This window comes from Pinus tabuliformis, chromosome 7 (genome assembly GCF_031772625.1).
Source record: "Pinus tabuliformis cultivar Carrire ecotype Pingquan chromosome 7, CPIR1, whole genome shotgun sequence".
Taxonomy (NCBI): domain Eukaryota; kingdom Viridiplantae; phylum Streptophyta; class Pinopsida; order Pinales; family Pinaceae; genus Pinus; species Pinus tabuliformis.
The window spans coordinates 1906918972-1907063150 of NC_142293.1; the positions used below are offsets into that span (position 1 = coordinate 1906918972).

At 39.0% G+C, this 144179-nt stretch overlaps 2 protein-coding genes across 2 annotated transcripts; both read right to left on the bottom strand.

Moving 5' to 3' along the window:
* Positions 1-24171: 24171 nt before the first annotated feature.
* LOC149256106 (nuclear transport factor 2-like) lies at positions 24172-83476 on the bottom strand. Its single transcript, XM_089455224.1, has 2 exons — positions 83306-83476; positions 24172-25326 (listed from the first exon to the last, which is right to left on the bottom strand). The coding sequence occupies exons 1-2, from the start codon at positions 83474-83476 to the stop codon at positions 24172-24174; spliced, it is 1326 nt and encodes a 441-aa protein (XP_089311350.1).
* Positions 83477-125045: 41569 nt separating this feature from the next.
* LOC149256107 (nuclear transport factor 2-like) lies at positions 125046-126188 on the bottom strand. Its single transcript, XM_089455225.1, has one exon. The coding sequence runs from the start codon at positions 126186-126188 to the stop codon at positions 125046-125048; it is 1143 nt and encodes a 380-aa protein (XP_089311351.1).
* Positions 126189-144179: the final 17991 nt, after the last annotated feature.

Below are 144179 nucleotides of genomic sequence, written 5' to 3' on the forward strand. Positions count from 1 at the left end.
GGATTTTTGTTGATAAAGAATATAAATTCGAACTTTATCGCAACTCATATTTGACGAGGTGTTCTCCAAGTCACTAAATATCCTTAGCATTTTCCTCGTGAATTTATGAACAATAGGGTCCAGTCATTCCTTCGAATATCTCAATCCGAGATAGTTGTGTGAAAACTATGAGAGGTTTTTGTATTATATTACCTTAGGGAAAAAATCTCCTGCAATTTCCCAATATTTATATCGAATTATCTACAATAGTTTCTACAAAAAGGTGGCTTAAACTAGACATTGCATTGTCGAAAAAATAGGCTAAACATGATGAGTGTGTATCTCTCAAACCCTAACACCTGTGTGAAACATGGGATATGCTTTTGTATTTTGTGATCTTATGAACCAAAACCTCTGCCAATTTCCAAATATTCATCCTTTTTTAATCAACATATCCTCTTCAAAAGGGTGAGTAGAACAAGAAATGTCTAGAAAACATGCCTTCAAAGATGCATTTGCACCTCCCAAACCATAATAGCTATTAGAGAAATGAGATACGTTTTTTCACATGAGGATCTTTTCAACAAAAACCTATTTTAGGTTTGGCTTTCATGATTTCTTTTGACTCTAGCTCCCTTCGATTGTGATCTCCATAGAAATATATCTTGGCTTTCATGACTTCTTTTGACTCTAGCTCCCTTCGATTGTGATCTCCATAGAAAGATATGTTTCACCCTATCATATTCCTCTTTGGGCTGGGAAATCTTCCAGCCTGACAAAATGACTTAGATTTTCAAGGATTATGATAGAAGAATGTAAGTATATTCCTAATAATTAAGTAGTCAGACAAACTTCTTAACAACTAATGAAATTTGGATGCGTGTAGAAGATTTATACAACCCAACAAAACACATTGCAGAGTATTCAAGAAGGCCAAACAGAGACCAATTCTAAGAGGATTTATTTTGAACAGATAGTCCAATAAGCTAATCTCTTTTAATGGCTATCAGAAGGCATAAAGCAGAAACCAGTCAAAGAGGAGTTATCTTGGACAAACAATCCAATAAGCTAATCTTTTTCTAAAGGTTATGATTTTGGAGGGGATTTAAGAATAGATTAATACTCAATCCACACTTACCCAGACCTTCCTATATATGCTTTGAACATGTGTAGAAATAAGATATGAAAGACTAGAAAGACATACTAGAAATCACAAAATTTTGTCAAACTAGAGTGGGAAGGCTTCCATTAGAAATCCTATAATGGAAGTTATTACAAAGCGAAGAGCCTTGGCATCAAAAGCGCACACATATCACTTCAATTGATTAAGTATTTATACAATTTCCTCACAAAATATCTTGATGAAAATATCAAGAGCTATTACAAATATTTGAAACCTGTATTACAAAAATAGAACACAAATAGAGGTAACTAAAACTATTTCAATAGTTCTTGTACTATCCTTAAGGATTTTTATTGATAAAGAGAGAAATTCGAATTTTATTGCAACTCATATTTGATGAGGTGTTCTCCAAGTCACTAACTATCCTTATCATTTTCCTCGTGAATTTATGAACAATAGGGTCCAGTCATTCCTTCGAATATCTCAATCCGAGATAGCTGTGTGAAAACTATGAGAGGTTTTTGTATTGTATTACCTTAGGAAAAAATCTCCTGCAGTTTCCCAATATTTATATCGAATAATCTACAATAGTTTCTACAAAAAGGTGGCTTAAACTAGACATTGCATTGTCGAAAAAATAGGCTAAACACGATGAGTGTGTATCTCTCAAACGCTAACACCTGTGTGAAACATGGGATAGGCTTTTGTATTTTGTGATCTTATGAACCAAAACCTCTTCCATTTTCCAAATATTCATCCTTTTTTAATCAACATATCATCTTCAAAAGGGTGAGTAGAACAACAAATGTCTAGAAAACATGCCTTCAAAGATGCATTTGTGCCTCCCAAACCATAATAGCTATTAGAGAAATGAGAGAGGTTTTTTCACATGAGGATCTTTTCAACAAAAACCTCTTTTAGGTTTGGAAAATTCATTCCCAGCAGTGTTTAAACCATGTTTTAAGTTACTTTATTACATCATTTAATCATGTTTAAATGCACGATCAACTAAATCAACCAGCTAATGAAACTTAAATTTAAATTTTGAGGGCATATTTAATCTTTAATGCCCATTTATTGTTTATAAACTACTAAAACTTATTATATCAGAAAATTTAAATTATCAAAACTAATCATGTTACAACATCAGCTCCAATGGGCACTACTTCCCCTTGTTGGATGCAGAGAATTAGTAGATGCATTGCCTTTAGTGTTGGGAATGGAGTCATACCATGAAATCAAAAACCACTGATTTTCCATCTTATGTAGATATATAACCAATCCCCATGGATCAGCATTGTCATTTATACTCTTCTAGTTCACACTGAAACCTACCATTGTGAAATGCAACCATATGCCTACACTAATTCAGATTCTCTTTCATACTGAAATCTGAAAACTCAAAAGTTCTGGAGACTGAAAATATAAGTTGATCTATCATATACTATTCAAATCACACCACTCATAAACAGTGAACACGCTGATCTACTGCATAGTAAAACTCATAATATCTATTCAATCCCCACACTTCTATCTAATTGAACTGAAAAACTTTACACTCTTAGGTATAATCTGCTTTCCAATGTAACCAAGTGCGTAGTATATTTACTGACAAACCACATTTCCGACTGCTAAAAATCTAAAGAATATATACAATATGAACATGAAATCCCATGGGAATCTTATACTCACACGTGTACTTTAAAAGTTGCTTCCTTTGTAGACATTTTAGATTTCTCACGATGACTGAGAGGGAGAGACATATATTTTTGATTGCAAGTATCAATGAACCTTGCATAGCAATAAAGACAATTGAAATTTCAAAACAGTAGGATCAACTACCGAGTGGAATCACCATATCACAAAGTGGAGTCTCTAAGTGAAATAAATGCAACCAATAATAAATCCCTACTCCTTGTTCACCAATAAGGAATAGATCTAATCTTTATCATTCCCCGGAGAAAGATATCTTTGTTACTTCACTCACGAGCAACGATGCTAAATGTTGTACCTATTTCCCATAAGGAGTCCTTGACTGTGAAAACTATGTGAGGAAACCAACTCAACTAGGCTTTAGGTTCAAGTTGGCCCTCGAACGAGAGGGGGCTCCCTCAGTGGTTATAAGGCTTTGTTTAACGTTGTTCACTTGTCAATGAAAAACAACCTTTGAAGCATAATGGCCAAATTTATGGTTTAAATGGGGATGGTTGGCAATCAATGGCAATTTATATCCATGATTAAATCCCTCTCTCATAGGGTCCCTTCTTAACGTGTCAACTTCTGGCCTGACAAAATGACTTGGCTTTTCAAGGATTATGATACAAGAATGTAAGGAGATTCCTAATAATTAAGCAGTCCAACAAACTTCTTAATAACTAGGGAAATTTGGATGTGTGTAGAAGATTTCTATAGCCCAATAAAACACATTATAGAGTATTCAAGAAGGCCAAACTGAAACCAATTGTAGGAGGTGATATTTTGAACAAATAGTCCAATAAGCTAATCTCTTTTAATGGCTATCAGAAGGCATAAAGCAAAAACCATTTCAAGAGGAATTATCTTGGACAAACAATCCAATAAACTAATCTCTTTCTAAAGGTTATGTTTTTGCAAGGGTTTTAAAAATAGATTGATATTCAATCCACACATACCCAGACCTTCCCATAATTGCTTTGAACAAGTGTAGAAATAAGATATGAACACTAGAAAGAAATACTAGAAATCACGAAATTTTGTCAAACTAGTGCCGGAAGGCTTTTATTAGAAATCCTATAATGGAAGTTGTTACCAAGCGAAGAGCCTTGTCATCAAAAGGCCACAGATATTACTCCAACTAATGAAGTATTTATACAATTTCCTCGCAATATCTTGATAAAAATACCAAGAGCTATTACAAATATTTGAAAATTGTATTACAAAAATAGAACACAAATAAAGTTAACTAAAACTATTTGAAGAGTTCTTGTACTATCCTTGAGTATTTCTGTTGATGAAGAAGAGAAATTTGAATTTGATTGCAACTCATATTTGATGAGGTGGCATCCAAGTCACTAATTGTCTTGAGATTTTTCCTCTCGAAGTTCTGAAAAATAGGGTCCAATCATACCTTAGAATATCTCAATCCGAGCTAGCTGTGTGAAAATTCAGAGAGATTTTTCTAGTCTATTTTCTTAGGAAAAAAAACGTCATTTTGTTTCCAACAATTCATCTTTGATTATCCAAAACAGTTTCTGTGAAAAGGTGGCTTAAACAGGACATTTCAAAATTGGAAACATTGGCTAAACATGATGAGAGTGTATCTCCCAACCCCTAACATCTGTGTGAAAAGTGAGATAGGATTTTGTAATTTGGGATCTTATGGACCAAAAGCTCTTCCAGTTTCCAAATATTCATCTTTTTTTATTCAAAATATGCTCTGTAAAATGTTGACTAAAACAAGAAATTTCTTGAAAACATGCCTTCAATGATGCATTTGCATCTCCCAAACCATAATAGCTATTATAAAACTAAGAGAGATTTTTGTACAGGAGGATGTTATCAACAAAAACCTCTTTCAATTTTTCAAAATTCATTCCGAGTTGTTTTTAAACCATGTTTGAATTTACTTTATTACATCATTTAATCATGTTTGAATGAATGATTAACTATATCAACCAACTAATGAAACTTAAATTTAAATTTTGAGGGTGCATTTACTCTTTCAGACCCATTTATTATTTCTAAACTACTAAAACCTATTATATCAACAAATTTAAATTATCAAAACTAATCATGTCACAACACGATTCAATCCATGTTCCTATTTAATTTATATTATTTTAACCCACTTTTTTTCCACTGGAAAAATCAATAATTTTCATTAATAGTTTATAAAAGTACATAAGTAGATGCCCTTGGCATTGCTGTGATGTTCATTCAAAATCACCTCGCAGGGTGTTGATCAGATCATGTTGAAAAAATAAGGAAAATACATCTATGTGTCTGACTGTTTTAGCCTGTTCGAGATCACATAGGATCCATTTGCATACAAAATATCATCCATTTTTATGTACAGTTCATCATGCCAAAAAAGCTTTTCTACTATCGTCTATCGGGACTATTGTCCCACTGGTCTCTGTGATCAATATATGGTCTATGATAAAACCTGTGTTCTTCAGTCCCCTGCTGCTCCACAATTAGCCATTCGCCTCTGGGAAGTACCGAGGCCTCTTTGGATAGTTTGTCAGCCTCGCAGTTATGCTCTCTGTAAATGTGTAAACAGGAGAAATAATTAAAAGCAGCTTTGAGAGTGTGTGCATCATATAATAAATTGCTGAGAGTGTGAGAATGACATGTGGAGTCATTATTGATCCAGTTCACTACCACCATGGAATCCCCGAATATATTCAGATTTGTGCACTGATGAGATAATGCGAAATGCATTAAATTTCGAATGGCAGATAGTTCAGCGAAATTATTCGATCCTGTGCCGAATCCCATTTTTACAAGGAATCTGTGATGTTCATTTATATGTAGAATAAAACCACCTCCACACCCCGTTTGATTTGCTGCCCCATCGAAGAACGCCCATGGGGTCGATCTATCAATGGCAGGCATCGCCCGAATCGTCTTGGATCGTGTGGGGGGAGGGTCGGGTAATTCATGGTATGCGGCGAGGATTTTTGTTTCAGTCTGAGGCCAATTCACAGCCTGTTCCTCGAATATCACACGGTTCCGCGCAAGCCAAATGTACCATGATGCCACGAGAGGGAGGTTTATTAGCTTGGAGCCCGGGTGGCTTTGGGTCCAGGTGGACCATGCACCGGTGAGATCAATTCCAGTCCAGGTCCTCGCTATGCCCAGGTGAGTGCAAATATTGTTCCATAGCGCGAGTACAGCCGGACAATGGAGGAGTATGTGATCTGTAGATTCGGATGCCGCCTTACAGAAGATACACCATGTGGGACCGAAGACGGCTCTGTGAGTGAGGTATTCGCCTATGGGGACGATGCCTTTGAGGGCACACCAGAAAAATAATCTGGAGCGGGGAGGGGCGATTAATTTCCAAATGTTATGCCACCACGAGGGCAGGGTATCAGGTATCCTGTGAGAAATGAGTTCTCTGTATCCATATTTGGGTGCGTATATACCATGGTCCGCCTTGCACCATATGAGTTCGTCAGGTCCCTGTTTGATGCAGATATGGGATTCGGTCAAGGCACGAATGTATTCATTCCATTCCTGATGCCACTGCGGGGGGAGATCGAGCTGCTGTGCAGATTTCCAAGCTTGTGAGAAGATGTCTGTGCGCTGTTGGTCTGCAATATGGACAAAGTTTCGAATATTCCGATTATGGAGATGAGTAATGAGGTCGCGGGTGAGGGTGTGCCTGCCCCCACAATTGATCCACGGGTCCATGCCAATCCTGCCCAGCGACCCATCGTTGATTCTCCATACAAGGTTATCTCGGATGAGTGGAAGGGAGTGTATCAGAGCCTTCCAGATTGATGAGCATCCCTTCGATGACCAAGATGGTAATCTAGCCCAGTCCATTATATCCTGGGGCCAGATGTATTTGTGATAGGACACATGTGCCCAAAGATTTTGACTAGTTAATAGGGTCCATCCCATCGTGGCAGCAAGTTCCCTAGCGAAATCAGGGAGGTCTTTGAGACCCCAACCGCCCCATTTTTTGGGCAAAGTGATCTTCTTCTAGCTTATCCAAGCATACATTCTTTTGTCCTGATTTCCATTCCAGAGATAACGGTTGCATAGCTGCTATAGCCGACCGAGGATATTCCTTGGTATCCATGCTAGTGCCATCCAGAAAATGCTCGGTCTAGCCTCTAATATTTATTTGATGAGCACCATTCTGCCTGCCCTAGAGAGGAATCTGAAGCTCCAGCCCGAGAGTCTTTTTTCCAATTTGGCTACCAACCAGACCCAATCAGCAATTCTATGACAGGTAGGCTTCAGATTGAAGCCCAAGTATTTGAGGCCTCTGTCCAGAGGGTGCGCATTGTAGGGGAAAGCCTGAAGGGCTAGCTGAGATTCTTGTACCGAAGTATGGGTACAGGTGATGGTTGATTTCAACTGATTTGGTAGCATACCTGTTGCAGCAGAGAAGAGTTGCAGGATCTTTGAGAAGGTTCGAGAGTCCCGGATACTGCCATCAAGTATGATGAGAACATCGTCCATGAAGAGCAGGTGAGTGAGAAAGCAATGATCGGATATACGAAGGCCCCAGATATCTCCAGATCTCTTGGCAGAGTCCATGAGTCAGCTAAGTCCTTCCATGACCAATAGGAAGAGCAGAGGAGATAGAGGGCATCCCTGTCTCAGTCCTCTCTCAGAGTGATTTTAACCCACTTTTATCTTTGTCAAAAATGTTAATCATTGAAGGAATTCCTTTTTTCCTTATTTAAGAGTGATAAATTTACTAGATTTTAACATATTTTATAGCGAAAAATTACTTATATGTTAGCATAGTTTACATAGCATAACTCTAAAGAAGAAAATTTTGAAGGGTTTAACAACAAGGGCGAGGCGCAAGGTGCCTACATGCAACTCAACCATAAGAGAGAGGAAGGAAGGATGACATACTTGCAAAATGAAGGCAAGTTGTAGATGCAACATGTAAGTCTCACCGTTTTTATATTTAGCATTGGATCTAATGACTCTGGTAGGCTTCCACCACTACTCCTTCCCTCACAGGTTTCCATTCCGACTTATGCTCCTCACACCAGTTGTCTCTCTCCCATGAATGATATCCATCCAAGCTTTCTCTAGCACCAGTGACACCAATAGTAGACCTAACATTATTTTATCTAGAAATAGCAACATAAGTAGCTTAAATTCACTATGGCTATCAAATTTGTGTTTATATTGGGATTGGAAAAGGATATGGAGAAACTAGCACTGAAGTTGGTGTTAATCAATCCACCACATATCACATTCCTATCCTTTATTTTGCATCGTGAATATGGAGGAATCATAATAATCACCAATCTACTGTAGAAAGGAATGACTCAACAATGGCACATATTTAGGTGTGGTGGTTCAACAGTCAGATTAGTTAGTTCTGTGAGGTGCAACAATAGAAAATTGGCTTTCATACCTGTGTACTCAGAGCTTATTTACTGTGCTGGTTAAGAGCTCTCCTTGACCGAAAGTGTTAAGAGTTTTTCTTGACCAGAACCAACCGCTTGAAGTGAAATGAAATAACATCAATACCACAACAATAATACAACGTGTTAGAATTGGCAAATAGGATCAAACTCCAGGTGGGTCATCTTATTAATGGCAAATGATATTTCCTTAGATACCTCTCATCGAGTGGTGTAGGATTGATCTAAAGATCATCCGATTCTGATAATTATTCATGGAGATATGAATTTATTTGTGTTATGGGACAATTCGTCAAGGTCGGCCAAAAACTAAATAAACCCCACTTGTGCTCAACATTTTAGTATAAATAGAGGTGCCTCGAAAGTCATCTGGACACACATGCTCTTGGTTATCTCATCCTCTCTAGTTGTCTTTATTTTTTGTTGGGAGGAGAGATCTAAAGAGGATATGCTACCCTGGAGGATTCCCTAGATCCTAACATTATCCTGTAGGAGATTTTAACGCAGTGGAGGAAATCTACATAACGAAGCAAGGAGAGAACTAATTGATGGTCTAAAAGAGAAGCCCTATGATGCCCTGTACACAACTCTATGGAGAGTGCTATGCTGCCCTATACACAACTCTATGGAGAGCTCTATGCTTCCCTATACACAACTCTATTGGAGAGCCCTACGCTACCCTATACAAAGTTGTATTGAGAGCCCTACACTGCCCTATACACAACTCTATTGGAGAACGTTATGCTGCCCTCTACATAACTCTATGAAGAGCCCTATGTTGCCCTATACACAACTATATTGGAGAGCCCTACACTGCCCTATACACACCTCTATGGAGAACCCTGCGCTGCCCTATACACAGCTCTATGGAGAGCCCTACATTGCCCTATACACAACTCTATGGAGAGACCTATGCTACCCTATACGCAGCCCTATGGAGAAGCTCTATGATGCCCTAACTACAGTCCTCTAGGTGATATAAAGGAAGACTATTCAAGCATGCCCCAATCATAGCCAGGGACGAAGGAAGGTATGAAAGTGGCCTGTATGACATGGAGAAGAGTGTTGAAGGGTATACGTTGAAGTTTGCTCAGCAAGGCAGCATATGTTAGGACTACGTTGATAATAGTATAGTCACTTGGATGGAGAAAACAATGATGATACATTGAAGTAGCATGATGTTGCAAGTAGCAGATATATTGTAGCAGCATGTTGATGAATGTTGCATCATGATGGGTACAATGATGAAGTGTATCATAGGATAATGAGGGGAAGCACAATGGTGAGGTACATCAGTATGATATAGCAAGTTCATAGTTATGGCAGTATAACACATTGGGACAACAGCATGATACTTAGTGCAGCAAGTACATCTAGCATGCCAGGGAAGCCAAGCATGCTAGACAACAAGAATTCTTGGGACAACAAAGAAGCAAGGGAAAACAAGCTAGTTAGGTGAAACAAACACATAGGTCAGTATGGCAACATGGTGTAGCAATGGCACATGATGCAGTACAGTGATGGGTACCATCATGATTGATGAATATTTATGAGATGCAACATTGTGATGATGGGTGCAGCATGGCGCAACACAGTGAGGCATCGCATGATGACGAGATGCAACAAGATGATAGGTTTATGTGTCACCTTTGAGAATCAGTTGAAGCAACATGTCTTCAACTGATCTCATGTATCATCTTCTTAGAGATGATCTAAGCTCTCATCTAGATAATTGAAAGTGTTGAATTCAGTTGTAAATGTAGTATTTCTCTCTCTCTCTCTCTCTCTATTGAACTATTGAAGAACATATAAGAAGAATGATCAACGGTTTCCCCACATTGGGGTTTGTCCCTCGCTAGCACCACATCTTGTGTCCTCGTATCTTGGCTTGTCTTCTGAAATTTATGTTTATGTTCTATCTACAGTTTACTTTAATGTTGATCTAATTGCTAATGTGAAAAAAAATATCGAGATAACTATGAAAATAGAAATAAGTTTCCCTAAGCATAGAACATACCTAAACTTTACATGGTATCGGAGCTGAGGTGAAGACAAAGCTTCAGCAAGAGTGAAAGAGAAATCACCAAACACAGTTGGAAAAGGACAAAAGGATGAGTGGATTCCTTATCCCTCTTCGAATTCACCAAGGGTGAAATCGAAGTAGAGAATATTATGAGAATAGCACACTGGAAGCTTTGATGGCCTACCTAAAGATCACTTCATTAGGAACTCCAGATCTAGGGATGGAAGGGAAGGAAGATTCCTTGGTTGCAATGAGTTTAGCCATTATGTAAACGAGTGCATGAATGGCAGGGACACATCACTTGATGATGATAATAATAATTCTACAGACATCTTCAATGATTAGAGGAATGACATGCAATATAGGTCGTGAAGGAACAACCGACTCTTCATAGAAAGCAAGGAGCCCTAGGTATGAGGAATCAAATGTTGTTTCTGATAGGATAAAGAAGATTTATCTTTTGTTAGTCATCTCCTTTAGATTCTTTGGGAATCTGGCTTATTGATTGTAGTGCTTTAAGGAACCTCATCAGATCGAATGTTTCTCTCTCGAATTTGGTAGAGATGGAACGAACTATGGGATTATACTTCGAGTCGATGCAACCTATCTCGGAAAGGGTGTAGGGAATGCTACCCCTGAATTGAATGTGGGTAACTTGATTCATTTACAAGAATCTATTTTATGTACCTGATTTTAAGAAGAACCTCGTTTCCATTTTGGCAATGGAAGTCAAATGGTTTCAGGGTGGAATTCATCAATGGAAAGGTACGTGTTTGGAAATAGAATTTTCAAATATGATTTTATCCTTGATTTCAGGGTTGGCAGGAAGTCCATTAGGGACCATGTCAGTTGACACATAGCACCGGAGGTTTGTAAGTCAGATGATGACAGGGATGTTTAAATTTAAAAGAAGCATGAAGGTACATGTCTAAGATTTACCGAATGGAAAATATTGCAATGGGACCATTCCCCTCATGTAGCAGGTCCATAGGTTTGGAACAACCAGAGGGGTTTGTGTTATAAATCTAACCCAAAAATATATGATAATGGAAATAAACCCAAGAAATAATAAGATCTGAATATGGATAGAAACGTTTCTTTATTGATCAAACCCTTAAGGTAGGGCAACACCATACATTCACTCCTTAAGGATGGAGAACACTCCACAAGCCATATGCGTGTTCATACAATAATCCTTGACGCCCCCAATGTGGAGTCTCTAGCCTCTATATAGGCCTCATAGATACAATACCATGGGCCATTACCATGGTTCCCTCAATACCATCTATCTAATACCATGGGCCCATTACATTATTACTAACTACTTGTGGTCCCTTGCATGATACGGGTTAACCACCTTGTTTATTACTATGGCCGATCCCATTATTACATTATTCCCTTGGGTACTTCCCTTTGTACCCCATATTATCCCCCCTAGGTATATAACATTCCACCCACCTTAATATGTTTTGTCCTCGAAACATGGGAAGAACACAAATAATAAGATCTACTCAAAAGAATAGTCCACTCGTACCATGCACGTGCATCTAGTCATCCAAGAGAAATGTGAACCCTCGATCTCACTGGTGCCTCACTCACTTGAGATGGAGGTTGACCTTGCGAGCTCTTCTATGTTTATGTGTAGTAGCTGGATCTTTGCTCCTCTCTATCTGTCATTTGGGGGTTGTTGTCCTTGTGGCTGATTGGTTTCCATCTTGTTTCTTGTTTTCTTTCAAGTTGATGTGGGTGATGATATGTTGAAGTTTTAACCCACAGTGTCTTTTTCTTTAATTCACCCCTTACTAGAGCTTGACTATTATTTGGTGCCTGTTGTGGTGCCTGTCATGCTGTCTTATCTAGAAATAGCAACATAAGTAGCTTAAATTCACTATGGCTATCAAATTTGTGTTTATATTGGGATTGGATAAGGATATGGAGAAACTAGCAGTGAAGTTGGTGTTAATCAATCCAGCACATATCACATTCCTATCCTTTATTTTGCATCGTGGATATGGAGGAATCATAATAATCACCAATCTATTGTAGAAAGGAATGACCCAACAATGGCACATATTTAGGTGTGGTGGTTCAACAGTCGGATTAGTTAGTTCTGTGAGGTGAAACAATAGAAAATTGGCTTTCATACTTGCATACAAAGAGCTTATTTATTGTGCTGGTTAAGAGCTCTCCTTGGCCGAAAGTGTTAAGAGTTTTCCTTGACCAGAACCAACTGCTTGAAGTGAAACGAAATAACATCAGTACCACAACAATATTACAACATGTTAGAATTGGCAAATAGGACCAAACTCCAGGTGGGTCATCTTATTAATGGCAAATGATATTTCCTTAGATACCTCTCATCGAGTGGTGTAGGATTGATCTAAAATCATCCGATTCTGATAATTATTCATGGAGATATGAATTTATTTGTGTTATGGGACAATTCGTCAAGGTCGGCCAACAACCAAATAAACCTCACTTGTGCTCAACATTTTAGTATAAATGGAGGTGCCTTGAAAGTCATTTAGACACACATTCTCTTGGTTATCTCATCCTCTCCACTTGTCTTTATTTTTTGGTGGGAGGAGAGATCTAAAGAGGATATGCTACCCTAGAGGATTCCCTAGATCCTAACATTATCCTATAGGAGATTTTAATGCAGTGGAGGAAGCCTACATAACGAAGCAAGGAGAGAACTAATTGATGGTCTAAAAGAGAAGCCCTATGATGCCCTGTACACAGCTCTATGGAGAGTGCTATGCTGCCCTATACACAACTCTATGGAGAGCTCTATGCTTCCCTATACACAACTCTATTGGAGAGCCCTACGCTACCCTATACAAAGCTCTATTGAGAGCCCTACACTGCCCTATACACAACTCTATTGGAGAACGTTATGTTGCCCTCTACATAACTCTATGAAGAGCCCTATGTTGCCCTATACACAACTATATTGGAGAGCCCTACACTGCCCTATACACACCTCTATGGAGAACCCTATGCTGCCCTATACACAGCTCTATGGAGAACCATACATTGCCCTATACACAACTCTATGGAGAGCCCTATGCTACCCTATACGCAGCCCTATGGAGAAGCACTATGATGCCCTAACTACAGTCCTCTAGGTGATATAAAGGAAGACTATTCAAGCATGCCCCAATCACAGCTAGGGACGAAGGAAGGTATGAAACTGGCCTGTATGACATGGAGGAGAGTGTTGAAGGGTATACGTTGAAGTTTTCTCAGCAAGGCAGCATATGTTAGGACTATGTTGATAATAGTATAGTCACTTGGATGGAGAAAACAATGATGATACATTGAAGTAGCATGATGTTGCAAGTAGCAGTTATATTGTAGCAGCATGTTGATGAATGTTGCATCATGATGGGTACAATGATGAAGTGTATCATAGCATAATGAGGGGAAGCACAACGGTGAGGTACATCAGTATGATGTAGCAAGTTCATAGTTATGGTAGTATAACACATTGGGACAACAGCATGATACTTAGTGCAGCAAGTACATCTAGCATGCGAGGGAAGCCAAGCATGCTAGACAACAAGAATTATTGGGACAACAAAGAAGCAAGGGAGAACAAGCTAGTTAGGTGAAACAAACACATAGGTCAGTATGGCAACATGGTGTAGCAATGGCACATGATGCAGTACAGTGATGGGTACCATCATGATTGATGAATAATTATCAGATGCAACATTGTGATGATGGGTGCAGCATGGTGCTACACAGTGAGGCGTCACATGATGACGAGATGCAACATGATGATAGGCTAATGTGTCACCTTTGAGAATCAGTTGAAGCAACATGTCTTCAACTAATCTCATGTATCATCTTCTTAGAGATGATCTATGCTCTCATCTAGATAAGTCAAAGTGTTGAATTCAGTTGTAAATGTAGTATTTCTCTCTCTCTCTCTATTGAACTATTGAAGAACATATAAGAAGAATGATCAAGGGTTTCCCCACATTGGGGTTTGTCCCTCGCTAGCACAACATCTTGTGTCCTCTTATATTGGCTTGTCTTCTGAACTTTATGTGTATGTTCTATCTACAGTTTACTTTAATGTTGATCTAATTGCTAATGTGGAAAAAAATATCGAGATAACTATGAAAATTGAAATAAGTTTCTCTAAGCATAGAACATACCTAAACTTTACATGGTATCAGAGCTGAGGTGAAGACAAAGCTTCAGCAAGAGTGAAAGAGAAATCACCAAACATAGTTGGAAAAGGACAAAAGGATGAGTGGATTCCTTATCCCTCTTCAAATTCACCAAGGGAGAAATCGAAGTAGAGAATATTATGAGAATAGCACACTGGAAGCTTTGATGGCCTACCTAAAGATCACTTCATTAGGAACTCCGGATCTAGGGGTGGAAGGGAAGGAAGATTCCTTGGTTGCAATGAGTTTAGCCATTATGTAAACGAGTGCATGAATGGCAGGGACACATCACTTGATGATGATAATAATAATTCCACAGAAATCTTCAATGATTAGAGGAATGACATGCAATATAGGTCATGAAGGAATGACCGACTCTTCATAGAAAGCAAGGAACCCTAGGTATGAGGAATCAAATGATGTTTCTGATAAGATAAGGAAGAGTTATCTTTTGTTAGTCATCTCCTTTAGATTCTTTGGGAATCTGGCTTATTGATTGTAGTGCTTTAAGGAACCTCATCAGATAGAAGGTTTCTCTCTCGAATTTGGTAGGGATGGAAACAACTATGGGATTATACTTCGAGTCGATGCAACCTATCTCGGAAAGGGTGTAGGGAATGCTACCCCTGAATTGATTGTGGGTAACGTGATTCATTTACAAGAATCTATTTTATGTACCTGATTGCAAGAAGAACCTCGTGTCCATTTTGGCAATGGAAGTCAAATGGTTTCAGGGTGGAATTCATCAATGGAAAGGTAAGTGTTTGGAAATAGAATTTTCAAATATGCCTTTATCCTTGATTTCAGGGTTGGCAGGAAGTCCATTAGGGACCATGTGAGTTGACACATAGCACCGGAGGTTTGTAAGTCAGATGATGACAGGGATGTTTAAATTTAAAAGAAGCATGAAGGTACATGTCTAAGATGTACCGAATGGAAAATATTGCAATGCGACCATTCCCCTCATGTAGCGGGTCCATAGGTTTGGAACAACCAGAGGGGATTGTGTTATAAATCTAACCCAAAAATATATGATAATGGAAATAAACCCAAGAAATAATAAGATCTGAATATGGATAGAAATGTTTCTTTATTGATCAAACCCTTAAGGTAGGGCAACACCACACATTCACTCCTTAAGGAAGGAGAACACTCCACAAGCCATATGCGTGTTCATACAATAATCCTTGATGCCCCCAATGTGGAGTCTCTAGCCTCTATATAGGCCTCATACATACAATACCAAGGGCCATTGCCATGGTTCCCTCAATACCATCTATCTAATACCATTTTCCCATTACATTATTACTAACTACTTGTTGTACCTTACATTATACGGGTTAACGACCTTATTTATTACTATGGCACATCCCATTATTACATTATTCGCTTGGGTACTTCCCTTTGTACCCCATATTATCCCCCCTAGGTATATAACATTCCACCCACCTTAATATGTTTTGTCCTCGAAACATGGGAAGAACACAAATAATAAGATCTAATCAAAAGAATAGTCCACTCGTACCATGCACATGCATCTAGTCATCCAAGAGAAATGTGAACCCTCGATCTCACTGGTGCCTCACTCACTTGAGATGGAAGTTGACCTTGGCAGCTCTTTTGTGTTGATGTGTAGTAGGTGGATCTTTGCTCCTCTCTATCTGTCATTTGGGGGTTGTTGTCCTTGTGGCTGATTGGTTTCCATCTTGTTTGTTGTTTTCTTTCGGGTTGATGTGGGTGATGATATGTTGAAGTTTTAACCCACAGTGTCTTTTTCTTTAATTCACCCCTTACTAGAGCTTGACTATTATTTCGTGCCTGTTGTGGTGCCTGTCATGCTGTCTTATCTAGAAATAGCAACATAAGTAGCTTAAATTCACTATGGCTATCAAATTTGTGTTTATATTGGGATTGGAAAAGGATATCGAGAAACTAGCAGTGAAGTTGGTGTTAATCAATCCAGCACATATCACATTCCTATCCTTTATTTTGCATCGTGAATATGGAGGAATCATAATAATCACCAATCTACTGTAGAAAGGAATGACCCAACAATGGCACATATTTAGGTGTGGTGGTTCAACAGTCGGATTAGTTAGTTCTGTGAGGTGAAACAATAGAAAATTGGGTTTCATACCTGCGTACTCAGAGCTTATTTACTGTGCCGGTTAAGAGCTCTCCTTGGCCGAAAGTGTTAAGAGTTTTCCTTGACCAGAACCAACTGCTTGAAGTGAAATGAAATAACATCAATACCACAACAATAATACAACATGTTAGAATTGGCAAATAGGACCAAACTCCAGGTGGGTCATCTTATTAATGGCAAATGATATTTCCTTAGATACCTCTCATTGAGTGGTGTAGGATTGATCTAAAGATCATCCGATTCTGATAATTATTCATGGAGATATGAATTTATTTGTGTTATGAGACAATTCGTCAAGGTCGGCCAACAACCAAATAAACCCCACTTGTGCTCAACATTTTAGTATAAATAGAGGTGCCTTGAAAGTCATTTGGACACACATTCTCTTGGTTATCTCATACTCTCCACTTGTCTTTATTTTTTGGTGGGAGGAGAGATCTAAAGAGGATATGCTACCCTAGAGGATTCCCTAGATCCTAACATTATCCTGTAGGAGATTTTAACGCAGTGGAGGAAGCATACATAACGAAGCAAGGAAAGAACTAATTGATGGTCTAAAAGAGAAGCCCTATTATGCCCTGTACACAGCTCTATGGAGAGTGCTATGCTGCCCTATACACAACTCTATGGAGAGCTCTATGCTTCCCTATACACAACTCTATTGGAGAGCCCTACGCTACCCTATACAAAGCTCTATTGAGAGCCCTACACTACCCTATACACAACTCTATTGGAGAACGTTATGCTGCCCTCTACATAACTCTATGAAGAGCCCTATGTTGCCCTATACACAACTATATTGGAGAGCCCTACACTGCCCTATACACACCTCTATGGAGAACCCTACGCTGCCCTATACACAGCTCTATGGAGAACCCTACATTGCCCTATACACAACTCTATGGAGAGCCCTATGCTACCCTATACGCAGCCCTATGGAGAAGCTCTATGATGCCCTAACTGCATTCCTCTAGGTGATATAAAGGAAGACTATTCAAGCATGCCCCAATCACAGCCAGGGTCGAAGGAAGGTATGAAAGTGACCTGTATGACATGGAGAAGAGTGTTGAAGGGTATACGTTGAAGTTTTCTCAGCAAGGCAGCATATGTTAGGACTACGTTGATAATAGTATAGTCACTTGGATGGAGAAAACAATGATGATACATTGAAGTAGCATGATGTTGCAAGTAGCAGATATATTGTAGCAGCATGTTGATGAATATTGCATCATCATGGGTACAATGATGAAGTGTATCATAGCATAATGAGGGGAAGCACAATGGTGAGGTACATCAGTATGATATAGCAAGTTCATAGTTATGGTAGTATAACACATTGGGACAACAACATGATACTTAGTGTAGCAAGTACATCTAGCATGTGAGGGAAGCCAAGCATGCTAGAAAACAAGAATTCTTGGGACAACAAAGAAGCAAGGGAAAACAAGCTAGTTAGGTGAAACAAACACATAGGTCAGTATGGCAACATGGTGTAGCAATGGCACATGATGCAGTACAGTGATGGGTACCATCATGATTGATGAATAATTATCAGATTCAACATTGTGATGATGGGTGCAGCATGGTGCTACACAGTGAGGCGTCGCATGATGACGAGATGCAACAGGATGATAGGTTAATGTGTCACCTTTGAGAATCATTTGAAGCAACATGTTTTCAACTGATCTCATGTATCATCTTCTTAGAGATGATCTATGCTCTCATCTAGATAAGTCAAAGTGTTGAATTCAATTGTAAATGTAGTATTTCTCTCTCTCTCTCTCTCTATTGAACTCTTGAAGAAGATATAAGAAGAATGATCAAGGGTTTCCCCACATTGGGGTTTGTCCCTCGCTAGCACAACATCTTGTGTCCTCTTATCTTGGCTTGTCTTCTGAAATTTATGTTTATGTTCTATCTACAGTTTACTTTAATGTTGATCTAATTGCTAATGTGGAAAAAAATATCGAGATAACTATGAAAATTGAAATAAGTTTCTCTAAGCATAGAACATATCTAAAATTTACATGGTATCGGAGGTGAGGTGAAGACAAAGCTTCAGCAGGAGTGAAAGAGAAATCACCAAACACAGTTGGAAAAGGACAAAAGGATGAGTGGATTCCTTATCCCTCTTCGAATTCACCAAGGGTGAAATCGAAGTAGAGAATATTATGAGAATAGCACACTGGAAGATTTGATGGCCTACCTAAAGATGACTTCATTAGGAACTCCGGATCTAGGGGTGGAAGGGAAGAAAGATTAATTGGTTGCAATGAGTTTAGCGATTATGTAAACGAGTGCATGAATGGTAGGGACACATCACTTGATGATGATAATAATAATTCCACAGACATCTTCAATGATTAGAGGAATGACATGCAATATAGGTCGTGAAGGAACGACCGACTCTTCATAGAAAGCAAGGAACCCTAGGTATGAGGAATCAAATGTTGTTTCTGATAAGATAAAGAAGAGTTATCTTTTGTTAGTCATCTCCTTTAGATTCTTTGGGAATCTGGCTTATTGATTGTAGTGCTTTAAGGAACCTCATCAGATAGAAGGTTTCTCTCTCGAATTTGGTAGAGATGGAAACAACTATGGGATTATACTTCGAGTCGATGCAACCTATCTCGGAAAGGGTGTAGGGAATGCTACCCCTGAATTGAATGTGGGTAACTTGATTCATTTACAAGAATCTATTTTATGTACCTAATTGCAAGAAGAACCTCGTGTCCATTTTGGCAATGGAAGTCAAATCGTTTCAGGGTGGAATTCATCAATGGAAAGGTACATGTTTGGAAATAGAATGTTCAAATATGCTTTTATCCTTGATTTCAGGGTTGGCAGGAAGTCCATTAGGGACCATGTCAGTTGACACATAGCACCGGAGGTTTGTAAGTCAGATGATGACAGGGATGTTTAAATTTAAAAGAAGCATGAAGGTACATGTCTAAGATGTACCGAATGGAAAATATTGCAATGGGACCATTCCCCTCATGTAGCACGTTCATCGGTTTGGAACAACCAGAGGGGTTTGTGTTATAAATCTAACCCAAAAATATATGATAATGGAAATAAACCAAAGAAATAATAAGATCTGAATATGGATAGAAATGTTTCTTTATTGATCAAACCCTTAAGGTAGGGCAACACCATACATTCACTCCTTAAGGAAGGAGAACACTCCACAAGCCATATGCGTGTTCATACAATAATCCTTGACGCCCCCAATGTGGAGTCTCTAGCCTCTATATAGGCCTCATACATACAATACCATGGGCCATTACCATGGTTCCCTCAATACCATCTATCTAATACCATGGGCCAATTACATTATTACTAACTACTTGTGGTCCCTTACATGATACGGATTAACCACCTTATTTATTACTATGGCCCATCCCATTATTACATTATTCCCTTGGGTACTTCCCTTTGTACCCCATATTATCCCCCCTAGGTATATAACATTCCACCCACCTTAATATGTTTTGTCCTCAAAACATGGGAAGAACACAAATAATAAGATCTACTCAAAAGAATAGTCCACTCGTACCATGCACATGCATCTAGTCATCCAAGAGAAATGTGAACCCTCGATCTCACTCGTGCCTCACTCACTTGAGATGGAAGTTGACCTTGGCAGCTCTTCTGTGTTGATGTGTAGTAGGTGGATCTTTGCTCCTCTCTATCTGTCATTTGGGGGTTCTTGTCCTTGTGGCTGATTGGTTTTCATCTTGTTTGTTGTTTTCTTTCGGGTTGATGTGGGTGATGATATGTTGAAGTTTTAACCCACGGTGTCTTTTTCTTTAATTCACCCCTTAATAGAGCTTGACTATTATTTGGTGCCTGTTGTGGTGCGTGTCGTGGTGTCTTATCTTCCAATATTACTTCAACCACTAATCCCTCATCTCATGTGTCAGCACATGTAACCTTTTCTGCTTCAACCTCTATTTGTGTTTGATTGTCGACCATGAACTACTCATCATCTGATGTGTAATTGTCCTTAGAGCTTTGTGCTTCTGCCTCCATAGTCTCTGCTTGGGTCTTAATGGAAATATCCTGCAATGTAATTTTCTTCTCTTTATACCAGAGCTTCAGGAATTTCTTCTACACATTAATATTGATAGTACCCACAGATTCCATCCAAGGATATCTGAAAACAACATCCATGTTATCCATATCTGAACTATAAAAATCACCATGCAACACATACTTATCCATAGAAAGCTTCAAATCAGTATAAACTTGAACATCCTCATCATCAACCCATGTGCTTTCAATGCGTTTGTCTGGAACTTGCAATTTTTTTGCCAAATTAACATTGATAAAATTATGCTTGCAATTAGGATTTATAGACACAACGCTCTTCTCCTTCTCAATTAATCCATGAACCTGCAATAAGGAGACACCCATAGAAAATAACCCCTTACGTGTCTCATTCTCTTTTTTTTTAGCCCCATACCATTTGTCTAAAAGGACTCTTTCAAATTCTACATCTGAAAGTTTGGTCAACTGCTTTTTGTCAATTGAGAACCACCATTCGGTAGCCTCAACTTTGAAACCAAACCACACTAAATTCTTCCAATCTTTCCCATCTATGATTTTTCCTTGTTTTATGACTTCTTCAATAGTAGGACCATTATCTTTCCGTGTAAAATATAACATCTCCATGAAGAGGGTTTGAGAAACATTCACTTGATTGGCGAAAATTTGAAATTGTCATAGTTTAGTCAATATTGCTCAGAATCCTTATTATGACCTATTTTTGGAAATGGAAAAACCATTCCGCATCTGGCATGTGTTTGGAATCGTGATCGAGGCACTCGAATTTCAGATCCACACTGCAACTTTCTCGGTGTCACCAAAAATTCTGAAAAAAGAGCTCATTTTAAATCAACTCTCATTCGCGTGATTTTTTTTTTGAAATCGGGTATTTTTTCACAAAGAATTCAGATTGGCAATTAGATTTCTCCGCCGCAAACTCGCCACCCGAAAAAATATTTACAACACGACTAATTTTTAGATAAGTGATATCTCCTTCATCCCCACTCTGATTCTGCGGAAAATAATCCAAATTTGCATTTAAATATTAATATTTTGCCCCAAAATATACAGATCTCATCTAAAAACTCACCACCCCAGAAATTTTATGCAAAACAATTTAAAAAATTCTCCACTTTTGCATGATCTAAACCAAGCCCTACACTTCCCTTACACAGCTCTATCGAGAGCCCTATGTTTCCCTATACACAACTCTATGGATAGCCCCATGTTGTCCTATACACTACTCTATTCGAGAGCCCTATGTTGTCCTATACACATCTCTATGAAGAGCCCTACGCTACCCTATACATAGCTCTATGAAGAGCCCTACACTGCCCTATAGACAGCTCTATTGGAAAGCCCTATGTTGCCCTATACACAGCTCTATTGGAGAGAACTAAGCTGCCCCATACACAACTCTATGGAGGGCCATACGCTACCCTATAAATAGCTCTATGGAGAGCCCTACCGAGCCCTATACTCAGCTCTATGCTTCCCTAACTGCAGTCCTCAATGTGATATAAAGGAATACTATTCAAGCATGCCCCAATCATAGCTATGGAGGAAGGAAGGTGTGAAAGAAGCTTGTATGACATGGAGAAGAGTGTTGAAGGGTATACATTGAAGTCTGTCTAGCAAGGCAACACATGTTAGGATTGTGTTGCTAATAGTACATTCACTTGGATGGAGAAAACAATGATGATACATTGAAGAAGCATGATGTTGCAAGCAACAAATATATTGCTCCAACATGTTGATGAATGCTACAGCATGATTAATGAGATGCATCAAAATGGTGAGTACGAGAATATGATATAGCAAGTTCATAGTGCTACTAGTATAACGTATTGGGACAACAACATGATACTTAGTGGAGCAATTACAGCTACCATGCTAGGGACAAAAAGCATGCTAGACAATAACCATGCTTAGTACAACAAGAAAGCAAGGGATAACAAGCTAGCTAGGTGCAACAAACACATGGTGCAGCAATGGCACATGATGCAGTAGAGTAATGGGTAACATCATAATTGATGAACCTTGATGACATGTAGCATTGTAATGATGGGTGCAACATGCACCAGCATGGTGAGAGGCAGTGTGATGACGAGATTCAACATGATGATAGGTGAATGAGTCACCATGGAGAATTGAAGCAACATGTCTTCAACTAATCTCATGTATGGTATTCTTAGAGATGATATATGCTCTCATCTAAATAAGTCAAACTGTTGACTTCAGTTGTAAATGTACTATATCGGGATTTGTCCCTACCTAGTGCCACATCTTGTGTCCTCTTGTGTTGGAATGGCTAAATATCAAAATTGAAATAATTTCACTAGGCATAGAACATACCTAAACTTAACACAAAGGCTATGGGTAATTACTCAAGGAGAAGGGGTGGTCGAAATTAGTGACAACAAGATGACAAGTATAGGTTGTAACAATGTCCATTGGTGACAATTCTAGATACTAACAATGTATAGTGGTGAGCCATGGGTAAACCACATTGTTGTTTACAAAATATATGTTCATGTAATTTTAACATAAAATTTTTAGCTAGTAATGTTATTATTAATCAATCTAAATGCAAAATTTCTAATTAAATGGAAATTGAACTTAAGTTTGCTCAAAGAATAGGCCAAATAAGATGGCAAAATAGATTGCACTATGGAATATACATTGTGATTCTAAAAACTTTGGTCACTGTGATCACTCATGACTGTAGGCAACTAAAACTAATGCTAACCCCAACATTTCCATTCCCAAACATGCCTTCTTCAAGCACTAATAACATGTGAATTCCTATGATAATACTTTATTAATTCTTTATGACAACATGCATCTAGCTAAACTATAATTATGTCAACAAATAAACTATAATTTATTTATTTTTTAAATTCAATATTTTATTATTTTAAAAATAAAAATACACTGCATAAAAAGCTCCCTTATTCTTTAATGAAAAATAAACTTTATTTAAAAAACTATAAAAATGTATCTATTCTTCCCATAATATAATAACAATTTTTTTCTTGTACAAAATAATAAAAATATATCAGATTTTAAATTTCTGCCACCATTTTACTTTAAAAAATATATCAGATATAGGGACAAATAATTTTTCTTTAAAAATAATAAAATCTATCCCTCTATGCTTCCACACGGTTAACTTTTCACATACAAAATAATAGAAATGTATCAATAAAGAACATGTGAGATCCTCTAAATGATGCTTCATGACAACATCCATCTCGTTCAAACTATAATTATGTCAACAAATCAATATCGTAATATTTGCATAAATCAATATAGTATTACGTACACATAGATGAATAGAAAACTACATTTATGATAATCAAAATGACAGAACAAACACATAGAATGCTTAAAACGGTATCAAAATTCGAACTTCATCTCCCACATGCTATACTTGAGCACCATAGGAATAATCAAAATGATAGAAAAAACACATGTTCATAATGATAGAATTCTTAAAACGGTATCAAAATTCGAACTTTACTTGAGCACCATAGGAATCGCCACCACGTCTTCTTCATTTCATTTCAGTAACCCTCTCTACCCGCAATTGGACGTTTCGCACTCACAAATACTTTGCGCGCGTCTTCGAATTCAACAAATGCGTAAGTGGATCTACCTCCTCTCCTACTCCTCACTTGAACCGTACAAGGCTTAATAGCCCCAAATTTCTTGAACTCTACTTCAACTTGTGTAGGCGTAATATCAGCAGGCAAGTTGCTGATAAAAATAGAGCACCCACTTTCTTCTAGAGTGCTTCGATCTTTCATAGGGTTAAGATTAGATGGTAAGGCATCTGTCTGTGTTGCTGCATTTTTTGCGACTTTATGGAACTGCCCTGTCTGAGTTGCTGCATTTTTTGCGACTTTATGGAACTGCCCTGTCTGCGTTGCTGCATTTTTTGCGACTTTATGGAACTGCCCTGTCTGCGTTGCTGCATTTTTTGCGACTTTATTGAACTGCCCTATCTGTTTTGCTGCATTTTTTGTGACTTTATGGAACTGCCCAGCCGATCTTGTTGCGACTTCTGTCCTCGCAATGTGTACCTCCGCCGCCATTGTTGTGGGTTGCTCAACCACACCAATCTGAACCTCCTGAGATTCTATTTCAGACTTGAAAACTGGTTCTGAGACGGGATCAGGTTGGGCAGCATATTGTTCTTTAGGGTAGCCATTTGTTGGGACCAAATTCTGCTCTGGTTGATGGGGTTCTTCATCGACGTACCTGAAAATATCATTCACTAAAAAGTACCCGTTTTCCCGAGGAGCCAGGAAAAAGGTGTGAGTGAAGGTGCGTGTTGCATTGTTTATAAATGTAATTGACCTACTTACCAGAACCACTGATCCGTTGTTGTACGAATCTTGCGAATCCACCGTTTTGATCTCCACTTTAAACCTACTGTTGTCTGGAGACGTTATCTGCTGCTGAATGACAGTAGTAAGTGAAATAACTTGATCGTTCAGGGATGGGCGAGTGGGTATACTGGGATCCTCATAAAATTTGTATAGCGACTCAGGGGAAGCAAGAAGAACATTATAATACTGATTCACAAAGGCAAACCCAACAATCTTTGCATTGGGCAATGGGAACCATGGGAGTTCTGGCCATGTTTTCTTGGGTATACTGGGATCCTCATAAAATTTGTATAGCGACTCAGGGGAAGCAAGAAGAACATTATAATACTGATTCACAAAGGCAAACCCAACAATCTTTGCATTGGGCAATGGGAACCATGGGAGTTCTGGCCATGTTTTCTTGTTGCATTGCCATTTCGCTCAGAGGTAATTGAAGAAGATTTAGCTCAATTCCTTCAAATTCCGGGATGGAGCAGAGGGAAAGTAAGCGCAGCTTTTTGGTGCAGGTATAGGTATATAGAGACTGGGAAAAACTCAGTAACTGATGTTATGTGCTCAGTAACTTGTCACTATATAAAGTTTCTGGTTAAGTAACGCTTGTCACGTCACGTCTAGTCACCTAAATAAACTATAAGTAACGCTTGTCACGTCACGTCTAGTCACATAAATAATTTTTTTTAAAGAAAGCGAAAATTAAGGAGGTGGTTAATTATAAAATTAAAATTAATATGATTTAATTAATGTTATAATAATATCATGGGTGATTACTATTGTTTATTAATACTTGGGGTCATTACTATGGCTTATCAATACCATGGGACCTTACCATGACTTATTAATATCACATGTACAATATAAGAAGTGTTCATATGACTTTTTCTCTAATTAATTAATTCCAAATAAAATATTTAATATAATATAATTAATTTGGAGATAAATCTTAATTTATGATTTATGAATACTATTATGAATATTCAGGATATTCCATAGACCTTAAATCTCTACCATCAACCTACTAACTATTGAAACTAAAATAAAATACACTACTATCCATGTAAACAATAAATTATAAATAATAATTATTTTTTAAACAAATCATACCATCCAAAGTTAATATCATGAACATGCTTTATGTTTCTAATGTTGTATATGTTTGATTTGAATAATTTTCAAGGAGAAGTGAGGGTTTGCACCCTTTAGGATCTACTCAAAAGTAGGACCACATATGTTAGAATGCCATGCATTAACCTAGTGGGAAAGTTATGTTACGACAAGAATAAATGAGTAGGAACTAAGAGTAAATCAATGGGAAACATTAAAGAATATCATTATGTGGCAGTTCTATCCGAGTGGATATGAGTAGTTGAGGTTTTCACCCTTAAATTCAATGAATGGTTACAATAACTCCATCTTTATTTAAGTGTGCATGCAATTATTGAAGAGAAAAGAATCTCTTCCACTTGGTTGAATTTAGAAGGCCATGCATTAACCTAGTGAGAAAGTTATGTTCGTGCTAGAATAATCGAGTAGGAACCACTACTAAATCAATGAGAAACATTAAAGAATATCATTATGTGGTAGTTCTATCCTTTTTTTATTATTTTTTTTTAGTTTTTTTTTTTAAAACATTCAATGATTTATTTGCTAATGAGTTTAACTATTTTAAGAACTCATAACTATTAGCCAATGAAGTGTCAAATATTTGGGCATAAATTATTAGTTCAAAACCTTATGAATTTAGTTATTTTTTTTAATTAATATGGATTATATATATATATATATATATATATATATATATAATTTAATTGTGTGTTAAGAAATTTAATTTTAGTTTTCTAAATCACCTCTAAATTTTTTATAAAACCCCTTTTAAAATGGGTTTGATTTCTTTAAATTATATATATATATATATATATATATATATATATATATATATATAGATATATATATATATATATATCATCCTCATCTCAATTCATGTATGTGATGGGTGAAGTGATAGGTTAAGCTCAAAATGATCAATATAATGAGTTTAATCTCATTTCTCTTTGAGAACTGGTGGAGGACAAAAGCATGTATATCAACATGTTTTTTTCTCAAGGGACTCTAGGGACTCTCATACATTTCTTCGAGCTACTAGAAGTACATCCTCACACAAATAAATCATAGGCATATATGAGATAAATGTTGTGATCCTCCGTACCCAAGTTCAATTTCCGTTTGTGTCATGTTAAGGTCGAAATGAGTATATCCTTGTAATGTTTATATCCTTCTTGTTTAAGTGTGCCCCTAGTATAGAGAATGGGATGTTATCTCCTCCACCCTTTTGGAAATCCCATGTGGTGATATCTTTGGCTCATTATGATAAGGCTCAAGGATTAGCTCCCCCATGCTCTTGTTAAGTCATGAATTTTTTGTATATTTAAATTACTCACACTTGGTTATAATCTTAGTGTTATAATGACATCCTCTAATCTTGGACCTCTTTGAGATTACTCCAACACTTACTAATTCACCATGGTAAAAAAATTAAAATAAGAGTCCATAGAGGTTCCAAATATGTATATTTTTCATGGTGAATTTTAGCAAAATTTACAAAAAAACATCTACGTCAACAATATAAATATATTTCTTAATATATATGTATATATATATATATATATATATATATATATATATTATTTTAGTTTTATGTGACAACATCTCCCCATACTAGGTTGTAAAGCACCTGTAGGGATGCTCTTGTTCATTGTTCAAATAGCAATCTCTATTTTGGAATAAAGCTTCCAGAATTTTAATTTAATTATCAATAATTAATAGGTAGATGATAGAGATCACGAGATAAGAGTTCTGAAGGTAATGTGGAGGATGTATATACCTTTAACACATATTAATTTGTTGTATAGCTAATAATAATAAGAATAGTAGTAATAATAATTTAAAATAAAGGCATAATTTGGTTTATTATTATGAATTTTTTAATCTTAGCAATGTCATATGTGTTATTTAGTAAATGTTTTCATCATTCTCATAGATTGATGTCTATATACATTTACCACCCATTACAAATATATCTCACACCCTATGGTATAAATTTACAACAAGCCTAGGTAGAAGCTTTAATAACAAAGATGGATTGTTAGCTTTAAAACTAGTTTTAGGGATGCCATCAAATAAGGGTGTTCAAAAATTCAAAGAATTAGTGATTCTCTGTTAGTCATAGAATAGATGAAGGGTAAAAGGAAATTAGAAAACTTGCCTCTAAGCCTCATCTTTCAAGAGATCTTGAATATTAAAAATGTAGTCGCTAATTTTTTTTAATGCATGTTTACAAAGAAAGGATTAGGAAAGTAGACTTATTATCAAAAGAGGTACTCGAGATGACTCCTTGATATTAGCACACCTGAGAAAAGTAAGAAGACAATCTTCTTGAATATGATCCAAGTCCCTTTATGTGAATTCCTATCACTAGAAATCCTCAGAAGTTAGTTTGAAAAAAAATGTTTATTTCACGAGAGATTCTAACATAGTTGCTCCAATCACAACTACGAGAACCTTAGCACTGATAACAATATTTGGTGGTACTCATGTACAGCTTGTTTCAAGTGGTTGTTCATGCCTGCTAACCATTATAACATATGATATTTCAATAAGATATCATTTCATTCTCCCAATATTTATGTGTTCTTTGTGGGCTGACTCCAAAACTTTTGATCATTTCCTTCTATAGTGCACCTTTCCCAAGGAGGCATCCCAAAATGTGACAGTTGACCTAAGCATGAATCCTGGAAATTTTTGGCAAATAGAGTCACACAACTTGATTTTAAATTAGAGTAGATTGCATATTGAGATGTGAAGGATGGGTACACACTACTCACATTTGTATACATAAAAAAGTTTTCTAGCAATTTTCTTTTTAAAAACTATACATTTGAAAGGAAAAACATTGATTCTAGTTATTCAATATAGAAGTAAAACCCATAAAGGAAGAAATAAAATTTCTGGGTTTTCATCTTAAACCACTGAGCTACACAAAATCTAATTGGATGTGGATCACTCATATCTTCTTTAAAATAATAATAGGGTTGTATTACAAGTGTCTCTCTATGGTAGGTAGAGTGGTACTAGCAGAGTATGTTCTGGCTTAGATGACAGTTTATGGGGCCCATCTTTTTTATGTCCCCATAGGCATCATTTCTATGCTAAAATGATTGATGGCAAATTTTATATAGGGCGTTAGTTAAGAAAAAAGAAAATAGCATTTGCCTAAACTCACGAACATTACTATTCCAAAAGAATTGGGAGGTTGAGGAATCATGAACATAAGAAAATTTTGGAAGGCTCTACTATGTAAGTCCCTATGAAGAGGTATAAATGGGGACAGTTTATGGAGCACATCCATAATGAAGAAGTCCATGGGAAACAAAGACTTACTATACTAGCACAGGAAAGGGACTATTGGATCCCCTCAAGGATTTGCTATATGGCTGAGTTTCGGGAAAATTGAGTCTTTCTTCCTACAAAACCTCTCTTGAAATCTTCAGAATGGTAGGAAGGTTTACATTGGGTATTATCATATAATGGGTACTCGGGAGAATTTCATTATACCACCAAACATCATAATGGCTCTTCATTGGAAGGGAATTTTGACATGGAGTCAAATCATAGCAATGTGGTAGGGAGGCGCTCCTATTTCGAAGGTATCCTAGGAGTCGGGTCTAAGAGGAGATTTATCACAGCAATGGAACAATATAATGATGACTACGAGAAACTCAGGTATATGTAAAATTGAAGCGAATGATGCCCTTACCTAGAGGGGAAAAAGGGAGAGGGAAGAAGTTCAAGTAAAGGAAATCTACTCAATTTTAGCTAAAGGAAACCCTTCCGCTTTTTTGAATATTTTCCCAATATCTCTGGGGAAAATTGGGGCTCCCTATAAAATGATTTATTTCTCCTCACTAGCTTTTCACAATAAAAGCGAGAATCTTCAAAAAAGAAACTGGATAGGACCTTGTATATGCCTAATGTGAAAAGAGGAGGGAGAAAATAACTGTGACATGTTCCTAAATTGTGGTTTCACTCATCAGTTATGGAAAGATCTTGCAACCTAATTTGGTTTCAGTTTGGTGATTCACGCATCCACCCAAGATGCACTAGTTTGGTGGAGCACTCAAAAAACTACAATTAGATCCATTCCTCAGTTTGGAAGTGGAGGAATAAGTTATTATTCCAAGATAGGAAGGAAGATAAAAAGACTTTGTTTGAGAAGATAATTTCTCTTCATAGCTCTCTTCCAACTAAGATGATTGAAGATAAAAATAAGAATTCAAAGGTTCAGAGGCGATGAGTTTTCCGAGAGCTTTTTTTGATGGGTTAGCACAACATGGTATATGTGCTTACGGCATTCTCATATCAATTAATGAAGACCAACATTTTTCCACTTATTAGAACAGAGGTAAAGGTAGAAACAACAAGGCTGAAGGTATGGCACTAGGTGGACTCCTACATTTAAGCAACTTCCTTAATATTCAAAATCTTCAGATCGTGATTCTAAAATCATGATTGAGCATGTGAGAGGGAAATTTTCTATAAAGAACTCCATGTTAACACGGTGGATGAATAGAATAAATGCATTATGGAACAAAAAAAAGGATTATTCTATCAACAATGTGGACATAACCTATAATACTCTTGCTGATGACTTGTCAAGGAAAGGAATCTCAATCTAGCGTGGTGTATGGAAAATGGAGATTCATATGGGAACAAGCACATATCACACTGAAGATTTTTCCATACTATATTTATTTTTCTCATGCCTCTACCTCTTCACAAAAGGTATGTTTGTCTATTACCTTCCTGAATTTCTCAGTTTGGTGGTGTTGCTTTATCTATATGGACCTGAAAGGTCATCCTGTGTCTATGGATGGATATTGTCTATTTTGCTACATATTTCTACTTTTATCTCTCCATGTAAGTTTCTTTTATCATTTTTTTTAAGCATATCCATGATTCTCTATGTATATATACTTTGTGTAGATATAAATAGTTCTTTTTCGTATTGAGAAAAAAACAATGAAATTCCTAGTATGTAAAGAAACTACTTGATATTTAGCACTTAGTTGGTAAAGTTGTTGTAATTTGCCCCCAAAAAAGACATAAGGTGTAATGTATGTTAGAACTTTCAATATTCCACATTTTCTCTTTCTTGGGTATGACATTCCCTTTCGAATGTAAACTAGAAATTTCGTGGCTAAAATCTAGTGCTTCTCATGAGTATTAACATAATTCTACCAAATTTTGTTAAAATTCATTTTTATTGTGCTTCTATGAATAACCAAAGCATTATCCATTTCAATGATAAAGAAATTTTATGTACATTCCCTTGTATAGAAGACAAGGAATCAAGTTAAGGTTATTGGCCTTGATCCAAGGACATGTTCTTGAGCGACATGTCCACTACATGTATGTTTACATATCAGGATAAGAAATAAAATATAAATTAAAAGTGAGTGCATGTTTGTGGCCAAATAAGTGGATAATGAATCAAATGATTATGTCCATTGCTTTGCCACACTTATTTTACAATGGATTTAATACACTCGGTATTTAAGTGACATAGCATATACATTTTTTTATTATTGTAAAGTATCTATTTATATATATTGAACAAATCCTATAGAGTGGATGATAATGTTGATTCAAATTCTACAAGGATACATCATTGAGTGTTGTAAAATTGTTTTCGTCAAGTTATAGGCCCAAATTTGGTCTCTTTGAATGTCTATACATTTTTAATATGATTTCTATTTTTATTTATTAATTTTAAAAGAAAAAATAACTTTAACTCTCGCAATACATATTATGTAGTCTGTTTTATAATATTTTATTTAATTTAATGCACAATATTAGATTCATATATCAACCATATCTCACATAGACCCCATTATTTATATATAGTAAAATTATTATAAATATTCGAATTCTATAGAATTTTTGAATGAAGCAAACATAACATAAGCACTCCAACACATGAACTCACAACTTCCTCTCCTTTTAGGCAACAATTACTAGGAAACTTACAAAGTTTTAAGTTTGCAATTCAAACTGATGGAACCAAAGTAAACTTACCAACTTTATCTATCTGAATTTTCTTCTCCTCTTTCTTTAATTGACTTTTCTTCATCTCATTCTAAAATTTTCATTTTGTATGTTTTTAATATTTAAATCATTTATATGGATATTGTGACTACAAAATACCAAATTTATAATGCTTTTTTCTATAATCATAACATTTTGAGATAAATTCAACTTGTGTATTTGAAATTTTACTTCTATTAGATTTATTATGTAATGGTACTTTTACATCCATAATGCTTCATCCTAGCTCTACTTATATGAACCAAACTAGCCTGCAAGTTGTTGGCTACTTATATCACTAGTTCTAAAGAAATTTTGAAATAAAAATTAGTGAATAAAGACATTGTTACTACAAAAGTTAATGGCTTCTGCTTCAGATTAGCTTATAGCAGTGGAGATAGTGCCAGATTGATGTGATAAATTATTGCTGAATTTTTTAACACCAATAAGGTTGTGGACAGTAGCAGAAAGAGTTCGGATCCACTAGTGAAAAGCAAACAACTTTTCTCTAGTTAGCTAGGTTCAAATCTATCCATTTTAGCCTTTTCATGGAGCCATGGGGGCACCTTGAGGTAGTGATCGTATGTGTGTGTGCACTCAAAAAGATTACATAGTCTCATTACTCATGCTCACATAAGTTGATCAAAACCCACCCTCATGTCCCAAACTAAAAATCAACTAGGTCTCGCTCAAGTGGTTGAGAAAATTATTGTTATCCATAGTTTTAAAACTAGGCTTCACACTTTAACTTGATCACTTATCAACTCAGGCTAAAATTTTGAACTCAAACTCAAATCAACTTGAATTCTATGACTTGGTTTTCAACTGAGATCAAGTAAAATTAAACGATTTAGTATTCAACTCAGATTGTTCAGGCCATATTGTTACTAAAGTGGCCCAAACCAGCCGACCTAGCCTAGTTGAAGGCCAAGTTGGCTCAGTGGCCAATCAACTTGACTCGTTTGACCAATTTTAAAACTATGGAATAATCTTCTCCACCCAAAGCTCATTCCCATAAGTGACATGGAAAAATATTAACAAATATATTGTTGTAACTTTGTTGTAACTGCTTCAAGCCGTGTTGTTGACCCTCATTTGCAACCTAAAAAATTTAGGGTTTACACAAGGTGCCAACCTTAGAAAATTTGGTTTTCCCCTAGATATGTTACTAGGAAAATAAAGGGTTGTGGAGGGTTCTCATATATAATACGGTAATACCTATCCATTTGAGTCACATATGCAAATAGCCGAGGTGAAATTAGTAAAGGCGGAAAATGGCATAAGATTGTGTTTGGGCCGGATTATATGTCAGTTAACAAAATTTCATTGCCATATTTTGTTTAGAAATCTCAAGAGCCCTGAAGGTAAAGGAGGATATCAAATGCCAAGTGGATTCCTTTTTAATATATTCACATGTGCTAACTACGTCACTCAGATCTATCAATGGTTCGGATTCAATATTGCAACACAGACAGTTGTTCACTACACCTTTCTGGATATAGCAACTTTTATTATGACTAACTGGCCTCTTGCCAAGCACCGCCATTTGAAGAAGGTGAGTCTCTTCTTTGTTAATACTTCACTCTGCAACCAATTTCTTAAGATAAGTGTAACAACAAATAATTCTATTACATATTTATGGGCATGAGATTTCTAGCCAATGGAATGTTGGGAATTTATGATAATTCCAGAATAGACAAACAAAAAATAATGCTCTATTTTAACACTCTATTTTTAACATGTTAGCCTCCTGTTGTGACAGGTGTTCATTTTTCATGATTGACATTTTACATGCCAAATATGTCGTACTTTGCATACTGCAATGTTCCATATTTCCACGGGAGAGCAAAGAAGAAGCCATGAAGTGTGCTAGTCCAAATGCCACTGCTGAGTTCCCAATTTAGGTGATTTAACCATTTTTAAAAGAATGTTCTATAAAACAGAAGGCCAAACAGCTTAATCTTGGCCTCCCTAGGTTTCAATTTTCTATTTTAGAAAATAGAAAATGATATCTATCCAAACAGCTTAATCTCGGCAGATCTATAGATAGGTAGAGAATCAAAAGGAGTCCAACTGCTTAATCTGGGCCCTTGGCAGAAATTGTTGGAAATAATACTGAGAGGGGGGGGGTGAATCAGTATTATCTAGCAATTTAATAAATCTTCCTTATTTGATCTTTGAATTATTTTTGCATGTCAGTACCATAAAATAATGAACAAAGAAAACATATAGTCACACCAAAGAACACAAGATGTAAGGTGGAAACCCAATGTGGGTGAAAACCACCTGCTGCAATATGTCTCTATCTTCTTTCAAATTAGAAACTTCTTTTACAATGATTTTGTACTGGTGCAGTCCTTTACCAGTACGCAGGCTGCAACCTGCAGAGAGCTACAACTTTCTCTCTCTCTCGTTTTCCAGCTACTCCTGGAAGGGAGCTACAACCCCCTACTTCTTTTCATAAAGCATCATATGATCAACAAGTACATAACAGTTACAGTCCACTACAGATATCAGATCAGCAATAACAGAACTAACCCAGAACACTTTATCAACAGAGAAATTCAATCAACAGAACATCTTTAAGACAGAGACGCAGTTTTTCCTTCTGTGACCTGCGACCAGACGCAGCTAACCTTATGCTCCCCTGCGTCCACACGCAGAGATCCTTCTGCTGTGCTGCGTACCCACGCACTGTTCCTTCAACTACTCTGCGTTCTGTTGCTTCAAGGACGCATCCAAAGACACTATCGCGCCGCGTCTTTCTGCTTCAGAGATGCACCTGAACACACTATCGCGCCGCGTCCTTCTGTTCAGAGACGCACTTGAACCTTGATTGCTCTGCATCCCCACGCAGATCTACAGTCACTGAGCTGCGTCCCAGACGCACCTGAACTTCGCCTGCACTGCGTCCCCACGCAGATCTCCAGACTCTGTACTGCGTCCCGGCGCGCTTGAACTTCGCCTGCACTGCGTCCCCACGCAGATCTCCAGACTCTGTACTGCGTCCCGGCGCGCTTTCCTTTCACTGTAACTGCGTCCCTTTGGGTATGAATGATTTCAAGACCTTAAGTGTAACCCAAACAGTCAGATCTACAGATCTGATCTTGCGCCAAAGAGATCTCAGTCCTTTAGTAGATTCGCCTTTTAGATCTAGATCAGATCTCACCCAGTAAGATATTCCACAAGGAAAGACATGCTTAGCCAAATGATCTCCTTGCTTTATATAGGAAAGCTCCTCCTCAAAACATGGAACAATACCACGGGCCGACACCATAGAAACACAAAACCGTCGGCTAGATACCACACAAGAAACCCCCATGTGCTTTTCCTCTGCCTTGACGCACCCCCTGGGTGGACGCACCTCCTGAACGGCTGGCCTGCGTCTCTGGACGCGGACCCTGCATGGTGTACCTGTGGGTACGCATCTCCTGAACTGGTTTCCTGCGTCCTTCTTAATTTTCAACAAACTGAGAGCCTTGCCACTGGAGTTGCCATCAAGTACAACATCTGTAACATACAGTCATACCAGAAAACATAATGCCAACAATCTCCCCCTTTGGACTTGATGGCAACCTTACAAACCATTCTCCCCCTTTGACATCAAGGGAAAAGGGTTATGCTCCCCCTAATATCATGCTCCCTCTGAACCAGATCTGTAACAAAGAACCATAATCCTCCATGAAAGAGATAGAGACATATTGCAGCTATTTCCAAGATCTCCTTCAGACCAACCTCCATAATGTCAACAATGCATTATATACTCCCCCTGAGCCTGGACCATCAATCAGAAAAGGTTCAACAATAAGATGATGCATCAACAACCCCCAGCTTTTGCCTGAGGTACTCAAAAGTGTCCCTGGGCAATGGTTTGGTGAGAATATCAGCAACTTGTTCCTTAGAAGGAACATACTCCAACTTGACCTTCTGCTCAAGCACTTGTTCCCGAAGAAAATGATACTTGATTGGTATGTGCTTGGTTTTTGAATGCATAACCGGATTCTTTGAGATGCTGATTGCACTTGTGTTATCACATAAGATGGGGATAGGTGGTGTACAAGTGATTTGAAAATCCTGCAAAGTCTGCATCATCCAAAGAAGTTGTGTGCAACAAGATGCAGCAGCAACATATTCCGCTTCAGCTGTAGACAAGGCAATCGAATTATGTTTCTTGCTGAACCAAGATACCAGTCTGGAACCCATAAAGAACGCACCACCACTTGTGCTTTTCCTGTCATCCACGCTTCCGGCCCAATCTGCATCTGTATAAGCATGAAGAGTAAGATCTGTATCTCTAGGATACCATAAGCCATAATTTTGAGTCCCTTGAAGATATTTGAAAATTCTCTTCACTGCCTGAAGATGAGTCTCCTTCGGATTTGCCTGAAATCTTCCAACTATTCCAACTGCATGCATGATGTCCGGTCGGGTACCTGTCAAATATAGTAAACTTCCAATCATAGATCTGTAGGTTGGTTGATGTACTGCAGCAGATTCATCATTTGCACTGAGACTACATCCTATGACCATGGGTGTACATACTGGTTTTGCATCTTCCATGCCATATTTCTTCAAAATCTGTTTGAGATACTTGGTTTGAGATAAAAAGATTCCTCCTTCCTTTTTTTGGATTTGCAAACCAAGGAAATATGTCAGTTCTCCTAGCAAGGACATTTCAAATTCTTTCTGCATGACCGAGGCAAAACTTTGACTCATAGCTTCTTCATTGCTGCCAAAAATAATGTCATCTACATACACAACAAGTATTAGCAATTTGTCATTTTCAACTTTTATATACAGATTGCTATCTGCTGAACCTTTTGAAAAACCTTGTTGATGAAGATATTTGTCCAACTGGTAGTACCAAGCCCTTGGAGCTTGTTTGAGACCATAGAGAGCCTTTTTCAATCTGCATACAAGATTTGGATCATTTCCAAGAATGAACCCATCTGGTTGTTCAATGTACACTTCTTCTTCCAAGTCTCCATTCAGAAAGGCTGATTTCACGTCCATTTGAAATACTTTGAAGTTTTGAAAACTTGAGAGAGCAAGGAACATTCGGATGGCCTCAAGTCTTGCAACAGGAGCAAAAGTTTCTTCAAAGTCTATTCCTTCTTGCTGCGCATACCCTTTACAAACAAGTCTGGCTTTGTTTCTAATTACTTCTCCATTTTCATTCAATTTATTTTTGAAGACCCATTTTGTTCCGATAACATTCTTATCCTTTGGTCTAGGAACCAGCTCCCAGGTGTTGTTCTTTTCGATTTGCTCAAGTTCTTCATCCATTGCTTTCACCCAACATTCATCTTTGCATGCTTCTTTCACATTTTGTGGTTCAGTAGAGGAGAGTAATGCCAAATAGCTTGAGGCTTCTGCAACTGTTCTTCTTGTTTGTACACCTGCTTCTTTTTGCCCCACAATCTGAGATTCTGGATGATTCTTCTGAACATATCTGGATGGAGTTTTCTCTTCTATTCTTGTCTGCTCCTCTGGTTCTTCTTGAGGTTCTCCTTGGGGTTCTTCTTCTTCATTATTCTGTCTTTGAGGGTAGCCTTCATCTTCTTCTATATCTTCATGATGTACTAGCCTAGGAATATATCCCTTCTCATCAACCACTACATCAATGATGTCAACAATTCTGCCAAGTCTTTTATTGTAGCATTTGTATGCTTTGATATGTGGAGAATAGCCAAGAAGAATGCCTTCATCTGCTCTAGGTTCAAGTTTGCCAAGCTGCTCATCAGTATTCTTGATATAGCATTTGCTCCCAAAGATTTTGAAGTGCTTTACCGAAGGAGTCCTGCCACTCCAAAGCTCATGAGGAGTTTGAGTGTTGTTCACCCGGACATTTGTTTTGTTGAGAATAACAACCGCAGCATGTGCAGCTTCACCCCAGAAAGTTGCAGGAGTTCCTGATTCATCAAGCATAGCACGAGCCATTTGTTGGATTGTTTTGTTCATTCTTTCAACAACTCCATTTTGCTGAGGAGTTCTAGCTGTAGAGAATTCTCTCCTTATCCCATGTTCATCATAGAAATCGAAAAATTCATTTGAAGTAAATTCCCCACCTCTGTCGAATCTGAGGCACTTAATTTTGTGACCTAATTCATTTTCAACCAAGGCTTTGAAGGATTTGAATTTTTTGAATGCTTCATCTTTGTGCTTCATAAGTCCTAACCAAACAAACCTGGAGAAATCGTCAATAAATAATATCAAGTATTCCTCTCCTCTAGGTGTTCTTTTCCTGAATGGACCACATGTATCTGTATGTACGAGCTCAAGAGGCATGCTAGCTGATCCGTCTTTCTCTGGAAAGTTAGTCCTGGTTTGTTTTCCAAACTGACATGATCTGCATATGGTGTTGTCAGGAATTTTGATATCTGGAAGATCGCGAACTGCCTGATATTTGCATGCTTTCCTTATTTGTGAGAAGCTTAGATGTCCCAACCTTCGATGCCATAACCAGTGCTCTTCATCCTTGCTCAGATAGCATTGTTGTTGTCCTTCTTCAAATATGTACAGATTATTTGGAGTTCTTTTGCCTTTGAGTATTGTTTTACCTGTATCAAGATCACGAACAAGACATCCATTCGATCTGAAAATAACCTCGGTTCTTTGATCACACATTTGGCTGACACTTAGAAGATTATTCTTCAATCCATCAACATACAAAACATTTCCAGCTTTGACCTTTTCTTTTAACTGAGCAATGCCTTTTCCTTTTATAGTTGCAGGAGTATCATTTCCAAAAGAGACTTTCTTTCCCTTTTCTAGAGCAGAATAAGATTCAAGTTTTTCTTTATCACCTGTCATATGCTTCGAACATCCACTGTCAATGTACCATAGATTTTCTTGTCCCTCTGCATAAAATGCTATTCCACATCTTTCTGTTTGAGGTTCCTTTATTCTCCATGTTTTGGTGCTTGAGGCTTGCTCCTTTTTCTGCTGAAACCTGCTCCTGCATTCAGATTCTTCATGACCAAAGTTATTGCAAATAGAACATTCGACTTCATTTTCAAGAACCGAAAAGTTGTTATAGGTCCTTTTTGTAATCCCTGTCATACTTCTTTGTTTTTGAGCTTCCCTAGTCATGATTGTTTTATATGAAACACATTGAGCTGCTTTGTGACCAAAGTTATGACAAGAAAAGCATTTTCCATTGAAGAAACTTCTGCGATTATTGAATCTGCCAGCCAACTGATTGTAATTTCTATTTTCATCTATTCTTGGACCAAATTGAGAAGATTTTACCTGTGGCTGGTTCACCCTTAAGATGGATTGCCCTTGATAGTTTCTGTTTGTAATTTGTCCCTGCTTTACCTGATGATCTTCATTGTTCTTTTGCTCATTTCTTCTTGCTGCATCAAGATAACTCTTTGAGGTGGATGCTTGAGAGGTTTCTCCATTGTAGCCCAGACCCGTCTTGTTTAGAGGAGACCGCTGCACATTGATAATCTTATCCAAAGTTTCAGATCCTTTGACAAACTTAAGATTAATAGCTTTTGTTTTCTCAATCTCTTTTCTAAGACCAACAATTTCTCCTTCTAGTTTTTCAAGATGTTTTTCCTTTTCATCAATTTGAAATTGTAGAGTATCAATGATCACATTCTTTTCTTCTATACATCTCTTGAGTCTAGTGATTTCATCATAAAGTTTATCCACATCTATAGCATCCATATAATCATCATCTTCAAATTCCATTAATAACTTATATTCATTACCTCGTTCATCTTCATCACTGTTTGATAGACCATCACTATCTTCATGGGTGTAGTAGCTTTTCTTATTTGCACTTTGTTTCTTGTTCCATCTAGCAGGTTCCTTTCCTTTATCCTTATAAGGACATTTTGCAGCATAATAACCTACTCTTCCACAAGCAAAGCATTTGAAAGGTATCTTACCTCTGAACCTTCCAGAACCCCTTTGAAGATTTCTGACAAAATTTGATTCTTCTTCCTCTTCTTCTGGAACATGGCTTGCTTCATAGTAATCTTCTTTGCCTGATCCCTTGAAAGCAGCTTCCCTTCTGTCTTATGGACCTCCCTTTCTCATTTCATAAGCAGTTAGTGTTGGAAATAATACTGAGAGGGGGGGGGGGTGAATCAGTATTATCACATTAATAAAACTTTTTCATTTCCATAATCAGATTCATATATGCTACTTCCACAACTTCTTATGATTAAGTTAATCGATCTTCAATGAGTGCATTAGAACATTATCAACCATATTATCAGTTAACAGATGCAGTAACATAAAGTAGATCATCACACATAAGGCACACATATGAACACAATGATATAAGGTGGAAACCCAATGCGGGAGAAAACCACCTGCTGCAAGTTATCTCAAACTTCTTCTTAATAAGAAAATTCTTTTACAATATTTGTACTGGTGCAGCCTTATACCAGTACGGGAGCTACAACCCCCTTTGCTCTTGTACTAGCCGATCCATTTACTAGTACGCAGGCTACTACCTGCTACAATGCTCCAAAGATTTCCTTTAGCTCTTGTACTAGCTTAGATACTAGTACGTAGGCGCCGGCCTACAATCTTCTCTCCTTCAAGTACCACGTTTCATCAATTTTCATACTGGATACACTGAAGCACAACCCATAAACTGAAAGGCCACATTTCATCCAATTTTCATACTGGACCCAACAACAACATTGAAGCTCAAACAACCTTCTGAAACACCCAATCAACTGAAGTAACCAGATCAACAATAATAGGACCAAGCCCAAAACACACCAATGATAAACAAAGATTTTAAGAGAAGGAAGCACCCTGCTCAACTGCTAGCCTGAGTCCGGACTCACCCTGCTCAACTGCTAGCCTGAGTCCCGGACTCACCCTGCTCAACTGCTAGCCTGAGTCCCTGGACGCACCCTGCTCAACTGATGGCCTGCGTCCCGGACGCACTATGCTCAACTGCTAGCCTGCGTCCCTCGCACTGAGTCTACTGAACTGCCTGCGTCCCGGCGCACCTGAACCCTTCTGCGCCTGCGTCCGGCGCACCTGAACCGGTTCGCTCCTGCGTCCCGGACGCACCTGAACCCTTACTGCACCTGCGTCTCTTTAGATATGAAAGATATAAAGACTTCAAGACTAACCCAAACAGTCAGATCTACAGATCTGATCGTGCGCCATAGCGATCATAGTCCATTAGAAGATTCGCCTTCATAGATCTGGACTAGATCTCACCAAAAGATATTCAACAAAGATGATGCCTAATCCAAATGAACTCCTTTGCTTTATATAGGCAAGCTTCTCCCCAAAACATGGAACAATACCACGAGCCGACACCATAGAAACACAAAACCGTCGGCTAGATACCACACAAGAAACCCCCACGTGCTTTTCTCTGCCTTGAAATGTGTGCACTGGGTGGACGCACCTCCTGAACGGCTGGCCTGCGTCCCTGGACGCGGGTTCTACATGGTTTACCTGCGGGGACGCACTTTCTGTAAGGTGTACCTGCGTCCTTCATAATTTCAACAATATTTGAACCTCTGCTTACAAAGAGCTTGCCATTTGATTCCTTTGAGCTATCCTGCATCTATGTATTATGTTACATCTGATATCTCTTCTGAATGTATATAAGTGAGATGGTCTTTTATGAGAGTGTTGCCATCAAGTACAACATATGCATCATAATGCCAACAATCTCCCCCTTTGGACTTGATGGCAACAACACCGAATCACTCTCCCCCTTTGACATCAAGGGCAAAGGGGTATGCTCCCCCTAAGAACATGCTCCCTTTGACTATGAGCCAGATCTGCTGAAGTTTCTGAATGAGCTCCCCCTTTGTATATGTCATGGTGCTCCAATCTGATAATGGTCTTTCTGAGAACAAGCTGAGATGTCTGCTCTGCTGTATAGTGCTTGTTCATGCTCAAACTCCCCCTGACTATAAGCAAGGTCTGCAAAAGGATGTTCTACAAGAAGAACATGACTCTATATATCATAAATGACCTTCCTATCACCAAAAGACTCAATACATACATCCATCACCCATCACAATAAGGATCATCCATCCAACCAAGTGGGAATACATCAGAAATATGAAAACCAAATACATTACATCTTCATCCCATGCATAGTGGGGGGGACAAAGGCCGTTACATGACCTGAAGAGATGACTACAATAGACCATTACAACATGAGTTTTGCTATGACCTTTCAAATGACAAACATCATCAACAACACTGTATAATCTGCTCCATAGTATCTGTCAACATCAACTCACAACCATCCAGATCTACATGAATCAAGAGTCATCAAATGAGAGTATCAACATCAATCAACATATGTATGAATAATCATCCCTGTATCTAGCCAACAATCCTCATCCATTTGTGCCAAGAAAGAAATCATGCATCATGCACATGTCAACAGCTGCATATGAGTGACTCATCATCATCATGTCTTCAACAATGCGACTTTGAATAATCATCCATGAAATCAGCCAACCTCATCTATGTATGTGCCAAGGAAAATAAAGACTCCATGCAAGCATCATTAGAGAATCAACCATACATCTGATCATGTGACCAACTCATAATAGCAAGATGAATCATAAGCATTGTCATCAAGGACCATAATGCCAACAATGAATTTAGGACATATGCTCCCCCTAAACCAGTTCCATCTGTTAAATCTGATCATGCATATCAAGAAGAATCAGCCAATAAATGCTTTGAGACATGTACGCACTTCATCTTCTGCTGCGCTGCGTCCTGTTGCTGCAGGGACGCACTCAAAAACACTATCGCGCCGCGTCTTTCGCTTCAGAGACGCACCCAATAACACAGTCGCGCCGCGTCTTTTTGCTTCAGGGACGCACATGATCCTCAGTCGCTCTGCGTCCCCACGCAGATCTTTAGTTACTGAACTGCGTCCTGGACGCACCTGGACTTGGTCTGGCCTGCGTTCGCACGCAGGTCTCCTGTTACTGTACTGCGTCCTGTACTTTCAGCTTCCTCTGATTCTGGTATGTCTGTACATTGTACCGTGCCATCCTTTTCTGACTGTACTTCCTTTTTCCTCCATATCTTCAAGCGTGATGATGACATTTTCTCCTTTTGATATGGTGCCCAAACTTTGTTCCTGCATTCCTTGGCTATATGTCCAAGCTTGTTACATACATAACATCTTACATGTTTCATATTCCTCCTGTAACAATCAGTAGCTTTGTGACCAAACATATTGCAAGCAAAGCAATATCCATAAAAGTACCTTGATTGAGATGACCTTTCTGAATAATGGTCTTGAGCTCTTCTTCTTCTACATCTAGCTGCAACATGTCCAAGATTATGACATACATAACATTCAACATTATTCATAGGAGGAGTAAAGGATTTTCTTTGAGGAATCTCTTTCCTTGGTTGATGATGAGATTGATCTTTCACTTCTTCATTGATCACTTTAGATTTCCTTTTAGAGTTTCTTGCCTCACCTTGTGAACTAGATTCACCTTCAACAGATTCATGGAAACCAAGACCAGTCTTTATAGCAGGGGACCTTTGACTACTAAGAATATCATCCAATACTTTAGAGCTATCTTGAAATCGTAAAAGCTTATCCTTTTCTTCTAGTTTACCTTTCAAGATATTTACCTCAACCTGAAGCTGTTCTTCCTTTTCAAGAGATTTCTTTTTCAAAACTTCTTCAGCTTTCCTTCCTTCTTCCATTTGTTCCCTTAGTTTGAGAATTTCTTTTTCATGTTCTTCATACAGATCCTGCTGCATTTGACGAACTCGGAAGGCACATTCTAGTTGAGATTTTAAGCTGGTGACTTCATTTTCTTGTTTTGCAATAGCTTGGAGTAGATCTGTATTCTGCTTCTTTGATTCTTCAAGATCTCCTTTTAGTGAGAGGATTGTAGCTTCAAGATTTTCATAGTAGCTGGATCTATCTTTGAGTTTCTTGATGGTTGTGCTTCTTTCGTTGACTTCCTTTCTTAATGATGTCACTTCATGCTGCAATTTTTGACATTGGTCTTCCTTGTCCTTGAGTAGCTTTCTTACCTTGTTTCCTTCTTCTAGTTGGGCCCTTAGTTTGGTAGCTTCTTCTTTGAAATCACATTCCCTTTTGTTCAATAGATCCTGTTGATCTCTAATTTTGTCTGTCAGCTTTTTAAATTCTGCCTCTATTTGATATCTTTCTTGTTCACCCATAAGAGCAAATTCAATAGTTTCGCTATCACTTTCATCTCTTTCACAAGGAAATATAGCTGGAACATCAGAGGATAACACATTCATACCTGATACTGATTCTGAATCTGATTCTGAATCTAAAGAGCTTCTTATGCCTAATCCCCAGTCGATTCTTCCACTATCATAGTTCTTCTGAGATGACTTCTTTTTCTTAAGAGCTTTCTTCTTAAGCTTCTTTCCCATTGTTCCACGGATCTCCTTCAAGCGATCAAGCTTTTCTGAAGTACCTGCTCTGATACCAATTGTTGGAAATAATACTGAGAGGGGGGGGGGTGAATCAGTATTATCACATTAATAAAACTTTTTCATTTCCATAATCAGATTCATATATGCTACTTCCACAACTTCTTATGATTAAGTTAATCGATCTTCAATGAGTGCATTAGAACATTATCAACCATATTATCAGTTAACAGATGCAGTAACATAAAGTAGATCATCACACATAAGGCACACATATGAACACAATGATATAAGGTGGAAACCCAATGCGGGAGAAAACCACCTGCTGCAAGTTATCTCAAACTTCTTCTTAATAAGAAAATTCTTTTACAATATTTGTACTGGTGCAGCCTTATACCAGTACGGGAGCTACAACCCCCTTTGCTCTTGTACTAGCCGATCCATTTACTAGTACGCAGGCTACTACCTGCTACAATGCTCCAAAGATTTCCTTTAGCTCTTGTACTAGCTTAGATACTAGTACGTAGGCGCCGGCCTACAATCTTCTCTCCTTCAAGTACCACGTTTCATCAATTTTCATACTGGATACACTGAAGCACAACCCATAAACTGAAAGGCCACATTTCATCCAATTTTCATACTGGACCCAACAACAACATTGAAGCTCAAACAACCTTCTGAAACACCCAATCAACTGAAGTAACCAGATCAACAATAATAGGACCAAGCCCAAAACACACCAATGATAAACAAAGATTTTAAGAGAAGGAAGCACCCTGCTCAACTGCTAGCCTGAGTCCGGACTCACCCTGCTCAACTGCTAGCCTGAGTCCCGGACTCACCCTGCTCAACTGCTAGCCTGAGTCCCTGGACGCACCCTGCTCAACTGATGGCCTGCGTCCCGGACGCACTATGCTCAACTGCTAGCCTGCGTCCCTCGCACTGAGTCTACTGAACTGCCTGCGTCCCGGCGCACCTGAACCCTTCTGCGCCTACGTCCGGCGCACCTGAACCGGTTCGCTCCTGCGTCCCGGACGCACCTGAACCCTTACTGCACCTGTGTCTCTTTAGATATGAAAGATATAAAGACTTCAAGACTAACCCAAACAGTCAGATCTACAGATCTGATCGTGCGCCATAGCGATCATAGTCCATTAGAAGATTCGCCTTCATAGATCTGGACTAGATCTCACCAAAAGATATTCAACAAAGATGATGCCTAATCCAAATGAACTCCTTTGCTTTATATAGGCAAGCTTCTCCCCAAAACATGGAACAATACCACGAGCCGACACCATAGAAACACAAAACCGTCGGCTAGATACCACACAAGAAACCCCCACGTGCTTTTCTCTGCCTTGAAATGTGTGCACTGGGTGGACGCACCTCCTGAACGGCTGGCCTGCGTCCCTGGACGCGGGTTCTACATGGTTTACCTGCGGGGACGCACTTTCTGTAAGGTGTACCTGCGTCCTTCATAATTTCAACAATATTTGAACCTCTGCTTACAAAGAGCTTGCCATTTGATTCCTTTGAGCTATCCTGCATCTATGTATTATGTTACATCTGATATCTCTTCTGAATGTATATAAGTGAGATGGTCTTTTATGAGAGTGTTGCCATCAAGTACAACATATGCATCATAATGCCAACAGTTAGAATTCCATGTAGCTGAGACATAGTGAGAACTCCGAGATTTTCCTTTTCTTCTATTGCAGATACTTTAGATTCAAACTTGGGGGATAATGATATTAGAATCTTTTCAACTACTATAACCTCTTTTATTTCTTCACCCAAATTTTTCATACAATTAACAATCTCATCTACCCGACGAAAATAATTAGCCACACTTTCATCATTATACATCTTGAGAGTCTCATACTGAATCCTGAGAGTTTGAAGTTTAGCTCGCTTTACCTGTTCATCTCCTTCATAGCTCGTGACCATTTTGTCCCATATCTCTTTTGCTGATTTGAAGTGCATTACCTTCATGAATTCTGTTTGGGATATACTTCCTAATAGAGTACTGACTGCTTTTGCATTTGTTTCATACTTCTTTTTCTCAGTTGGATCTGTAGGAGTAGCTGAAGGAAAAGCATAGCCTGTTTCTACAATGTCCCAAACTTCTGTACCAAGTGATTGAAGATATGCAGTAACTCTTACCTTCCAATAATTGAAGTTTGTCCCATCAAAAATCGGTGGCCTGATTGATGCTTCTCTCTCGTAGTTGCTCATGATGAACGATCTACCTTCAAGCGATCAAGCTTCTCTGAAGGACCTGCTCTGATACCAATTGTTGGAAATAATACTAAGAGGGGGGGGTGAATCAGTATTATCTAGCAATTTAATAAATCTTCCTTATTTGATCTTTGAATTATTTTTGCATGTCAGTACCATAAAATAATGAACAAAGAAAACATATAGTCACAGCAAAGAACACAAGATGTAAGGTGGAAACCCAATGTGGGTGAAAACCACCTGCTGCAATATGTCTCTATCTTCTTTCAAATTAGAAACTTCTTTTACAATGATTTTGTACTGGTGCAGTCCTTTACCAGTACGCAGGCTGCAACCTGCAGAGAGCTACAACTTTCTCTCTCTCTCGTTTTCCAGCTACTCCTGGAAGGGAGCTACAACCCCCTACTTCTTTTCATAAAGCATCAGATGATCAACAAGTACATAACAGTTACAGTCCACTACAGATATCAGATCAGCAATAACATAACTAACCCAGAACACTTTATCAACAGAGAAATTCAATCAACAGAACATCTTTAAGACAGAGACACAGTTTTTCCTTCTGTGACCTGCGACCAGATGCAGCTAACCTTCTGCTCCCCTGCGTCCACACGCAGAGATCCTTCTGCTGCGCTGTGTACCCACGCACTGTTCCTTCAACTGCTCTGCGTTCTGTTGCTTCAGGGACGCATCCAAAGACACTATCGCGCCGCGTCTTTCTGCTTCAGAGACGCACCTGAACACACTATCGCGCTGCGTCCTTCTGTTCAGAGACGCACCTGAACCTTGATTGCTCTGCGTCCCCACGCAGATCTACAGTCACTGAGCTGCGTCCCAGACGCACCCGAACTTCGCCTGAACTGCGTCCCCACGCAGATCTCCAGACTCTATACTGCGTCCCAGCGCGCTTGAACTTCGCCTGCACTGCGTCCCCATGCAAATCTCCAGACTCTGTACTGCGTCCCGGCGCGCTTTCCTTTCACTGTAACTGCGTCCCTTTGGGTATGAATGATTTCAAGACCTTAAGTGTAACCCAAACAGTCAGATCTACAGATTTGATCTTGCGCCAAAGAGATCTCAGTCCTTTAGTAGATTCGCCTTTTAGATCTAGATCAGATCTCACCAAGTAAGATATTCCACAAGGAAAGACATGCTTAGCCAAATGATCTCCTTGCTTTATATAGGCAAGCTCCTCCTCAAAACATGGAACAATACCACGGACCGACACCATAGAAACACAAAACCGTCGGCTAGATACCACACAAGAAACCCCGACGTGCTTTTTCTCTGCCTTGACGCACCCCCTGGGTGGACGCACCCCCTGAACGGCTGGCCTGCGTCTCTGGACGCGGACCCTGCATGGTGTACCTGCGGGTATGCATCTCCTGAACTGGTTTCCTGCGTCCTTCTTAATTTTCAACAAACTGAGAGCCTTGCCACTGGAGTTGCCATCAAGTACAACATCTGTAACATACAATCATACCAGAAAACATAATGCCAACAGAAATAAGTATAGACTTAGATAGGAGAACAAAAAAAACAAAAAATTGTAAAGCTCGGTCTGCAAGTCTAAATGCACCCACCTTTTGAAGAAAAAAATGTTAGGAAAGTAGGCTAGGTAGGCAGTTTTCGAGGTTGCAGAATGATGATCCATGATCAATTTTGTGGTTCTAAGTGTTATATCTTTTCAGATCACAGTCACGATGCAGATTTTCATCTGGAGGAACTCAAACTGGACATAACAAACTCCCCTCTCTTCTTATTCCCCAAATCACTCACTAATTTTCCCAAAGAGGTCAAGATCTGCCTGAGCCTCTTAGTCTCATCATGTTCCATAACATTGGCCTTGGTGAAGATTTGCCTCACTCAAGGATTTCCATTCTTCTTTTATAAAGTTCTATTTCCCAAAAATAGCCTAAGGCTCCTTACCTTAGTGCTTTCTCATCATCTTCATATTAACCACTAACTATATTATGTAAATCCCTATCTGTTTTTCCCTCTCCCTACTAAATCTATGTTAATAACTCCCCTATGTACATACCTCACCTCATAGCACTATAGCTATGTATTTTTCAGTTCTGGGACATAGTAGTCCACCTGGGACTATTGTGAACTCACCCGTGTCATGAAACTGGGAATGGTCTAAACCTTTGGCTAGACCAAGAACCTTTACCCACCTCGGTGTCCTTAAAACCCTATAATTTTACCCCTCCGCATTCATTTGCACAAAGATAATGTTTAAAGTGTTATTAAACATTAAATCGTGTTTTCCCCCGCTTGTATAAACCCAAAAAACTAAAGTATAAACCCTCACCACAGCGTTTATGAAGATTCGAATAGCGCCCGTCCATTATCCCCCCACCGATTCACCTGTTCCATCCACCGTTGGATTGGGCCCTCCCCATCCGACGACTCTCGGTGATTTCGGAGGCGCCCCGCTACTCGGCCAATAGCTTCCGATGTCGAGGCGGTTTCTCCGCCGTACAAAAGACACTTGTCCACTTTCTATTGCATCGGAAGGGCTCTGATGGATACCGCCCTCGTACAGAAAGCGGTCCGATGAAACCACTTTCCGCCTTCTGAATACGCGCCCCATGTCACTTATCCAGTTCTACGTGTGTGCCTCGTCACCGCGCCACGTTATCTGCACAATAACGGCCTCCTGCCGAGTCTCCACTCCCACGTCATCCACCATACATGCTGACGTCATCCTACTGATGTCACCTTGCCGCGCCATCCGCCGTACCATGGTCCCACCCACTGACGTCATGCTGACGTCATCATCAATTTTGAGGAGAAAGGTGAAAATCGTGCTTAGGAAGACTGGATTCAAATTCCGAGGCAGTTTTTCATGGATGATTAGCGCCTAGCGCTAATCGCGCATGGCTACGGGAAAAGGGCCGAAGTGGAAATCCCCTCATTGCGCAACCCCTATCAAGTCCAAAAGGCGCCGAATGACCCGTTTTTCTTCGCGAGGCATACAGAAAGGATCAAAAGATAGTTCTAAAGGAAACAAAGGGTCGAATAGCGGCCATTAAGTTTTGATTTGACCCACAGCGAAAGAGAGTACCGGTCCGATTCGTTCGTCAAAGAGTATCAGAGGAAGGATGAAGCGGCAAAGAGTATCAGTTAAATTTTTTAATGAAAATCTTCACTTCCCAAAGCAGGTCAACATTGAATGACCTCCAACAAAGTCAAATCAGGAGGTGGAAGCCCATCCCAGCTCTCAAATCACAGTTAAACCACTTAAAGCCACCAAACTACAATGGAGCAGAAGTCCATGCACAGTTATTGCAGAAGCACTGCACCGAGCCACCAAGGACAATGCATTAATTCAGTTTTGGTACGGCTACCCTCAGCACAGCCCATAGATATTTTCTTGCATTTATTTCTGATAGGTTTAGGGTAAAGTAATCTTTTACTTTCAGACTTGTTTAGGTCACAGCTGTAACAAACAATTTTGAAGAATTTTCCCTATATATACCACCCTCTGTATTGTTTCAAGGGTTGGTCGATTGATAACTTTTCATTAGAGACTCGCACTGTATGTCTGAGACTTTTTCTTTAATCAAAGATTACTAAAGATATTGGAGGAATGACTATCTGATGTGTTGTTAATGGTCTCTGGAGATTAAATGATGGAATTCTTGTGCTGCAGCATGAATCAGTAAGTGCTTCTTACCTCTATTTTTCATTTTTAACCATCTAAATAGAAAAAAGAAATATTAGCTAGAACTTGTTTAACTGCACTCTAGGCTCAATTTCTGTTGTTTCTTTATGTTTTCATCTAAAATGAATTGGACATGAATATGAATTCCCCGTGGTTCATATTTACCCTAGTTCACATGTGTTTGACAGTTATCTAGGGATTCTTTACTCCCCTTAGATAGAGCTCATCAGCCCTTCTCTGTTAAGCTGACTGAGAGATTCTTAATTGCCTCTCCTTCCTTAGCATTCTTTCCATCCTTTAGACTTTGAAAATTGTTCCGTGTGCAGCTACCTTGCTCCTTATTCCTCCTGTGACCAAGAAAACGCACCAGCAGTCTTACTCCTTGACTCCATGCCCAATGCTTTGAAACTTTCACACTGTACCTGCCTCTTTACCTGAAAACATCAATCTTCCCTCCAAAACACAAACGAAACCCCAGAACTCAATAACTAGCCTAAAATCATCATCAACAGAGCTAAATCAGAAAGAGAGAGCCCTCTCTGATTGCAGGTGGGCTAGAACCTGCAGTCCAAAGTTGGTTTGTGGTTACCTCGGCCGTATCCCTTTACTCCAACCTGAGGGACAGCCTGAGTGATAACATAATGGTGACTCCGCTGGGGACTCCTCATTTAAATTCACATAACAGGTTGGAAGGATCCACTGAGAAATCAATTTTCTAATTGCTCTATATTCCTTAAAACTACAGATGAAGCTTGAATGTCAGCCAGGTAGCCTTTGAAACTGTTTTTGCTTTGCACTGACAGAAGTAGACAAAAGTTGCTTCAGTCAATCTTCATGCTAGTTTTAAGCTATACAGAGCCATTCTAAAAGCATTCCCAAAAAAATACCAAAAAACAAATTCGGAAGCTGGCTCTTAAGAAGAATCCACGATACACAAGGTCAAATCTAGACTTGAATCCCCCAGTTGCTTTGGACAATCCGAACTTAATCCCAAAGATTCTTAGGAAGCAAGAAAGACAAGAAGATTTTGCTAAGTTGAGTCCTGAAATAGCTGTCCCAAGTTGTGTTCCAACTCCTGTTAAGGTTTTATTTCGCTCAACCCCTACTTCCCCTTGTTCATCATCTACATCTCAAATCACTCCATCCACACCTCCATTCACTGCGCATACTACAAATACCACAACTGCTGTTCCAGTTACTTTTGTTATCCCTGTTATCCTTGTTGTTCCTGTTATCCCCGTTGTCCCACTTATCCCTTCCAATATGGCTAATAGATAACTACCCGCTAATCCTGGGGCTTTACCTCAGGAGTACCAATCTAAAATTACCTATTTTGACAGTACCAGTCCTTTCACAGCCCTTCAGCATACCAAAAAGATGCAAGACTATTTTGAAAACTACGAAATAGATGATGATAGTGTGAGAATGAGAATTTTTGTTCAAAGCTTAACAAGTGATGTAAGGACTTGGTTCAGATCACTTGCTGCAAATTCCATAACTACTCCGGATGAACTTTACCAATCCTTTACCAAGAGATGGGAGAAAAAGAAAGACCCCTTGCACATACTAGCTGAATATGATACAATTAAAAGAATAATGTGCAAGGTTAAACAATGTCTATAGTGCAATACCACAGAACTTAAGACCCCCACCCGACCTTGCCTTGTATAAATTCCCTGATGGATTCGACCCAGATATGGCATACCAATTAAAAGAAAGAGCTCCTCAGACCCTAGGAGATATGCAAAATGTTGTTGTTAGCGTAGAGGCCAACCTAATTGCCAAAAGAAACAGAGCTAGAGTGGAAAGAAGAACCACCTTTAAGGAAGAACCCTCAGCCTTTGATCAAAAGCTTGATGCTATTATCAGTGGCCTAAAAAGTCTGGGAGAAAGAGTAGAAAGCGTTGAGAGGAGATCATCATGGGAAGGACAACAGTCCAATACCATAAGGAACCCAAATTTTAGGAAAACATAGAACACAAATGTTGGTAGGTCAAGCCCAGACCATGACATAAGACCCCCTTTTCAAGATAACTATGTTGAAGGATCTACATCCAACGAGCAAACATAAGACACTCACATGAATCTGATGGATCTAAAGGGTGAGCATCAGACTTTCCTAAGCCAAGAAGACCAAGATGAGCATAATCTAAGTCAATTTCAGACTAAGTCTGGTGAGTCTTTTGATTTTAAACAAGGTTATGATACTGCTGTGTATGAAGTACACAAACAATACAAGCTGAGAACTAGGACCATTGACATTTCTGAACCTAGCAAAACAAAGGATGGCAAACAGCCCAACAAGATTAAGAGCAAGGCTGTCATAGCAGAACCAGTTGATACAACTGTCCCAAACACACATCAAGTGACTGTAGAAGACATTACAGAAGTGCAACCTTGTGTAGATTAGTTTTCGCCACCTTCTTCCTCTGAGAAAAACTCGAACCGCATTCCAAAAAGTCCTCCTGAAGTTAAAAAACCACAAGCAATCAATTCCCAAAACACAGATAAACAAGAGCAAATAGCAGATAATCCAAATGGAATGGAAAAAACTACCATTATCAACACTAGGACTCCATTGGAAAAGCCTTTTAATTTAGAGGCAGAAATACCTAAGTTGAAGATATCCATCCCCCTCTCAGAACTTGCCAAGCACAATGTATATAGGCAACAAATTCAAAGATCACTTCCAATACCAGAGAGTAAGGATGATGTAAATATTCTGGATGATACCCCTAAACTGTTGTTTGGCCCAGAAGTTAATTGAAAAACAACATCTCGACCTATTCCGCCCTTTTTTGTCAATCTTCATATACATGACAAAGTTTTTCACAATGCTATGTTTGATTCAGGAGCATCACACAATCTGATGCCCAAAGCAGTTATGGAAAAGATGAACCTTGATATTACAAGACCCTACAAAGATTTGTACTCATTTGACTCAAGTCAAGTCAAGTGTTTAGGCCTCATTAAAGACGTGTGTGTCTCCTTAGTCCAATATCCCAATAAGTCCATGCTCATGGATGTGGTGGTGGCTGACATCCCACCAACATATGGTATGCTCATGTCTAGATCATGGGGAGCAAAGCTCTAAGGATCCCTTCAACTAGACCTCTATTATGCTACCATTTCAGTCTTTTGGCAACCAAAGAGATTGTATAGAGAGACACCCATGAGACTGTCACAACAATTAATGCAACCAGCATCCTAGAACAACCTCCCCAAACAGAAATTTCAAATCTGCCCACTGCAAGAATAACTGAAACACTCAGTACTAAACACCAGCAAGAGATCACAAGGTATTTAGAGTTTGATGGCTCGGTCAACAAGTTAGGAGCAGGGGCAGGTGTATGGATTCACAATACACATAATAATCATGCGGAAGGTCATGCCTACAGACTGAATTTCAAATGCACAAATAACATGGCAGAATATGAGGCTCTGCTTTTAGGCCTTAAACTACTCAAAGCTCTAGGAGCTGCAAAAGTGTCTATTTTAGGGGTCTCTAACTTAATCATACATCAGATGAAAGGTAATTTTGTAACCAATGACAATAGAATGAGGGCCTATAGGACTGCTGCCACTAATATACTTAATGCGTTCACAAAATTCAAGCTGGACAAAATTTCAAGAGAGCATAACATTCATGCACACAGCCTAGCGACCTTTGCTAGTACATGTAAGCTTCCTTTTGAGCCAAACCATCACTTTACTGCCGAAATAAAACATAGGCTTGATGTCCCAAATAATGTTAAAGACTGGAAATTTTTTGAAAATGATGCCCACATCAACAATTTCCTCACCCTTGAGCAGGATTTTTTTAATATCAACATTGACATGGATGCTATGAACGATGTCCAACAACAAACAAATGAAAACCAGCAGGCTGTAACAGCTACAACAGCCAAACAAATCCTAAACCCCACTGCTTTTGAGAAAATAAAACATAGAATGGCTAAAACAAATGCATTTGGAAGAAATTGCCAAAACAGAGGCAAAGATCATTGACTTAAAGGACAATTTTCTACCTACTGGCCTAACCCCATTAGAAGACATGTTTGATGCTAATGATGTTCCAAGAAAGCCAAAATTACAACCATTGAACGTTGCTATAGAAGAACACAACATTGGGACAGAAGAGAATCCCAAAATGATCAAATTATCCAAAAATTTACCACCCGATCAAAAGCCCAAGTACATTGATTTGTTTAAAGAGTTCCAAGATGTATTTTCTTGGAGTTATGAGGACTTGAAGTCCTATGACACTTCAATAATTCAACATACCATTCCCTTAAAAGCAAACCATAAACCTTCCAAACAGAAACTTAGAAGAATTAACCCTATGCTTCTTCCCATGATTGAGAAAGAAGTAAAGAGGATGTTTGAAGCAGGCATAATAACACCCATCAGATTTTCTGAATGGGTATCCAATCTGGTTCCCACAAGAAAGAAGACAGGTGAGATTAGACTCTATGTAGATCTGAGAAATTTAAACCAAGTCACCCTAAAAGACCACTATCCTTTGCCCAAGATGGATCACATCCTACAAAGAGTAGTGGCGTCATCTAGAATCTCTTTTCTAGATGACTTTTCAGGTTTCAATCAAATACTTTTTCACCCGGATGACCAAGACAAGACAGCCTTTACCATACCGTGGGGAACATTTAAGTATGTTAAGATGCCATTCGGAATTAAAAACGCTAGTGCTACCTTTCAAAGAGCAATGGATATTGCTTTTGCCAAAGAAATACATGACTTCCTAGTTGTCTATCTGGATGATCTCACCCCATTTTCCAAATCTGATGAAGAACACCTCAAGCACTAGAGGCAAATATTCATAACATGTAGGAAATATGGCATTTCCTTAAATCCCAAGAAGTCCCTGTTTGGCCTTGAAGAAGGCAAACTACTTGGCCACATCATATAAAAAGATGGGCTTAGAATAGATCCTGAAAGAATCCAAGCCATCCTCCAAATCCCTTATCCCAGAAACATAAAAGAGCTACAAGCATTCCTTGGAAAAATCAACTTCTTAAGAAGATTTATCCCAAATCTAGCTGAACTGATATGACTATTAAACAATATGTTAAAAAGGACGCCAATTTAAAATGGTCTCTTGAAACCAAGCAAGCTTTTGAGAGTATCAAAACGGCCTTAACCCAAACCCCTGTCCTCACGAGCCCACTATTTGACAAATATTTTATCATTTTTTCTTTTGCATCTGATCATACTATAGCTGCTATCCTTTTGCAAAAGGATGACTAGGGAGCTGAAAAGCCGATTGCATTTTTCATCCGATCCTTAAGAGACGCCCCTTTGAAGTACCCAACCATGGAAAAGCAGGCCTATGTGCTCGTTAAGGCCATCAAGGATTTCAGAGTGTACATTTTATATTCACATGTGATTGCGTATGTCCCAAGTGCTGTTGTAAAAGACATACTAACCCAAGAGGGATTAGAAGGCAAAAGAGGCAAGTGGATAGCAAACATCCTTGAGTATGACATAGAAATAAAACCAACCAAGCTGATAAAGGGACAAGGTTTAGCCAAACTGATGTCCGAAACAAACTTTCAAGCCTTAGACATTAACCAACTGGACAATGAATAGGAGCTGGCGACTCGACAAATCATTGAGACCTTTTTGCAGTCTCCATGGTATGCTGATATATGTTTTGTACTATTAAACTTGTTTACTCCACCAGGATTGTCGAGAACCAAGAAAATATTTTTGAAAATTGAAGCTTTAAAGTTTTGTGTCATAGATGGTGCATTATTTTGGAGAAATCACGAAGGTATATTGCTTAATTGTTTCACCATGAGTGAAACTAACAATGTCATGAAAGAATTCCATGCAGGTGACTGTGGAGGACATCTATATTGGAAGTCCACTGCTGATAAAATCTTAAGAGCTGGTTTCTATTGGCCCTATCTTTTTGCAGATGTAAAGAAGTTTGCCATGTCATGTCACAAATGCCAAATCTTTGAGGGCAAAAGAAAGTTGTTGCCCCTGCCCCTGACACCCATCTCAACCGAAAAGCCTTTTCAACAATGGGGTCTTGACTTCATTGGAGAAATCCATTCCTCTTCCTCTCGCCAGAACAAATGGATCCTAACAGCCATCGACTATTTCACTAAATGGGTTGAAGCCATCCCCTGCAGGCAAGCAAATGACACCATCATCATTCAATTTCTTGAGTGCAATATCCTTTCCAGATTTGGTTGCCTTGAGAAAATTATCACTGACAACGTTGCTGCCTTCAAATCCAAAAAGATGGTTAGTTTTTGCCACAAATTTCATATTACCTTGGGCCACTCTATAGCCTATTACCCTCAAGGAAATGGATTGGCTGAGTCATCTAACAAAAGCCTCATTAACATCATAAAGAAAGTGCTAGAAGAGAACAAGAAGAACTGGCACAAAAAGTTGGTAAATGCCATATGGGCAGACGGACTTTCAAGCAAGAAATCCATTGGAATGAGCCCTTATGAGATGGTATATGGCATGGATGCTAGATTTCCATCATCCCTGGGCATTCCTACTATTAGACTATGTTGAGGGCCCCGAGGTCGGGTCAACAACAAGGGGGATACCCACCCGGTCCGGAACCTGGTTGGCGGCTCCTTGCCCGTTTGGAGTAGCGGGTCCGACTGGGGGTAATGGGACCAGTTTCCCAATGTGATGGGTGTGTATGTGTGTGCGTAGAGTCTGATGGTATTAATCTAAGGAAGGGAGGAAGGATTCTTCTAATCTAGTCTTAATTCTAACTGCTAAATTAACTCTATGCTAATGTAATCTAATGAAGAAAAATACATGTAATCTACACTAACCCGGGATGTTTTTCTTTTGTTATGCGATCTAGAAAGATTTCTAACAGCAGCCGGTAATAAAGATCATTCAACTGATATCAGAATATAAATCAATAAAGATGAACCATTCTGCATAAGAAGTTAGGCAGAGTAGTTGTGAACAGCATATCGCATAACCAGTCTTCTATATGTTAAACATAAATAAATGACCCCACCGTACAGAAGTGCCAAATGGTAATACAGACATTCATGCAATAAAATACAAAGAACTCAGCCACATATCACTTTAGGAATACTAGCAGAATCTAGCCAAGAGATAAAAGTACCATTTATGACTAAGTTCACTAATAAACTTCAAGTAACAATGATTTATTTCTACTTGTTCTAACATCTGCTAAGAGTACAGAAGTGCAACATCAGTAACAGATATTAAAATGCAAACATAAATAAATCTCGATCCATCCATTCATCAAAAACCTCCTCTGAGGGTGAAGAAGTGCATGTTCTGAGGATAAGTTTTTTGACAGATTTCCGGACCCTTCTCCAAAAACCATGAGAATGGTTAAATACTACTAACTAATCAATATTAATTACATGAAATTAGGGAATCGGACTCAAATGACCGCCCTTTTACTAAAAGCAACTTTATTTCTAAACTTAAAATCTAATTTCTGACCGTTTCTGTATATTCTCTTTAGTGCTGTCAACAGTGTAATGCTTTCCTGGGAAGAGTCGGCTAGCCGCCTTCTTGTTTCGCTCGGGAGATAAAAGTGGAAATAGCAGGAGCTGGCACTTCCTTCCGGCAGATGAGAAGATATTTTCGAAAACCTTTCTCTAGTTGGGTGTATTCGCCGCGTGTATACTTAGCGTGTCCCAGTTTCTTCTCGAACTGATTTTGCTGTTGCCATTTTCGGTTTTCGGTCGTGCGGTGGATTGAGTGGGTCAAGAGTCGTGCTGTATGGGCAACTCCCTGTTTCGAGAATTTCTTCCGTTCTTTGTTCCAGGTTTCCCTGAAGCGTTCTCCTTCTCATGCGCTTCTTTCTCTGCTTCACTAAGTCTTAGCTTCAGGATCTTTTCTGAATATGCTGCTTTTGTGCGCCTTTGACTCCGAGTCCCGGATAGTCTAATTTCATCAGTGCTGGTTGGCTGATAGCCTGGAATCCGCGGTTCTGCTGCATGGGGCATCCATTTTGCGAAAGCATTCTCTCTTTGCTGATTGGCGCTTTCCTCTTCCCTTCAGATGTTTCCTGCATATAAACTTATATCAGTTGCGTGTCTTGCAGCCTACGCAAAGGAGAAGTGAAATGAAAAGACTTGACGTGAAAGCATTAATCTCTAATGAATGCATAATTCTGACATCCATCATCACTTGGCTCTTCGATAAATGTAATGCAATCATTCCTAGATACTTAAGCATGCGGTCATTAAATTCTTTCAAGGCGCTTGCTTAATGCATGGATCTATCGTGTGGTAAGTCTTTTCAGATCGCAGGTCGCAGATCGCAGATCGCTGCCATCGCAGATCGCAAATCGCAAATATCGCAAGTTCTCGTTTAATGGTTACGTCGTACAGCATAATGCTTGCGATTTGCGATATCGCATGTCGGCGATCGCATTGCTCGAAGGTTTTTCTTATAAGGGGCGCATGTGAAGTATGCGATGCGATGAACTTCGCATCGCAATTTCGCAGCATTTGTTTTTTGCGCTCGAGTTATGCTTTGGCTTTTCCTTGCGATGCGATTTGAGCCTTAGGGAGAGAAATACAAAAACTTTAGAAAAACTATATTTTTGGGATTTTCGTTCAGGTTCCCCTCTTCACTTGACGTTATTGCTAATGTCAAGTGAGAAAAGGGGGGGGGTTGTTGGTGACCACAACAATGGCGATTCACTGTGAAGAACCAGTTATCTCTGCTTCTTCTATTGCATTTTCACTTCCAAAACAGAAAAGTTTTCTTATGCCTAAATTTTGTTATGGACAGATAGAGTATTACCTTTTATCCTGTCAATAATGCTTCGTCACAACTTCTTATTTGATTCTGATTGTTTGTTTCTCCTGGGTTATTTTTTGTATTCATACCTAGTCATTACTCAGTCTCCTCAAAGACAAAATAAGGTCTTCTCTGCCTACTGGCTTTGTAAAGTATGCTCATTTGTCGCAGGTAGAGCCTCTGTTGCCCGCAGGCGTCCATAGCCTCGACAGGGTTACCATGTTATCCAACAATGATCCTTTTTCCTGCTTGAGGTCATTTACAGCACTCCAGAGAAAAATCCTTTTGACACTTTTTTATTTTTTTTTTATTTTTTATTCTCTAAAGAACAATGTCTTGGTTTGGTGGCCAAATTATGACACAGTCATTCACTTGATTTACACTCTTTGCTGAACAAGCTGGCTCGTGATGAGACCCCTTTTCTTTTGATTGCACAATCTTGAGTCGTTGCCCTGTTTTGGTAGACAGTAGTGGCAAAGTCAGCAAGTTATAATATCTGTGATCATGATAAGCCGGCTCGTGATGAGACCTCTTATTCTTTGAGATATAGTGTTTCCTTGTGTTGTCTCTCTGGATGCTGCGATTTTCCTTAGCAGGGAGGAAGTCATTGTTTTTCCTTAAGAAAGCTCTGGACGACAATAATAGAGTTTTAAGAACAACAGTTTTGCAGAGAATACCTATTTTGCTATTGATGATACCTTTCATAGCATTGGCATAAAACAATTTTTTCCAAAAGTTACTCTCATCCCAGGTTTCTTGGTGAAGTTTGAAACTAACATCATATTCAGGTTAAAGCTGACTCTATTTGTCAATAATAAAAGTCAGATTTTTCGAAAAGTTTTGCTATATATACAAGTGAAATCAAAATCTGATACAGAAATGGTATGTTTCTTCATGAATACTATTTATGATCATTTACAACCAGCCCTATCTATGAAAAATGAAAACTAACATGAAAATTTAAAACTATCCTACAAAAACAGAAGGATGACCTTCTATGGGAAATATATTTTGAGGATTTGTCCGTTTACAGGCAGAGAATCTCTTCTGCCTGTCAAGTCCTGCAACACAAAAGTCGACGAGCCTATGACTTCTACGATTTGAAAAGGACCAAGCCAAAGCTTCTGGAATTTCGTGTGTTTGCCCTTTTTTTCGTGAGCCTTATCCCACTTCAAAACTAGATCACCCATCTGGAAGTTTTTTCTGGTCTTTATGTTCGAGTCAAAAGAGGATTTTATCAACGCTTGGTGGTGAGCATGGGTTTGCTTGGCCTGTTCTCGTCGTTCTTCTAACCTGATTATCTCCATTTGCCTTAGTTGTAAGGGAGAAGTAGATACTTCATCAATGTGTTGTACTAAGGACAAGGAGGGAATGAGTAAGTGGGTAGGAAGAACTGCTTCTCTCCCGTAAACCAAATTAAAGGGAGAAGTCCCGATAGAGGCTTTCTTGGTAATTCTGTCTGCCCATAAGGCGTTCACCAGCGATTTGTGCCAATTCTTTTGATTTTGGTCAACTGTCTTTTTGATAATCCTGATTAGGTTCTTGTTTGTTGATTCAGCCAACCCATTGCCTTGCAGATAGTAGTTAGCAGAATACTTCAGTTTGAACCCTCTTTTGAGCGCGAACTCATTCATGGTATTTCCAGAAAAATATGAAGCATTATCAAATATTAAGGCCATCGGCAATCCAAACCTAGTAATGATAAACTGATCTATGAATTCAACAATGTTTTCAGAATTAGCTATCTTGAGCGGAACTGCCTCTACCCATTTAGTAAAATAGTCGGTTGCGGTGAGGATATACCTATGCTGTTTAGAGGAGTGAGGAACGATCTCACCTATTATGTCCAGGCCCCACTGGCTGAATGGCTGTTCGATGTTAACCGGCTGCAGTGGCATGGATGACTTCTTTTGTTTTCCTGCAGCAGTTTGGCAGACTTGGCATTTTCTCACGTGATTGTACGAGTCTTTGAACAGCGTGGGCCAGTAGTATCTCGCACGTAGGATCTTGTGTGCGGTGGCTTCTCCAGCATAGTGTCCACCTGCTGGTCCATCGTGGAGTTCCTGCAAAACCTTTTCGGCTTCAGTTTTCTCAAGACATCTAAGAATCACAGAATCATAGTTTCTTTTAAATAAGACATCATTTACGAGTTGGTATTATTTAGCTTTTAACCTCAGGGCTCTCTTTTTTATGTGACCCAGGTGAAATGGGGCATATCTGTTCTTTAGGAAATAAATGATGTCAGCATACAAATGATTCTGTGTCGTTTATTCTTACCTCATATGCGTGTACCTCTTCAGGTGACTCTTCGGGGATTTGCGATGCTCCAGCTAACATCTTGCAGAAGCCTTGGCCTCTTACAATGTGTGCCGGCTTGATTTCCAGGTCGTATTCTTGCAAGGCGGTGATCCAATTCGCTCTCTTTTCGCCCACGTCTTTCTGAATCAGGAGGTTTCTTACCGCCGGGAATGGTACTATGACCTTGGTATGGGCCTTTAGCAAGAAGGGTCTGAAATATTTGACTGCTTTAAAAACGGCATATGCCTGTTTTTCTACGTCCGAATATTTCAGCTCAGCACCTTGTAAGTTTGAGCTAAAGAATGCGATTGGGGCTTCTGCCTTTTCTTTGTTTGCCTGGGTCAAGATCGCAACATAAGAATGCTCTGAGGCAAACGTGTATAAGACAAATGGTTTTGAAAAATTTGGGGTTGCTAGGGATGGAGCGTCGATGATGGCTTGTTTGATTAAGTTAAACGCTTCGTGCTCGTCTAGACCCCATTTAAAGTTTGAATTCTTTTTTATCATTTTTTGTAAAGGAGAAATAATACGTGAAAAATCTGGGACAAATCTTTTCACAAAATTGATCTGTCCTAGGAAAGATTGCATGGTCTTTTTGTTATGGGGCATGGATATCTCGGAAATTTCTTTGATTCTGGCAGATTCAATGTGAATGCCCGATTTGGACACTATGAATCCTAGCAATTTTCCTTCACTCAACGCGAAGAAAGATTTCTTCGGGTTAAGCGAGATTCCATACCTTAAACATCTTTGGAAGATTTGCTTCAAATCTCTGAGATGGTCGCTTCGTTTTTTGGAGTACACAGTTATATCATACAGGTAAATCACCACTGATCTATTGATTAACCCTTTGAACGCAATATCCATAGCTCTTTGAAAAGTAGCGCCGGCGTTGATCAGACCGAACGGCATCTTTCGATACGTGTAGGTACCCCATTTAGTTCGGAAGGTGGTTTTTAGCTGATCGTCTGGGTGTACCAGCACTTGATTATATCCTGAAAATCCATCCAGGAAAGACATCAATTCTGAGCCTGCTACAGCCTGTAATATTTGCTCCATAGGTGGGAGGGGAAAATTGTCCTTCTGACAGGCTTTTTTGAGATTCTGGAAGTCAATGCAGATTCTAATATCTCCATTTTTCTTCCTAACAGGTACCATATTAGATACCCATTTGGAATGTCTAACCGGGAAAATTATTCTGGCTGTCAACAACTTATTCAGCTCAGTTTTTATCTGATTTTCCAGGTTGGGGTGGATTTTTCTGAGCTTTTGTTGGACGGGTTTCTCGTTATCGATCATAGGGATAGTGTGCTGAATGATAGAAGTGTTATAAGTTTTCAGCTCATCGTAGTTCCAGGCAAAGACGTTCTTGTACTGTCGTAGAAGACGGATGTATGTTGATTTTTCTTCAGGAGATAGGCCTTGGCCTAGATTGACGTTTTGGGGTTTCTCGTTGGTTCCTAAGTTCACTGATTCGTAGTTCAGAGTTGAACTGTAAAGTTTAGCATTAGCTGACCTTTTGAACCGACTTTTTAAGTCATACAAATCTTCTAATTTGACCACTGATTTGGGTATAGCGTTATCAGTGCTACTTTGTTGTATTTGGTGGTCATGACAGTCCTCGTCGATTATCTGGTTTGAATAGGATCCTTCGGAGGTAAGGAAACTTACGATGTCTGGGTCATCGTTGAATACTCTCCAGTTGGTGATGTTGTCAGGAATAGACGGTTTAAAAATTAATTCTATCGAAAACCTATCTGGACTAAAGTCCTCGGAGGGAATGAGTCTGGAGGCTACGTTTGCTAGCAGGTCTGCGCTTGCATTGTGAAGTCTTGGGATTGATGAAATATTAAATGCTGTAAAATGCGCAGTGAGATCTTGCACTAAAGATTGGTAGTGCTTTAAATGACTAGACAGGCAATGTATGGTGTTACGTACCTGTTTGACGACGATCTCGGAATCTCCAAAGACTTGAAGATATTTGACGTTGGAGCTGATTGCTTTGTATAGGCCTTGCACCAAGGCTTCGTATTCCGCTGTGTTGTTCGTGCAATCGAACTCCAGTCTGCATGTGAGCATGGTCTTATTTCCGTCTGGACTAATCAAGACGCATCCTGCTCCTGCTCCCTCGTTGGACTTAGAGCCATCAAAATATAATTTCCAAAATAAAGAAGTATTTACAGGGTTATCTAAGAAACTAACACATTTTGAATCATCAGTCTGGGAAAAGTTTTCTACTTGGGACACGACTGAATTTTCTAAATATGGTGATATGTGAGCATTGAAATTTCCAAGGAAAGAGTCTACCGAATAGTTGCCTATGATGCTGCTGTTGTATGCTATGGCTTTTTTCTCTCCCTCCAGGTCCGTCACTATATACTTTTGGTGTAGTTCTCGTTCAACCTTTATTTGATTTGGCTTCCCGTTGAAGGGTAACCACATGTGCGACCAGTCAGTCGAAAAATATCCGTGGAGCTTCTCGGACCAATCCCTGCTAAGAATTAGACCATAAAATTCAGGGATGTCAGCAACTAGAATATCGATGACCTGACACACCTTGGGGTTGGACGATAGTCTTATATTCACTTGATTTAGTTCGCCTATCACTTCGACTTGTGATCGATCAAGTTGAACTATGCGTACTGCGGATTTTTGTGGTTGAACATTAAGTTTGGCACATATTGACTTGGGTAGAATATTGGTTGAAGCACCAAAATCAACCAAGCAGTTATGCACGTTTCTGTTAAAGATCTCGTAAGTGAGCAGGAAAGGGGGAGTGTGAGATCTAGACCTCCCTCCAATCAAGGCGATGTCATTTGGATCGATTTTATTGATCGCGTTGATTGGGGGTCTTCCTACATTATGAGAAGCTGTAGCTGTAGGTAGAGGCGCAGTAGGTACGGCGTGTAACTCTTTCATCATGATCTTCTGTTGGTATTTCAATTTGCTCAGCTCATACAGGGTGATATTAGCCCTAGTCTTCTTCATGTCGTCGATGATGTTATACTCCATTTCATCCGACACTATTAGTGTCTTTGATGGAGGCGATTGCTCTGATTGGACTGGGCTAAATGAGGTCGCTTTAGGGGTTGTCTTCTTTGTTGCGACCTTTTCTCTTGCTGGAGGGCTTGCGCCCTTCAGTTTTGGGGTAGTCTGGGGAGGATCAAGTTGATTTTTGCTTCTTGTACTAACGGGAAGTGCTTCTTGATCTTCCTCTTGTGGGAGGATGAAATCCCACATTCCTTGCAGTTCAACCACTTCTTCATCGTCGGTATGCGTTTCAGCGGTGTTCTCTTCTTCTTCTTCTTCAGATTCCATGTTAGAGACCACGCTAGGTGGCTTCATCTCCATGGGAGGATTTCTCTTAAAACTCCTAAAAGGCTTTCTTGGGGACGATTCTGCTACTTGTTTTCTGATATCAATCATCTCATTTGACATGGCCTTTAATACCTTTTGTAATCCTTCCATGTCGAAACGATCTTTCGTTTGCTTCTTCTTGGTTTCTTCTTTGAAAGAGATTTTCTTAGATTTACGCTCCTCGATTGTAGATCTCTTTTCTAGGGCTACTACGCGTCTTTCGACTGCTAATGCCTCAGCCAAATTTTCGACTAAGGTTGTCTTGCTTGCCCTATCTACGAAGATGGCCAAGTTTGAAGGTAAGGCGGTGATGTACCATTCGCATCTTACTTCCTCGCTGGGTTGGGAAGCAGCGGGGATTTTATTGAGGATCTTGTTGAACCGTAAGTTAAAATCTTTAATGGGTTCCCGAGCCTCAGCTTTAAGATTGGACAGATCATTGATCAGTGTCGCTGTCGATCTATCATCGCCGAATTTAGTGAGAAATTGATTTTGAAAAATATCCCAACTGGTGATAGATCCGGAGGGTAACGAGAAGTACCATGACCCGGCTGTCCCTTGCACCGTATAGGGGAAGAGTCGGACCACGACGTCTTCGTTGGTAACTCCGTTGAGATTAACAGAAAGCATGAAATTATTGATATGTTCTTTAGCTAGCATTCCAGTTTCTGGATTGAACTTTGGTAACCATTTCTCGGGATGGGCAGGTATTGGACTCAGGGGTGGAGGCATTAGAACCGCCCCAGGGTTGTTCCATGGAGATTGTGCCATCGTTGAGTTGCTGGTTAGTAAAAGTGTAGAAGATGATCATTGAGGTTGAGAAGATAGAGATGTTATGATCTTTGACGATTGTGGAGGAAGAGTTGCAGAAGATGGATGAGTGATTTAAGGTGGAGATGTGGGTGGTCAACTTCGTGGAGAGGGAGTTGAAATGGATGAGGTGGATGAAAGAGTCTCTCTGTCAGACTCTTGAAATGCTTTGCTTGCTCTTTTCCTAGTGGGGAGAGGGATTTCAGTTGGCTGAATGCCAAACTTTTCACTCTTCAATCGGGTCAGGGGATGAGCAGGGTTGTATTGCGAAGTCAAGCTGCTTCTAGATTTATCAGATTTCTAATTAAAAATAGAGAATCCCTGGAGTTTACGGATCAAGGTTTGAACTTTAGGGGGATCGACGATAAGTTGTTCTGATGTATCGGGATGTATAGCAGCGGTGGATGTCCGAGCGACTTCCAGTTCCGAGTTTAGTCGTACTGGGGAAGTCGGGGAAGTTGGTGAGGGTGATTTGCTCTTAGAATGGTATTTGGGTTTTGAATTATGTGCCATTCATAGTTGTGGCCCTCCTTCTAGCGCCAGAAATGTTGAGGGCCCCGAGGTCGGGTTAACAACAAGGGGGATACCCACCCGGTCCAGAACCTGGTTGGTGGCTCCTTTCCCGTTTGGAGTAGTGGGTCCGACTAGGGGTAATGAGACCAGTTTCCCAATGTGATGGGTGTGTATGTGTGTGCGTAGAGTCTGATGGTATTAATCTAAGGAAGGGAGGAAGGATTCTTCTAATCTAGTCTTAATTCTAACTGCTAAATTAACTCTATGGTAATGTAATCTAATGAAGAAAAATACATCTAATCTACGCTAACCCGGGATGTTTTTCTTTTGTTATGCGATCTAGAAAGATTTCTAACAACAGCCGGTAATAAAGATCATTCAACTTATATCAGAATATAAATCAATAAAGATGAACCATTCTGCATAAGAAGTTAGGCAGAGTAGTTGTGAACAGCATATCGCATAATCAGTCTTCTATATGTTAAAAATAAATAAATGACCCCACCGTACAGAAGTGCCAAATGGTAATACAGACATTCATGCAATAACATACAAAGAACTCAGCCACATATCACTTTAGGAATACTAGCAGAATCTAGCCAAGAGATAAAAGTACCATTTATGACTAAGTTCACTAATAAACTTCAAGTAACAATGATTTATTTCTACTTGTTCTAACATCTGCTAAGAGTACAGAAGTGCAACATCAGTAACAGATATTAAAATGCAAACATAAATAAATCTCGATCCATCCATTCATCAAAAACCTCCTCTGAGGGTGCAGAAGTGCATGTTCTGAGGATAAGTTTTTTGACAGATTTCCGGACCCTTCTCCAAAAACCATGAGAAGGGTTAAATACTACTAACTAATCAATATTAATTACATGAAATTAGGGAATCAGCCTCAAATGACCGCCCTTTTACTAAAAGCAACTTTATTTCTAAACTTAAAATCTAATTTCTAACCGTTTCTGTATATTCTCTTTAGTGCTGTCAACAGTGTAATGCTTTCCTGGGAAGAGTCGGCTAGCCGCCTTCTTGTTTCGCTCGGGAGATAAAAGTGGAAATAGCAGGAGCTGGCACTTCCTTCCGGCAGACCAGAAGATATTTTCGAAAACCTTTCTCTAGCTGGGTGTATTCGCCGCGTGTATACTTAGCGTGTCCCAGTTTCTTCTCGAACTGATTTTGTTGTTGCGGTTTTCGGTTTTCGGTCGTGCGGTGGATTGAGTGGGTCAAGAGTCGTGCTGTATGGGCAACTCCCTGTTTCGAGAATTTCTTCCGTTCTTTGTTCCAGGTTTCCCTGAAGCGTTCTCCTTCTCATGCGCTTCTTTCTCTGCTTCACTAAGTCTTAGCTTCAGGATCTTTTCTGAATATGCTGCTTTTGTGCGCCTTTGACTCTGAGTCCCGGATAGTCTAATTTCATCAGTGCCAGTTGGCTGATAGCCTGGAATCCGCGGTTCTGCTGCATGCGGCATCCATTTTGCGAAAGCATTCTCTCTTTGCTGATTGGCGCTTTCCTCTTCCCTTCAGATGTTTCCTGCATATAAACTTATATCAGTTGAGTGTCTTGCAGCCTACGCAAAGGAGAAGTGAAATGAAAAGACTTGACGTGAAAGCATTAATCTCTAATGAATGCATAATTCTGACATCCATCATCACTTGGCTCTTCGATAAATGTAATGCAATCATTCCTAGATACTTAAGCATGCGGTCATTAAATTCTTTCAAGGCGCTTGCTTAATGCATGGATCTATCGTGTGGTAAGTCTTTTCAGATCGCAGGTCGCAGATCGCAGATCGCTGCCATCGCAGATCGCAAATCGCAAATATCGCAAGTTCTCGTTTAATGGTTACGTCGTACAGCGTAATGCTTGCGATTTGCGATATCGCATGTCGGCGATCGCATTGCTCGAAGGTTTTTCTTATAAGGGGCGTGTGTGAAGTATGCGGTGCGATGAACTTCGCATCGCAATTTTGCAGCATTTGTTTTTCGCGCTCAAGTTATGCTTTGGCTTTTCCTTGCGATGCGATTTGAGCCTTAGGGAGAGAAATACAAAAACTTTAGAAAAACTATATTTTTGGGATTTTCGTTCAGGGTCCCCTCTTCACTTGACGTTATTGCTAATGTCAAGTGAGAAAAGGGGGGGGGGTTGTTGGTGACCACAACAGACTATTACAGGAAATTTAGGCTGAACCAAATGACATTCAAAGAAGGATTAATCAAACCATTCATCTTCAGCAAACCAGAGAAATATTTTATGATGGAGCTCAAATTTTACAAGAAAAACTCAAAAAGATGTTTGATAAGAGAGTTAAAGCTGAGGATTTCTACATTGGTGACAAAGTTCTAAGATGGGACTCACGAAGAGAAGACAAGGGCAAACATGCCAAGTTTGATTTTTTATGGAAGGGACCATTCGTTATTTCTGTTGTTCAGGGAAATAACACTTATTTTCTCAAGTCTGTAGAGGATAGTTCTGCTGAAGAAGGCCCTGCGAATGGCCGTATGTTGAAACATTAACATGATCCCTTTTAAGGGATACAGTGCAGCTTTGTATATATCTTTTGTACAGTCATATTTGTATATATCAACGTTTTTTTTTATTTTTCTGAATTTTAGAGGAGCAACAATAAATCTTGTGAAGACACAGCCAATACAAGTGTTCCAGTTTTAAAAGCTCTGTCTCTGTACTAATTTCGACAAAACAGCAAGAGTGGCACAATCACATAACAACAATTCATGGTAAAGGGGAGCTGTTTACAATCTTCAGTCGAAAATATCAAAACAGAGGAGTATTTTAGTTCATATCAGCACCCTTGGTCAAAGAAAAAGTAAAGCAAACACATTAATTTTTTATCCATGTTTTCAAGATGTTTCAAAGGAAATGCTCAAGCAACATTCTACATAATAGCAAGCACGCAAAAGAATGCAGGCAGTGCTATGCATTCCAAAATATTTCAGTTAAGGAGAAGGGTGTTCATATTACAAAGTTTCAATTATCTAACAGTTAGCATGAAAAATCTCCTTCAATCCACAACAACCACAGAAGATCAACGCAATCTCACCTATTGTTCTTGGATTTTTACAAGGAAAAGCCATCCCAAAGTGGAGCCACTGTTAGCCTCCTGTTGCGACAGGTGTTCATTTTTCATGATTGACATTTTACATGCCAAATATGTCATACTTTGCATACTGCAATGTTCCATATTTCCAGCGGATACCAAAGAAGAAGCCATGAAGTGTGCTAGTCCAAATCCCACTGCTGAGTTCCAAATTTTGGTGATTTAACCATTTTTAAAAGAATGTTCTATAAAAGGGAAGGCCAAACAACTTAATCTTGGCCTCCCTAGGTTTCAATTTCCTGTTTTAGAAAATAGAAATTGTTTCTGTCCAAACAGCTTAATCTCGGCAGATCTGTAGATAGGTAGAGAATCAAAAAGAGCCCAACTGCTTAATTTGGGCCCTTGGCAGAAATAAGTATAGACTTAGATAGGAGAATAGAAAAAACAAAAAATTGTAAAGCTCGGTCTGCAAGTCTAAATGCACCCACCAAAAGAAGAAAAAATGTTAGGAAGGTAGGCTTGGTAGGCAGTTTGCGAGGTTGCAGAATGATGATCCATGATCAATTTTGTGGTTCTAAGTGTTATATCTTTTCAGATCACAGTCAGGATGCAGTTTTTCATCTGGAGGAACTCAAACTCGACATAACTAACTCCCCTCTCTTCTTATTCCCCAAATCACTCACTAATTTTCCCAAAGAGGTCAAGATCTCCTTGAGCCTCTTAGTCTCATCATGTTCCATAACATTGGCCTTGGTGAAGATTTGCCTCACTCAAGGATTTCCATTCTTCTTTTATAAAGTTCTATGACACAGTAGTCCACCTGGGACTATTGTCAACCCAGCTGTGTCATGAAATTGGGATTGGTCTAAACCTCTGGTTAGACCAAGAACCTTTACCCACCTTGCTGTCCTTAAAACCCTATAATTTTACCCCTCCGCATTCATTTGCACAAAGATAATGTTTAAAGTGTTATTAAACATCAAATGTTGTTTTCCCCCACTTGTATAAACCAACAAAACGAAAGTATAAACCCTCCCCACGGAGTTTATGAAGATTCGAATATTCGCGCGCCTGTCCATTATTCACCCGTTGATTCACCTATTCCATCCACCGTCGGATCGGGCCCTCCCCATCCGACGGCTCTCGACGATTTCGGAGGCGCCCCGCTGCTTGACCGTTAGGTTCCGATGGCAAGGCAGTTTCTCCGACGTATAAAAGACAATTATCCACTTTCTATTGCATCGGAAGGGCTCTGACGGATACCGCCATCGTATAGAAAGCGATCCGATGAAACCGCTTTATGCCTTCTGCATACTCGCCCCATGTCATTTATCCAGTTCTTCGTGTCTGCCTCATCACCGCGCCACGTTATCTGCATAATATTGGCCTCCTGCCGAGTCACCCCTGCCACGTCATCCACCGTACATGCTGACGTCACCCTGCTGATGTCATCCTGCCACGTCATCCATTGTACCATGGTCCCAGCCGCTGATGTCATGCTGATGTCATCATCAATTTTGAGGCGAAAGGTGAAAATCGTGCTTAGGAAGCCCGGATTCAAATTCCAAGGCAATTTCTCATGCGCGAGCATGGCTATAGGAAAAGGGCTGAAGTGGAAGTCCCCTCATTGCGTAGCCCACAACAAGCCCAAAAGGCGCCGAATGACCCGTTTTTCTTCGCGAGGCATACAGAAAGGATCAAAAGACAGTTATAAAGGAAATAGAGGGCCAAACAGCGGCCATTAAGTTTTGATTTGACCCACAGTGAAAGAGAGAACCGGCCCGATTCGTTCGTCAAAGAGTATCAGAGGAAGGATGAAGCGGAAAATAGTATCAGTTAAATTTTTTAATGAAAATCTTCAGTTCCCAAAGCAAGTCAACATTCAATGGCCTCCAACAAAGTCGAATCAGGACGTGGAAGCCCATCCTAGCTCTCAAATCACAGTTAAATCACTTAAAGCCACCGAACTACAATGGAGCAGAAGTCCATGCACAGTTATTGCAGAAGAACTGCACCGAGCCACCAAGGACAATGCATTAATTCAGTTTTGATATGGCTGTCCACAGCACAGCCCATAGATATTTTCTTGCATTTATTTCTAATAGGTTTAGCTTAAAGTAATATTTTACTTTTAGACCTGTTTAGATCACAACTGTAACAAACAATTTTGAAGAATTTTCCCTCTATATACCACGCTCTGTATTGTTTCAAGCGTTGGTCGATTGATAACTTTTCATTAGAGACTCGCACTGTATGTCTGAGACTTTTTCTTTAATCAAAGATTACTGAAGAGATTGGAGGAATGACTGTCTGATGTGTTGTTAATGGTCTCTGGAGACTAAATGATGGAATCCTTGTGCTGCAACATGAATCAATAAGTGCTTCTTACCTCTGTTTTTCATTTTCCACCATCTAAATAGCAAAAAGAAAGATTAGCTTGGAACTTGCTTAACTGCACTCTAGTCTCAATTTCTATTGTTTCTTTATGTTTTCATCCAAAATGAATTGGACATTAATATGAATTCCCCGTGGCTCATATTTACCCTAATTCACATGTGTTTGACACTTATCTAGGGATTCTTTACTGCCATTAGATAGAGCTCATCCGCCCTTCTCTATTAAGCTGACTGAGAGATTCTTAATTGCCTCTCCTTCCTTAGCATTCTTTCCATCCTTTAGACTTTGAAAATTGTTCCGTGTGCAGCTACCTTGCTCCTTATTCCTCCTGTGACCAAGAAAATGCACCAGCAGTCTTACTCCTTGACTCCATGCCCAATGGTTTGAAACTTTCACACTATACCTACCTCCTTACCTGAAAACATCAATCTTCCTTCCAAAACACAAACGAAACCGCAGAACTCAATAGCTAGCCTAAAATCATCATCAACAGAGCTAAATCAGAAAGAGAGAGCCCTCTCTGATTGCAGGTGGGCTAGAACCTGTAGTCCAAAGTTGGTTTATGGTTACCTCGGCCGTATCCCTTTACTCCAACCTGAGGGACAACCTAAGTGATAACATAACACAGGAAACTAAAAATCGTTTGCTGAATGTAACGTTTCAGCAACGTAGTTTCGTCAACAAAGTTTTAGCAATGGTTTTTCAGCAACGCAGAATTTTTTGAAGACAATGTTTCAGCAACAGTTTGTTTTGACGTCGAGAAATTATTTTTTGAATACGGAGTTTCAGCAACGCACAGAAAAAAAACTTGTATTAATTAACAAGGCTGTTGTTACCAAATAAAACTTCCTCTTAACAGAGGGATTACCACATGCCTGCTTCAGAGGAAGCTCCAAAAAAATATTACTCTGTCTCTGTTTTGAAATTTTACAGTGCTCTGTGTAAAAATTTCTTACATTTATGCTGTTGCATATTCCATTACAAAAAAAAAACTTACATTTTCCCTTCTAAGTTGTTGCATATTCTTTGCACTCAACCTGCTGGAAAAATTCTTCTTACATTCGTTGCTGCTAGTTTTTCCCATTCCAATACATTCACAAAAATTGGACATTCACGCTCTGCTGTATTTTGCCCTCTTTTTCATTTGCGCTCAGCTGCAATTCACCTACATTTCTCAACAAACAACAACAAATGTTTTATTCATGCTACTGTGTGCTCCCTTTCGTTTTCTTCAACAAATAGAAACATTACATTTCAATCTCTGCACTGCTGTGCATAAAAGTTTCATTCATATGAGCATTACATTTCAACAATAGACAAAAAACTACTTAAAATTTTTATGACAAGACTAGAAATTAAAACAAGGTATGGAGGGGCAGAGAAATAAGTTTAGTTCCTGAAATTTATGGATGTTGCGGTACAATCTCCATATTTGCAATAAAACCTGGTGTTTACTATTTTTACCAACTCTTCCATGATTTTTGTGTTCTTAAATGTTTGATGTCCTTGATGTCGACAAACAAAATCTGCACCGTGTAAGGAAAAATCTAGTCTCAATCTGTTGTTTTAATTGGTGCGGGGAAGCATACTGGTTTTCTAGAAACAGTATACAGTAGGCGAAATTAACATTTCAACACTCCCCTTTAATTTCAAGTGCTGGGTTATCAGTCATAACTAGACATTTCCTCAAAAACTCAAAACTTTTCTTTCCCAATGGTTTGGTCAGAATATCAGCAACCTGCTCCTTCTCTGCTCTTATGATAGATTTAATTCCATATCTCTCCCGTATAAGAATATCCATATGATAGAGTTCTACCAGGGTCTTCATCAAATCTTCAATCTCTTCCTCTGTCACATTGACAAGGGTGTTGGTGGTGAAGCTCATCTCGGCCATCACAGAAAGAGTTACATATCGAACTCCATACTCTTTAAACAGATCTTCAAGGAACTTCAATTCCTTTCTCCCATTCATGGGTTCTATCCATTTCTTATCCTTAATTGCTTCTTCGAAATGAACAGGGTCATCAACATGACAATATAAAGCAAACAGAGAGTTCATATCTTCATTTAAATTTCTGAACTTCTTACCTCTTTCTTTTGGTGTACAAGTACTTGAAGAAGCACTTGAATTTCCTCCTTGTGGTGTGCTTGAAAAAACACTTTCATTTCTCCTCAAGGGTTTCCCTTTTTGTCCTTGTGCTGTTGCTGCTATTTGGGGATGTATTTCAGCCATCTCCTCATCATCTTCATCATGAGACAAAGATTTTTTAACATTCATTGTTTTCTCTATGCTTCCATCCCAAGCTTCCTCCTCAATGAACAATGGTTTTGCTGTCTTCACTTTCTCCATGCCTTGATAGGCTATCTTGAGAGTTTGCCATGCTTCTTTGGATCTCTCAGCTGCTGCTATCCTTTCAAACACACTCTCATCCACTGCTCGATACAAAAAGTAGAGGGATTTGGAATCCTTCTTCTTATTGATCTTTAACAGTGCTTTCTCTGTCTGAGTCAAATTATTAAACTCATATTCATCTGTTGGTTCTTCAAAACCATACTCAACAAATTCCCATAATTCTTGAGAAGCAAGCAAAGCTCTCATAGTTATTTCACAATAGTCATAGTTTTTCCCATTAAATTGTGGGAGCTGAGTATTACAGATACCCATGCTAGTGTTGGCTCCAGCCATTCTTCTATTCTTAACTATGCTTCAAAGTACTTGACTGTATATTTAAAATAACTGACTGTATACCTTGGATTATTTCTTGACTGAGTCTTCACTCTGCTCGAGAAGCTTCTGCAGCAAGAAATCCTTCCTTCAGCTTCTTTGACACCTTCAAAGAGCCTGGAAAACCTCGAATACCATGTTGGGAATTTCTAATAACTACGCTTTGTTTTAACATAGCATAAACTAAAAATTTGTTTGCTGAATGCAATGTTTCAGCAACGCAGTTTCGTCAACAGAGTTTCAGCAACGGTGTTTCAGCGACGAAGAATTTGCTGAAGACAATGTTTCAGCAACACTCTATTTTGACACCGAGAACCTATTTTCTGAATACGGAGTTTCAACAACGCACAGAAAAAAACTTGTATTAATTAACAAGACCGCTGTTACAAAATAAAACTTCCTCTTAATAGAGTGATTACAACATCCCTTCTTTAGAGGCAACTCCAAAAAAAATATTACTATGTCTCTATTTTGAAATTTTACACCGCTGTGTGTGAAAATTTCTTACATTTATCCTACTGCATATTCCATTACAAGAAAAAAACTTACATTCTCCCTTCTACGTTGCTGCGTATTCTTTGCATTCAACCTGCTGGAAAAATTCTTCTTACATTCACTGCTGCAAGTTTTTCCCATTCCAATACATTCACAAAAACTATACATTCACGCTCTGCTGCATTTTTCCTTTTTTCTCATTTGCGCTCAGCTGCGCTTCACTTACATTTCTCGACGGACAACAACAAACATTATGTTCATGCTGCTGCGTGCTCCCTTTCATTTTCTTGAACAAACATAAAATTACATTTCAATCTCTGCACTGCTGTGCATAAAATTTTCATTCATATGAGCTCACGCTTCTACGCATTACATTTCAACAACACATAGAAAACTACTTAAAATTTTTATGACAAGACTAGAAATTAAAACAAGGTATAGACGGCAGACAAATAAGTTTAATTCCTGAAATTTCTGGATGATGTTACGGTACATTCTCCATGTCTGCAATAAAAGGTGGTGTTTACTATTTTTACAACCTCTGCCATGATTTTTGTGTTCTTAAATGTTTGATGTCCTTGGTCTCGAAAAGCATATTTCTACACAAATCTAGTCTCGATCTGATGTTTTAATTGGTACTGGTTTTCTTCAAACAGTACACAGCAGGGGAAATTAACATTTCAACATGGCATGGGCATTGGCAGGTACATTACCAGCAAGACTTTCATGTTGGGAGGTTATGAGTGGGCTATTTATTTCTACCCTGATGGAAAGAGTGCACAAAACAATTTTCTTTATGTTTCGGCTTTCATCGTGTTGGCGAGTGAGGGCATGAAGGTTCGCGCTATCTTCGAATTGTTGTTGGTGGATCAAAGTGGGAAGGGCGAGCACAATATGTTCCACACTCATTCGGGCCTAGGTTGGAGAGAGGGCCTTACACTCTTAAGCATCGAGGAAGCATGTGAGGTTACAGATTGTTCCGTAAATGGGTTGTGCTTGAAAAATCCAATTACCTCAAGGATGATTTCCTGATATTAAGTTGCAAAGTAGGTGTTGTGGAGCCTGCCAGTGAATACGATAGGTTTCACTCACTAGCTATTCCAAAATCAGAGTTAGGTTTACACTTTGGTGCACTTTTAGAAAATCAAGAAACCTCAGATGTAATTTTTGATGTGGGTGGGGAGAAATTTCATGCCCATAAACTTGTTTTAGCTGAGATCTACCAATTGTTGGGATTCAATATCGCAACAGAAAGTTGTTGGCTACACCTTTCTAGCTGTAGAAACGTTTATTATGACTAACTGGGCTCTTGCCAAGCACGCTATTTGAAGAAGGTGAGTCTCTTCTTTGTTGATACTTCAATCTGCAATCAATTGCTTAGGATAAGTCTAGCAACAAATAATGCTCTTCCATACTCTTACAACTTCTATATTTTAACTTCTAGATTAATGTGGCTTACAATTTTTTGATGGCAAAGATAGCAGACCCAAATATGCAAGGCAATGAGTGATATTACCTCCTTTCCTATGAAAAGGATGCCTATTAATTATGGGAACACTTTCGTTGGTTTCTATATTGAATTGTCACAAAACTTGGGTCCTTTTCTGGTTCTACAATGTCTAAAATTTGGTGTCTTTAGCAGGATGGGACATTGTAACTGACTATTTTGTGGCTGTAATTTATTTAATGGTGCTTGCTTAAGAAGCTAGTAAGAGTGAATTTCTCATGTTGGTATGTTCGTGGTATTTTAAATGGAGAATTTTTAATTACTATTTTTGTTGATTTTTGATGTTACATAGATCTGTTCTACACGTACCATTCTGGTACTTTCTTTGCTATTTTCTCACATATAACTGTTCTTTGCATTAGTGTAATTACCTTTTTGGGTTGCAACTCATTTCTTCCATGAATGATGATGAACAATTGGATTCCCCTAAATTGCGATCCCTATTTTTCTGTTACAGATGGACCCTTTTGCATATTATTTATGATTTCATGTCTTATCAACTTTATCTTTGCAGAGAGAGAGGTAGCTTAGAATTATGATTCTGTTCGTCTGTGTTTTTTTATTACAGATGTATCATTTCATTATATTAGGAAAAATTATTTTCTATTGTCATTTGTGGATCCATGAGGTTGCAAAGAACCTGGATGGATATCTCGAGTTACATAAATGGCTGACAATATATAATAATGATTTATGAGATGTATACAACCGTGAGATGTATATTAGACCCGATTTTAAATGGGCCCATACTAGTGTGCACGTTCAATGCACATTCACAAACACAATGAAAAGCACCAAGAGCTGATAGATCACCCTACCCCCAACCAAGCCAAGCTATGAAATGCACCTCGCTTCTCTTGGTGCGATTAAAAAAGAAAAAAAATCAACTTTGAATAGCATAGCATAGTTGTAACTCTAAAATCATTTCATTTTTCAGTTTATGTCGCTTGGGGAATCATATTATTCTGTTCTCAGTTAAATACTTTGATTTATAAAGTTTTACAACCACTGTATTCTTCATTCATCCAGTTGTAACCTTCCCTCGCAGGGCAATGCTGTAAGAGAAAGATAGGAAAAATAAGCGATCTATTGGAATCCCTCATCAAAATTGTGCAAAAACTGAACAATGCCCATTTGGAGATCCAAACCTTAAACCCTAAATCCCATCTAAAGCGCATAGTGGGTATAAGGCCCAAAGTTTTCTCTAGGTAGCAAATTCATTCTCCTCTCTCTTTCTTAAAATAGTAAAAACCAAAACCCCAAAGCCACAACCAAATTTTGAGGGGTTAGAAGATCCAAACTCCTGTAAAACAGCCGAAAGGCCAAAGCCAAAGCCCATTTCTAAGGATTTTATGATACCCAACACATTAATATAACTGTTTTAGGTGAGGGAGTCAAAATTAAGAGATGTCTAGGGTTACTTACTTGATTTAGGCATGGAAATCTCACTAACTTCATTAGGATTCAGCCATACATTTCCTTTACCACACTTGAGGATGCTCGCTGCTAATCGTTTCTGTAACTTTTTACGACACCATTGTCACCTATGAATCGAAGCTCTTTCAGCAAATCAACAATAGAGATGCACAGCCTCCCTAAACAATTATCCAAAAGACAAGCTCCTGGTCTATCTACAAAAATAGAGATGGAACACTAGGGTTTGAGGAGTGATGACCTAACCCAAGCTTGGCCTTCTGAGTGAAAGGAAAGAATAGCGCTAGAGAAAGCGTTCCATATGAACCTTAAAAATCCAAGTGTTTTATTTTTTAAAATATTAAAACTTTTCCATTATTTTTTTTCATCACACATTCACAAACCAAATTTCATTTTTAATTCTAACCAAGACATAAGGTGAATTGGAATCAACAAAAATATTAAAAATTTTGGATTATGTTCTTCATCCTACCTTCACAAATCAAAGACATAAGGCAATTGGAATTAGCTTTGTTTAGTTTTTTTTTTCATGTGGAATTAGAAAGGAATTTGGCGCATTGTGATAAGGCTCAAGGAATAGAACCAGAGCGTTTAGGTTCTAGCTAAGTAATAAATCGGTGGTATATCAAGTTAATGGGTTATTGGATATAATGTTGGTGTTATGGTGATGATATCTAGCTTTAATCTTTCTTATATTTCTCCAACAAATTACCAATTCACCATGATAAAAGAAAAATTAAAATATTAAAAAAATAGAATTCTTAAAACTTTTGAAAATTGCTATGGGAGAAGAACTCTAGGGAAAGTATGGCACCAAAAGCTACTCAAGTTAAAGGATTTTATGCCATTTTGTACTTAGTATGTTTATAGGGTGTATCTTCTCATATATGGACAAGTTATATATAATAGTATTTTTATGTGTTACATTATATTGATATTTTAAAAGTTGGGTTCAATGTTATGGTATATCAAAATATATTTTTTATACAAATGGAAAATCTATTATAACTAAGTTATCAAAGCAGCACTAGGGATAGTCATTACTGGTTGTTATCCTCAAATGCAATGGGGGTAGTCATTATTTCTTGATATCCTCAAATGTAGAGGGGATAGTTATCATTGCTTGCTATGCTCAAATATAGTGGGGATGGTCATTATTTGTTTTTATCCTGGAGTTATAGCCTTTTATACCATTGTACACTTAGTGCCTTTGTAAAGTGTATCTTATCACATGTGGGTTAAGCTATATATAATAATATTTTTATATTTTACAATATGTTAAGGTGAATAATATATCTATCTCACAACCTATGGTATAAATTTAAGCAAGCCTAGGCAAAAGCTCTAGTAACAAAGATGGATTGTTAGCACAATAAAAACGATGTTTAACAAAATTTGGTAGAATGATGTCAATAATGGTGAGAAGCACTAGATTTGAGACATGTGAATTGGAATGGCATACCCAAGAAAGAGAACATCTGGAATATTGCAAGTTGTAACATATATTAAAGCAATGTAAATTGTCCTCACTCACTGCCAATACCAAGGCTAATTCTTGTACTACTAGTGAATTTCCATTTCAAACTCTCGTAACTGGAAAACTTGAGCTTTCCATTTCAAACTCTAGAAACTATAAAAGTTCAATATATATAAGTGTGATCCAACTACAGTGAAAGACTTGCAGTCAAAGAAAGTTATTTAATATCTAGTAATGTCACGTTGTTTATTTTGATCATCCAAATTGTGACAATATTCTTTTCTTTTATCAAGTAAGAGTAGGACCTTCTATTAATCTTGGTAATAATACATAATTTACAAGAAGCCACATGAGCTCTATGAAAGTTCAAGAGGCAGCTGGGCTAGCAAAGTTCCGGACCATGCACTCAAAACCATGAGAATCTCGAACAAGCAAACCAGGGAGAAGCCTTCAGAAAAATTGTACAAAAGGAAGTAGTAGACCCTCTGGTCGTATGATCGAGGACCAAAAGAAACCACTAATGCCTTGGAAGACGGGTCCACAAAACTGGGGCCCACAAATTGCCACAAGTGATCCGCCAAGGGTTCGCAAGACAATAAAAAGCAAGAAGACCCACAAATCTTACAATCTGACCTGTCACGATCAACGTATAGACTTTGAAGTGGGCCCACTACAAACCCACACAAAACCTGTCATGCAGACCCGACGAAAGCTTTAGGCTAGCTCTCTAAACTCGTTCAGGTCCAAAATGCCAAACCAACATTCACAAATAAACTAACACCGTTGATCACCCAACGAGGATCCAATGGTCTACATAGATATCGAGTGGACAAGTAGCGCGAGGGGTAACCACCCGATGTAGGTGGTATTCTCTCACCTCTCGTAGCTACGTGTCACATGAAGAGTGGAATCGAGGCCTCTCTCAGAAAAAATAGAAACCACTTGGAACCTGCCCGATAAACCACTTGTGGTTTTAGAATCGAATGCCTCACAGAATAGCTTGCGTGTTTTTTCGCCAAGCGATAGCCTTTAAACCAAAACATTGGATGGTTCTTGTGCCTTCCTCCGAGCTTCTCTACCAACTCCCAAACACGTGTTGGTTGTGGAGCCTGATTATCTTGTATATTCAAAGGTCTGAGTCGGATGTATACCCTAGGAAAACTGTATACCCCTCCACGCGGGGGCGTGCAGGGGGGTTGATCCCCCCTAGCTGGGGGGTCCAAGGGCCAGCGGTGCCCTGGAGGGGGTTTGGGGGTAGTACCCCTGAAGCTAAAAATAGATGTAAAATTGCCTTGTAAAAGTCTAGTAATTTCTAGTCAATATGGGTCGTTCATTAGGTGGATGATCTGACGGTATTATGTCTAATTTAGGGTATTTTTCCCTAGAAGGCAACCCCTCACTATATATGAGGGAATTGTATTGTGTCTATGTATATCTATATTCTAAGTGAGGAAGAGAGAGGAGATTGAGAGCAAAGAGGCAGTTACAATGGATATGTTGTAGGTTGTATCTCTTGAGTTTGTTGGATAATATAATAAAAGAACGACTAGTTGTTTCTCCGTGGATGTAGCCCAAACTGGGTGAACCATGTATATTTGTGCCTCTCTTGTCTTATGCGTTTTCTGTGTTTATATTTCTGCAATATTTTATGTGTTCTATTGCTCTGTAATATATAATTTTCTAACAACATCATCAAAATTACCACATGAACTTTTGGTCAATGGACAACCAAACTTGTGGTACTTCGAGAGTCGATCCTCTCGCCACACATCCAGTGGAATATTTAACTTTAGATTGCGGCCAAAATCCAAAAAGGGCAGACAATTTATGGATCCCTATCCTCTCACCTATCTCCTAAAACACTTCGATCCTTCTTGTGAAACCATAGATCCAAATATTTGTCCGCCTGATACAAACAATCCTCCAATAGTTTTCTTGGTGGTAAGAAATCCTAGGCATACCGAGAATCACTATCCATATTAGTGACTCCTTCATTCACCAAACGGTCTGCTAAGATGTTAGCTTTCCTTTTCACATGGACAAAGCTAATAGTTTTTAAGGTTTGCAAATGGGAGTGGATATGGTGAAAGACCTGCAGAAGCCTCCAATGCCTTGAAACTTTATTTGGAGAAGTGCCATTGCATATTTTCTTGGCTTCTCCAATAATCAATTTAGAGTTTGCTTCAATAATAACATTATGCGAATTTGAGTCCAACAGGATTTCCAAGCATTTGCTCCAGAGCCATGAGCTTTGCCATGTTATTCGTGGCCTTACCCAAGTGGCCATGGAAGATCTTCTTTATTTGACCCCGTTCATCTCTTATAGCACCCCCAAAGCTAGCTAATCGTGGATTGCCCTTAGAAGCTCTGTCTATATTAACCTTTAGGGAACCATGAGGAGGAGGCTACCAAATGTCACTATCTGCATTTATTTGGCTTACTCCCTTAATTAAGCCCTGTGGGCTGATAGACTGGAGACCCAAAAGTAGTAAAATACTCAGATCTTGCGGCAGGGGATGATCCTTAGGAAGTGTCGTCAATAGGATTTTTACTGTTTCTTTGAGTTGCCTTAACATTAGGTCAATAATCTGTTGTGGCTTGCCTACTTTGTTTTTGAAGATCTGACTGTTGCGCTCTTTCGAAACATTCCAGATAAAAAAGCCTCGAACTAGAATCAAGGCTTTATTAATAATTTCATTCCCTAAGAAGTTGTTCCTCCAATTCTTCAAAGTATTGGATATTTTGAGACTATCCCTATCTGATTGTTTAAAGGTTGATGCTACCCGGTCGCACATGTTGGATGTGAAAGGAAAGAGGTTGAGAAGGTGAGTCATCATCTCCTCTTGTGAACCATACAGGTAATATTTCGAAGGGCCAATAAAGCCTCTTTTTTGGAGATTCTCCCAAGTTATGATTTTCCTTTCATGCACTAGCCAGATGAATAATTTTGTTTTCATCGAGTGGGGGCTCTGCCATAGTTTCTTCCAAACTTGACTAGGATTCAGATAGTTAAATCTTGTTACTTCCTGTTTAGCTTCTTTGAGGTTAAAGTTACCTTCGATGTTCTTTCCCCATATTAATTGGTCAGGTAAGGAGGATACAAGAATGCTTCTATGATATAGAGCCTGGGTGAGAGCTTTTGCTTGGGCCTTCAGAGGACTCTCATCACTGTAGCCTAGATCCTTCCAAATTCTCCATTTTCCATTATTCCTTTCCTCGTCCCAGAGTCTTTGACCATAAGAAGACCTTTGTTTTCTGTGTCACTATTGAGAGCTGCTAAGTCATCCTTATAAAGGTTGGATTCCTCCTTCCATTTGTCCTCCCAAAATCGTGCTAGGTTCCCTGCTCGAATTTCCTAGAAGCTATGTTGCTGAACAATAATTTTATTTTCTCAAGAAGGGTTCAAAATTTGGCAACCCCTGATTTGCCCTAACATTTTGATGTGATCCTTATCATGCCAATACTTGGCATATTTTTGTTTCCAAAGCTTAGCCTAGGGATCTGTCGACTCCTTAATCCATCTCCACCAAATTTTGGCTCCCGCAACTCTACTGAGGGTTTCAGGGTCATGCAGCCCCAAGCCACCATGGCTTTTGGGCCTACATATTTTATCCCATGCAACTAAAGCCCACTTCTTCTTCTCTTCTCTTTTGCCCAACATAAAATCCCTTTGTATGCTCCTGATATGCTGCTTAATACATTTAGGAGCAGGAAGAGTTGATAACATGAAAATGGGAATTTCCTGCAAAACTCCCTATGTGAGCACAAGGCGCCCTGCCAAATTAAGTGAACTGCATGTCCATTTTTTGACATTGTCCTGAATTTTTTTTGTTATTGGCTCCCACACTTTCTTGCTTAGAGGTTTATCATTAAGGGGTATGCCTAGATAATTGGAAGGTAGATGTTCCCTTTGAAACCCAAGAATTCTAGTAATATTTCTCTGAACAAAAATGTTAGTGTTAAAGAAAAAAACTTTTGATTTTTTGAGGCTTACCTCTATCCCTGTTGCCGTAGAAAATTCATTTAAGATGTGTTTGATTTCATTGGCTTCCGTGACTGTGGGTATTCCCTGCAACATAGTGTCATCCACAAATTTTTCATCTGTGTTTGCTACTCCATCCAAGTTGAGCTTGATACCCACGATCTGACCTTTAGCATTTTCCATTTTAATCGCTCTTCCTAGCACTTCCATCATGAGAACGAAGAGGAAAGGAGAGAGTTTATCTCCCTGTCTGAGACCTCTGGAGGGTACAAAGGTTGTTGAAGGAGCTTCACTCAGCAGTATGGAAAACCTGGTCGTGGTGACAAGTGCCATAACCCATCTTATCCAATTTTGGTCGAAGCCATAGGCTTTTAGAATTGCTCTTATATAATACCAACTTAGCTTGTCATAGGCTTTCACTAGGTCCAACTAAATGATCATGCCAACTTGTTTGTTGCTTTTGAGAGAGTATACCACCTCATGAGCTTGGATGATGTTGTTGAGGATTTGTCTTCCTTCCACATAGCTCGTTTGCTCCTCCAAGATGAGAGATGGTAGAAGGGGTTTGAGTCTATTAGCTATCACTTTTGAAATCATTTTGTACACCACATTACATAAGGCTATGGGTCTGAAGCCATCGAAATGATGGCATTTTCCTATTTTGGGATCAAAGTAATGAAGGAAGCATTAAGAGTCTTCAAAACCTTTTTGGATTTTCTTGAGTCTTCCACCACCTCAAGGATAACCTGTTTGACTACTTCACATCAGGCTTTGAAGAAATCTACATCGAATTCCATTCGAGCGTGGAGCTTTTCCATTTTTCATTTCATTAATCACTCCACTAGCCTCCTCTTTTGATACTAGCCTATTAAGACTGTGGTTTTCCTCTCAGGTGACCAGCTGAGGGATATACTGAGTGAATTGGGCAATGAACCTGGACCTGTCCTCTAGAGGTTCCTCTACTATACTGAGGAAGTGTTGTACAAGGATCGATTCCATATCGTTGTGAGATACAACCTCTACCCCTTGAGAATCTTTGAGCTTTGTGATTTTTTTATGTGCCTTGTGAGTCATGGTGGATTTGTGAAAGAATTTTGTATTCCTTTCTCCCTCTCTAATCCATAGTATCCTTGATTTTTGTCACCAGAATAGTTCCTCTTGCAAGCATCACTCTTCCCATTCTCCCTGCAAAGAGTCAGTTAGCTGTTGCCACTCCTCAGTAAAGACATATGTGATACTGATTTAATTGATCTCCTTGAGCTTCTAACCAGCTTCTCTTTTGGCTTTGAAGATATCACCAAATTCATTTTTGTTCCAATCTTTAAGTTTGGATTTGTATGTTTGAGTTTCTGTTGGAGCATGAGAATTCTAGTGCCTTGAATTTTCAAATCCTCTCTCCACCATTTGTCACTATTACTCATGAAGGTAGGGTTAGAGAGCGAAGCATTTTCCAACCTAAAAGTTTTGTTTCTTGGTGTTCCCATAAAGGTGGATTCCAGCTGTACAGGCCAGTGATCCAATCCTCCAAAAGGACATGATAGAAACTGTCATGGTAGGGCCTCTGAGAATGAGGTCCTCTGAAATAATAAATCTATCCATTTTGGAGGCAACTTGAGAAACCCCTCCCCTCTTGTTGTTCTAGGTGAAGGTTCCATTTATTGTTTCAGTGTCCACAAGACCCATGTTCATTACGAAGCTCTAGAAGGCCATGGAGTCTCTTCCTAACTGTCTAATGCCACATATTTTCTCTTAGAGAGATCTTATCATATTGAAATCTCCAGCAATGATCTAGGGCATGATGGGGTGTCTTGCCCTTAGATCCTCAAGGGAGATGAGAAGCTTGAGTTTGTCTACTAGCTTCTGAGGCCCATAAACATTTGTGATCATGTATATTTCCTTATCACCTACACATTCACAAACCAAAGAAAGATAGTTCCTGGATGCTTCAGCATCTAGGATTCCAAATTTCTATGGATCCCAAAGTGTGAGAATCCACCCCCCACCGAGTTGCTTGCTTTAACATCTAGATACTCATACTTGATTAGCAACTTATTATGAATTTTTCTAAACTTATCCATCGAATATTTTGTCTCTTGAATAAAAACCATATCTTTTTTTTCTTCTTTAATTCTATTACTAAGATTCCTTTGTTTCCTTCTATTTCATATGCCTTTAATATTCCAGGTTGTGAGCTTCATTAAGAAAGGTTAATAAAGTAATAACTCAGTTAATCAGTAGTTCCCCACATTCGTTCAGCAGCTCATTTTGTCTTTTTCTTCCTCTTTTCCTACCTGATTTCTTTGGAGATTGTGCTTGTACATTCTCCATCATTTTGACCCCACTATGATATTGGCTTTCATGATTTCTTTTGACTCTAGCTCCCTTCGATTGTGATCTCCATAGAAAGATATGTTTCACCCTGTCATAATCCTCTTTGGGCTGGGAAATCTTCCAGCCTGACAAAATGACTTCGATTTTCAAGGATTATGATAGAAGAATGTAAGTATATTCCTAATAATTAAGTAGTCAGACAAACTTCTTAACAACTAATGAAATTTGGATGCGTGTAGAAGATTTCTACAGCCCAACAAAACACATTGCAGAGTAGTCAAGAAGGCCAAATAGAGACCAATTCTAAGAGGAGCTATTTTGAACAGATAGTCCAATAAGCTAATCTCTCTTAATGGCTATCAAAAGGCATAAAGCAGAAACCAGTCAAAGAGGAGTTATCTTGGACAAACAATCCAATAAGCTAATATTTTTCTAAAGGTTATTATTTTGGAGGGGATTTAAGAATAGATTAATACTCAATCCACACTTACCCAGACCTTCCTATATGCTTTGAACATGTGTAGAAATAAGATATGAAAGACTAGAAAGACATACAAGAAATCACAAAATTTTGTCAAACTAGAGTGGGAAGGCTTCCATTAGAAATCCTATAATGGAAGTTATTACAAAGCGAAGAGCCTTGGCATCAAAAGCACACACATATCACTTCAATTGATTAAGTATTTATACAATTTCCTCACAAAATATCTTGATGAAAATATCCAGAGCTATTACAAATATTTGAAACCTGTATTACAAAAATAGAACACAAATAGAGGTAACTAAAACTATTTCAATAGTTCTTGTACTATCCTTAAGGATTTTTGTTGATAAAGAAGATAAATTCGAACTTTATTGCAACTCATATTTGACGAGGTGTTCTCTAGGTCACTAACTATCCTTAGCATTTTCCTCGTGAATTTATGAACAATAGGGTCCAATCATTCCTTCGAATATCTCAATCCGAGATAGCTGTGTGAAAACTATGAGAGGTTTTTGTATTATATTACCTTAGGAAAAAAATCTCCTGCAATTTCCCAATATTTATATCGAATTATCTACAATAGTTTCTACAAAAAGGTGGCTTAAACTAGACATTGCATTGTCGAAAAAATAGGCTAAACATGATGATTGTTTATCTCTCAAACCCTAACACCTGTGTGAAACATGGGATAGGCTTTTGTATTTTGTGATCTTATGAACCAAAACCTCTTCCAATTTCCAAATATTCATCGTTTTTTAATCAACATATCCTCTTCAAAAGGGTGAGTAGAACAAGAAATGTCTAGAAAACATGCCTTCAAAGATGCATTTGCACCTCCCAAACCATAAGAGCTATTAGAGAAATGAGATACTTTTTTTCACGTGAGGATCTTTCCAACAAAAACCTCTTTTAGGTTTGGCTTTCAGGATTTCTTTTGACTCTAGCTCCCTTCGATTGTGATCTCCATAGAATGATATCTTGGCTTTCATGACTTCTTTTGACTCTAGCTCCCTTCAATTGTGATCTCCATAGAAAGATATGTTTCACCCTGTCATATTCCTCTTTGGGCTGGGAAATCTTCCAGCCTGACAAAATGACTTAGATTTTCAAGGATTATGATAGAAGAATGTAAGTATATTCCTAATAATTAAGTAGTCATACAAACTTCTTAACAACTAATGAAATTTGGATGCGTGTAGAAGATTTCTACAGCCCAACAAAACACATTGCAGAGTATTCAAGAAGGCCAAACAGAGACCAATTCTAAGAGGAGCTATTTTGAACAGATAGTCCAATAAGCTAATCTCTTTTAATGGCTATCAGAAGGCATAAAGCAAAAACCAGTCAAAGAGGAGTTATCTTGGACAAACAATCCAATAAGCTAATCTTTTTCTAAAGGTTATGATTTTGTAGGGGATTTAAGAATAGATTAATACTCAATCCACACTTACCCAGACCTTCCTATATATGCTTTGAACATGTGTAGAAATAAGATATGAAAGACTAGAAAGACATACTAGAAATCACAAAATTTTGTCAAACTAGAGTGGGAAGGCTTCCATTAGAAATCCTATAATGGAAGTTATTACAAAGCGAAGAGCCTTGGCATCAAAAGCACACACATATCACTTCAATTGATTAAGTATTTATACAATTTCCTCACAAAATATCTTGATGAAAATATCAAGAGCTATTACAGATATTTGAAACCTGTATTACAAAAATAGAACACAAATAGAGGTAACTAAAACTATTTCAATAGTTCTTGTACTATCCTTAAGGATTTTTGTTGATAAAGAGAGAAATTCCAATTTTATTGCAACTCATATTTGACGAGGTATTCTCCAAGTCACTAACTATCCTTATCATTTTCCTCGTGAATTTATGAACAATAGGGTCCAGTCATTCCTTCGAATATCTCAATCCGAGATAGCTGTGTGAAAACTATGAGAGGTTTTTGTATTATATTACCTTAGGAAAAAAATCTCCTGCATTTTCCCAATATTTATATCGAATAATCTACAATAGTTTCTACAAAAAGGTGGCTTAAACTAGACATTGCATTGTTTAAAAAATAGGCTAAACATGATGAGTGTGTATCTCTCAAACGCTAACACCTGTGTGAAACATGGGATAGGCTTTTGTATTTTGTGATCTTATGAACCAAAACCTTTTCCAATTTCCAAATATTCATCCTTTTTTAATCAACATATCATCTTCAAAAGGGTGAGTAGAACAAGAAATGTCTAGAAAACATGCCTTCAAAGATGCATTTGCGCATCCCAAACCATAATAGCTATTAGAGAAATGAGAGAGGTTTTTTCACATGAGGATCTTTTCAACAAAAACCTCTTTTAGGTTTGGAAAATTCATTCCCAGCAGTGTTTAAACCATGTTTTAAGTTACTTTATTACGTCATTTAATCATGTTTAAATGCACGATCAACTAAATCAACCATTTAATGAAACTTAAATTTAAATTTTGAGGGAATATTTAATCTTTAATGCCCATTTATTATTTATAAACTACTAAAACTTATTATATCAGAAAATTTAAATTATCAAAACTAATCATGTTACAACCTCAGCTCCAATGGGCACTACTTCCCCTTGTTGGATGCAGAGAATTAGTAAACGCGTTGCCTTTAGTGTTGGGCATGGAGTCATACGATAAAATCACAAACCACTAATTTTCCATCTTATGTAGATATATAACCAATCCCCATGGATCAGCATTGTCATTTATACTCTTCTAGTTCACACTGAAACCTACCACTGTAAAATGCAACCATATGCCTACACTAATTCATATTCTCTTTCATACTGAAATCTGAAAAATCAAAAGTTCTAGAGACTGAAAATATAAGCTGATCTATCATATACTCTTCAAATCACACCACTCATAAATAGTGAACACGCTGATCTACTGCATAGTAAAACTCATAATATCTATTCAATCCCCACACTTCTATCTAATTGAACTCAAAAACTTTACACTCTTAGGTATAATCTGCTTTCCAATGTAACCAAGTGCGTAGTATATTTACTGACAAACCACATTTCCGAAGGCTATACAATATGAACATGAAATCCCATGGGAATCTTATACTCACACGTGTACTTTAAAAGTTCCTTCCTTTGTAGACATTTTAGATTTCTCACCATGACTGAGAGGGAGAGACATATATTTTTGATTGCAAGTATCAATGAACCTTGCATAGCAATAAAGACAATTGAAATTTCAAAACAGTAGGATCAACTACCGAGTGTTATCACCATATGACAAAGTGGAGTCTCTAAGCGAAATAAATGCAATCAATAATAAATCCCTACTCCTTGTTCACCAATGAGGAATAGATCTAATCTTTATCATTCCCCAGAGAAAGATATCTTTGTTACTTCACTCACGAGCATTGATGCTAAATGTTGTACTTATTTCCCATAAGCAGTCCTTGACTGTGAAAACTATGTAAGGAAACCAACTCAACTAGGCTTTAGGTTCAAGTTGGCCCTCGAACGAGAGGGGGCTCCCTCAGTGGTTACAAGGCTTTGTTTAACGTTGTTCACTTGTCAATGAAAAACAACCTTTGAAGCATAATGGCCAAATTTATGGTTTTAAATGGGGGTGGTTGGCAATCAATGGCAATTTATATCCATGATTAAATCCCTCTCTCATAGGGTCCCTTCATAACGTGTCAGCTTCTGGCCTGACAGAATGACTTGGCTTTTCAAAGATTATGATACAAGAATGTAAGGAGATTCCTAATAATTAAGCAGTCCAACAAACTTCTTAATAACTAGGGAAATTTGGATGTGTGTAGAAGATTTCTACAGCCCAACAAAACACACTGTAGAGTATTCAAGAAGGCCAAACTGAAACCAATTATAGGAGGTGATATTTTGAACAAATAGTCCAATAAGCTAATCTCTTTTAATGGCTATCAGAAGGCATAAAGCAATAACCAGTCAAAGAGGAATTATCTTGGACAAACAATCCAATAAACTAATCTCTTTCTAAAGGTTATGTTTTTGCAGAGGTTTTAAAAATAGATTGATATTCAATCCACACATACCCAGACCTTCCTATAATTGCTTTGAACAAGTGTAGAAATAAGATATGAACACTAGAAAGAAATACTAGAAATCACGAAATTTTGTCAAACTGGTGCCCAAAGGCTTTTATTAGAAATCCTATAATGGAAGTTGTTACAAAGCAAAGAGCCTTGTCATCAAAAGGCCACACATATTACTCCAACTAATGAAGTATTTATACAATTTCCTTGCAATATCTTGATAAAAATACCAAGAGCTATTACAAATATTTGAAAACTATATTACAAAAATAGAACACAAATAAAGTTAACTAAAATTGTTTGAAGAGTTCTTGTACTATCCTTGAGTATTTCTGTTGATAAAGAAGAGAAATTCGAATTTTATTTCAACTCATATTTGATGAGGTGGCATCCAAGTCACTAATTGTCTTGAGATTTTTCCTCTCGAAGTTCTGGAAAATAGGGTCCAATCATCCCTTAGAATATCTCAATCCGAGCTAGCTATGTGACAATTGAGAGAGGTTTTCCTAGTCCATTCTCTTAGGAACAAAAACCTCATTTTGTTTCCAAAGACTCATCTTTGATTATCCAAAACAGTTTCTGTGAAAAGGTGGCTTAAACAAGACATTTCACAATTGGAAACATTGACTAAACATGATGAGAGTGTATCTCCCAACCCCTAACATCTGTGTGAAAAGTGAGATAGGATTTTGTAATTTGGGATCTTATGGACCAAAATTTCTTCCAGTTTCCAAATATTCATCTTTTTTTAGTCAAAATATGGTCTGTAAAATGTTGACTAAAATAGGAAATTTCTTGAAAACATGCCTTCAATGATGCATTTGCATCTCCCAAACCATAATAGCTATTAGAAAACTGAGAGAGTTTTTTGTGCAGGAGGATGTTATCAACAAAAACCTCTTTCAATTTTTCAAAATTCATTCCGAGTTGTTTTTAAACCATGTTTGAATTTACTTTATTACATCATTTAATCATGTTTGAATGAATGATTAACTATATCAACCAACTAATGAAACTTAAATTTAAATTTTGAGGGCGCATTTACTCTTTCAGACCCATTTATTATTTCTAAACTACTAAAACCTATTATATCATCAAATTTAAATTATCAAAACTAATCATGTCACAACAAAATTCAATCCATGTTCCTATTTAATTTATATTATTTTAACCCACTTTTATCTTTGTCAAAAATGTTAATCATTGAAGGAATTCCTTTTTTCCTTATTTAAGAGTGATAAATTTACTAGATTTTAACATATTTTATAGTGAAAGATTACTTATATGTTAGCATAGTTTACATAGCATAACTCTAAAGAAGAAAATTTTGAAGGGTTTAACAACAAGGGCGAGGCACAAGGTGCCTACATGCAACTCAACCATAAGGGAGAGGAAGGAAGGATGACATACTTGAAAAATGAAGGCAAGTTGTAGATGCAACATGTAAGTCTCACCGTTTTTCTATTCGGCATTGGATCTAATGACTCTGGTAGGCTTCCACCGCTACTCCTTCCCTCACAGGTTTTCTATCCGACTTATGCTCCTCACACCAGTTGTCTCTCTCCCATGAATGATATCCATCCAAGCTTTCTCTAGCACCAGTGACACCAATAGTAGACCTAAGATTATTTTATCTAGAAATAGCAACATAAGTAGCTTAAATTCAATATGGCTATCAAATTTATGTTTATATTGGGATTGGAAAAGGATATGGAGAAACTAGCACTGAAGTTGGTGTTAATCAATCCACCACATATCACAGTCCTATCCTTTATTTTGCATCATGAATATGGAGGAATCATAATAATCACCAATCTACTATAGAAAGGAATGACCCAACAATGGCACATATTTAGGTGTGGTGGTTCAACAGTGAGATTAGTTAGTTCTGTGAGGTGCAGCAATAGAAAATCGACTTTCATACCTGTGTACTCAGAGCTTATTTACTGTGCTGGTTAAGAGCTCTCCTTGGCCGAAAGTGTTAAGAGTTTTCCTTGACCAGAACCAACTGCTTCAAGTGAAATGAAATAACATCAATACCACAACAATAATACAACGTGTTAGAAATGGAAAATAGGACCAAACTCGAGGTGGGTCATCTTATTAATGGAAAATGATATTACCTTAGATATCTCTCATCGAGTGGTGTAAGATTGATCTAAATATCATCTGATTCTGATAATTATTCATGGAGATATGAATTTATTTGTGTTATGGGACAATTCGTCAAGGTCGGCCAACAACCAAATAAACCCCACTTGTGCTCAACGTTTTAGTATAAATAGAGGTGCCTTGAAACTCATTTGGACACACATTCTCTTGGTTATCTCATCCTATCCACTTGTCTTTATTTTTTGGTGGGAGGAGAGATCTAAAGAGGATATGCTACCCTAGAGGATTCCCTAGATCCTAACATTATCGTGTAGGAGATTTTAACGCAGTGGAGGAAGCCTCCATAACGAAGCAAGGAGAGAACTAATTGATGGTCTAAAAGAGAAGCCCTATGATGCCCTGTACACAGCTCTATGGAGACTGCTATGCTACCCTATACACAACTCTATGGAGAGCTCTATGCTTCCCTATACACAACTCTATTGGAGAGCCCTACGCTACCCTATACAAAGCTCTATTGAGAGCCCTACACTACCCTATACACAACTCTATTGGAGAACGCTATGCTGCCCTCTACATAACTCTATGAAGAGCCCTATGTTGCCCTATACACAACTATATTGGAGAGCCCTACACTGCCCTATACACACCTCTATGGAGAACCGTACGCTGCCCTATACATAGCTCTATGGAGAGACCTACATTGCCCTATACACAACTCTATGGAGAGCCCTATGCTACCCTATACGCAGCCCTATGGAGAAGCTCTATGATGCCCTAACTGCAGTCCTCTAGGCGATATAAAGGAAGACTATTCAAGCATGCCCCAATCACAGCCAGGGACGAAGGAAGGTATGAAAGTGACCTGTATGACATGGAGAAGAGCATTGAAGGGTATACGTTGAAGTTTGCTCAGCAAGGCAACATATGTTAGGACTACGTTGATAATAGTATAGTCACTTGGATGGAGAAAACAATGATGATACATTGAAGTAGCATGATGTTGCAAGTAGCAGATATATTGTAGCAGCATGTTGATGAATGTTGCATCATGATGGGTACAATGATGAAGTGTATCATAGCATAATGAGGGGAAGCACAATGGTGAGGTACATCAGTATGATATAGCAAGTTCATAGTTATGGTAGTATAACACATTGGGACAACAACATGATACTTAGTGCAGCAAGTACATCTAACATGCGAGGGAAGCCAAGCATGCTAGACAACAAGAATTCTTGGGACAACAAAGAAGCAAGGGAAAACAAGCTAGTTAGGTGAAACAAACACATAGGTCAGTATGGAAACATGGTGTAGCAATGGCACATGATGCAGTACAGTGATGGGTACCATCATGATTGATGAATAATTATCAGATGCAACATTATGATGATGGGTGCAGCATGGTGCAACACAGTGAGGCGTCGCATGATGACGAGATGCAACAGGATGATAGGTTAATGTGTCACCTTTGAGAATTAGTTGAAGCAACATGTCTTCAACTGATCTCATGTATCATCTTCTTAGAGATGATCTATGCTCTCATATGGATAAGTCAAAGTGTTGAATTCAGTTGTAAATGTAGTATTTCTCTCTCTCTCTCTATTGAACTATTGAAGAACATATAAGAAGAATGATCAAGGGTTTCCCCGCATTGGGGTTTGTCCCTCGCTAGCACCACATCTTGTGTCCTCTTATCTTGGCTTGTCTTCTAAAATTTATGTTTATGTTCTATCTACAGTTTACTTTAATGTTGATCTAATTGCTAATGTGGAAAAAATTATCGAGATAACTATGAAAATTGAAATAAGTTTCTCTAAGCATAGAACATACCTAAACTTTACATGGTATCGGAGCTGAGGTGAAGATAAAGCTTCAGCAAGAGTGAAAGAGAAATCACCAAACACAGTTGGAAAAGGACAAAAGGATGAGTGGATTCCTTATCCCTCTTCGAATTCACCAAGGGTGAAATTGAAGTAGAGAATATTATGAGAATAGCACACTGGAAGCTTTGATGGCCTACCTAAAGATCACTTCATTAGGAACTCGAGATCTAGGGGTGGAAGGGAAGGAAGATTCCTTGGTTGCAATGAGTTTAGCCATTATGTAAACGAGTGTATGAATGGCAAGGACACATCACTTGATGATGATAATAATCATTCCACAAACATCTTCAATGATTAGAGGAATGACATGCAATATAGGTCGTGAAGGAACGACCGACTCTTCATAGAAAGCAAGGAACCTGTTGTGGTCACCAACAACCCCACTCTTTGTTTGATATTAGTAATAACATCAAGCAAAGGGGGACCCTTAACCAAAAAATCCAAAAAATATTTTTGTTTGAAAAATCTTTTGTATTAACTCCCTAAGAGCTATATCGCGTTACAAAGGAAAAAGGAGCGCTTTCCCAAAGCGCATAAACACACCAAGGAAGAGCGACGCGAGAACTCATCGCATCGCATGCATTAAAGGCGTTCAAAAGGGGAAAACCTAAAGAGCAACCGATGGCCGATATGCAACGTCGCACATCGCAATGTCGCATAAGCAGCACAAAGTGACAAAGCGAAAAACCTTGCGACCTTGCGATATTGTGATATGCGATCTGCGACCATGCAAAGCTGCGACCTGCGATCTATGGTGTGCGACAAATGAGACTATCAATCGCTGCGATGCCACCTATTTACCTCGCAATCTTCGATGCTGCGATGCAAATCGCAGAAGCCAATCGTCGCAGGCATTCCTCGGCATGATCTGTGAGCCTAAAGTTAGGCGCGCACCTTACCGGAAATTAATGATTGTACGCCTGTGTATCCAAAGATGATTATGTTGCGTTTTTCGAAGAGTCAAGTCGTAATGGGTGACATGATTATGCATTCATTAGAACTTAATTGCTTTCATGTCAATCTTTTCTTCTGTCTCTTTTCATTTACGTGAACTATAAGTCAACAACTGATATAAATCTATATGCAGGAAACATCTAAGGAAAAGCGCCAGAACTAGAAGAACAGAGAGGAGATGACTTCGCAGATGGATATCGCATACAGCAGGACCACGGATCCCAGAGTATCACTCAACAAATGCTGATGAAAATAGGCTATCTAGGACTCAGAGTCAAAGGCGCACAAAAGCAAAGCGTTTATGAAAGATCCTGAGTCCCAAATTGGGTAAAGCAAAAAGAAAAATGCTTAAGGGGAAAGACGTCTCAGAAAAGCCGGGAACAAAGAATGGAAACAAGTTTCAATTGAGAAAATCGTTCAGGCAACAAAATCCCCAGCTCATTGAGTCATTCGCACGGTCGGAAACCAAAATAGCAACAGCACAATCACTTTGAAAGAAATCTGAGTTGTACTAAGTATACACGCCGTGAAGACACTCCTCGAGAAGAAAACTTTCAAATATATCTTCTAGTTTGTGAGAAAGAGGTGCCAACTCTTGTTATTTCTAATTTTCAAGCTTGAACAAAAGGAAAGGACAAGTAGCAAACTCTTTCCTGGCGAACAGCCCATCGCTTACAGCACTAAGGAGCAGATACAGAAATGGTTAGAAATTAGATTCAATTTTTAGAAATAAATTTGTTTTAGTAAAAGGGCGGTCATTTGAAGTCGTTCGCTAAATTTGTGAATTAAAATTAGTCGGTTAGTAGTATTTAACCCTTCTCGTTGCATTGGAGAAGGGTCCGGAAATTTGTCAAAAAACTTGTCCTCAGAACATGCACTTTTGCAGCCTCGGAGGGGGTTTTTGATGAATGGACGGATCAAGATTTATTTATGTTTGCATTTTAATAGCTGCTACTGATGTTGCACTTCTGTACTCTTACTAGGCATTAGAGGTAAGTAGAAATAGATCATTATTGCTTCAGGTCTGTGAGTATAAAGTCAGTCATAAATGGTACTTTTATCTCTTGACGAGTTTCTGCTTGCATTCTTAGAGTAATATACAACTGATGTTGTTTATATGTTAACGTATGAATGAGTGGACTACCATTTGGCACTTCTGTACGGTGGAGTCATTGATTTATGCTTAATACATGAATAACTGATTATGTGATATGTTGTTCACAACCGTTTTGTTTAACTTCTTATGTAGGATGGTTCATCTTAATTGATTTATATTCTCATAATAGCTGAATAATCTTCATTACCAGTTATTGTGTGAAATCTTTCTAGATCGCATAATGGAAAAAGTTCTATCCCACGTTAGCGTAGATTAGATGTGTTGTTCTTGATAGATTAAAGTAGTATAAAATTCAGTCTCAGAGTTTAGAACTAGATTAGCTTAGAAATAATTCCATATATTCATTATCAAATTCTACACACACACACATCACCAAACTCTACACACACACACCCCCTTAGAATGGGAAGCTGGTCCCGTTATCCCCAGTCGGACCCGCTACACCAAACGGGCACGGAGCCGCCAACCAGGTTCTCGACCGGGTGGGTATCCCCCTTGTTGTTGACCCGATTTCAGGGCCCTCAACATATTTGGCGCTAGACGGAGGGCACGAACTATGAATGGCACCTAAAGAAATATCAAAATACCATTCTGAGAGTAATACACCCTCATCAACTCCCTCGACTTCTCCAACACGGTTAAACCCGGAATTTGAAGTCGCTCGAGTACCTACCACTGCTACATATTCGAATATATCAGACCAATCTATCGTTGATCCCCCTGAAATTCGAACTTTGATTTGTAAACTCCAGGGATTCTCTATTTTTAACCAGAAGTTTGATAAATCTAAAAGCAGCGTGACTTCGCAGTACAACCCTGCTCATCCCCTTACCAGATCAAAGAGTGAAAAATTTGGCATACAACCAAGTGAACTCCCTCTCCCTACCAGGAAAAGAGCAAGGAAAACACCACCAGAGTCTGACAGTCAGACTCCTTCATCCACTTCATCCATATCAACTCCCTCACCGCGAAGTCAACCACCCACTCTTTCATTCCAACTCACTCACCCATCTTCTACAAACCTTCCTCTTCAAACATCAAAGATCTTAATATCTTCATCTTCTCAGCATCAGAGATCGTCTTCTGCACTTCCATTAACTAGCAGCTCAACGATGGCTCAGTCTCCATGGAACAATCCTGGGGCGGTTTTAATGCCTCCACCCCTGAGCCCTATACCGGCCCATCCTGAGAAATGGCTGCCTAAATTCAATCCGGAAGCAGGAATGCTAGCCGAGGAACATATCAATAATTTCATGCTTTGTGTTAATCTTAACGGAGTCACTAACGAAGACGCTGTTGTCCGGCTCCCTTATACAATGCAAGGAACAACCGGGCCATGGTACTTTTTGTTACCTTCCGGATCCATCACAAGCTGGGACATTTTTCAAAGTCAGTTCCTCACCAAGTTTGGTGATGACAGATCCACGACGACATTGATCAATGACCTATCTAATCTTAAGGCTGAGGCTAGAGAACCCATTAAAGATTTTAACTTAAGGTTCAATAAGATCCTCAACAAAATCCCCGCTGCCTCACAACCCAGCGAGGAAGTAAGATGTGAATGGTACATCACGGCTTTACCTCCAAACTTGGCTATTTTCGTAGATAGGGAAAACAAGACCACCTTAGTTGACAACTTGACAGAAGCGTTAGTAGTGGAAAAACGCGTGGTAGCCCTAGAAAAGAGATCTGCTATAGAAGAACGCAAATCTAAGAAGATCTCTTTCAAAGAAGACACCAAGAAGAAGCAAACGAAAGATCCTTTTGATTTGGAAGGATTACAAAAAGTGTTGAAAGCCATGTCAAATGAGATGATTGATATTAAGAAACAAGTAGCAGAGACTTCTTCGAAAAAACCCTTTAGGACTTTTAAAAGAAATCCTCCCATGGAGGTAAGACCACCTAGTGTTGTCTCAAACGTTGAATCTGAAGAAGACGAAGAAGAAGAGAATACCACTGAAGGGCAAACCGATGAGGAAGAGGTCGTAGAACTACAAGGAATGTGGGACTTCATCCTCCCACAAGAAGAGGATCAAGAAGCATTCCCTGTTAGCACGAGAAGCAAAAATCAACTTGATCCTCCCCTAACTACCCCAAAACAAAAGGGCGCAAGCCCTGCATTAAAAGAAAAGGTCGCAACAAAAAAGACAACTGCTAAAGCGACCCAGTTTAGCCGAGTCCAATCTAATCAAACGCCTCCATCAAGAACACTAATAGTGTCAGATGAAATGGAGTATAACATCATTGATGACATGAAGAAGACTAGGGCTAATATCAGTCTGTATGAATTGAGTAAATTGAAACACCAGCAGAAAATAATGATGAAAGAATTACATGTTGTGCCTACTACATCTTTACCTACAGCTATAGCTTCCCACAATCTGGGAAGGCCTCCAACCAACACGATCAATAAAATTGATCCAAATGACATCGCCTTGATTGGAGGAAGATCAAGATCTCATACTCCTCCTTTTCTTCTCACATATGAAATCTTCAACAAAAACGTGCACAATTGCTTGGTCGATTCTAGTGCTCCAACGAATATTTTACCCAGGTCAATATGTGCCAAATTGAATGTGCAACCTCAAAAATCCGTAGTACGTATAGTTCAACTTGATCGATCCCAAGTCGAAGTGATTGGTGAACTCAATCAGGTGACCATAAGATTGTCGTCTAACCCAAAAGTGTGTCAGGTTATCGACATTCTAGTAGCTGATATCCCTGAATTCTATGGTTTGATTCTTAGCAGGGATTGGTCGGAAAAACTCCACGGATATTTTTCAACCGAGTGGTCGCACATGTGGTTACCATACAATGGTAAACCAAATCAGATAAAGGTTGAATGAGAATTGCACCAAAAATACATAGTGACAGAACTGGAAGGAGAAAATGAGGCCATAACGTACAATAGCAACATTGTAGGCAATTACGCAATAGATTCTTTCCTAGGTAATTTCAATGCTCATATTTCACCATATTTAGAGAATTCAGCTTTATCCCAAGTTGAAAATTTCTCCCAAACTGATGACTCAAAATGTTTTAGTTTTTTAGATAATTCTGTAAATACATCTTTATTTTGGAAATTATATTTTGACAGATCTAAATCCAATGAGGGGGCAGGAGCAGGATGCATTCTGATTAACCCAGACAGGAATAAGATTATGCTCACATGCAGACTTGAGTTCGATTGCACGAACAACACAGCGGAGTACAAAGCCTTGGTTCAAGGCCTATACAAAGCAATCGGATTGAACGTTAAGTATCTTCAAGTCTTTGGAGATTCGGAGATCGTCGTAAAATAGGTACGTAACACCATACATTGCCTGTCAAGTCATTTAAAGCATTATCAATCATTAGTTCAAGATCTCACTGCACATTTCGTAGCATTCAACATCTCATCAATTCCAAGAATTCAAAACGCAAGCGCAGACCTGTTAGGTAACGTAGCCTCTAGACTTATCCCTTCTGAAGATTTTAGTCCTGATAGGTTTTCAATAGAATTAATCTTTAGACCATCCATCCCTGACAATATCACCAATTGGAGAGTGTTCAACGACGATCCTGACATCGTAAATTTCCTTACTTCTGAAGGATCCTACTCAAATCAAATAATCGACAAAGACCATCATGATCATCAAATACAACAAAATGGCTCCGACAATGCTATACCGAAATCGGTGGTCAAGCTAGAAGATTTATATGATTTGAAAAGTCGGTTTAAAAGGTCCGCCAATGCTAAACTTTGCAGTTCTACCCTGAACTATGAATTAGTAAACCTAGGGACCGATCAGAAGCCACAAAACGTTAACCTAGGTCATGGCCTAGCCCCTGAAGAGAAATCAGCATATATCCGTCTTTTGAGACAATACAAAAACGTTTTTGCCTGGAATTACGATGAGTTAAAAACATACAACACTTCTATCATTCAACATGTTATCCCTATGATTGACAATGAACAACCTGTCCAGCAGAAGCTCAGAAAAATACACCCTAACCTAGAAAATCAGATCAAAACTGAGCTTAATAAGTTGTTGAGAGCCAGAATAATTTTCCCCGTAAGGCATTCTAAATGGGTATCCAATATGGTGCCCGTTAGGAAGAAAAACGGAGACATTAGAATCTATATCGATTTCCGAAATCTCAACAAAGCCTGTCAGAAAGATAACTTTCCCCTCCCACCTATGGAGCAAATATTACAGGCGGTAGCAGGCTCATAATTAATGACATTCCTGGATGGATTTTCAGGATACAATCAAGTACTGGTGCATCCTGATGATCAGTTAAAGACTACGTTCCGAACCAAATGGGGCACTTATGCATATCGGAAGACGCCATTTGGGCTGATCAATGCCGGAGCTACCTTTCAGAGAGCCATGGACATCGCGTTTAAAGGATTAGTCAATAAATCAGTAGTGATTTACTTGGATGATATAACAGTGTACTCCAAAAAACGAAACAACCACCTCAAAGATTTGAAGCAAATCTTTCAAAGATGCTTGAGGTATGGGATTTTGCTCAACCTAAAGAAATCTTTCTTTGCGTTAAGCGAAGGGAAATTGCTCGGATTCATAGTGTCAAAATCTGGTATTCATATAGAAACCGACAGAATCAAGGAGATTTCCGAAATATCCATACCCCATAACAAGAAAGCCATGGAATCCTTCCTTGGCCAGATCAATTTTGTCAAAAGATTTGTCCCAGATTTTTCACGTATTATTTCTCCCTTACAAAATATGATAAAAAATAATTCAAATTTCATATGGGGTCTAGATTAGCACGAAGAGTTCAACTTAATCAAACAAGCTATCATCAATGCTCCATCTTTGGCCACCCCAAATTTTTCAGAATCTTTTACCTTATACACTTTTGCCTCAGAGAAATCCTATGCCGCGATTTTGACCCAAGCAAATCAAGAGAAAGCGGAGGCTCCAATCGCATTCTTTAGCTCGAACTTACAAGGTGCTGAAATTAATTACTCAGACGTAGAGAAACAAGCATATGTTGTTTTCAAAGCGATCAAATATTTCAGACCTTTCTTGCTTAAGGCCCACACTAAAGTCGTAGTACCGTTTCCGGCGGTAAGAAACCTTTTGATGCAGAAAGACGTGGGCGAAAAGAGAGCTAATTGGATTACCGCTTTACAAGAATATGATCTTGAGATCAAACCAGCAAACATCGTAAGAGGCCAAGGGTTTTACAAGATGTTAGCCGGAGCATCGCAAATCCCAGAGAACTCATTTGAAGAGGTACAAGCGTACAAGGTAAGCCTAAACGATGCAGAATCATCATATGCTGACACCATTTATTTTCTTAAGAACGCATATGCTCCATCATGTCTGGATCATACCAAGAAAAGAGCTCTGAGATTAAAAGCTAAACAATACCAGCTCATAAATGATGTCTTGTTTAAAAGGAATTACGATTCTGTGCTTCTTAGGTGTCTTGAGAAAACTGAAGCCGAAAAGGTTTTGCAGGAACTCCACGATGGACCAGCGGGCAGACACTATGCCGGAGATGCGACTGCACATAAAATCTTTCGTGCAGGATATTATTGGCCCATGCTGTTCAAAGACTCATACAATCACGTAAGGAAATGCCAAGTCTACCAGACTGCTACAGGAAAACAAAGGAAACCGTCCATGCCGCTACAACCAGTCATCATCGACCAACCATTCAGTCAACGGGGCTTGGACATAATAGGTGAGATCGTTCCTCACTCTTCTAAGCAGCATAAGTATATCCTTACGGCAACTGATTATTTTACCAAATGGGTAGAAGCAGTTCCTCTCAAGACAGTTCATTCTGAAAATATTATTGAATTCATAGATCAATTTATCATCACTAGGTTTGGATTTCCAATAGCATTAATGTTTGATAACGCTTCATAGTTTTCTGGAAATACTATGACTGAGTTTGCGCTTAAAAGAGGGTTCAAACTGAAATATTCTCCCAACTACTATCCGCAAGGTAATGGATTGGCGGAATCAACAAACAAGAACCTAATCAGAATTATCAAAAGAACAGTCGACCAAAACCAAAGGAATTGGCACAAAGCGCTGGTAAATGTTTTATGGGCTGATAGAATCACAAAGAAAGCTTCAATTGGCACTTCTCCCTTTAATTTAGTTTATGGGAGAGAAGTGGTTCTTCCGACTCACCTAGTCATTCCCTCTTTGTCTTTAGTGCAATATATCGATGAAGTATCTACTTCCTCTTTACAATTAAGACAAATGGAAATAATCAAACTAGAAGAACAAAGAGAACAAGCTAGGAAAACCCATGCCCATCACCAAGCGCTGATAAAATATTCTTTTGACTCAAGCATCATAACCAGAAAAGACTTTCAGATGGGTGATTTAGTTTTGAAATGGGATAAGGCTCATGAAGAAAACGGCAAACATACGAAATTTCAAAAGCTGTGGCTTGGCCCTTTTCAGATTGTAGAAGTCGTAGGCCCGTCTACATTCGTGTTGCAAGATCTGGCAGGAAGGAGAGATTCTTTACCTATCAATGGACTGATTCTTAAATTATATTTTCCATAGAAGAGAAATCTTCTAATTTTTGTAGGATAGATTTAGTTTTTAGTTTTTATTTTGTTTTGTTTTTCTCTTTTATGAATAAAACCCGTTGTAAATGATCATTTAAAAATCATTCATGAAAGAGCACGCCAATTCTCTATCAGATTTTGATTTCGCTTGTACAAATAGCAAATATTTTTTGAAAATCTGAATTTTATTATTGACAAATAGAGTTAACTTCACTTTGATTACGATACTCGTTTCGACCTCTAAAAAACTTTGACAAAAGAAACCTCTCGTAAAAGAGTTGTTTTGTATCAGCACCATGAAAGGTATCATCAATAATAAAATAAGCATTCTCTGCAAAGCTGTTGTTTTCAAAAACTCTATTATTGTCGTCCAGAGCTTTCTTAAGGAAAAACAATGACTTCCTCCCTGCTTAAAGGAAACTACAGCGTTCAGAGAAACAATCCAAACAAAACACTATATCTGAAAGAATAAGAGGTCTCATCACGAGCCGGCTTATCATGATCACAGATATTATAACTTGCTGACTTTGCCAATACTGTCTATCAAAATAGGGCAACGACTTAAGATTGTTGCAATCAAAAGACAAGAGGTCTCATCACGAGCCGGCTTGTTAAGCAAAAGTGTAAATCAGGTGAATGACGGTGTCATAATTTGGCCACCAAACCAAGACATTGTTCTTTAGAGAATTAAAAAAGGAAAAGTGTGTTAAAAAGGATTTTTCTCTGGAATGTTGCGAGTAACCTCAAGCAGGAAAAAGGATCATTTCTAGATAACATGGTAACCCTGTCGAGGCTATGGACGCTTGCGGGCAGCAGAGGCTCTACCTACGACAAATGAGCATACTTTTAAGCGAGTACGCAGAGAAGACCTTATTTTATCTTTTATCAAGACCAAGTAATGTCTGATGCGAATGCAAGAAAAAACCTGAGGAAGCAAGAAATTGAGATATAAAAAGGGTTGAGACAAAATATCGTCGACAAGGTGAGGGGCAATCTACTCTATCTGTCCATAACAAAATTTAGACATATAAAAATTTTTGTTGTTTCAGAAGTGAACGGTCAATAGAAATGCAGAGATAAATGGTTCTTCACAGTGAATCGCAATTGTTGTGGTCACCAACAACCCCCCTCTTTGTTTGATATTAGTAATAACATCAAGCAAAGGGGGACCCTTAACCAAAAAATCCAAAAAATATTTTTGTTTGAAAAATCTTTTGTATTAACTCCCTAAGAGCTATATCACGTCGCAAAGGAAAAAGGAGCGCTTTCCCAAAGCGCATAAACGCACCAAGGAAGAGCGACGCAAGAACTCATCGCATCACGTGCATTAAAGGCGCTCAAAAGGGGAAAACCTAAAGAGCAGCCGACGGCCGATATGCGACGTCGCACATCGCAATGTCGCATAAGCAGCACAAAGTGACAAAGCGAAAAACCTTGCGACCTTGTGATATTGCGATACGCGATCTGCGACCATGGAAAGCTGCGACCTGTGATCTATGGTGTGCGACAAATGAGACTATCAATCACTGCGATGCCACCTATTTACCTCGCAATCTTCGATGTTGTGATGCAAATCGCAGAAGCCAATCGTCGCAGGCATTCCTCGGCATGATCCGTGAGCCTAAAGTTAGGCGCGCACCTTACAGGAAATTAATGATTGTACGCCTGTGTATCCAAAGATGATTATGTTGCGTTTTTCGAAGAGTCAAGTCATAATGGTGATGAGCCCCAATTTTGGTACAATTTGGGCTCATTTTGGCCTATTCTACTTGCTCAAACCATTCATTTTTTATTGCTTATGCATGCATTTCTTAGTTTATTCATGTTGTTTGTAGGAAGAAGGGTAGGCACTCTATCTACGTGACTAATGCATTATGATTCCAGGTTTTGGCATTAAAAGGGAGCAAAAGACAACGAAAAAGGAGACAAGGAGACAATAAGGTGGCACTGCTGGTTGTTAGGAGAGGATGTCCACGGTCTTAGGGACATTCCTCGTGATTCCCACCAAGAACTCCGAGCTCCAATCCATCTCCCCTCCGAGCTTAGAAGCAGCCAGCTGTTCTATAGGAACAGCAGTTATAAACTGCTCTACAGGAACAACAGTTATGACCGTCCTACAGGATCAGCAGTTAAACTCTAGTTGGACAACCGAGCTCCTAAAATCAAGGACACTTGTTGGATCATCGTTTTTGTATTAGTATAGAGGCCTTAGCCTTAGATAGGTTGTTGAAACTCTCGTATTGCTATTGTAATTTTGGAGCACAGCTCAGTTTTTGTTCCTTTTTGTAAGCCAATTTGGCATGACATCAGATTATGAATAAAGAAGGCAGATTCTGATCTAGTTCTGAGTTTTCTTAAGGAGACTATAGCTCTCAGGTTAGGGCCCAACCTGAGAGCCATATATCTCCTCTGCTGTAGTGTTGTTTCCATTTCATTTCAGCACTTTGAGCTTTTCATTTGCACATGCAATTCGAATTACAGGTTGTTAAGTTAGTCTTTTTCATGAGTTAGATAGGAGTTGCTTATGGTGAATTTGTTTCCACTTGCTTAGTGTAGCAGAGGTTAGATATAATCGATTGGAGCTCCAACAAAACGGTTGTTAAGGCTCACTGCCACCTCATCTGGGATTGGAGTGAAGTCCATGACTAACCACCAAAAACACGCATTTCTTTATTTCATGATTGCTGCAAACACAGTCACGTTATGTTAGATGCATCCACATGATTCACACCTGCACCAAACTCCTTTACCATAGATTCATGCACATTCTCCTTCGCGTTTTGGATTGCCGTTCATTGAATTTACAAGCATAGGTAGTTTAGGTTAATGCATTTTCGGTTTGGTGACAGTCATAAGCATTTGTTTCAGTTACACTGTTGTCTCTCGTTCCATCACTTCGTCCTCCATCTTTATCACGCATGCAAACACATCTCTGATCCCTGCTCCGCTCTGCCATCTCCCAAAGTCTTTCACTCCTCACGTACTTCCATTCTCTAGCCCTTTCGTTGACATAGCCCTTTACCTTCCACCCTACTCCCTACACTCACTTCCCATCCTATTCTTCCACTTCTACAGCCATCACCAGCCTCATTCATACCTTACACATCTCCCTCTACCATTTCATCACTCCTCCATCACACCAAACACTCACGGTAGGTCATCCTGTAGCCATTTGTAGACATCCTGTAGAAACGAGAGTATCTTATAGGACCCCCTGCAGCCATCCTGTAGGAGGCCACTCTCTCGGTTTCTGAGCATATGAATGCGAGGAACCTCTGTGGATGGATGCTAAGGATCCCTAGGGACCTCTCCTAGCCTCCCCAACCTATCCCACGCTTTCCTTCCTTCTCCATCCCATCTGCACAACCAAACCCTAGTTAGCACAAAATCACAATCATTCCACACACTTCAAGGAAAAATACAAAAACATGTCTTTTATGATGCAAGAAGCTTAGATCCATGCATTTTCACTTATTAGAGGTAACAGCAGCATTGGTAGAGGTTTCATTCATATTCTTTGCATTGTAGAGGTTAGACTAGTTAAATTAGGGTTTCCTAGGTTTACATGCTTTGATTTGCTTTCAGTCCATTTTGTCAAGTAGAGTAGTTTTCCTTTGAGAATAGCTTTCGTCCATCAATTAGCAAGCTTCTTCTGAGAGCCTATAGAAGTTGGCTTGAGCCCTAGCGGACTTGTGCCAGCTGACCAAGTGACAGCTGCGACAAGAGCTAGTACTTGTGCATATAGCACCGTCGCTTCCAAGTTTGTACGAACTACCAGGTTGATAAAATGAGAGACAGGAAGCCCCAAGAGTTGTAGCATTATTGCTACAATACTGGAGCTCACCATCTTTTTGGCGCCGTTGCCGGGGAAGCGTCAGAGTATTAGTAATTGTTGCTTTTCTTCTACTTTCGTACTCTTACTTCTGCTCAGTAGTTTATTTCATTTCCATTCTGCAAAAGTAGATTAGCATTTCTTGCTTTCCTAGATTAATATTCCCTGCTTTTCTAGATTAGCATTTCCTGCTTTCCTAGAGTAGCATTTCCTGCTTTCCTAGATTAATATTTCTTGCTTTCCTAGACTAATATTTCTTGCTTTCCTAGAGTAATTTTTCTTGCTTTCCTAGATTAGCTTTCCAATTCTGCAATTTCATTTGAGCAATATAGTTAGTTGTAGATCACTTTGTTTCAGTTTTGCAGGTACCAAAGAAAAAGCAAAAGCACTCAAAAAAAAAAAAAAAGTCCTTTCCATTTCATGCCTCGTAGGAACCAAGATAGATCAGGCAAATTCCTACCAAACACCCCCACCACATCACTAAGTCACCCTTCTCTCTTCTTTGGTGACAGTGACCCAGAGGAACCTATAGGTGAACATCCTGAGATATACCAAGACCCTATAGAAGAAGAAGAGTTAGAGACCACTCCATCTGAAGCCATGGCTGATAATAGGAGAGAAGATGAGAGAATAGAAGGAGCTTTCCCCATCCGAGAGACCAATGGAGATATGAAAATGAAAAACATTAGCCCCTCCGCCTTGCCTCACTTCCATGGACTGACCACTGAGGATCCTGATACCTTCTTGTTTGAGTTTGCTGTCCTTTGTAGAACCTATGACTATACTGAAGATGAGCAAAAGCTGAAGCTTTTCCCTTCCACTCTTAAGGATGCAGCACTACGCTGGTTCATGGGATTACCTGGGAATAGCATTGCTACTTGGGCTCAGATGCAGCAAGCCTTCAATACCAAGTATAGGGATTATTGTAGGTCCAAGGAAACCAAGGGAGAGATCTTTCGAATGACCATGGGGAATGATGAGTCTTTAGAGGATTATGAGGAGAGGTTCCAACTTAGCTATAAACGGGCCAGGTGCACACTTGACCCTGAATCCCTAAAGTTGGTTCTACTCCGAGGAGTCCCTGAAGATCTCTTAGACACCCTTCACATGTTAGCTGGGGGGGACATTTACCAACTGCCTTATGAGGACATCAAGACTGTGTTTCGAAATCACTCCAGGGCAGCTAGAAAACGAGGTAGAGGAAATCTCCTCTCCACTGGTGTCCCTTTCTCCAAACATGAGCTTACAAACCAATTAGAAGATCTTAAGAGTGAGGTGAGACAGACCATTGCCATGCAGCTGGACACATTCAGGATCCAGCAGAAGAAAGAAGAAGCTGAGAGAGCCTTGGCTGTCTTCTGTCCTAGGTGCACCAGAAGACACCCTAAGAACGAATGTCCATTGCATTCGGTTGAAGTGTGTTTCGTTTGTGAGGAGGACCACCCAACAAATCAGTGTCCAACCTTACCTGGGTTTAAAGCCATGTACCAAGGAACCGAAGCCCCCGCTGAACCTCTCTACTTCATCAACCAAAGGAGGCCTCAAGGGTCTAGACCTTATCAGCAGGGGATGCAAGGGGCATCTCAAGCTTATTACAACCCCAACCACTCGACTCCCATGCCTTCTTGGGGTCCCCCTGCTCATCCTTCTTGGTCCATGCCTCCTCGATGGTCTTATCCACCTCAGTACCCTATCCAACCTACTTCTCATCCATATCACTCACATACCCAGTCGCAGCCTCAATGGAGTGCTCCTCAGTCGGGGTGGAGGCCCCAATACAACACTCCTCCTGCCATTTTGCCTCCACCACCAGTTCAACCTTAGCCTTTACCTCCTGCTCCTCCAAGGCAACCTCAGATGCCTGCTCAACCGAACCCGAACCCCAACAATAGACATGCTCAGCAGGTATATACTGGGGAGACCTCATGCCCTACCTATGCTGTGGAGATCCAGGAGATCAATCTTAGATCTGGAAAGACTCTTCCAGATTGCCAACCTCCTCCCCCAGAGGATGAGGAAAACCATCAGGAGAGTGAACCAAAGCCTATTCCACCCTTTCCTGAGAGACTAACAACCACCACACAACCTAACCCAGAAGAAGATGAGCTTTTGGGTGAGCTCAAGCAGTTGTGTGTAAAAATCCCACTTCTCCAAGCCATCAAGGATGTGCCAATATATAACAAGCTGGTTAAGGAGAAGTGTTTCAAACACCCAGGCAGACGGAAGAAAGATGCCTCAACTATCAATGTCATAGGACAGATGTCTGACCTTATGCTAGGACAAGTCATCTGCCCAAAGTACCTAGATCCTGGAAGTCCTGTAGTAGATGTTCACATCAATGGCACCATTATCCCCCAAACCTTGATTGATCTGGGGGCAGCCATCAATGTGATGACCAGGGATACCATGCTTAAACTCAATCTTCAGGGTTCCTTGAGGAAGACCTCGACAGTACTGCAATTAGCAGATCGCTCCACCGTGACTCCTGAAGGGATTGTGGAGGATGTCTTGGTCTCTATTGATTCTTGGGAATACCCTGTAGACTTCCTGGTTCTGCAACCAAAGGCCAAGCTTACTGGATATCCTCTCATCTTGGGAAGGCCTTGGTTAGCTACTGCAGATGCTTACATAAGTTGTCGGGCAGGAAACATGACCATCAAAAATGGTCCCATGTCCAAGCAGCTAGTCCTATACCCTCCTGCCCAACCTTCTTTAGAGCATGATTTACCACTCTGGTTGGAGGAAGGAGAGGAAGACGAGGTGTACTCTGCACCTCTGTGCACCCTAGATACCACTAGGAGAGACCCTCCTACCGAGGATGATTTGATTGAGACCCTGATCCAGAATCCACCTTCCAGTGCACTATCTTTAGAGAAGTTGGTGGAGGATGCCCAAGCTAGCACATCAGTGGACCTTTGTACAACCAGCCCTATCACTCCCAGAGTCAAAAGTGTGGAGTTCGGCCCTGAGAGAGCATTAAAGATCAGCTCCTCCCTATCTCCTTCCCAGGAGAAGGAGTTGTGTAGCCTATTGGCCAACCACTTAGATGCTTTTGCTTGGAGCTATAAGGAGATGAAAGGAGTCCATCCCTCGGTCTGTACCCATCATATCTACATCAAAGAGGATTGTAAACTAGTTAGGCAACCCCAGAGGAGAATGAATCCAGCCCTTAAGGACATTGTCAAGGAAGAATTGCATAAACTGTTGGATGCAGGATTCATCTACCCCATCTCAGATAGTGAATGGGTGTCCCCTCTAGTGTTGGTTCCCAAGAAGAATGGGAAGTGGAGGATCTGTGTAGATTACCGTGAGCTGAACAAAGCTACCAAGAAAGACCATTTCCCTTTACCTTTCATAGATCAAGTGTTGGATGGACTGGCAGGAAAGAATTTCTTCTCTTTCCTGGATGGGTTTAGCGGGTACAATCAAATCCAAATCAGCCCGGAAGACCAAGATAAGACCACCTTCACTTGTCCTTGGGGTACCTTTGCCTACCGAGTCCTTCCCTTTGGGCTATGCAATGCTCCTGCTACTTTTCAGAGAGCTATCTTGAGCATCTTCTCGGAGTTGGTCCATGATGCAGTGGAAATATACATGGATGACTTTACTCCTTATGGGGCCAACTTCCAGGAAGCATTGTCCAACTTGGGAAAGGTCCTAACCAAGTGCATCGAGATGAACTTGTCCCTTAGCCCTGAGAAATGTGAATTCCTAATGACTAAAGCGACTGTGCTAGGCCATACCATTTCTTCCCAAGGATTGCAGGTGGATCCCAACAAAATGGCTCTCATCAAGAGGATTCCACCTCCTCAAAAAGTAAGGGATGTCCGGAGTTTCTTGGGATTAGCAGGATACTACCGGAGATTCATTAAGGACTTCAGCAAGTTAGCCTCACCATTGTTTGTTCTGTTGGCAAAAGATGTGGAATTTAAGTGGACTGACGATTGTCAGAGGAGTTTGAATGAGTTAAAGGACAAGTTGGTGTCAGCACCAATCTTGAGAGGTCCAAACTGGGCCCTACCTTTCCACATCCACACTGATGCCTCGAACAAAGCCATAGGTGCAGCCTTAGGACAAGTTGAGCAAAAAATTCCATATGCCATTTACTTCGTTAGCAAAAACTTGTCCAAAGAAGATCTGAATTACACTGTAACCGAGAAGGAATTCTTAGCTGTGGTCCATGCACTGAACAAGTTCCGGCATTATATTACTGGTTACCAGACTTTTGTACATACTGACCATGCTGCTATTAGATATTTGATGAATAAACCAGATGTGAATGCTCGTATTATTAGATGGTTACTTTTATTGCAGCAGTTTGATCTAACCATTGTTGATAAACTAGGGAGAGAAAATGTTGTTGCTGACTTCTTGTCTAGATTGGATTTTTCTGCAGATGAAGATGGGACGGTGGATGACCAGATGCCTGATGAGCATCTGTTTGCTATCTCAGTACTCTCTCCATGGTTTGCTGATATAGCAAACTACCTTGTTTCAGCTCAGTTTCCTCCGCACCTCTCTTCAAAAGAGAAGAGCAAAATCATCAGAAAGAGTGCCTCATTTACATGGATTGGGGGCAATCTGTTCAAGCTTGGCCCCGATCAGATCTTAAGGCGTTGTGTAAGGGAAGAGGAAGTCTTTGACATCCTCCTCACCTGTCATGATGGGCCTTGTGGAGGACATTTTGCAGCAAAGAGAACTGCCTTCAAGATCCTGCAGGCAGGCTACTATTGGCCCACACTTCATCAAGATGTCAGAAGATATGTCAGCCAATGTGACCAATGCCAAAGAATGGGGAAACCGACCCAAAGGGATGAGATGCCTCTCCAACCTCAAGTGACTCTTGAGCCATTTCAGAAGTGGGGCATGGACTTTGTGGGTCCAATCAATCCCTCTTCGAGGCAAAGGTCCTACATCATTGTGTGCACTGACTACCTGACGAAGTTGGCAGAGACCAAAGCAATCAAAGCAGCAACATAAGAAAAAGTGGCCGAGTTCCTAAGAGAGAACATCTTCTATAAGTTTGGCTATCCAAGAGAGCTGGTCACCGATCAAGGGAGCCAGTTCACCTCCCACCTGGTTGAAGATCTCCTATCTCATCACAAGATCAAGCATAGAACCTCCACTCCCTATCATCCTCAAGCAAATGGGCAGGTGGAAGTCACCAATAGAGCATTAGAAGGGATCTTGACTAAAGTGGTGAGCAGCAGCAGAAAGGACTGGGCAGATCGCCTGGTTGAAGCCACATGGGCTTACAACACCACTTGGAAGACCACCACCGGCTTCACACCTTATGAGCTGGTCTATGGGAAGAAAGCTTTGCTGTCCATTGAGTTTGAGTATAACACTTTGAGGATGGCAGCTCAGCTGGACCTAGATCTCAGCCATGCACAACAAGAAAGGTTGTTGCAGCTGAATGGACTGGATGAGCACCGCATGTAGGCCCTCCTTCACTCAGAATTGGTTCAACTTCAGAGGAAGGTGTGGCATGACCAACATCTCCATGACAAGCAATTTCACCCGGGAGATTGGGCTTTGTTGTATGATTCCAGATACAAAGATTTCAAGGGGAAGTTGAGAACCAGATGGCTAGGACCATATTCAGTGGAAAAGTGTCATGACAATGGATCCGTCCTCATTCGAACCATTGATGAGGAAGCCATTCCCATGCTTGTCAATGGGCATCGATTGAATATCTACAGGAAGCCTCCCTCAAGACAAGAGTTCATCAAAACAATGGAGAAGGCAGTATTAGTCATAGAGAAGGGTCCTGCCCCTGCTTTGGGCACACCCTGAAGCATCTAAAAAAAAAAATAATAATAAATAAATAATAAAGATCCTTGGGTGAAAACCTCTCTGAGGCACCCAAGGCAGGTGGTAGGGGTGAAAACCTCATTGAGGCGCCCCTGCTATCTTTCAAAAAAAAAAAAAAGAAAAAAGAAGAAGAAGAAAAAAGAGATAAAGATCCTTGAGTGAAAACCTCTCTGAGGCGCTTAAGGCAGGTGTTAGGGGTGAAAACCTCATTGAGGCGCCCCTGCTATCTTTCAAAAAAAAAAAAAAAAGGAAAAAAAAAACAAAAACAAAAAAAACAAAATCAATAAGTCATTATGTGAAATTTGCATGCAGATTGCAGGTGTTCTATGGAGGAGAGGAAGCCTCTCAACTCAAAGCCAGAGGTCCTTATCATGCAGCCAGGACACCTCACCAGCACCTCCTCCAAGAATGCCTATGTTCTTCAAGGTATGTGCACTTTTATTATAAACTGAGTCTCCTACAGGAAGACGCAGATTTTCTACAGGAAGGTGCGATTTTCTACAGGAAGGTGCAAATTTCTACAGGAAGAGCTACCTGTCTACATGAAGCTCTGTACTTCTACAGGAAACTTCCTGTAGAAGCTCAGAACAAGCCAGAATGCGTTTCATGAGTAGATCTGATGACTACGGGTTGGTGTGGACGCATGCAAGCCTCTTTTGGGCTCATGCACGACGCTGATACCTTGCTCCACCATCCTCGTCACCATGCAACTAAGATCCCTGCACCAGCAAACCAGATCAATGAGTTCTCGTGGAAAAATCAGTTGTCAAATAAAAATGAACATCGAGAGCTCATACCATGTCCATGTCGAGCATCAGAAGCTTCGGGAGCGCGATTAGCAGGTCATCTCCATTATCAAGTAGCGTGCACCCAAGGAGGTGAGACTGTTACAAGGCCCCCGCGGGCATCCTGTAGCAGTCAAACCTGCAGGAGTGGATACCATTCATCGCCCAACCATCTGCAAGCAACACGCGGGCGCATGCAACCAGAGCGTCCACCATAGCGCCAGCATCCTGTAACCACGAGCCTCCGGGACTGTGTAAGCCACATGCAGCAGGTAGATCCGTCGTCCAAAAGACTGAAATCATGTGCAGACGTGCGCAGGTAAGTGTTCTAATCCTTCCTTCCATCAAATCGCGTGAGTATTACTTTGATTTGTTTGCATGGCGTAGAAATGAATGGTTGAGCGGCCGTAAGGCCAGTTGACTGGCCACGTCGGCTAATGAAGGGATAGTCAGATGATGGGGTGGCAGCCACGACAAAGGGAACACGTAGCACGCATGTGAAGATCAGTCCCGTCAACCGAGAAACGAGTTTAACCGAAAAGGGCGGCGGCAGATCTGTGGGAATGAATGTGGCAGCAAGTGAATGTGCAGGAGGATGATGGGTGACGTCACCCAATGGTCCGGCGGGGACAGCTGACCCTCCGCGCCACGAGCTGCGCCGATTCAAAATCTAATCGGCTAGATTGTGCGCGTATATCCATCCACCTCCACTTCAAAAATTGAGTAACTCTTCTGAATACCTCTGCATGTTGATACGCCAAGCTTTCGGCCGACTGAACACCAGTGAAGCGCACCTCAACCGCAGTCCAATTGCAGTCCTCCCCGAAGTTTGCACACTGCTCCTACAGGAACAGTTCCTACAGGAACAGTTTCTATAGGAACACAGTCCTACAGGACGCAGTCTTCTACAGGAACGCGGGTGTTCACGAAAAAAGGTGGCCGAGTAACGAGGTAACACTGGACCTCTCATGCAATTGCTCATTTAAGGTGGTAGGATTGTCAGTTACTGTCAGGGTAAATGAGAAAGTAGACCAATTGTTGTCTGTGTGCCCATACTACAATTCTACAGGATTGTTGCGTGGTTAGACTGTGTTGTAAAATTTTTGCGGGTTATACGCATTGTTCTGCACTCTGTCACCAAAACTAAACTCTCTTCCACCATCACCACCTCCGGTTAAGAAAATTGTGCATCATGTCGGGTGGATTTATCAGGCGAGAACCCACAGATTCCACCAGATTAAGGAGAAATCTAGCAGTGGTAGATCTCTTTACCAGGGCACAATGGATGCCTTTTTGTGATAAGCTACAGGGCTACGATGATGAAGTAGCCGAGGAATTCTTTCAGGCATTGAAGCCTAAATCCCAGACACTGGCCACAGTAAGCTTCAGAGGTCTCAGCCTCCAACTCACCCCAGAGCATATAAGTCAAATCACAGAACTGCCCATGGGTCTGCCGTGGGATAAAGAAGAGCGGAAGCAGAGCCAGCAAGCAAAGAAGGAGTTCTTCCCACCTGAAGAATCATTCACAGACGACAAAAATGGGGTGAAAAGGACAAGCCTGTTGCCACCATGGAACGAAGTCAGTTTACAAATTATGAAATATATCACCTGTGAGGGTCGTTACAGCATCGTATATGCGTATCACTTCAGGCTACTCAATGAACTAAGACACCAGATTGACCTCCCTGCAGCACAGAGGCTGAGCATTCCTTACTTTTTATTGCAGTCCTTGATGGAGTGCTCTACAAAGCTCAAGGACGGAATCCCTGATCAGATAGCCCATCATGGGTTAATAAAATTGCTTGTGGAGGATGCTCTCCACTCATATAAAGTCCCCCTCGCATGGGAATCATTTAGGAACTTAACAAGAGAAGGGGTCATACAAATGTTGCTTGAAGAAACGGGATCCTCTAGCGGTGAAGAAGAAGAGCCCGTAGTCGAGAGTAAGAAAGGGAGAAGCCAAAAGGTCCCGACTCCAACACAGAAGAAAGAACGAAAAAAGAAGGAGGAGGGAAAGGATGACAGAGCAAAAGTTGACACCCCCATCCTGTCAGCAAGGGAAAAGAGGTTGAAAAGCAGGGTAGTCAAAACTGAGGTGGTCCCTGCCAGCCCAAGCACCTCGTCAGCTCCTGCAGTCAAAGCCAAAAGCAAAATCCATGCAGCCAAGCAAGAAAAGGTGGTGAGAGTTGCATCTGCAGGAACGCAAAAACTGGCTTCTACAGGAAGCCCGAAAACATAAAAACTGGCTTCTACAGGAAGCCCAAAAACACAAACACAGGCTTCTACAGGAAGCCCGAAAACAAAGACCAAGGCTTCTACAGGAAGCCCGAAGATCAGTAAGGAGCAGGCTTCTACAGGAAGCCCAAGAGCAACGACCAAGGCTTCTACAGGAAGCCCGAAAATCGTTGGAGAACAGGCTTCTACAGGAGGCCCAAAAATGGAGACAAAGGCTTCTACAGGAAGTCCGAAAGTGCAACCACAGGCTTCTACAGGAAGCCCGAAGACAGAGACAGGGGCTTCTACAAGAAGCCCGAGATTGGAAAAAGGGGCTTCTACAAGAGGCCCGAAGGTCATTGAGAAACAGCCTCCTATAGAGAGTCCGAAGACAAAGAAAGAATCTTCTACAACAGGCCCGGAAGCAGGCAAAGCAGGGTCTTCCACAGGAAGCCCGAAATCTAAAAAGGAGGGGCCCTCTACAAGGAGCTCCGAGAGAGCAAAAGGCAAGAAAGAGAAGGCTGGAATTCTCGAAAAGGAGGCAGCAGCGGCACTGGCTGCCCTCAGCACACCTCCAAAACCGAAAGAGAAAAGGGAGAGGGAGACCCCTCTACCACCTGAAGCTAGGAGAAGCAAGAGGATGACCACGGGCAAGCCACAGCCTCCACCCAGTAGCCAAACCACTTCAGGGGATGTCCCTACTTCACCCAGTGCAAGGACCCCCTCTAAAACATCAGCCACCCCTGAAAAGGGGAGCCCAAAAATAACTTCCTGGACATGAAAAATAGGCCAGTCACCTTCCGAAGCCCGACTCAAGGAAATAGAAAAGGGGAAGGAAGCATCACCCTCGTCACCACCAGGAGCAGAGAAGGCAGGGCCATCAAAAGCAGAAAAGAAAGAGCCTGTTCCGGTCTCGAGCCCCTGGCCAAGGACAAGGAGCAGGAGCAAGGTTGCTCAAGGATGAGCAAGTGGTTCAGCTGGGGGGTGATGATGAGCCCCAATTTTGGTGCAATTTGGGCTCATTTTGGCCTATTCTACTTGCTCAAACCATTCATTTTTTATTGCTTATGCATGCATTTCTTAGTTTATTCATGTTGTTTGTAGGAAGAAGGGTAGGCACTCTATCTACGTGACTAATGCATTATGATTCCAGGTTTTGGCATTAAAAGGGAGCAAAAGACAACGAAAAAGGAGACAAGGAGACAATGAGGTGGCACTGCTGGTTGTTAGGAGAGGATGTCCACGGTCTTAGGGACATTCCTCGTGATTCCCACCAAGAACTCCGAGCTCCAATCCATCTCCCCTCCGAGCTTAGAAGCAGCCAGCTGTTCTACAGGAACAACAGTTATAAACTGCTCTACAGGAACAACAGTTATGACCGTCCTACAGGATCAGCAGTTAAACTCTAGTTGGACAGCCGAGCTCCTAAAATCAAGGACACTTGTTGGATCATCGTTTTTGTATAAGTATAGAGGCCTTAGCCTTAGGTAGGTTGTTGAAACTCTCGTATTGCTACTGTAATTTTGGAGCACAGCTCAGTTTTTGTTCCTTTTTGTAAGCCAATTTGGCATGACATCAGATTATGAATAAAGAAGGCAGATTCTGATCTAGTTCTGAGTTTTCTTAAGGAGACTATAGCTCTCAGGTTAGGGCCCAACTTGAGAGCCATAGATCCCCTCTGCTGTAGTGTTGTTTCCATTTCATTTCAGCACTTTGAGCTTTTCATTTGCACATGCAATTCGAATTGCAGGTTGTTAAGTTGGTCTTTTTCATGAGTTAGATAGGAGTTGCTTATGGTGAATTTGTTTCCACTTGCTTAGTGTAGCAGAGGTTAGATATAATCGATTGGAGCTCCAACAAAACGGTTGTTAAGGCTCACTGCCACCTCATCTGGGATTGGAGTGAAGTCCATGACTAACCACCAAAAACACGCATTTCTTTATTTCATGATTGCTGCAAACACAGTCACGTTATGTTAGATGCATCCACATGATTCACACCTGCACCACACTCCTTTACCACAACTTCATGCACATTCTCCTTCGCGTTTTGGATTGCCGTTCATTGAATTTACAAGCATAGGTAGTTTAGGTTAATGCATTTTCGGTTTGGTGACAGTCATAAGCATTTGTTTCACTTACACTGCTGTCTCTCGTTCCATCACTTCGTCCTCCATCTTGATCACGCATGCAAACACATCTCTGATCCCTGCTCCGCTCTGCCATCTCCCAAAGTCTTTCACTCCTCACGTACTTCCATTCTCTAGCCCTTTCGTTGACATAGCCCTTTACCTTCCACCCTACTCCCTACACTCACTTCCCATCCTATTCTTCCACTTCTACAGCCATCACCAGCCTCATTCCTACCTTACACATCTCCCTCTACCATTTCATCACTCCTCCATCACGCCAAACACTCACGGTAGGTCATCCTGTAGCCATTTGTAGACATCCTGTAGAAACCAGAGTATCCTCTAGGACCCCCTGCAGCCATCCTGTAGGAGGCCACTCTCTCGGTTGCTGAGCATCTGAATGCGAGGAACCTCTGTGGATGGATGCTAAGGATCCCTAGGGACCTCTCCTAGCCTCCCCAACCTGTCCCACGCTTTCCTTCCTTCTCCATCCCATCTGCACAACCAAACCCTAGTTAGCACAAAATCACAATCATTCCACACACTTCAAGGAAAAATACAAAAACATGTCTTTTATGATGCAAGCAGCTTAGATCCATGCATTTTCACTTATTAGAGGTAACAACAGCATTGGTAGAGGTTTCATTCATATTCTTTGCATTGTAGAGGTTAGACTAGTTAAATTAGGGTTTCCTAGGTTTACATGCTTTGATTTGCTTTCAGTCCATTTTGTCAAGTAGAGTAGTTTTCCTTTGAGAATAGCTTTCGTCCATCAATTAGCAAGCTTCTTCTGAGAGCCTATAGAAGTTGGCTTGAGCCCTAGCGGACTTGTGCCAGTTGACCAAGTGACAGCTGCGACAAGAGCTAGTACTTGTGCATATAGCACTGTCGCTTCCAAGTTTGTACGAACTACCGGGTTGATAAAATGAGAGACAGGAAGCCCCAGGAGTTGTAGCATTATTGCTACAATACTGGAGCTCACCAAATGGGTGACATGATTATGCATTCATTAGAACTTAATTGCTTTCATGTCAATCTTTTCTTCTGTCTCTTTTCATTTACGTGAACTATAAGTCAACAACTGATATAAATATATATGCAGGAAACATCTAAGGAAAAGCACCAGAACTAGAAGAACAGAGAGGAGATGACTTCGCAGATGGATACCGCATACAGCAGGACCGCGGATCCCAGAGTATCACTCAACAAATGCTGATGAAAATAGGCTATCTAGGACTCAGAGTAAAAGGCGCACAAAAGCAAAGCGTTTATGAAAGATCCTGAGTCCCAAATTGGGTAAAGCAAAAAGAAAAACGCTTAAGGGGAAAGACGTCTCAGAAAAGCCTGGAACAAAGAATGGAAACAAGTTTCAATTGAGAAAATATTTGAGGCAAAAAAATCCCTAGCTCATTGAGTCATTCGCACGGCCGGAAACCGAAATAGCAACAACACAATCAGTTTGAAAGAAATCTGAGTTGTACTAAGTATACACGCCGTGAAGACACTCCTCCAGAAGAACACTTTCAAAAATATCTTCTAGTTTGTCAGAAAGAGGTGCCAGCTCTTGTTATTTCTAATTTTCAAGCTTGAACAAAAGGAAAGGACAAGCAGCCAACTCTTTCACGGGGAACAGCGCATCGCGTACAACACTAAGGAGGAGATACAGAAATGGTTAGAAATTAGATTCAGTTTTTAGAAATAAATTTGTTTTAGTAAAAGGGCGGTCATTTGAAGCCGTTCCCTAAATTTGTGTAATTAAAATTAACCGGTTAGTAGTATTTAACCCTTCTCGTTGCATTGGAGAAGGGTCCGGAAATTTGTCAAAAAACCTGTCCTCAAAACATGCACTTTTGCACCCTCGGAGGGGGTTTTTGATGAATGGACGGATCAATATTTATTTATGTTTGCATTTTAATACCTGCTACTGATGTTGCACTTATGTACTCTTAGTAGGCATTAGAAGTAAGTAGAAATAGATCATTATTGCTTCAGGTCTGTGAGTATAAAGTCAGTCATAAATGGTACTTTTATCTCTTGACGAGTTTCTGCTTGCATTCTTAGAGTAATATACAGCTGATGTTGTTTATATGGTAACGTATGAATGAGTGGACTACCATTTGGCACTTCTGTACGGTGGAGTCATTGATTTATGCTTAATACATGAATAACTGATTATGCGATATGTTGTTCACAACCGTTTTGTTTAACTTCTTCTGCAGGATGGTTCATCTTAATTGATTTATATTCTCATAATAGCTGAATAATCTTCATTACCAGTTATTGTGTGAAATCTTTCTAGATCACATAATGGAAAAAGTTCTATCCCGGGTTAGCGTAGATTAGATGTGTTGTTCTTGATAGATTAAAGTAGTATAAAATTCAGTCTCTGAGTTTAGAACTAGATTAGCTTAGAAATAATTCCATATATTCATTATCAAATTCTACACACACACACATCACCAAACTCTACACACACACACCCCCTTAGAACGGGAAGTTGGTCCCGTTATCCCCAGTCAGACCCGCTACACCAAACGGGCACGGAGCCGCCAACCAGGTTCCCGATCGGGTGGTTATCCCCCTTGTTGTTGACCCGATTTCAGGGCCCTCAACAGAACCCTAGGTATGAGGAATCAAATGTTGTTTCTGATAAGATAAAGAAGAGTTATCTTTTGTTAGTCATCTCCTTTAGATTCTTTGGGAATCTGTCTTATTGATTGTAGTGCTTTAAGGAACCTCATCAGATAGAAGGTTTCTCTCTCGAATTTGGTAGAGATGGAAACAACTATGGGATTATACTTCAAGCTGATGCAACCTATCTCGGAAAGGGTGTAGGGAATGCTACCCCTGAATTGAATGTGGGTAACTTGATTCATTTACAAGAATCTATTTTATGTACTTGATTGCATGAAGAACCTCGTGTCCATTTTGGCAATGGAAGTCAAAAGGTTTCAGGGTGGAATTCATCAATGGAAAGGTACGTGTTTGGAAATAGAATTTTCAAATATGCTTTTATCCTTGAGTTCAGGGTTGGCAGGAAGTCCATTAGGGACCATGTCAGTTGACACATAGCACCGGAGGTTTGTAAGTCAGATGATGACAAGGATGTTTAAATTTAAAAGAAGCATGAAGGTACATGTCTAAGATGTACCGAATGGAAAATATTGCAATGGGACCATTCCCCTCATGTAGCAGGTCCATAGGTTTGGAACAACCAGAGGGGTTTGTGTTATAAATCTAACCCAAAAATATATGATAATCGAAATAAACCCAAGAAATAATAAGATCTGAATATGGATAGAAATGTTTCTTTATTGATCAAACCCTTAAGGTAGGGCAACACCATACATTCACTCCTTAATGAAGGAGAACACTCCACAAGCCATATGTGTGTTCATACAATAATCCTTGACGCCCCCAATGTGGAGTCTCTAGCCTCTATATAGGCCTCATAAATATAATACCATGGGCCATTACCATGGTTCCCTCAATACCATCTATCTAATACCATGGGTCCATTACATTATTACTAACTACTTGTGGTCCCTTACATGATACGGGTTAACCACCTTATTTATTACTATGGCCCATCCCATTATTACATTATTCCCTTGGGTACTTCCCTTTGTACCCCATATTATCCCCCCTAGGTATATAACATTCCACCCACCTTAATATGTTTTGTCCTCGAAACATGGCAAGAACACAAATAATAAGATCTACTCAAAAGAATAGTCCACTTGTACCATGCACGTGCATCTAGTCATCCAAGAGAAATGTGAACCCTCGATCTCACTGGTACCTCACTCACTTGAGATGGAAGTTGACCTTGGCAGCTCTTCTGTGTTGATGTGTAGTATGTGGATCTTTGCTCCTCTCTATCTGTCATTTGGGGGTTGTTGTCCTTGTGGCTGATTGGTTTCCATCTTGTTTGTTGTTTTCTTTCGGGTTGATGTGGGTGATGATATGTTGAAGTTTTAACCCACGATGTCTTTTTCTTTAATTCACCCCTTACTAGAGGTTGACTATTATTTGGTTCATGTTGTGGTGCCTGCCGTGGTGTCTTATCTTCCAATATTACTTCAACCACTAATCCCTCATCTGATGTGTCAGCACCTGTAACCTTTTCTGCTTCAACCTCTATTTGTGTTTGATTTTCGACCATCAACTACTCATCATGTGATGTGTAAGTGTCCTTAGAGCTTTGTGCTTCTGCCTCCATAGTCTCTGCTTGGGTCTTAATGGAAATATCCTGCAATATAGTTTTCTTCTCTTTATACCAGAGCTTCAGGAATTTCTTCTACACATTAATATTGATAGCACCCACAGATTCCATCCAAGGATATCCGAAAACAACATCCATGTTATCCATATCTGAAGTATAAAAATCACCATGCAACACATACTTATCCATAGAAAGCTTAAAATCATTATAAACTTCAACATCCTCATCATCAACCCTTGTGCTTTCAATGCGTTTGTCTGGAACTTGCAATTTTTTTGCCAAATTAACATTGATAAAATTATGCTTGCAATTAGGATTTATAGACACAATGATCTTCTCCCTCTGAATTAATCCATGAACCTGCAATAAGGAGACACCCATAGAAAATAACCCCTTACGTGTCTCATTCTCCTTTTTTTAGCCCCAAACCATTTGCCTAAAAGGACTCTTTCAAATTCTACATCTGAAAGTTTGGTCAACTGCTTTTTGTCAATTGAGAACCACCACTCGATAGCCTCAACTTTGAAACCAAACCACACTAAATTCTTCCAATCTTTCCCATATATGATTTTTCCTTGTTTTATGACTTCTTCAATAGTAGGACCATTATCTTTCCCTGTAAAATATAGCATCTCCATGAAGAGGGTTTGAGAAAAATTCACTTGATTGGCGAAAATTTGAAATTGTCATAGTTTAGTCAATATTTCTCAGAATCCGTATTATGACCTATTTATATTTCTGAGAATCCGTATTATGACCTATTTTTGGAAATGGAAAAACCATTCCGCATCTGGCCATCTGTTAGGAATCATGATCGAGGCACTCGAATTTCAGATCCACACTGCAAGTTTCCCGCTGTCACCAAAAATTCTAAAAAAAATCAACTCTGATTCGCTTGATTTTTTTTTTTTTGAAATCGGGTATTTTTTCACAACGAATTTAGATTGGCAATTAGATTTTGGAGATTTTTCCCCAAAATGTTTAGATCTAACTCGCAGTGAAAAAATATTTGCAACAACGCTAATTTTTAGATGAGTGATATCTCCTTCATCCCGAGTCTCTTGAAATCAGTTATTTTTTACAAATAATCCAAATCTTCAGTTAAATTTTGCATATTTTGCCCCAAAATATACATATCTCATCTAAAAATTCACCACCCTAGAAATTTTATGCAAAAAAATTTAAAAATTCTCCACTTTTGCCTCATGTAAACCAAGCCCTACACTGCCCTTACACAGCTATATCGAGAGCCCTATGTTTCCCTATACACAACTCTATGGATAGCCCCATGCTGTCCTATACACTACTCTATTCGAGAGCCCTATGTTGTCCTATACACATCTCTATGAAGAGCCCTACGCTACCCTATACACACCTCTATGAAGAGCCCTACGCTGCCCTATACAAAGCAGCTTGTATGACATGGAGAAGAGTGTTGAAGGGTATACATTGAAGTCTGTCTAGCAAGGCAACACATGTTAGGATTGCGTTGCTAATAGTACATTCACTTGGATGGAGAAAACAATGATGATACATTGAAGAAGCATGATGTTGCAAGCAACAAATATATTGCTCCAACATGTTGATGAATGCTACAGCATGATTAATGAGATGCATCAAAATGGTGAGTAGGACAATATGATATAGCAAGTTCATAGTGCTGCTAGTATAACATATTGGGACAACAACATGATACTTAGTGGAGCAATTACAACTACCATGCTAGGGACAACAAGCATGCTAGACAATAACCATGCTTAGTACAACAAGAAAGCAAGGGATAACAAGCTAGCTAGGTGCAACAAACACATGGTGCAACAATGGCACATGATGCAGTAGAGTGATGGGTAACATCATAATTGATGGACCATGATGACATGTAGCATTGTAATGATGGGTGCAACATGGTGCAGCATGGTGAGGCCCAGTGTTATGTGATGATAGGTGAATGAGTCACCGTGGAGAATGAATTGAAGTAACATGTCTTCAACTAATCTCATGTATCATATTCTTAGAGATGATATATGCTCTGATCTAAATAAGTCAAACTGTTGACTTCAATTGTAAATGTACTATATGGGGATTTGTCCCTACCTAGTGCCACACCTTGTGCCCTCTTGTGTTGGAATGGCTAAATATGAAAATTGAAATAAATTTCACTAGGCATAGAACATACATAAACTTAACACAAAGGCTATGGGTAATTACTCAAGGAGAAGGGGTGGTAGACAATAGTGACAACAAGATGACAAGTATAGGTTGTAACAATGTCCATTGGTGACAATTCTAGATACTAACAACTTACAATGGTGAGCCATGGGTAAACCACATTGTTGTTTACAAAATATATGTTCATGTAATTTTAACATAAAATTTTTAGCTAGTAATGTTATTATTAATCAATCTAAATGCAAAATTTCTAATTAAATGGAAATTGAACTTAAGTTTGCTCAAAAAATAGGCAAAATAAGATGGCAAAATAGATTGCACTATGGAATATACATTGTGATTCTAAAAACTTTGGTCACTGTGATCACTCATGACTGTAGGCAACTAAAACTAATGCTAACCCCACCATTTCCATTCCCAAACATGCCTTCTTCAAGCACTAATAACATGTGAATTCCTATTATGATACTTTATTAATTCTTTATGACAACATGCATCTAGCTAAACTATAATTATGTCAACAAATAAACTATGATTTATTTATTTTTTAAATTCAATATTTTATTATTTTAAAAATAAAAATACACTACATAAAAGCTCGCTTATTCTTTAATGAAAAATAAACTTTATTTAAAAAACTATAAAAATGTATCTATTCTTCCCATAATATAATCACAATTCTTTTCTTTTACTAAATAATAAAAATATATCAGATTTTAAATTTCTGCCACCATTTTACTTTAAAAAATATATCAGCTATAGGGGCAAATAATTTTTCTTTAAAAATAATAAAATCTATTCCTCTATGCTTCATGAGAACATCCATCTCTTTCAAACTATAATTATGTCAACAAATCAATATCGTAATATTTGCATAAATTGATATAGTATTACGTACACATAGATGAATAGAAAACTACATTTATGATAATCGAAATGACAGAACAAACACATAGAATGCTTAAAACGGTATGAAAATTCGAACTTCATCTCCCACATGCTATACTTGCACCATAGGAATAATCAAAATGATAGAACAAACACATGTTCATAGGAATCGCCACCACGTCTTCTTCATTTCAGTAACCCTCTCTACCCGCAATTGGACGTTTCGTACTCACAAATACTTTGCGCGCATCCATTGGCAAAGGGGATGCATTAATTGCAGCCTGGACTGAAGCTGCTTCTTCGAATTCAACAAATGCGTAAGTGGATCTACCTCCTCTCTTGCTCCTCACTTGAACCCCACAAGGCTTAATAGCCCCAAACTTCTTGAACTCTACTTCAACTTGTGTAGGCGTAATATCAGCAGGCAAGTTGCTGATAAAAATAGAGCACCCACTTTCTTCTAGAGTGCTTTGATCTTTCATAGGGTTAAGATTAGATGGTAAGGCATCTGTCTGTGTTGCTGCATTTTTTGCGACTTTATGGAACTGCCCTGTCTGCGTTGCTGCATTTTTTGCGACTTTAAGGAACTGCCCTGTCTGCGTTGCTGCATTTTTTGCGACTTTATTGAACTGCCCTGTCTGTGTTGCTGCATTTTTTGCGACCTTATGGAGCTGCCCTATCTGTTTTGCTGCATTTTCTGTGACTTTATGGAACTGCCCATCCGATCTTGTTGCGACTTCTGTCCTCGCAATCTGTACCTCCGCCGCCATTGTTGTGGGTTGCTCAACCACACCAGTCTGAACCTCCTGAGATTCTATTTCAGACTTGAAAACTGGTTCTGAGAGGGGATCAGGTTGGGCAGCATATTGTTCTTTAGGGTAGCCATTTGTTGGGACCAAATTCTGCTCTGGTTGATGGGGTTCTTCATCCACGTACCTGAAAATATCATTCACTAAAAAGTACCCGTTTTCCCGAGGAGCCAGGAAAAAGGTGTGCGTGAAGGTGCGTGTTGCATTGTTTATAAATGTAATTGACCCACTTACCAGAACCACTGATCCGTTGTTGTACGAATCTTGCGAATCCACCGTTTTGATCTCCACTTTAAACCTACTGTGGTCTGGAGACGTTATCTGCTGCTGAATGACAGTAGTAAGTGAAATAATTTGATCGTTCAGGGATGGGCGAGTGGGTATACTGGGATCCTCATAAAATTTGTATAGCGACTCAGGGGAAGCAAGAAGAACATTATAATACTGATTCACAAAGGCAAACCCAACAATCTTTGCATTGGGAACCATGGGAGTTCTGGCCATGTTTTCTTGTTGCATTGCCATTTCGCTCTCAGAGGTAATTGAAGAAGATTTAGCTCAATTCCTTCAAATTCCGGGATGGAGCAGAGGGAAAGTAAGCGCAGCTTTTTGGTGCAGGTATAGGTATATAGAGACTGGGAAAAACTCAGTAACTGATGTTATGTGCTCAGTAACTTGTCACTATATAAAGTTTCTGGTTAATTAACGCTCGTCACGTCTATTGCAAAATAATATAATAGAATTAAAATTAGGAAGATTTAGTCAACTACACGATAGTCACATAAATAAACTATACTTAATTTTTTTTTAAAGAAAGCGAAAATTAAGGAGGTGGTTAATTATAAAATTAAAATTAATATTATTTAATTAATGTTATAAAAATAAAGAAAGCGAAAATTAAGGAGGTGGTTAATTATAAAATTAAAATTAATATTATTTAATTAATGTTATAAAAATACCACGGGCGGCTACTATAGTTTATCAATATCAGGGGGTCATTACCATGGCTTATCAATACCATGGGTCCTTACCATGACTTATCAATATCACATGTACAATATAAGAAGTGTTCATATGACTTTTTCTCTAATTAATTAATTGGAAATAAAATATTTAATATAATATAATTAATTTGGAGATAAATCTTAATTTATGATCTATGAATATGAATACTATTATGAATACTCACGATATTCGATAGACCTTAAATTTCTATCATCAAGCTACTAACTATTGAAACTAAAATAAAATACACTACTATCCATCTAAACAATAAATTATAAATAATAATTATTTTTTAAACAAATCATACCATCCAAAGTTAATATCATGAACATGCTTTATGTTTCTTATGTTGTATATGTTTCATTCATAATTTTCAAGGAGAACTGAGGGTTTGCACCCTTTCGGATCTACTCAAAAGTATGACCAGATATGTTAGAATGCCATGCATTAACCTAGTGGGAAAGTTATATTACCACAAGAATAAATGAGTAGGAACTACCAGTAAATCAATGGGAAACATTAAAGAATATCATTATGTGGCAATCCGAGTGGATATGAGTAGTTGAGGTTTTCACCCTTAAATTCAATCAATGGTTACAATAACTCCATGTTTATTTAAGTGTGCATGCAATTATTGAAGAGAGAATAATCTCTTCCACTTGGTTGAATTTAGAAGGCCATGCATTAACCTAGTGAGAAAGTTATGTTCCTGCTCGAATAATTGAGTAGGAACCACTACTAAATCAATGAGAAACATTAAAGAATATCATTATGTCGTAGTTCTATCCCATTTTTATTTTTATTGTTTTTTTAGTTTTTTTTTTAAACATTCAATGATTTATTTGCTAATGAGTTTAACTATTTTAAGAACTCATAACTATTAGCCAATGAAGTGTCAAATATTTGGGCATAAATTATTAGTTTTTTTCTGTAAGCTGAGGCAAGATTCTATTACTATAAGAAGAACTATGTACATATACAGGGCGCCACCCGCCCAGCAGGGAAACCAGGTGGCCTTCGAAAGTATATAACCGCCATCCAAAAGAAGTAGATGTTCAGTTTATCAAACCATACTAAAAACCCCTCTATTCTGCCTAAAAACATACTGTTCATAGCTGGAAACATAATCATACTGTGCATAACTGTAGACAAAACCATCTAATATATCAAAATTACAAAAAATTCATATAAAAACCTCCTATCGACAGCTGCATAGTCTACTGCTTCATGGCATCAGTCTTGACTTCAGGTTCTGCCTTAACCGCTATTCCACTTTCTTTAAACAACTGGACCAGCTGGTCCATCTTCCTATCCTGCATAAGAAGAGTCATTTGTATATTCTTCAGTTCTCTTTTAAGGGTAGGCATTCCTTGAGCGAGCTCCACCATTTCAACTGCTACTTGTTCCATTGCCTTGGCGAGTAAACGTTTCATACCCCAGTATACATGCAATGACTGCTTATAAAGGGACATCCTCCCTCTGGTGTGTCCCGGATCAGGGAGAAAATTCTCCCAATCTTCCATCTCAGGTTCAGAGTGGTCCTGCAGTGCCTCTTCTTCTAAGTGATCTATAATCCTCCGAATATTATGATTGGTTTCATTTGTATAGGCGTCCTCGGCCTCCTGCAATTTCGACCTTATGAATTTAGTTATTTTTTTTAATTAATATGGATTATATATATATATATATATATATATATATATATATATATATATATATATATATATATATATATAATTTAATTCCATGTTAAGAAATTTAATTTTAGTTTTCTAAATCACCTCTAAATTTTTGATAAAACCCCTTTTAAAATGGCTTTGATTTCTTTAAATTTTTTATCTATAAAGATATCATCCTCATCTCAATTCATGTATGTGATAGGTTAAGCTCAAAATGATCAATATAATGGGTTTAATCTCATTTCTCTTTGAGAACTAGTGGAGGACAAAAGCATGTATATCAACATGTTTTTTTCTCAAAGGACTCTAGGGACTCTCATACATTTCTTCGAGCTACTAGAAGTACATCCTCACACAAATAGAATCATAGGCATATATATGAGATAAATGTTGTGATCCTCCCTACCCAAGTTCAATTTCCCTTTGTGTCATGTTAAGGTAGAAATGAGTATCTCCTTGTAATGTTTATATCCCTCTTGTTTAAGTGTGCCCCTAGTATAGAGAATGGGATGTTATCTCCTCCACCCTTTTGGAAATCCCATGTGGTGATATCTTTGGCTCATTATGATAAGGCTCAAGGAGTAGCTCCCCCATGCTCTTGTTAAGTCATGATTTTTTTGTATATTTAAATTACTCATACTTGGTTATAATCTTAGTGTTATAATGACATCCTCTAATCTTGGACCTATTTGAGATTACTCCAACACTTACTAATTCACCATGGTCAAAAAATTAACATAAGAGTCCATAGAGGCTCCAAATATGTATATTTGTCATGGTAAATTTTAGCAAAATTTACAAAAAAACATCTACGTCAACAATATAAATATATTTCTTTATATATATATATATATATATATATATATATATATATATATATATATATATTATTTTAGTTTTATGTGACAACATCTCCCCATACTAGGTTGTAAAGCACCTGTAGGGATGCTCTTGTTCATTGTTCAAATAGGAATCTCTATTTTGTAATAAAGCTTCTAGAATTTTAATTTAATTATCAATAATTAATAGGTAGATGATAGAGATCACGAGATAAGAGTTCTGAAGGTAATGTGGAGGATGTATATACCTTTAACACATATTAGTTTGTTGTAAAGCTAATAATAATAAGAATAGTAGTAATGATAATTTAAAATAAAGGCATAATTTGGTTTATTATTATGAATTTTTTAATCTTAGCAAGGTCATATGTGTTATTTAGTAAATGTTTTCATCATTCTCATAGATTGATGTCTATAGACATTTACCACCCATTACAAATATATCTCACACCCTATGGTATAAATTTACAACAAGCCTAGGTAGAAGCTTTAATAACAAAGATGGATTTTTAGCTTTAAAACTAGTTTTAGGGATGCCAGCAAATAAGGGTGTTCAAAAATTCAAAGAATTAGTGATTCTCTATTAGTCATAGAATGGATGAAGGGGAAAAGGAAATTAGAAAACTTGCCTCTAAGCCTCATCATTCAAGAGATCTTGAATATTAAAAATGTAGTCGCTAAATTTTTTTAATGCATGTTTACAAAGAAAGGATTAGGAAAGTAGACTTATTATCAAAAGAGGTACTGCAGATGACTCCTTGATATTAGCACACCTGAGAAAAGTAAGAAGACAATCTCGTTGAATATGATCCAAGTCCCTTTATGTGAATTCCTATCACTAGAAATCCTGAGAAGTTAGTTTGAAAAAAAATGTTTATTTCACGAGAGATTCTAACACAGTTGCTCCAATCACAACTACGAGAACCTTAACAGTGATAACAATATTTGGTGGTACTGATGTACAACTTGTTTCAAGTGGTTGTTCATCCGTGCTAACCATTATAACATATGATATTTCAATAAGATATCATTTCATTCTCCCAATCTTTATGTGTTCTTTGTGGGCTGACTCCAAAACCTTTGATCATTTCCTTCTATAGTGCACCTTTCCCAAGGAGGCATCCCAAAATGTGACAGTTGACCTAAGCATGAATCCTGGAAATTTTTGGCAAATAGAGTCACACAAATTGATTTTAAATTAGAGTAGATTGCATATTGAGATGTGAAGGATGGGTACACACTACTCACATTTGTATACATAAAAAAATTTTCTAGCAATTTTCTTTTTAAAAACTATACATTTGAAAGGAAAAACACTAATTCTAATTATTCAATATATGAGTAAAACCCATAAAGGAAGGAATGAAATTTCTCGGTTTTCATCTTAAAGCACCGGGCTACACAAAATCTAATTGGATGTGTATCACTGATCTCTTCTTTAAAAGAATAATAGGGTTGGATTACAAGTGTCTCTCTATGGTAGGTAGAGTGGTACTGGCAGAGTATGTTCTGGCTCAGATGACAGTTTATGGGGCCCATCTTTTTTATGTCCCCATAGGCATCATTTCTATGCTAAAAAGATTGATGGAAAATTTTATATAGGGAGGTAGTAAAGAAAAAAGAAAATATCATTTGCCTAAACTCAGGAACATTACTATTCCAAAAGAATTGGGAGGTTGGGGAATCATGGACATAAGAAAATTTGGGAAGGCTCTACTATGTAAGTCCCTATGGAGAGGTATAAATGGGGACAGTTTATGGAGCACATCCATAAGGAAGAAGTACATGGGAAACAAAGACTTACTATACTAGCACAGGAAAGGGACTATTGGATCCCCTCAAGGATCTGCTATATGGCTGAGTTTTAGGAAAATCGAGTATTTTTTCCTGCAAAACCTCTCTTGAAATCTTCAGAATGCTAGGAAGGTTTATATTGGGCATGATCATATAATGGGTACTCGGGAGAATTTCATTATACCACCAAACATCATAATGGCTCTTCATTGGAAGGGAATTTTGACATGGAGTCAAATCATAGCAAGGTGGTAGGGAGGCGCTCCTATTTCGAACGTATCCTAGGAGTCGGGTCTAAGAGGAGATTTATCACAACAATGGAACAATATAATGATGACTACGAGAAACTCAGCTATATGTAGAATTGAAGCGAATGATGCCCTTACCTAGAGGGGAAAAAGGGAGAGGGAAGAAGTTCAAGTAAAGGAAATCTACTCAATTTTAGCAAAAGGAAACCCTTCCCCTTTTTTGAATATTTTCCCAATGTCTCTGGGGAAAATTGGGGCTCCCTATAAAATGATTTATTTCTCCTCACTAGCTTTTCACAATAAAAACCTTACTTGCGAGAATCTTCAAAAAAGAAACTGGATAGGACCTTGTATATGCCTAATGTGCAAAGAGGAGGGAGAAAATAACTGTGACATGTTCCTAAATTGCGGTTTCACTGATTAGTTATGGAAAGATCTTGCAACCTACTTTGGTTTCAGTTTGGTGATTCACTCATCCACACAATATGCACTAGTTTGGTGGAGCACTCAAAAACCTACAATTAGATCCCTTCCTCTCTTTGGAAGTGGAGGAATAAGTTATTATTCCAAGATAGGAAGGAACATAAAAAGACTTTGTTTGAGAAGATAATTTCTCTTCATAGCTCTCTTCCAACTAAGATGATTGAAGATAAAAATAAGCATTCAAAGGTTCACAGGCGATGAGTTTTCCGAGAGCTTTTTTTGATGGGTTAGCACAACATGGTATATGTGCTTACAGCATTCTCATATCAATGAATGAAGACAAACATTTTTCCATTTATTAGAACAGAGGTAAAGGTAGAAACAACAAGGCTGAAGGTATGGCACTAGGTGGACTCCAACATTTAAGCAACTTCCTTAATATTCAAAATCTTTAGATCGTGATTCTAAAATCATGATTGAGCATGTGAGAGGGAAATTTTCTATAAAGAACTCCATGTTAACGCAGTGGATGAATAGAATAAATCTATTATGGAACAGAAAAAAGGATTATTCTATCAACAATGTGGAAAAAACCTATAATACTCTTGCTAATGACCTGTCAAGGAAAGGAATCTCAATCTAGCGTGGTGTATGGAAAATGGAGATTCAAATGGGAACAAGCACATATCAGACTGAAGATTTTTCCATATTATATTTCTTTTTCTCATGCCTCTACCTCTTCACAAAAGGTATGTTTGTCTATTACCTTCTTGAATTTCTCAATTTGGTGGCGTTGCTTTATCTATATGGACCTCAAAGGTCATCTTATGTCTATGGACGGATATTGTCTATTTTGCTACATATTTCCACTTTTATCTCTCCATGTAAGTTTCTTTTATCTTTTGGTTTAAGCATATCCTTGATTCTCTATGTATATATACTTTGTGTAGATATAAAGAGTGCTTTTTTCGTATTGAGAAAAAAACAATGAAATTCCTAGTATGTAAAGAAACTACTTGATATTTAGCACTTAGTTGGCAAAGTTGTTGTAATTTTCCCCCAAAAAAGACATAAGGTGTAATGTATGTTAGAACTTGCAATATTCCATATTTTCTCTTTCTTGGGTATGACATTCCCTTTTGAATGTAAACTAGAAATTTCATGGCTAAAATCTAGTGCTTCTCCCGAGTATTGACATAATTCTACCAAATCTTGTTAAAATTCATTTTTATTGTGCTTCTATGAATAACCAAAGCATTGGCCATTTCAATGATAAAGCAATTTTATGTACATTCCCTTCTATAGAAGACAAGGAATCAAGTTAAGATTATTGCCCTTGATCCAAGGACATGTTGTTGAGCAACATGTCCACTACATGTATGTTTACATATCATGATAAGAAATAAAATATAAATTAAAAGTGAGTGCCTGTTTGTGGCCAAATAAGTGGATAGTGAATCAAATGATTATGTCCATTGCTTTGCCACACTTGTTTTACAATGGATTTAATACACTCGGTATTTAAGTGACATACCATATACATTTTTTTATTATTGTAAAGTATCTATTTATATATATTGAACAAATCCTATAGAGTGGATGATAATGTTGATTCAAATTCTACAAGGTTACATCATTGAGTGTTGTAACACTGTTTTGGTCAAGTTATAGGCCCAAATTTGGTCTCTTTGAATATATATACATTTTTAATATGATTTCTATTTTTATTTATTAATTTTAAAAGAAAAAATAACTTTAACTCTCGCAATACATATTATGTAGTCTGTTTTATAATATTTAATTTAATTTAATGCACAATATTACATTCATATATCAACCATATCACACATAGACCCCATTATTTATATATAGTAAAATTATTATAAATATTCGAATTCTATAGAATTGTTGAATGAAGCAAACATAACACAAGCACTCCAACACAGGAACTCACAACTTCCTCTCCTTTTAGGAAACAATTACTAGGAAACTTACAAAGTTTTAAGTTTGCAAGTCAAACTCATGGAACCAAAGTAAACTTACCAACTTTATCTATCTGAATTTTCTTCTCCTCTTTCTTTAATTGAATTTTCTTCGTCTCATTCTAAAATTTTCATTTTGTATGTTTTTAATATTTAAATAATTTATATGGATATTGTGACTACAAAATACCAAATTTATAATGCTTTTTTCTATAATCATAACATTTTGAGATAAATTCAACTTGTGTATTTGAAATTTTACTTCTATTAGATTTATTATGTACTCGTAATTTTACATCCATAATGCTTCATCCTAGCTCTACTTATATGCACGAAACTAGCCTGCAAGTTGTTCGCTACTTATATCACTAGTTCTAAAGAAATTTTGAAATAAAAACTAGTGAATAAAGACATTGTTACTACAAAAGTTAATGGCTTCTGCTTGAGATCAACTTATAGTAGTGGAGATAGTGCGAGATTGATGTGATAAATTATTGCTGAATTTTTTAACACCAATAAGGTTGTGGACAGTAGCAGAAATAGTTCGGATCCACTAGTGAAAAGCAAGCAACTTTTCTCTAGTGAGATAGGTTCAAATCTATCCATTTTAGCCTTTTCATGGAGCCATGGGGGCACCTTGAGGTAGTGATCGTATGTGTGCGTGCACTCAAAAAGATTACATAGTCTCATTACTCATGCTCACATAAGTTGATCAAAACCCACCCTCATGTCCCAAACTAAAAATCAACTGGGTCTGGCTCAAGTGGTTGAGAAAATTATTGTTATCCATAGTTTTAAAACTAGGCTTCACACTTTAACTTGATCACTTATCAACTCACGCTAAATGTTTGAACTCAAACTCGAATCAACTTGAATTCTATGACTTGGTTTTCAACTCAGATCAAGTCGAATTAAACGATTCAGTATTCAACTCAGATTGTTCAGGCCATATTGTTACTAAAGTGGCCCAAACCAGCCGACCTAGCCTAGTTGAAGGCCAAGTTGGCTCAGTGGCCAATCAACTTGACTAGTTTGACCAATTTTAAAACTATTGAATTATCTTCTCCACCCAAAGCTCATTCCCATAAGTAACATGGAAAACTCTTAATAAATATATTTTTGTAACTTTGTTGTAACTGATTCAAGCCGTGTTATTGACCCTCATTTGCAACCTAAAAAATTTAGGGTTTACACAAGGTGCCAACCTTAGAAAATTTGGTTTTCCCCTAGATATGTTACTAGGAAAATAAAAGGTTGTGGAGGGTTCTCATATATAATACGGTAATACCTATCCATTTGAGTCACAAATGCAAATAGCCGAGGTGAAATTAGTAAAGGCGGAAAATGGCATAAGATTGTGTTTGGGTTGGATTATATGTCAGTTAGCAAAATTTTATTGCCATATTTTGTTTAGAAATCTCAGGAGCCCTGAAGGTAAAGGAGGATATCAAATGCCAAGTGGATTCCTTTTTAATATATTCACATGTGCTAACTACACCACTGAGATCTATGAATGGTTCGGATTCAACATTGCAACACAGACAGTTGTTCACTACACCTTTCTCGCTATAGGAACTTTTATTATGACTAACTGGCCTCTTGCCAAGCACCGCCATTTGAAGAAGGTGAGTCTCTTCTTTGTCAATACGTCAATCTGCAATCAATTTCTTAAGATAAGTGTAACAACAAATAATTCTATTACATATTTATGGGCATGAAATTTCTAGCCAATGGAATGTTGGGAATTTATGATAATTCCGGAACAGACAAACAAAAAATAATGCACTGTTTTAACACTCTATTTTTAACATGTTAGCCTCCTGTTGCGACAGGTGTTCATTTTTCATGATTGACATTTTACATGCCAAATATGTCATACTTTGCATACTGCAATGTTCCATATTTCCAGAGGAGACCAAAGAAGAAGCCATGAAGTGTGCTAGTCCAAATGCCACTGTTGAGTTCCAAATTTTGGTGATTTAATCATTTTTAAAAGAATGTTCTATAAAAGGGAAGGCCAAACAGCTTAATCTTGGCCTCCCTAGGTTTCAATTTCCTGTTTTAGAAAATAGAAAATGATATCTGTCCAAACAGCTTAATCTCGACTGATCTGTAGATAGGTAGAGAATCAAAAGGAGCCTAACTGCTTAATGTGGGCCCTTGGAAGAAATAAGTATAAACTTAGATAGGAGAACAAAAAAAACAAAAAATTGTAAAGATGGGTCTGCAAGTCTAAATGCACCCACCAAAAGAAGAAAAAATGTTAGGAAAGTAGGCTGGGTAGGTAGTTTTCGAGGTTGCAGAATGATGATCCATGATCAATTTTGTGGTTCTAAGTGTTATATCTTTTCAGATCACAATCAGGATGCAGTTTTTCATCTGGAGGAACTCAAACTGGACATAACTAACTCCCCTCTCTTCTTATTCCCCAAATCACTCACTAATTTTCCCAAAGAGGTCAAGATCTGCTTGAGCCTCTTAGTCTCATCATGTTCCATAACATTGGCCTTGGTGAAGATTTGCCTCACTCAAGGATTTCCATTCTTCTTTTATAAAGTTCTATTTCCCCAAAATAACCTAAGGTTCCTTACCTTAGCACTTTCTCATCATCTTCATATTAACCACTAACTCTATTATGTAAATCCCTATCTATTTTTCTCTCCCCCTACTAAATCTATGTTAATAACTCCCGTATGTACATACCTGACCTCATAGCACTATAGCTATGTATCTTTCAGTTTTGGGACACAGTAGTCCACCTGGAACTATTGTGAACCCACCCGTGTCATGAAACTGGGATTGGTCTAAACGTCTGGTTAGACCAAGAACCTTTACCCACCTCGTTGTCCTTAAAACCCTATAATTTTACCCCTCCACATTCATTTGCACAAAGATAATGTTTAAAGTGTTATTAAAAGTTAAATGTTGTTTTCCCCCGCTTGTATAAGCCCAAAAAACCAAAGTATAAACCCTTCCCACGTCATTTATGAAGATCTGAATATTCGCACACCCGTCCATTATCCCCCCGCCAATTCACCTATTCCGTCCACTGTCGGATCGGGCCCTCCCCATCCAACGGCTCTCGGCGATTTCGGAGGTGCCCCACTGCTCGGTCATTAGCTTCTGATGGCGAGGCGATTTCTCCACCGTACAAAAGACACTTGTCCACTTTCTATTGCATCGGAAGGGCTCTGGCGGATACCACCCTCATACAGAAAGCGGTCTGGTGAAACCACTTTCCGCCTTCTGCATATGCACCCCATGTCACTTATCTAGTTCTATGTGTCTGCCTCGTTACCATGCCACGTTATCTGCACAATATTGGCCTCCTGCCGAGTCATCCCTTCCACGTCATCCACCGTACATGCTGATGTCACCCTGCTGACGTCATCCTGCCACGTCATCCACCGTACCATGTTCCCACCCACTGATGTCGTGCTGACGTCAACGTCAATTTTGAGGCGAAAGGCGAAAATCGTGCTTAGGAATCCCGGATTCAAATTCCGAGGCAGTTTCTCATGGGTGATTAGCACCTAGCGCTACTCATGCATGGCTACGGGAAAAGGGCCGAAGTGGAAAGCCCCTCATTGTGCAGCCCCCAACAAGCCCAAAAGGCACCGAGTGACCTGTTTTTCTTCGCGAGGCATACAGAAAGGATCAAAAGACAGTTCTAAAGGAAACAGAGGGTCGAACAACAGCCATTAAGTTTTGATTTGACCCACAGCGAAAGAGAGAACCGGCCTGATTCATTCCTCAAAGAGTATGAGGGGAAGGATGAAGTGGAAAAGAGTATTAGTTAAATTTTTTAATGAAAAATTTAGTTCCCAAAGCAGGTCAACATTGAATGGCCTCCAGCAAAGACAAATCAGGAGGTGGAAGCCCATCCCAACTCTCAAATCACAGTTGAAGCAGTTAAATCCACCGAACTACAATGGAGAAGAAGTCCATGCACAGTTATTGCAGAAGCACTACACCGAGCCACCAAGGACAATGCATTAATTCAGTTTTGATACGGCTGCCCTCAGCGCAGCCCATAGATATTTTCTTGCACTTATTTTTGATAGGTTTAGGTTAAAGTAATCTTTTACTTTCAGACCTGTTTAGGTCACAACTGTAATAAACAATTTTGAAGAATTTTCCCTATATATACCGCCCTCTGTATTGTTTCATGGGTTGGTCGATTGATAACTTTTCATTAGAGACTCGCACTGTATGTCTGAGACTTTTTCTTTAATCAAAGATTACTGAAGAGATTGGAGGAATGACTGTCTGATGTGTTGTTAATGGTCTCTAGAGACTAAATGATGGAATTCTTGTGCTACAACATGAATCAATAAGTGCTTCTTACCTATGTTTTTCATTTTTCACCATCTAAATAGCAAAAAGAAAGATTAGCCTAGAACTTGTTTAACTGCACTCTAGGCTCAATTTCTGTTGTTTCTTTATGTTTTCATCTAAAATGAATTGGACATGAATATGAGTTCCCCGTGGCTCATATTTACCCTAATTCACATGTGTTTGACAGTTATCTAGGGATTCTTTACTGCCCTTAGATAGAGCTCATCCGCCCTTCTCTGTTAAGCTGACTAAGAGATTCTTAATTGCCTCTCCTTCCTTAGCATTCTCTCCATCCTTTAGACTTTGAAATTTTTTCCGCGTGCAGCTACCTTGATCCTTATTCATCCTGTGACCAAGAAAACACACCAGCAGTCTTACTCCTTGACTCCATGCCCAATGGTTTGAAACATTCACACTATAGCTTCCTCTTTGCCTGAAAACATCAATCTTCCCTCCAAAACACAAACGAAACCCCAAAACTCAATAGCTAGCCTAAAATCATCATCAACAGAGCTAAATTAGAAAGAGAGAGCCCTCTCTGATTGCAGGTGGGCTAGAACCTGCAGTCCAAAGTTGGTTTGTGGTTACCTCGGCCGTATCCCTTTACTCCAACCCGAGGGACAACCTGAGTGATAACATAACACAGGAAACTAAAAATCGTTTGCTGAATGCAATGTTTCAACAACGTAGTTTCGTCAACAGAGTTTCAGCAATGGTGTTTTAGCAACGCAGAATTTTTTGAACACACTGTTTCAGCAACACTTTGTTTTGACCCTGAGAAATTATTTTCTGAATATAGAGTTTCAGCAACTTACAGAAAAAAAACATGTATTAATTAACAGGACTGTTGTTACCAAATAAAAATTCCTCTTAACAGAGGGATTACAACATGCCTGCTTCAGAGGAAGCTCCAAAAAAATATTACTCTGTCTCTGTTTTGAAATTTTACAGTGCTCTGTGTAAAAATTTCTTACATTTATGCTATTGCATTTTCCACTACAAAAAAAAAACTTACATTTGCCCTTCTATTTTGTTGCATATTCTTTGCACTCAACCTGCTAGAAAAATTATTCTTACATTCGCTGCTGCAAGTTTTTCCCATTCCAATACATTCATAAAAACTAGACATTCACACTCTGCTGCATTTTTCCCTCTTTTTCATTTGCGCTCAACTGCACTTCACTTACATTTGTCAACGGACAACAACAAACATTTTGTTCATGCTACTGCGTGCTCGCTTTCGTTTTCTTCAACAAACAGAAACATTAAATTTCAATCTCTGCATTGTTGTGCATAAAAGTTTCATTCATATGAGCTCGTTGCTGCACATTACATTTCAACAAGAGACAAAAAACTACTTCAAATTTTTATGACAAGACTAGAAATTAAAACAAGGTATGGAGGGGCAGAGAAATAAGTTTAATTCCTGAAATCTATGGATGTTGCGGTACAATCTCCATATCTGCAATAAAACCTAGTGTTTACTATTTTTACCAACTCTTCCATGATTTTTGTGTTCTTAAATGTTTGATGTCCTTGATCTCGACAAACAAAATCTGCACCGTGTAAGGAAAAATCTAGTCTCAATCTGCTGTTTTAATTGGTGCGAGGAAGCGTACTGGTTTTCTAGAAATAGTATGCAGTAGGGGAAATTAACATTTCAACACTCCCCTTTAATTTCAAGTGCTCGGTTATCCACCATAACTAGACATTTCCTCAAAAACTCAAAACTTTTCTGTCCCAATGGTTTGGTTAGAATATCAGCAACCTCCTCCTTCTCTGCTCTTATGATAGATTTAATTCCATATCTCTCCCCTATAAGAAGACGCATATGATAGAGTTCTACCAGGGTCTTCATTAAATCTTCAATCTTTTCCTTTGTCATATTGACAAGAGTGTTGGCGGTGAAGCCCATCTCGTCCATCTTGGCAAGAGTTACGTATCGAACTCCATACTCTTTAAATAGATCTTCAAGGAACTTCAATTCCTTTCTCCCATTCATGGGTTCTATCCATTTCCTATCCTTAATTGCTTCATCGAAATGAACAGGGTCATCAACATGACAATATAAAGCAAACAAAGAGTTCATATCTTCATTTAAATTTCTGAACTTCTTACCTCTTTCATTTCATGTACAAGTACTTGAAGAAGCACTTGAATTTCCTCCTTGTGGTGTGCTTGAAAAAACACTTCCATTTCTCCTCAAGGGTGTCCCTTGCTGCCCTTGTGCTGGTGCTGCTTTTTGGGGATGTATTTCTGCCATCTCCTCATCATCTTCATCATGAGACAAAGAGTTTTTAACATTCACTGTTTTCTCTGTGCTTCCATCCCAAGCTTCCTCCTCAATGAACTGTCATTTTGTTGTCTTCACTTTCTCCATGCCTTGATAGGCTATCTTGAGAGTTTTCCATGCTTCTATGGATCTCTCGGTTGCTGCTATCCTTTCAAACACACTCTCATCCACTGCTCGAAACAAAAAGTAGAGGGATTTGGAATCCTTCTTCTTATTGATCTTCAACAGTTCTTTCTCTGTCTGAGTCAAATTATTAAACTCATCTTCATCTGTTGGTTCTTCAAAACCATACTAAACAAATTCTCATAAGTCTTGAGAAGCAAGCAAAGCTCTCATAGTTATTGCACAATAGTCATAGTTTTTCCCATTAAATTGTGGGAGCTGAGTATTACAGATACCCATGCTAGTGTTGGCTCCAGCCATTCTTGTATTGTTAACTATGCTTCAAAGTACTTGACTGTATATTTAAAATAACTGACTGTATACCTTGGATTCTTTCTTGACTGAGTCTTCATTCTGCTCGAGAAGCTGCTGCAGTAAGAAATCCTTCCTTCAGCTTCTTTGACACCTTCAAAGAGCCTGGAGAACCTCTAATACCATGTTGGGAATTTCTGATAATTATGCTCTATTTTAACACAACATAAACTAAAAATTTGTTTGCTGAATGCAATGTTTCAGCAACGCAGTTTCGTGAACAGAGTTTCAGCAACGGTGTTTCAATGACGCAGAATTTGCTGAAGACAGTGTTTCAGAAACACTCTACTTTGACACCGAGAAACTATTTTCTGAATACAGAGTTTCAGCAACGCACAGAAAAAAAACTTGTATTAATTAACAAGACTGCTGTTACAAAATAAAAACTTCCTCCTAACAGAGGGATTACAACGTCCCTTCTTTAGAGGCAACTCAAAAAAAAATATTACTATGTCTCTGTTTTGAAATTTTACACTGTTTTGTGTGAAAATTTCTTACATTTATGCTGCTGCATATTCCATTACAAGAGAAAAACTTACATTCACCCTTCTACGTTGCTGCGTATTCTTTGCATTCAACCTGCTGGAAAAATTCTTCTTACACTCACTCCTGCAAGTTTTTCCCATTCCAATACATTCACAAAAACTGGGCATTCACACTCTACTGCATTTTGCCCTTTTTTCATTCGCGCTCAGCTGCGCTTCAGTTACATTTCTCAACGGAGAACAACAAACATTGTGTTCATGCTGCTGTGTGCTCCCTTTCATTTTCTTGAACAAACAGAAAATTACATTTCAATCTCTACACTGTTGTGCATAAAAGTTTCATTCATATGAGCTCGTGCTTCTACGCATTACATTTCAATAACACATAGAAAACTACTTAATTTTTTTATGAAAAGACTAGAAATTAAAACAAGGTATGGACGAACAGACAAATAAGTTTAATTCCTGAAACTTCTGGATGTTGCAGTACATTCTCCATGTCTGCAATAAAAGCTGGTGTTTACTATTTTTACCAACTCTGCCATGATTTTTTTGTTGTTAAATGTTTGATGTACTTGATCTTGAAAAGCAGATTTTTGCACAAACCTAGTCTCGATCTTTTGTTCTAATTGGTACTGGTTTTCTTGAAACAGTACACAGTAGGGGAAATTAACATTTCAACATGGCATGGGAATTGGCAGGTACGTTACCAGCAAGACTTTCGCCTTGGGAGGTTATGAGTGGGCTATTTATTTCTACCCTGATGGCAAGAGTGCACAAAACAATTTTCTTTATGTTTCGGCTTTCATCGCGCTGGCCGGTGAGGGCACGAAGGTTCGTGCTATCTTAAAATTGTCGTTGGTGGATCAAAGTGGAAAGGGCGAGAACAATACGTTCCACACTCATTCGGGCCTAGGGTGGAGAGAGGGCCTTACACTCTGTTGATGCCCCGAAATTCGTTGCAACAACATCGGGGAAACCACCCGGTCCGGACCTTAGTGCAGCTCCTTTTCCGTTTGGGATAGTGGCTCCGACTGGGGATAATGGGACCAGTTTCCCATTAATTATAAGTAGACGGGATGGATGAATGATTTACGATATAAGGTGGTAATAAGTGAATAGCTAAACTATAAGAGAAATATAATAACTATAATCTAATCCCGGGACTTATCGATTCATAGAGTGCAGCGTTTGATAATCTGTGCTTAATGGCAGGCATATAGATGACTCTAACACTAAAGCATAGATGTTTAAATCATTTAATATTGCTCCGCATAATTAGTTATGCAGAGCAATAATAGCGAATTACTACACTTAGTCATTTATATTATTGCTACATGCATGAGTAAGAGAGATAACAAATCACAAAACATTCAATAGTGATATGAAATGAAGATTTGCTGTTATATTGCATACATGTATTCAACAATAGCAAAGATAATAACACAACAATTCATATAATAGAAAAGAGGACAGATACAGATAATAGTACCATGTAAGCTGTTTGATCAATCCAGTATATTAATCACTATGTCGAGGTCCTTCCTTCAAACCAGAAAGCATTCCAAGCAAATGACAGTAGTGCACAATTGCATAAAACAGCCTTCTAAGCAAAACTAAGAACCATTGGTCGAGTTTCACAAAAGGATATAGACTGAAGCACAATAGTGCAAACTTCAGCCTTTAAGTCTTTTACAAAATTTTACGACCCTTTCCAAAACAATGAAAGGATCTATAAATACTACGCTAATCTAAATATCTAAATATCTAAAAACTGAAAAGCTACTAAATTGGCATTAACAAATATCATCTTGTTTCCTGGCGATCTGGCAATCGGCGACGATGCTTCATTCAGAGGTCTCTTTGCCTTTACTCCTTCGCTGACATATCGCCAGCATTGGCTCTACTTCTGGTGGAGTGTTGAGGCGTGAAGTTAGCTGGGCATCATATGTGGCATCCTGAATGTCGGAAATCAGATATCGGAGGGCATCCGTTAAACAATTAAGAGTCGACCTTTGAGAATGTGGTTTAATCAGAAAGAGCCAGTATGCGTCGGCGGTTAAAGTATTTACTCCGGCGATTAACCGCCCTTGTTTCTCCAGATCAGGGTAATTTCTCTGTTCCAGCATGTTTGCTGTTGTTATGCTTCCAGGTGTGCACTGGGAAATCATGTTTGCCAGATACAATGTGTCGTTGACTAGATTGATCATGTTGCTAGCAATCATTTTACATCTGGAAGCCGCCCTTTCAGCTTTCATTACCTGAGTATTCCATTCCATGAAGAGTATGTCCTTGTATGTTATATGGATTCGGGACAAATTTGCCGCTTTCCCTTCTGGAGTGTCTTGCCACTCAATATATTCCGATGTGTCATCCTCGGCCTGATCTAGCTTATTCCTGGCCTTTTCTATTTGTTCACACACTACTGTAGATGTTTCACAAAATGACTCAGCGTCAACAAGTTGTCGGCACAAGAGCCTGATCTGAGATATTAATGCGCTGTTTATTCGAGTTGCCTCTGCTCTGAAATCATCAATACTCTGGGCGTCCTTGATACCTTTGAGCTGTGCTGATAGCTGAATTATTTGCTCGTCTTTAGATTTTATCATCAGCTCATTTGATGCTTTTAACTGGGATAATGCCTATGATAATTCTTTTGCCTTCTGAACCTCACTTTGGTCTATCCTCTGTTTTTCGATTAGCAGTTGCTGGGTTAGCAAATTGTTTTCTTGCTGTTGAGCCAGCAATTGTTCCTCTACCTGCGCTGCCTTATTTTTCGCCTCAATTACTTCTGCCTGCAATGCATATATTTCATGATCTTTAGTCTTCAACAGAAGACTTACCTCTGATGCTTTGTCAATAGTTGCTGCCGAATAAGCTCCCGCAAATTGCGATAGTTTAGTCAGATCTTCAGAGGGATCTAATTCTCCCTTCTAGACCACATTGCCCGTGACTG

Bases quoted from the DNA above. Each gene is read 5' to 3' on its own strand.
- LOC149256106 (XM_089455224.1), bottom strand. From the start codon at position 83,476: ATGGAAAATGCTAAAGGTCAGATCGTGGGTATCAAGCTCAACTTGGAT. The intron at 25,327-83,305 runs GTAAGCCTCAAA...TTTGTGAATCAG, and splicing joins CTACGGCAACAGGGATAGAG to TATTATAATGTTCTTCTTGC.
- LOC149256107 (XM_089455225.1), bottom strand. From the start codon at position 126,188: ATGGCAATGCAACAAGAAAACATGGCCAGAACTCCCATGGTTCCCAAT.